Source organism: Phaseolus vulgaris, chromosome 1 (genome assembly GCF_000499845.2).
Source record: "Phaseolus vulgaris cultivar G19833 chromosome 1, P. vulgaris v2.0, whole genome shotgun sequence".
Classification (NCBI taxonomy): domain Eukaryota; kingdom Viridiplantae; phylum Streptophyta; class Magnoliopsida; order Fabales; family Fabaceae; genus Phaseolus; species Phaseolus vulgaris.
The window spans coordinates 5,279,990-5,418,110 of NC_023759.2; the positions used below are offsets into that span (position 1 = coordinate 5,279,990).

General features: G+C 29.9%; 9 protein-coding genes and 2 pseudogenes across 18 annotated transcripts in view; 6 read left to right on the top strand and 5 right to left on the bottom strand.

The window, feature by feature from the left end:
- Positions 1-8,010, bottom strand: part of LOC137813303 (uncharacterized) — a 9,260-nt gene extending 1,250 nt beyond the window's left edge. Inside the window, exons 1-3 of one of the 2 annotated variants that reach the window (XR_011081410.1) lie at positions 7,222-8,010; positions 140-428; positions 1-100 (exon numbers count right to left, since the gene is read on the bottom strand). The exon at positions 1-100 is cut by the window's left edge and continues 1,250 nt beyond it. Coding sequence is in view for 1 of the 2 variants with exons in the window: in XM_068615431.1 (XP_068471532.1) it covers positions 337-428; positions 7,222-7,984 (855 nt within the window). In the remaining variant the exon portion in view is untranslated. Of the gene's footprint in view, positions 429-7,221 lie in introns of both variants that reach the window. The other variant, XM_068615431.1, reaches the window with a different exon arrangement.
- Positions 8,011-44,038: 36,028 nt separating this feature from the next.
- On the top strand, positions 44,039-45,837 carry LOC137813306 (uncharacterized). Its single transcript, XM_068615439.1, has 3 exons — positions 44,039-44,735; positions 44,886-45,041; positions 45,447-45,837. Exon 1 carries the CDS (start codon positions 44,039-44,041, stop codon positions 44,630-44,632), a length of 594 nt encoding a protein of 197 aa, XP_068471540.1. The 3' UTR covers positions 44,633-44,735; positions 44,886-45,041; positions 45,447-45,837.
- LOC137813305 (calcium uptake protein, mitochondrial-like) lies at positions 44,808-53,838 on the top strand. Of its 5 annotated transcripts, XM_068615436.1 has the most exons (10): positions 44,808-44,835; positions 44,955-45,041; positions 45,447-45,472; positions 46,285-46,391; positions 49,967-50,034; positions 50,967-51,190; positions 51,707-51,790; positions 52,080-52,293; positions 52,533-52,829; positions 53,094-53,838. In XM_068615436.1, the coding sequence occupies exons 3-10, from the start codon at positions 45,465-45,467 to the stop codon at positions 53,304-53,306; spliced, it is 1,215 nt and encodes a 404-aa protein (XP_068471537.1). In that variant the 5' UTR covers positions 44,808-44,835; positions 44,955-45,041; positions 45,447-45,464; the 3' UTR covers positions 53,307-53,838. The 5 variants fall into 5 exon arrangements, with proteins under 5 accessions (XP_068471537.1, XP_068471538.1, XP_068471536.1 ...); XM_068615437.1 differs by lacking the exon at positions 44,808-44,835 and having other exon boundaries at positions 44,927-45,041; XM_068615435.1 differs by lacking the exon at positions 44,808-44,835 and having other exon boundaries at positions 45,035-45,472.
- Positions 53,839-55,313: 1,475 nt separating this feature from the next.
- On the top strand, positions 55,314-59,453 carry LOC137813307 (protein PHOX1-like; annotated as a pseudogene).
- A 1,940-nt stretch (positions 59,454-61,393) lies between these two features.
- LOC137813304 (uncharacterized) lies at positions 61,394-65,930 on the top strand. The gene is made up of 8 exons (XM_068615433.1): positions 61,394-61,664; positions 61,959-62,043; positions 62,145-62,213; positions 62,383-62,495; positions 62,728-62,839; positions 62,911-63,054; positions 64,206-64,380; positions 65,512-65,930. Exons 1-8 carry the CDS (start codon positions 61,610-61,612, stop codon positions 65,647-65,649), a joined length of 891 nt encoding a protein of 296 aa, XP_068471534.1. The 5' UTR covers positions 61,394-61,609; the 3' UTR covers positions 65,650-65,930.
- A 2,459-nt stretch (positions 65,931-68,389) lies between these two features.
- Positions 68,390-73,264, bottom strand: LOC137815367 (topless-related protein 1-like). The gene is made up of 14 exons (XM_068618510.1): positions 73,138-73,264; positions 72,838-73,017; positions 72,337-72,450; positions 72,097-72,249; positions 71,817-71,917; positions 71,596-71,654; positions 71,108-71,248; positions 70,726-70,836; positions 70,445-70,627; positions 69,947-70,075; positions 69,754-69,849; positions 69,241-69,423; positions 68,981-69,144; positions 68,390-68,671 (listed from the first exon to the last, which is right to left on the bottom strand). Exons 1-14 carry the CDS (start codon positions 73,218-73,220, stop codon positions 68,539-68,541), a joined length of 1,830 nt encoding a protein of 609 aa, XP_068474611.1. The 5' UTR covers positions 73,221-73,264; the 3' UTR covers positions 68,390-68,538.
- Positions 73,265-83,220: 9,956 nt separating this feature from the next.
- LOC137813308 (hydroxyproline O-galactosyltransferase HPGT2-like) lies at positions 83,221-91,602 on the bottom strand. The gene is made up of 12 exons (XM_068615440.1): positions 91,239-91,602; positions 90,913-90,976; positions 90,747-90,796; positions 90,423-90,610; positions 89,214-89,274; positions 88,988-89,060; positions 88,256-88,379; positions 88,063-88,150; positions 87,555-87,605; positions 86,539-86,610; positions 84,032-84,144; positions 83,221-83,564 (listed from the first exon to the last, which is right to left on the bottom strand). The coding sequence occupies exons 1-12, from the start codon at positions 91,358-91,360 to the stop codon at positions 83,542-83,544; spliced, it is 1,029 nt and encodes a 342-aa protein (XP_068471541.1). The 5' UTR covers positions 91,361-91,602; the 3' UTR covers positions 83,221-83,541.
- Positions 84,979-85,794, top strand: LOC137815326 (uncharacterized; annotated as a pseudogene).
- Positions 91,603-96,643: 5,041 nt separating the features above from the next.
- LOC137813309 (uncharacterized transporter C405.03c-like) lies at positions 96,644-103,555 on the bottom strand. Of its 5 annotated transcripts, none has more exons than XM_068615443.1 (9): positions 102,988-103,555; positions 101,543-101,938; positions 100,868-101,082; positions 99,304-99,374; positions 99,100-99,198; positions 98,828-98,945; positions 98,610-98,745; positions 97,862-97,912; positions 96,644-97,078 (listed from the first exon to the last, which is right to left on the bottom strand). In XM_068615443.1, exons 1-9 carry the CDS (start codon positions 103,066-103,068, stop codon positions 97,049-97,051), a joined length of 1,197 nt encoding a protein of 398 aa, XP_068471544.1. In that variant the 5' UTR covers positions 103,069-103,555; the 3' UTR covers positions 96,644-97,048. The 5 variants fall into 5 exon arrangements, with proteins under 5 accessions (XP_068471544.1, XP_068471542.1, XP_068471543.1 ...); XM_068615441.1 differs by having other exon boundaries at positions 96,644-97,091; positions 102,988-103,398; XM_068615442.1 differs by having other exon boundaries at positions 96,884-97,091; positions 99,100-99,171; positions 102,988-103,398.
- Positions 103,556-110,166: 6,611 nt separating this feature from the next.
- LOC137813310 (probable glycosyltransferase At5g25310) lies at positions 110,167-118,809 on the top strand. The gene is made up of 4 exons (XM_068615446.1): positions 110,167-110,541; positions 110,745-110,923; positions 113,969-114,320; positions 118,021-118,809. Exons 1-4 carry the CDS (start codon positions 110,299-110,301, stop codon positions 118,684-118,686), a joined length of 1,440 nt encoding a protein of 479 aa, XP_068471547.1. The 5' UTR covers positions 110,167-110,298; the 3' UTR covers positions 118,687-118,809.
- A 4,166-nt stretch (positions 118,810-122,975) lies between these two features.
- LOC137815413 (ACT domain-containing protein ACR2) lies at positions 122,976-128,958 on the bottom strand. The gene is made up of 7 exons (XM_068618551.1): positions 128,629-128,958; positions 128,441-128,492; positions 127,832-127,946; positions 127,663-127,730; positions 124,589-125,296; positions 124,346-124,450; positions 122,976-123,435 (listed from the first exon to the last, which is right to left on the bottom strand). The coding sequence occupies exons 1-7, from the start codon at positions 128,700-128,702 to the stop codon at positions 123,094-123,096; spliced, it is 1,464 nt and encodes a 487-aa protein (XP_068474652.1). The 5' UTR covers positions 128,703-128,958; the 3' UTR covers positions 122,976-123,093.
- Positions 128,959-138,121: the final 9,163 nt, after the last annotated feature.

Here is a 138,121-nt window from a genome sequence, read left to right on the forward strand (position 1 = left end):
CTGTAAAGATGAAATAGAGACAACAAAACATCTGTTTTGTAGAATGTAAAATTATTAGTAAGGATAAATGGATAGGAGTTGATTCGGTGTCATAATGATACTAATTAAGTTTAACTATTAATAGTTTTACTCAGTTTACTTAGAGTTGTGGGTTAGATGACAGGTATACAACAGGCTCATTTAAACTAGTTGTGTATTATGAAAAATTTGGAAAAGGAAACTAGTATCACAACTCATTTTGGTACGTCTTGTTCGCAAATGGAGGCTCATTACTCTCTCATATTTTTTATAAACGAGTTGAGTTGTATCATCTTTCAAATGTTTTATTTAACTTTATTAATTCTTTGCTAATACAAAAAATAAACATAGATCAATGAAGATGCAAAAGTTCTTACTTGTTACATCAGTTATTAGTTCTTCCAGTAATCCTGTATCACCCAAAAACGAAGGAAAATATCAATTTCAGAACTGTTCTTATCTGAACAATTCACCTGGAGTTGAGGATCCATTCATGCTTGAAAGAATGAGTAAAGTTTTGAAGAAGTCCTAACAAAGCTTGTGATAATGGAAGAAAATAGCATGGCAACAATCAGGAATATAGAGATCCAAATGGGAAAGGTGGCCAAACAATTTGAAGAAATACAAAGTGGTTAGTTTTCAGTTGACAACCAAACCAACCCAAAAGAGCATTGCAATAAGGTAATAGCTGAAAAAGAAGATGAGACTGAGGAGTTAGAGAGAGAAATGAAAAGAAGTGAGGAAGAAAAAAATAAAAATAAGGAGAGAAGTGTTCTTGAAAAAGATTTATCATATCCTCATCCTCCTTCAAAAACAGAGAAGGACATAAAATTTTTTGATAAATTGTTCCATAGGAATTATTTTGCAGGAAATCTGAAGCAAGATTCAACATTTGAGAGATTTCTGAAGAATAGGAGCTATATTGAAGAGAGAAATAGAGAGATGGAGGCTAGATGCAGTGTCATGACTCAAAGGGACTTGCTTCAAAATTCCAAGAACTTAGGAGGTTTTAATCTTCCCGTGTCTATAGGTGCTTTATCTGTGGACAAGGTTGCAATGTATTTAGGCGATTTGGAGGTTCAATCCACCAAGATGCAATTGGCAGACAGATCCATTAAAGATCCTTATGGTGTGGTTGAAGATGTTCTTGTAACAAGGAAGAATGCATACAACATGATGCAACAAAGAGAGTTGTCCATCTTGAAATAAACAGGCGTCAAGCTAAATGATGTTAAACGAGCGCTTACTGGGAGGCAACCCAGTCCACATTTTAGTTTTATGTTGTTTTATTACCTTTGCTGATTTTATTTAAAATAAAAAATAAAAAGTAAATAATATAAAAAAAAATCATATATGCCTCCTAATCATTTTGCAGGTTATGTATTTTTGACCTGGGGACAGGTTCTATTATTCAGGGGGCAGATCCAGCAAATGAAGCAAGACCGTAGATAAAAATTTTAACAAAATGCTGGATGACTTCTTAAGAATAGAGGATTGAACAAAAATATGTTTTTATCTCTCTAATTCTCTTTTCTTTTCAGTTATTTGGATTTTTTCTTATTTTATTTATTTTATTTTTCAGTTATTTTGTTTTCTGTTTATTTGCTTATTTGTTTTTATTGCTTATTTTGAATAAATTTCCTGTTTTATTAGTTTGGTAATTTTAAGTCTTGAATTATCTTTCTTGACTAAATTTCAGTTTTAATTTGTTTGTTTTCTAGTTTTTTTTTTCAAATTAAAAAAAACTAGAATATTAATTTTGAATTGTGGAAAAAAGAATTTGTGTTTAAATATTAAGTAGTGAGATGAATTAGACACAGGTTAGAAAAGAAAATATGATTGAATCCCTATTCAAATGTAGTTAAAATTATGATACATGAAAATTTAACAGGATGATTGATTAGGACAGATAATGACAAGACAAAAAGGAATGAGACCATTTAAACCAAGTGAGTGAGTGAACCTTAAACAGTTTTGAGGTTTTACTGATGAATTGACAGTTGTGGTTGCTTAATTTTTATTTTTGTTGCATCATAAAAGAGCATGAAGATGATTGAGGCATTTGTTTGTGTTAATTAGGAGCCAGGGCCAAAATGCCAACCTTTATATCAGAATTCCATTTTTTTATATCCCCTTTGGGCCAAGAAATTTTTTGTTAATATTGCACCTTAACCTTTATTGATATAATTTTCTACCCTTTAGCATGTCTAAGGAAGGAGAACATAGATGCAATACATATAGAAAGGGGAATGGTTGGTTCTAATTTTGAAAGTTCAAAAAGTTGAAAATAGAAAGAATCTTTTCCTATTATTGAAAACAAAACAAAAAAGAAAGAGAAACAGAAGAAGAAAAAGAAATAAAAAAAAAGAAAGATAGATAGAAAAAAATTTCATGAAAATCATGAAAAGAAAGAAAATGGGGAAAAAGGTGACATCGAAAGAAAGTGGTAATTAGATAACATATATGTTCTCTATAATTGAATTGTAGGTATGTTCTTCTTCTTTAAGATGTGCATTTTGTTATCTAAGAAAAACCAATATTTTTTGGAAGCCCAGCCTCATTACAACCCTTTAAAAGACCTCAAGATTCAGGTTTCTAATATGTTTGTGATTTGAAGATGAAATGAAAAGCAACTGTGATTTGTTATGATTCAGTGAAAATAGAGAGAAACACTTACCTGTGAGCATATGAGAAGACATTCCTTGATGAATTGTCATTTATTTGTTTTGATTTGATCCTGGAAATTGATTGTGTCTATAATTTTATATATTTGAATTTGGAAGCATCATAAGTTTCTAATTTGATCTGTTGTTTAGTGAATTAAGCTGTTTGATATTTAAATTCAAATATATTCATTTACTTTGCTTGAGGACAAGCAAGATTCTAAGTTGGGGAGAGTGATAAGTGTCTAATTTCAGTAATATTTCATATTAAAATATAGGCACTTGTGAGGATTTATTGCTAATTTATATATAAAATAATCCCTAATTTATGAATTTATACCTTTTTACATTTTTTATGATCTTTATTTGAATAAGAGTATTTTATTCCCAAATTTGGTGTTAATTGCATATTTCTAAGGAAGATTGGAGATTTGGATTAAAGATGAATGATTTGAGCTAAAAAGATAAAGATAGAAGGTCCCAGAATGGAAAAGATGCAAAGAAAGATTGGGCCTTTTTTATGTTTTATCATTTAGCCCATTAGCGCGACACAATAAACAACCTAACCCTAGAAAACTAGGATAAATAGAGGGCTAGAGGCTCAACCTTAGTGTGCCAGATTGAGAGGAAAACACCATAGAGTGAATTGTAACCCAATTGGGAGAATGGAAGGTGATAGAAGTATGCGTGGCTAATTCTACCCTTTGGGATTGGGAGTAATCTGCTCAAACTCTTACGTATTGAGGTGATATTTTATATATTAATATTCAGTTCTTGATTGATTATTGGTATTGTTGTTTTACTTTTAATTTTCCGTGACAAATTGAGAATCTTAAATCTGACCGGGAGGTATTTTTAGGGTTCGGACCTAAACAACAATACTTAACATATTTAAGTGCTGGGAATAGACTTGAAATGTTAATTGCTATTAAACGTCTGAACTTCGTTCTAAGTTGTTCTTATAATTATGTGAGGGATCGATAGTTAGGGAACATTCTTAAGAATTTTATATGCGAGGAATCGATATAAATGATTTTTATACGGGCATCAATTTCAATTAAAGAACTTAATATTGACATGCTAATCAAAATACATGAGAGTGAGAGAGATGAAACCTAATCCCTATTTTTCCAATTGAAACAATTAATTCTTTGTCTGTTTTCTTATTGATCATCGCCAACACAACCACTTTCAATAACTTTTAATTGTTTTGTTCTATATTTAGCGATTATTGTACTTGATAATTAATTGTTCCTTGTGGGATCGATATTCGTCCTTAGGGACAATTATTACTTCTGACAAACGCGGTGCACTTGCCGTAAAAAGTCATCAGATGTATGGTTAGGAAATGTCAACTTAAAGACATTGTTCCCTAGATTGTATTTTGTGTCGTTGAACCAAGGTCAGAAGGTGGAGGAGGTAGGTATGTGGGACGACGCGAGGTGGAGGTGGTGTTTAAGATGGAGGCGTGCAAGATTTGAGTGGGAAATCCCGATGGAAGAGAAGCTCGGTATACTCTTAAATAGATCCATCATCATTAAGGATGTAAAGGATATACAGGTATGGTCAGGTGATGAATCTGGATGTTATAATGTCAGTTTTGCTTATGTTTGCCTTGATAAAATTGATAGAGGACCACACTATGATGCCTTTAAGTATTTATGGAAGGCTAAGGCGTTCCCTGACGTGTTAACCACAGCATGGAGGGTTTTGATGGGCAGAATGCCAACTAGGGTGTCTTTGGGCAGGAGAGGAGTTGTGTTAAGCACACTAGTGTGTCCGATGTGCCAGACAAAGGAGGAATCATGCCAGCATCTGTTCTTGGAATGTAAGATTGCAATACATGTATGGGCTTTATGCTTCAGATGGAGTGGACTAGTGTTTGTCCAACATAATGACATTATGGCCCACTTTGTGAGTTTCCATTTAATGCAGAGCAGCAAGATACAAAATGAGGTTTGGAAAGGTGTGTGGGCAGCCATAGTATGGTGCTTATGGGAGCATAGAAACCTAGTGGTGTTCAATCAAGGAGTAGCTGATGCGGAAGAAGTGTTTCACAATGCCCAACTCAAATCGTGGTTATGGCTGAAAAATAAGGCACAACATTTCAATTACTCTTTTGCTGAATGGATGATGAATCCTCTGGTGTGCATCACCAGCTGCAAATGAGTAAGGCAGAGGACATCAGCGAAGGTATCAAGGGAAGGGGAAGAGCTGGCTGAATGCAGTGTTGGAGCAGGCTTTCATTCGAAGGAAGGAGGGTCTGGGATCACATTAACAGAGGAGGTGAAATGCTAGATGCAGGGAGAGAATACCTTGGCATAGGATCTCAAGCAATATGTTGCAGTTGTGGTTTTACTGCAACCTGCAGGGTTAGTGAATCATTCTAGGCGTGAGGTGGAATGGTGTTAGAGGGTCTAATGCCTAGCTGTTTGTCACGCGTGCTTGGACGCCACTGCAGATCCAAAGACCCTAAACGGGTTGTGAAGTATGAGAGTATATGGCCTTCTTATATCAGATAGACTCAATGTGTGCGTAGTCGGTGGTCGCCGAAGGTATCCAAAGGTCAACATGATCGTCGGTTGATGAAGCGGCGTTCTCTATGTCAACATGATCGCCGATCGATGAAGCGGCGTTCTCCATATGTGTGGAGTTAGACAAGGTCAACTTGATCGCCGGTCGATGAAACGGCGATCTCCATGCATGCGTAGTCGGTGATCGTCGAAGTTGGTCAACATGATCGCCGGTTGATGAAGCGGCGTTGTTAACATGATCGCCGATCGATGAAGCGGCGTTCTCCATATATGTGTAGTCGGTGGTCGCCGAAGTTAGACAAGGTCAACATGATCGCCAGTCGATGAAACAGCGATCTCCATGCATGTGTAGTCGGTCGTCGAAGTTATGCAAAGGTCAACATGATCGCCGGTCGATGAAACGGCGATTTCCATGCGTGTGTAGTCGGTGGTCGTCGAAGTTGGTCAACATGATCGCCGGTTGATGAAGCGGCGTTGTCAACATGATCGTCGATCGATGAAGCGGCGTTCTCCATATATGTGTAGTCGGTGGTCACCGAAGTTAGACAAGGTCAACATGATCGCCAGTCGATGAAACAGCGATCTCCATGCATGTGTAGTCGGTGGTCGTCGAAGTTATGCAAAGATCAACATGATCGTCGGTCGATGAAACGGCGATCTCCATGTGTGCGTGTGGCGTGGTGAATGTAGGTGGCCTCGGTTCTGGGTGTTTTGGTAAAGCTGAATGATGCTATGAGGCAACCTGTTGGTTATTTTTTGGGTATGGTTCTCTCCCTTTAAGGTTGTTATGATCCAACATAAAGGAGAGTTTCTTTTGTGAAAGAAATAGGAAGTCCACTTCTGGTCACTGTATATGGGTTGGGATACTCCTGAAGTATCCCTTTAATTTTATTTATTCATTGCTGATAAAAAAAAAGCTATATTGAAGAGAGAAATATAGAGCTGGAGGATAGATACAGTGCCATTATTCAAAAGGGCTTGCCTAAAAAATCCAAGGACCCAGGAAGTTTTAATCTTTTTGTGTCTATAGGTGCTTTATTTTTAGACAATGCCTTACTGAATTTGGGGACAAGCATAAATCTAATTCCTTTGGTAATGTTGAAGAAAATATTTGGATTAAAGCTTACTAAATATTACTCTTTGTTCATGGAAAAGTTATACAATCCAACATACGAAAAATAGAAAAGACAAGTATTGTCTACACAAAAATTGTAGAATTTACCATGCACATTCAAGTAAAATGAGTTCATGATTCCGCATTTGAAAACTTTGGAAAAAAAAAATTAGTAACCCATTTGTTCTAACTTTATAGATGTAAAATATTTAATAGAGAAAAATAAGTGAAAAATATTATAGATGTAATTCTACTTAAAATGATAAGGTGAATGTAAAACAAAATTTTATTATGCATCATTAAATAGTATGCTTCACTAAAGGATCAATTACATGTATACGTACACTTTACATGAAATAATTAGGAGAACGAATCCAATTCATTTGATGCTAAGTTTATTGTTTCACCATCTCTATTAATTTCATCTGGAAATAAAGCAAGTTTTGGAGGTATTTTCAAGTCTTTAATGTCTCCTTCAAGCCTTTTCACTACTCTATTCATTGAGGGTCGATCATTTGGTTTTAGTTATATACACCATAGTGCAACTATGATCATCTTCGAATTTTATTTAATTAGTTATTAAAGTTTTATCAGAATATAAATAATTGATAGCTAAAATATTTTTTTATCTTTAAAACTAATTTTTATTCGATGATGCTAGTGATGATTTTTTCAAATAAATCAATTGAAGATGTATAATTACGTGAAATGTTAATTGAAGAAAAACGAGTGTGAATTAAAGAAAGTAAAAATATAAATAAAATTATGTTTTAATATAAATAAAAAATATACAAAGTAATGAATTATGACTCGTCTAAAAATGGATTGAACACAGAATGGTGAATGATAAATAAAAAAATATACGTTTGACATTTGGATTAGGATTACTCACCATACCGGCATTTAAGCTTCTGTTTAGAAGAGTCGAAGTAGCAATCTTTATAGAAAACTGGACAATGTTTCTGACAGGCGAGTTGCATCCATGAAATCTCAAATCCATAGGCGAGTGCGGTGTGCATGGAAGTGTAGGAATGGTTATTGTAAGTGGAGAGAGAAGTGGGAGCAACAAGCTTTACCTCACACCCAACTTCTAAGTCCTCTGCTTTTAGGTCTCCACCAATTGCATATGAATACCCCTTCCCCTCCCACTTCACCCACTCTCCACTCTCCACATACTTCTCTTTCTCTCTCACCGAATGGTTACAATTCACAAACACTATATGCGAGAAACTCAGAGATTCCCAATTTACAGAGGCTCTTAGACCGGCTTGGTATGGATCCGACTGGTAAAAGTATTTTTGAGTGTAAGTGTCAGAGAAATTGGAGCGAGAGAGGAAACGGAGAGGAAGGGAGGAGAGATTATGGTGTTGAAGAGCAGGATCAACCACTCTCACTGTGTTCTTCTTGTAGTTTATTGCCTGCACATGATATTTTGCAGAGTACAGATACAACACCGTAACGTTATTCTCACAACCAAGTTCATACCTTTCCTCACCACACTTTTCTGGGTCGCCTTTTAATCGAAATGGATAACTGATGTTGCTGATTTTTCCACAGGAAGAAGGGGGGCAGCCACCATGGATTTTGTGGACTAGAAGTAGCAGTACCGCCATGAATGCTCTCTCTCTCCACATCATGTCCAAACTGTTTCTCATTGAATTCAAGTGCAAACAAATCAAAGTCAGATATTGATATTTAAAACTACACAGACTCAAATATATATATATATATATATATATGAAGGACCACATTTTTTCTTTTAGAAAATTGTTTGAAGACGTATGATACATAAAACGTAGACTTTAACTCAAACCGCGTTTCTATCTGGTTCCACAACTCATTTTAATGAAGACAAAATTTTAAATATTCGTGCATGAATTCTGATTTATGTATTTAATCATGTAATGTATGAATGGTGTTCTTTGAGTTTGTAAAATCATCCTAAATTGTTCGTTTTGGAAGCTTATATTTCGAAATATAACTTCAATGACCTTCGAATTTCTGTGAGTCCCAAATAATGTTCGTTTGGTTAAGAAACTTCAGCATGTAATTTGTACATACTGTTACGGTGACTTTTTCTCCCAAAATGTCAGTTTCCTTGTGTTAATTTCTTGAACATATTTTTCTTGGACATGGAGCAGGAAAGGTGGTGGCAGAATGAAGCACTAACAATGGCGGAGAGTGGAGTTATGCAGCGGTGGCGATCGAGGTTGGGTTCGATTTCCATCTCGAGGAAATGTTCTACAACTTCATCATTGGATGATCATCTTCCACTTCTTTCTGCAACAGTGTGAGTTGGTAATCACAGTGGTAGATACTAAACAGTGGTAGATCCAAATTTTATTACCTCGGTTCCAAAATATATTTGTAATTAACTCAAAATATTTAATCTTCTCATAGTTTATACTGTACTGTCTATAAATTTCTTTTTCTTAATGAAAGAGTAGTGTAATAAATGTAAGATAATAAATATATATTTATTACTAGGGTAAAAAATTAAGCGTAAAACACTTGAATTTCCTTAACGACAATGAGAATGACTAATAAGACGTGTATGATTATATCTTTATCCATTATAACTTCATTTGCAATAAGTTTTCCATTAATTCAGGTTATGTATCAATTAGTTTAATTTTTGGGCATTTATTTTTGTGTTTCACTTTAAATTTTTATTGGGATTTTGTTTACTCTAACTTAGAATTAAAATTTATCAATTCATGCTTGTTCATAGTTGGGTTTCATTAGTATCTTCATTTAGAAATTTAACCTTATTTTTTCATTAGTATCTTCATAATTTGAAACATAACTAGTTATTTTTCCAAACTCTTTAAACTTTAAAAATTATTGTTTACAAAATTATACAAGCATTGAGGAATCAATAGTTGTGTCAAAATAAGGCCATTTCATGCATAAAGTCATTAACATATAGTGTGACAGGTACTATATAATAGAAAAATGATTTTTTGACACCCATTTTTTTTTCTCCAAATTACACCTTTAAATTACTTATGTGATAGGGGTATTTTTGTAAAATATTAGACATAAAGTGCATGTAATTTGGAGCATTGGGTGTCAAATTATATTCATTGGTGTTTGGCTGACCCAGAAAAGGACAACCTATACCAAATATTTCACCAGAACGTAGTACTTTGAAAAGGTCAATAATTAAAGTATGTGCAGTGAAGCTTTGTAATGCAGGTTTAAATTTCGAAGAAATTGATGTCCAATATTTAATGTCAAGATCTCACCACTATCATTGCATGCAAATGAGTAGTACACTTGTTCAAATTTGATGTCTAAATTTTGTCACAACTGTTATAACAGAGACTTTCTTACAACAAACCCTCTCTTCACATTTTGTCAAATTTCATTGAATTTGAATTTGAAGTGCAAACAAATCCAAACTAGATATTGATATTTAAAACAACAAAGACTGAATATATAACTATAAATTTCCTTTCACATAATTGTTTATGATAGCGTGAGTTCTTACTTAAGTATTTAATAATGTAATTTTGTTAATTGAGTTATTCATGTTTTCAAAGCCATCTAAATTCACTAACAAAAGTTTATTTTAGCGTCAACTAAAATCTGACATAGAATCCAATTATTTTTTACTTTATAAACTGATTTGTTAATATTAAGTTAGTGTTAAAATTTATTTTTTAATATAATATTATAATCTATCCTAACAATCCTACAAGAGTTAGTTATATTTATCATCTGTTATTAAACCATTATTTTATAATATATAAAAGTGAATATAAATTTTATCTAATAAATTGATTTCACAAAATTAACTTAAGTCCATTTCCTAATAGTTATACCTATCAAATGTCAACTTTAATTAACAATGTTGCTAGTCTTAGATTACTCTTGAATTTATTATTTTTTTTTATAAAAAAAAATAATATTAAAAAAATAACATTTTTTTTAGTTGAGCTTAGTGTCGTTAAGCCAATATAAATATTAAATTTATGTATTAATTAAAATATAATATGGGTTTCAGAAACACTACTAACGAAATATTAAATTAAATTAAAAACATAACTTGGATTTAACCAATCCTTATCGTACTTTGATTGGTAGCTGAATCTAATTGCGTGTTTACAGTATTTTAAGAGTGGTCATATGTTTTATTAAAGGGACTCGGGGCTGTCAGCTATCCTATTATGGGAAAAGAATCACACAAGCCTATGAGTTTTTACTCTTTTCTCTTGTTTTTGTTATTTTTATATAAGTTTTTAAGTTTTTTTAAAATAGATTGGACTACTCTAGTATTCTTATTTTTTATATGTATTTTATTTCAAAGATCATTACATCAACTTTTAAAATTTCGAAGCCCTCAATAATGGGATGTTTTGTTATTTGATAATAACCGATTTTTTTTGTTTTTATTAAAAAAAAACTAATTTTTAATAATATAAGCAGATTTTTTTTATGCTTATGTAATCTTTTAATCTTAAAAATAAACAATTTTTAAGAAGAATTTTTTATCTCTAACTAATTATTTAAGAAACCTTTATTTTAAATTTAGACAAACTCCCCATTTTTCAATAATTGCTTATTATAAGTATTACTAAATATATTTAATACTAGTAATGGAAAGGATATTGTCAAACCTAAAAAAGATAAATCCAATCACAGTTCACTCTGTCTCTCAAAGTCCAGCACCATAATAATAGACCAAACATCTATACGCTCCAACACAACATTATATTTAATGGGTTAGTTTGTTTAAGATTAAGACAAAATTGATATAATATAAATATTTTTTGTCTCTGGAAAATTTACTACTTTTAAGTTTCTTTTTAATAAAATAAATTGACTTTTTATCCTTAAATATTTACAGATTCTGTATTCGGTACTTAATGGTTATTTTTAGAAAATAAAAGAGAAACAGAAATTGCCTATGTGAGAATATAGTTCCAACTATAACTAGATTCTGGTTATTTTGAAAAGTTATAACAAACATTAAAAAATTGATTATTAAAGCAATAATTATTTGGTGTTATTTCTTTATAAATTATTGAAAGAGGTATTTCTTTATAAAATTAACAAGTTGGTTCCACTTAGTCCCTATAAAGGTCATAATAGTATCACAATAATATGACTATTTGAGGCAATTGCTTCCCCCATGTCACTGCACCCGATTCCAGAAAATTCCAGAAAAGACGAAAATTTTCTAAGAAAAAATAGATGCATATATAAAAAGATCTTACTCCCTTTTCTAAAATATGTGTTCCGGATTTTTTTTTCTAGAATAAATTTTTATATTATGGATTTTCTTATTTGGAATGGGTTTTTCATTTTTGTTTCCAGATTTTTATTTCCAGAACACAATAATCTCTCTTTCAGATTTTTTTTTAATGTATTATTTTTAATTTCAGATTTTTTTTATCCAGAATAGAATTTTAATTTTTGTTTTTGGATTTTTATTTCCAAAACTCAATAACCACTTTCGGATTTATTTTTCCAGAATATATTATCTTCAATTTTGGATTTTTATTTCCAGAATAAAAGGCATTTTTAGAAATTAAAAAAATATGTTGAGTGCAGGTTAAAAATGATTGGGTGTAGGAAGCATTTGTCACTATTTGATTCTGCTTTCTCCTCATTATTTTGGCAATTCTGGAGTAGGCCTGGCCCAAAAAGGGTGAGAATATTTTATGAATTTTATCACTTTCTTTCAGCTTTTTCTTCCTGCATCCCACATTTTTCTTCCTGCACCTCCACAATTTTCATTGTAGCAGTTCGTCTTCATTATTGAAATATCATCTACTGTGGAGAGTCTTTGCAATTGTTCAGAGCAAGGTGGAGCAATACGCAACATTGTCGAAGTATTGTTTGGATTGTAGAGGTAAGAGTTAAGTTTTTATTTAAAGGCATGACGTTTATGGAGATTTCGGGGTTACTAGATATCGGGATCCGGTAATATATTCTGGATTCAAGAATCCAGAATTAATTACATTGTGTTTTCCGGATGAGGGGGTGTTCCGGAAGTTAAATTATCATAAATTGTTGTTTTTCGGATTGTTGAATCTGAAAGCCTGAATTGTATTACGGATTGGTGGATCCGGAAGCCTAAATTGCATTATGGATTTCTGAATCCGAAATTTTTTTTTGTGTTATGGATTCCTGAATCTGGAATTGTTTTTTTGAATTATGGATTGTTGAATCCGGAATGATTTTTTTGACTTATGGATTCATGGATTCGGAATGCAATGATTTAGTTTTTTTTTTGTTTTATTTGTAAAAGCATGGACAGTAGTCAAGAAATTGAACAATAATTATATGATGGGGTTGATGCGTGGGATGATGATGAATGTATAAATGTGTTTACTACAAATGAGGTAAGGTTAAGTTTGTAAAGTATGTTTAAGTTGTTTGTTAATTAGTAAATGAAATAATTTGTTATGATAACTTTTGTAGGTATTTCGTACTCATGAATGTTTCTTTCTCCGTCCTTATATTTTTTCTTCTTGTACCCATATATTTTTTAAAATATCGAAATTAGTCTTGGCAGTTTTATTTGAAAGGTAGCGTTAATGGTTTCCATGGTAAGGTTGTTTTTCTTCTGTGATTGTTGACGTTGGTAAAGACTGTGTCAAGGTTTGCAGAACAAGGATAAACATGTGACTATTTTTTCGAAGTTTTTGTTGATTTTTTAAGATAAGAAAGGGGTTTGGTTTAAGAGTTTTGGATGGTTATACATATCAAAACACAATTTTAACACATAAAATTGTTTTTCAAATATATAAGTGTTTCAATCAATTAATAGACCTTAGATTGTAAAAGAAGTATTAAATATAACACATTACAAAAAACATTAATTTTAACGGGAGTTATATTTGGCGTTATCGGCAGTTTTAACCCCGTTAAGTGTGTTACCCGCGGTTTGCCTTTCCCCTGAAAGATCCAGCGTCACTATTCCCAGCGGTTCTAAAAACCCCTGCTAGAGATTCCTAAAAATTGAGTTTCGAGAATCAGAATAAGACTAGGTAATCTAGAATTGTATAAGTGCACTTCGAAATGGATAATCCATAAGCCAACATTTTCTGTTCAAAAAGCATTTCGAGATGGCCTCCTAAAAATTGGGTTTTGAGAATCAGTATTAAACTAGATAATTTAGAATTGTATAAATGCCCTCTGATTCCTTAACAAAATTCTTTACACTTTCTAAGATTTTTGTTGCTTCTGTTTGCAATTCATTGTAATAAAATAAATAAATCAAATTTAAAAATATTCTTAGTTATTAGAATTTTGGCCATTCAAATTGAACCGCTTTCATCATTAACTATATGGAAATAATGCTAATTACCAAAATTTTCAAAAAGAAAAAAAAAAAAGAACGATAAGAGTATCGGATGCTTTAGTGTTTTTTTAAAAACCTCAAGAATAATCATTTGTAAAATGATTAGCAGTACACAATTTTAAAGTAAAATTAAATTAGTCAATCATAATTAAAATATTTAAACAAATCATAATGCGTAATGGATTTCAATAATAGTTTTATTAAGTAATAATATATATAATTAAAATGTTAATATAAATAGTGATATTTTAGATAATATTGAGCATATTAACATATTAAAATAAATTCATGATTATAATAAATAAATAAATAAAAGTTGATATGTACTTTTGAAAATGACACTTTAAAAAACTACTTCCATTTTATAAAGTTTGTTAAACTTTCAAAGCTAATAATGGATAAATATAATAATAGGAGTAAGTTGTGGTGTTTACATATTTATTGGCTAGTTTAAGTAATTTTTAATTTAAAAATAAATCAAAATGTGTTATGAATATTTTCATTAAAGAGAAATTTACACTTCTATAGTAAAAACTATGTAGATAAATACATTATAAACTCTAACACACACATAAATACTAATATATAAGTAAGTAATGACATATTAAAATATATTAAATGAAATACATATAATGTTATACTCAAATAATGGTTGAAAAAATTAAATAGAAAGACACACTCTCATATATACAATAATAAATTCTACAAAAGGCCTACACACTTAAAGAAAGACATACTTAAAAATTATCATAAACACTTTAGTCATAGACACACACTTTACCAGTCATAGTCCACATGTTTTACCTATTACAACCCGTAGAAATCATAAAAAATATAATAAGAAAAAAATTGATTTTTGTTTTAATATTTGTTTAAAAAGGTTTGTAAATATTGTCTTATGATGATTACTCAAACGATAATTTTTATATGACAAGTGTTTGTTAGTGTTTTACAAACATTATTTTGTATGATGAAATGCGACATTCGCAACTTTACAACTTAAAAGATTTACTTGTTTAAATCATTTTTCAAACTTAGTTTTCACAATGATTATTCATCTTAGATTAGTAGAGACAAAAATAACATGCAAAGTAGAAGAGATAAGAAGAAAAATAAATATGCACAATATTTTTACACTAGTTTGTCTACCAAGGCATACTACGTCAAATTCTCGATCAATAAATTAAGTTCTCAATCAACAAAGTACTTAGATTATCATTGACCTTAACTCATAAGCGATACAAGACCATTGTGTTGTGATAGGTATAACTCCCACTTATACTAAGCAAGTCTTATCGCTCAAGACTTAGTGGTTGTGTAGTGATAGATATAATTTTGACTTACCTTAAACAAGTCTTGTCACTCAAGACTGGGTTGTAAAGTAATAGATATGATTTTGACAACATACCTCTCAAGATTAATTAAAAACAACAAAATACAAATATCAATAAATAAATTTAAATATACTTATTTGTTATAAATATGGAAAGATTTTTGTCACAATCCTCTAGAATTAAATACATCATTTGGAATAAATCCAAAGTGCAATCTATAAATTTTGTACCAAATAATTGTTAAATCAAGATAATGAAATGAGATAAAAATAAAGGATACTCTAAATATTGAGTATGAGTTAACTAGTACAAAAAGTACAATACCAAATAATTGTTAAATCAAGATAATGAAATGAGATAAAAATAAAGGATAGTCTAAATATTGAGTATGAGTTAACTAGTACAAAAAGTATCATTCTTAATATAGAAAATTCCAAAGTTCACCACTTTGTCATGTGGGTAAATAGGGGATCCATACATACAAATTATAATAGTGGCCTTTATTGATTCATATACCCAATTCTTTCATACATATATGTTAATTAATTAAAAGTAAATTAAGACATGGAAATTTGAAAATTGAATTTAAATTATGGATTTTAAAAATATAATATTTTAAAAAAATGAAAAGAACAAAATGGCAAATCACTAAATCAAAGAGAAATTAAAATTTAATTTATTCTTCCTTATTTAACGTTTTCTTATATCAATGATTTAACAAAAATATACATCATCAATATCATATTTATTTTACATTTTTATTCAGGTTTCCTTTTATTGTAAACTTTTGTTCTTTTTTAAGCAAATATATAATTTAACTGAAATGTTAATAAAGTTATTGAATAACAACTATTGAAAATCAACAAAAATGTGTGGGAGTTTCACTTTTTATTTAACAAACAGGATTTATGATTTTATATTTTCAATAAAATATTTATATTAAAAGAATATATTACATTTGCATGTATGACTATACTTGTAAAATCTCAATCTTATAAGTGAAAGTAACTTAATTATAAAAAAAATCTTAAAATAGGGTTTTCAAGTTTAATAATATTTTTTACAAAATATTTTTATTGAGAGTTTATATTAGTAAATTTTATGGATATAAATTATTCATTATTTATTATTAATAATTAATTTTAATAATAGATAAATTTAGAAAATGAGTTGATACGATAAAAAAAATAATGGTTAATGTCAATAATAGATGTATTTAAAATAGAAAATGTTTGATATAATTAACCGATATATAAGTTAATTAGTTTAATTAATAATTAATACGGAGTGAAAGAAAGAAAATTAAGTATCTTATAAAAGAATGCAAAACTCGTTTTCTCTGATAGTTTTTCTTTTTAATTATACTGTAGTAAACGACCTACTAATAAAAACTATATAATTATCAAATATTGATTATTTTAGCTCGATTTGAAATAAATAAAATATTATGTTGAACGAATGTTTTGTAAATGTTAAAAAATTGAAAATTAGTTAAATTAAAATAATTAAAATTACTTTATAACTTGGTTCAATGATTAAACTTTGTAAATATTTTTATATTATATTTAATGAACATTACAAATTATCACGGTTGTCTTTACTTTTTTTTTGGTATTTTACTCACTCAAACTAAATAATAAAAGTGATTTATTTATTTTATTTTAACAAAGTCAAATATAAGAAATATAATTTAATATTAAAAATCTTTAAACAACGCACTTAATGATGCACCTTGACTAAAAAACAAATAAAATAAAACTAAATAAATTTAATTTAAATATAAAAATTTATATTAAAAATTATAAAATAAATAATTATTATATGTAAGATTAACACATAATTATATTTCAATAAATATATTATTATAGGAAATAAAATAAAATTGATACATAGACTTAAAAAATAGAGTCTTCAAATTTTTAAAATTTGTTAAATTTTGTAATGTTTGAAAACTAATAATGAATTATTATAATAACATTTTTTAAATATAATTTATAATGCCACTTTGTAAATTTATAATTATTAGTTTATAATTTTTAATGATTAAGTTCATATAATTTTAGATTTTAAAAAATATGTAAATTAATAATAAACTGAATATTTATGAGAAAATTTTGAAGATATGTATTTCATAAAGAAAATAATTATGTCAAAAAATTTACTAAAAAATTGAAAATTTAAGCTTTATTATCCTTTAATCTTGATATTTTTCTAGTGTATTATATTTTGATTGATTTTTTTTTTAATATTTTTAATTTAAAATTTAATTGCTAGATATATATAATTTATAAAAAAAAATTGCATGCTTCAATATAGTTAAATTATAAATTTATTGAATTCCTTACATATACTGACTATTTGAATAAAAGATTTGATAAACACACAAATAATTAACTAAAATCATATTTTGTGGGATATAAACAGTGATAAACTTAAATAAATTGATATTCGTAGATGATGACAAATCGATAAATATTGAAACACATTTTAAGAGTAAAACACACTAAAAATAAAAATAAAAATTTAAACACATTTGCACATACAAACAACACACTACACACTTAAAAGTTATAAACACACATTAGGAATAATAAAAAACCATACACTCTTTTTAATCACACACTAACAAACCTTAGTTAGAATTAGCCGCAAACACTTAAAAATCCTAAACTTACTTTAATTACACACTACAAAATCTAAATAGGTTGAACCATGATTATAAATAAATAAATAAGTCCTAAACACAGTCTAACCATTTAAAAATGTTTTAATTACACGCTATAAATGACCTTCACCTACCTTATACAGAAACTTCAATGACTTTTACCTATTTTACACACAAATCGTACATTGTATTAAAAGTCTTTTCAGTCACAACAAACAAAAGTTATTGAAACAAAAACCTTAAAAAATAGGTTTAAAATAATAAACCTAACTACATATGCACAAAAACATTTTCACCTACCTTACACAAAAACATTTCACCTACTTTACATGGTCGCAACTTCATTGTAAAGTCTTTTAAGTCGCAACAGGAAGGTAGAAAAAAATCCTAAAATTATACGAAAGTTAGTAAACCTAAATATGAATATGCACAAACAACATATCTTACACACTACTTTAACCTAGTTTCCACGATGTCATACACTGCACTGCAAAAAAATTTAAAAGCTCAATTACTTTAACCTAGTTTCCAAGTTGTCGTACACTCCCTTCACTGCAGAGCTTCTCAAAAGCTCGATTATTTTAACTTACCTTCCATAGTGTCATATACTCCAGTGATCCATAATCTTCAAAATATACTTAAAAAAATAAAGTCTTCAATTTTTTAAATTTTGTAATGTTTTAAAACTAATAATAAATTATTATATTAATATTTTGTATATATAATTTATAATGACTACTTTGTAAATTTATAATGATTAGTTTATAAATTTTAATGATTAAATTAATATAATTTCAGATTTCTTAAAAATATGTAAATTAATAATAAAATGAACATTTATGAGAAAAAATTGAAAATACGCATTTCATAAATAAAATAATTATGTCAAAATTAGACGAAACTTAGTAAACCTAAATATGTATTCGTACAAGCAACCTACCTTACAAAGAGAGTTAACTACCTTATGTTAACTTACCTTCTACAACAGCGTATACTTCATTGATGTGCAATCTAGAAAATATACTTAAAAAATAGAGTATTCAATTTTTTAAAATTTGTTAAATTTTGTAATGTTTTAAAACTAATAATGAATTATTATAATAATATTTTTTATATATAATTTACAATGACTACTTTGTAAATTAATAATTATTAGTTCATAACTTTTAATGATTAAATTCATATAATTTCATATTTTAAAAAATATGTAAATGAATAATAAACTGAACATTTATGAGAAAAATTTGAAGATTATGCATTCCATACAAAAAATTATAAAAATTATGTCAAAAAATATAGTAAAAAGTTGAAAATTTAAACTTTATTATCATTTAATCTTGATACTTTTATATTTTGGTTAACTTTTTTTTAACATTTTTTAATTTAAAATTTAATTACTAGATACATAAAATATATAAAAAGAAGTTCATGCTTCAATATAGTTAAATTATGAATTTACTGAATTCTTCACACATAAATACAGACTTTTTAAATAAATAAAAAAATAATAAACACACAAATAATTAACTAAAAACATACTTTGTGAGATATAAACAGTGATGAAGTTAAATAAATTGATATTCGTAGATGATGACTAACCTCCAAATACTCAGACACATTTTAAGAGTGAAACACATTAAAGATAAAGATAAAAATTTAAAGACATTTACTCACAAACATTAAAACATCTAAAACACTACACACTCAAAAATTATAAACACACCTTATGACTAATGAAAAACCCTAAACTCCTTTTAATCACACGCTAACAAACCTTGCGTACAATTAGTCATAAACACTTAAAAATCTTACACTTACTTTAATTACATACTATAAAGTCTAAATAGGTCAAACAATGATTATAAATAAACAAATAAACCCTAAACACAGTCTAACCATTGAAGAACCATTTAAAAACCCTAAAGAAGTTTTAAATACACGCTATAAAACCTAAATGCATATGACAGAAACATTCAATGACCTTCACCTACTTTGTATAGAAAGAAGTGCACGCTTCTATATAATTAAATTAATGAATTCATTAAATTCCTCACACATAAATATTGACTTTTTGAATAAATAAAAAATGATAAACACACAATTTTTTTATTTTTTTTATCGGCAATAAACATACAAATAATTAACTAAAAACATAGTTTGTGAGATATAAACAGTGATAAATTTAAATAAATAGAGTTTCAAAGATAAGGACAAACCTGCAAATATTGAGACACATTTTAAGAGTAAAACACATTAAAAATAAAGATAAAAATTTAAACATATTTGCACACACAAACACTGAAACATCCTAAAGACATTGAATCCATACACACTCAAAAATTATAAAGACACCTTAGGATTAATGAAAACTCTAAACTTCTTTTAATCACACATTAACAAACATTGAGTACAATTAGTCATAAACACTTAAAAATCCTACACTAAATATAATTCACACTATAAAATCTAAATAGGTGGAACAATGACTATAAATAAACAAATAAACCCTAAACACAGTTTAACCAATCAGGAACCATTTTAAAACCCTAATAATATTGAGCATATTAACATATTAAAATAAATTCATGATTATAATAAATAAATAAATAAAATTTTATATGTACTTTTGAAAATGACACTTTAAAAAACTACTTCCATTTTATAAAATTTGTTAAACTTTCAAAGCTAATAATGGATCAATATAATAATAGAGTAAGTTGTGGTGTTTACATATTTATTGGCTAGTTTAAGTAATTTTTAATTTAAAAATAAATCAAAATGTATTATGAACATTTTCATTAAAGAGAAATTTACACTTCTATAGTCAAAACTATATAGATAAATACATTATAAATTCTAACACACATATAAATACTAATATGTTATACTCAAATAATGGTTGACAAAATTAAATAGAAAGACACACTCTTATGTATACAATAATAAATTCTACAAAAGGCCTACACACTTAAAGAGAGACATACTTAAAAATCACCATAAACACTTTAGTCATAGACACACACTTTACCAGTCATAGTCCACATGTTTTACCAATTACAACCCGTAGAAATCATAAAAAATATAATAATAGAAAATTGATTTTTGTTTTAATATTTGTTTAAAAAGGTTTGTAAATATTGTCTTATGATGATTACTCAAACGATAATTTTTATATGACAAGTGTTTGTTAGTGTTTTACAAACATTATTTTGTATGATGAAATGCAACATACGCAACTTAAAAGATTTACTTGTTTAAATCATTTTTCAAACTTAGTTTTCATAATGATTATTCATCTTAGATTAGTAGAGACAAAAATAACATGCAAAGTGGAAGAGATAAGAAGAAAAATAAATATGCACAATATTTTTACACTAGTTTGTCTACCAAGGCATACTACGTCAAAATCTCGATCAATAAATCAAGTTCTCAATCAACAAAGTACTTAAATTATCATTGACCTTAACTCATAAGCGATACAAGACCATTGTGTTGTGATAGGTATAACTCCCACTTATCCTAAGCAAATCTTATCGCTCAAGACTTAGTGGTTGTGTAGTGATAGATATAATTTTGACTTACCTTAAACAAGTCTTATCACTCAAGACTGAGTTGTAAAGTAATAGATAGGATTTTGACAACTTACCTCTCAAGATTAATTAAAAACAACAAAGTACAAATATCAATAAATAAATTTAAATATACTTATTTGTTATAAATATGGTAAGATTTTTGTCACAATCCTCTAGAATTAAATACCTCATTTGGAATAAATCAAAAGTGCAATCTATAAATTTTGTACCAAATAATTGTTAAACCAAGATAATGAAATGAGATAAAAATAAAGGATACTCTAAATATTGAGTATGAGTTAACTAGTACAAAAAAGTACAATACCAAATAATTGTTAAATCAAGATAATGAAATGAGATAAAAATAAATGATAGTATAAATATTGAGTATGAGTTAACTAGTAAAAAAAAAGTATAATTCTTAATATAGAAAATTCCAAAGTTCACCACTTTATCATGTGGGTAAATAGGGGATCCATACATACAAATTATAATAGTGGCCTTTATTGATTCATATACCCAATTCTTTCATACATATATGTTAATTAATTAAAAGTAAATTAAGACATGGAAATTTGAAAATTGAATTTAAATTATGGATTTTAAAAATGTAATATTTTAAAAAAATGAAAAGAACAAAATGGCAAATCACTAGATCAAAGAGAAATTAAAATTTAATTTATTCTTTCTTATTTAACGTTTTCTTATATCAATGATTTAACAAAAATATACATCATCAATATCATATTTATTTTACATTTTTATTCAGGTTTTCCTTTTATTGTAAACTTTTGTTCTTTTTTAAGCAAATATATAATTTAACTGAAATGTTAATAATAAGTTATTGAATAACAACTATTGAAAATCAACAAAGTGGGAGTTTCACTTTTTATTTAACAAACAGGATTTATGATTTTATATTTTCAATAAAATATTTATATTAAAAGAATATATTACATTTGCATGTATGACTATACTTGTAGAATCTCAATCTTATAAGTGAAAGTAACTTAATTATAAAAAAAATCTTAAAATAGGGTTTTCAAGTTTAATAATATTTTTTACAAAATATTTTTATTGAGAGTTTATATTAGTAAATTTTATGGATATAAATTATTCATTATTTATTATTAATAATTAATTTTAATAATAGATAAATTTAGAAAATGAGTTGATACGATAAAAAAAAGTAATGGTTAATGCCAATAATAGATGTATTTAGAATAGGAAATGTTTGATATAATTAACCGATATATAAGTTAATTAGTTTAATTAATAATTAATACTGAGTGAAAGAAAGAAAATTAAGGATCTTATAAAAGAATGCAAAACTCGTTTTCTCTGATAGTTTTTCTTTTTAATTATACTGTAGTAAACGACCTACTAATAAAAACTATATAATTATCAAGTATTGATTATTTTAGCTCGATTTGAAATAAATAAAATATTATGTTGAACAAATGTTTTGTAAATGTTAAAAAATTGAAAATTAGTTAAATTAAAATAATTAAAGTTACTTTATAACTTGGTTAAATGATTAAACTTTGTAAATATTTTTATATTATATTTATTTTAAAATCTAAATAAAAATGAACATTATAAATTAATTAAAAATTATGACAGTTGTCTTTACTTATATTTTTTATATTTTACTCACTCAAACCATGATTTTTTTTATTTTATTTGAACAAAATCGAGTAGTCATTTCAATAAAAAATATAATTTTATATTAAATATCTTTAAACAAAGTACACCTTGACTAAAAAACAAATAAAATTAAATTAAATAAATTTAATTTAAATATTAAAATTTATAAAATAAATAATTATTATATGTAAGATTAACCCATAATTATATTTCAATAAATATATTATTATAGGAAATAAAATAAAATTGATACATAGACAAAAAAATAGAGTCTTCAAATTTTTAAAATTTGTTAAATATTGTAATGTTTTAAAACTAATAATGAATTATTATAATAACATTTTTTAAATATAATTTATAATGCCACTTTGTAAATTTATAATTATTAGTTTATAATTTTTAATGATTAAGTTCATATAATTTTAGATTTTAAAAAATATGTAAATTAATAATAAACTGAATATTTATGAGAAAATTTTGAAGATATGTATTTCATAAAGAAAATAATTATGTCAAAAAATTTACTAAAGAAATTGAAAATTTAAGCTTTATTATCCTTTAATCTTGATTTTTTTTTCTAATGTATTATATTTTGATTGATTTTTTTTTAACATTTTTTAATTTAAAATTTAATTGCTAGATATATATAATTTTTAAAAAATATTACATGTTTCAATTTAATTAAATTATAAATTCATTGAATTCCTTACCCATACTGACTATTTGAATAAAAGATTTGAGAAACACACAAATAATTAACTAAAATCATATTTTGTGAGATATAAACAGTGATAAACTTAAATAAATTGATATTCGTAGAAGATGACAAACCTGTAAATATTGAGACACGTTTTAAATGTGAAACACATTAAAAATAAAGATAAAAATTTAAACACATTTGCACATACAAACAACACACTACACACTTAAAAATTATAAACACACCTTAGGAATAATAAAAAACCATAAACTCTTTTTAATCACACACTAACGAACCTTGCGTATAATTAGCCACAAACACTTAAAAATCCTAAACTTACTTTAATTAGACACTACACCATCTAAATAAGTCCTAAACACAGTCTAACCATTTAGGAACCATTTAAAAACCCTAATAATGTTTTCATTACACGCTATAAAACTAAATGCAGATGATACCAACACTCAATGACCTTCACCTACCTTATACAGAAACTTCAATGACTTTCACCTATTTTACACACAAATCGTACATTATATTAAAAGTCTTTTCAGTCACAACAATATCGAAACAAAAACCCTAAAAAATGGGTCAAAAGTAATAAACCTAACTACATATGCACACAAACATTTTCACATAACTTACACAAAAACATTTCACCTACTTTACATGGTCGCAACTTCATTGTAAAGTCTTTTAAGTCGCAATAGGAAAGTAGAAAAAAAAATCCTAAAACTAGACAAAAGTTAGTAAACCTAAATATGAATCTACACAAGCAACCTATCTTACACACTACTTTAACCTAGTTTCCACGACGTCATACACTGCACTGCAGAATTTTTGAAAAGCTCAATTATTTTAACCTAGTTTCAAGGTCGTCATTCACTGCAGAGCTTTTCAAAAGCTCGATTATTTTAACTTACCTTTCACAGTGTCGTATACTCCAGTGATCCATAATCTTCAAAATATACTTAAAAAAATAAAGTCTTCAATTTTTAAAATTTTGTAATGTTTTAAAACTAATAATGAATTATTATATTAATATTTTGTATATAATTTATAATGACTACTTTGTAAATTTATAATGATTAGTTTATCATTTATAATGATTAAATTAATATAATTTCAGATTTCTTAAAAATATGTAAATTAATAATAAAATGAACATTTATGAGAAAAAATTGAAAATATGCATTTCATAAATAAAATAATTATGTCAAAAATTATAGTAAAAAATTGAAAATTTAAACTTTATTATCATTTAATGTTGATATTTTTTTTAGTGTATTATATTTTGGTTAATTTTTTTTAACATTTTTTAATTTAATTTAATTGCTAGATACATATAATATATAAAAAGAAATGCATGCTTCAATAGAGTTAAATTATAAATTCATTGAATTCCACACATATAAATACTAACTATTGGAATAAAAAAATTGAGAAACATAATACAAATAATTAACTAAAAACATACTTTGTGAGATATAAAATAAATAAATATTCATAGACGAGGACGAACATGTAAATATTGAGACACATTTTAAGAGTGAAACACATTAAAAACAAAATAAAAATTTAAACACATTTCCAAACACAAACACTGAAACAGCCTAACGACACTGAATCTACACACTCAAAAATGATATTATAAACATACGTTAGGACTATTGAAAAACTCTAAACTTCTTTTGATCACACACTAACAAAACTTGCGTACAATTAATCATAAACACTTAAAAGTCCTACACTTACTTTAATTACACACTATAAAATCTAAATAAGTCGAACAATGACTATAAATAAACAAATAAACCCTAAACACAGTCTAACCATTCATGAACCATTTAAAAACCCTAATAATGTTTTAACTACATGCTATAAAACCTAAATGCAGATGACACAAATACGCAATGGCCTTCACCTACCTTGTACGGAAACTTCAATGACTTTCACCTATTTTATACAAAAAAAAACGTACACTATATTAAAAGTCTTTTCAGTTACAACAAACAAAATTATCAAAATAAAAACCCTAAAAAATGGATCAAAAATAATAAACTTAACTACATATGCACATAACACTTTCACTTACTTACACAAAAAAATTTCACATACTTTACACAATCGCAACTTTACTGTAAAGTCTTTTAAGTCACAATAGGCAGGTCAAAAAAATATTAAAACTAGATGAAAGTTAATAAACCTAAATATGTATCCACACAAGTAAGCAAAATACGTTTCAACTACTCTAACCTAAGTTCCATACTACACTGTACTGTAGAGTTTTTCAAAAGTTTTATTACATTAACTTAATTTTCATGTCGTCACACACTCCCTCTACTACATAACTTTTCAAAAGCTCGATTATTTTAACCTAGGTTTCACAACACCGTACTCCACTGCAGAACTTTTCACAAACGATTATTTTAACATGTATTTCACGATCGTTGTACACAAAATTTTCACCTACTTTACACAGTCGCAACTTCATTGTAGAGCCTTTTAAGTTACAATAGGTAGATAAAAAAAAATCTTAAAATTAGAAGAAATTTAATAAACCTAAATACAAATACGTATCCACACACGCAACCTACATTCAACCAATTACTTTAACATAGGTTTAACACTGCATTATACTGTGTTACACTGCATTACATTATACTACACTGTAGTGTTTTTCTATAGCCTTATTACTTTAACTTAGTTTCTACACTGCCACACACTCCATCTATTGCAGAGCTTTTCAAAACTTGATTATTTCAACCTAACTTCCAGTGTGCCCTACTCCACTCCATAACTTTTCACAGACAATTATTTTAACGTGTACCTTTCACGACCGTCGTACACTTTCGCAGTTTTCACGATCGTCGTAAATTTTTATAGCTTTCACGATCATCGTACATTCATAGCTTTGACCGTCTTACACTTTTGCTAACTTTGATGACTTTCACCTACTTTACATAAAAATGGTACACTGTATTAAAAGTTTTTTAATTCACAACATACAAAATTAACAAGACAAAAACTCTAAAAATGAGTCAAAAATAATAAATTTAACTACATATGCACAGAAAAACTTTCACCTACCTTACACACAAAAATTTGACTTACTTTACACAGTCGCAACTTCACTATAAAGCCTTTTAAGTCACAATAGGCAGGTAAAAAAAATACTAAAACTAGGTATCCACACAAGCAAGTAAACTATGTTCAACTACTCTAACTTAGGTTCCATACTGCACTACACAAAACTATATTGCACTGTAGAATTTTTCAAAAACATTATTACTTTAACCTAATTTTCATGTCGCCACACACTCCCTCTACTGCATAGCTTTTCAAAAGCTTGATTATTTTAACCTAGCTTCCACAACATTGTACTACATTGCAGATAGATAGAAAAAAAAATCTTAAAACTAGAAGAAATTTAATAAACCTAAATACGTATCCACACATGCAACCTACACGTTCAACTACTTTAACCTAGGTTCAACACTGCATTGCACTGCACTACACTGTACTGACTGCACTAGCACACACTCCCACTATTGCAGAACTTTTCAAAAGTTTGATTATTTTAACCTAATTTCCAGTGCACCTACTTCACTCCATAACTTTTCACAAATACGTATCTTTCATGACCGTCGTACACCGTACACTTTCGCAGCTTTCACACCCACCGTACACTGTATATTTTCGTAGCTTTCACGACCGTCATACATCGTACACTCTCTACAATGTTTTCCATAAACAAACACTCTGAACACACATTTATCCAAACAAAAAACTGGGTGAAAATCTATTCGGAAGAAAGTAAGGGAGGTGAGTTACAACATTTTTTTTGAATTTATTCTCAAAAATATTTTTATAAAATATTTCTTTCTCATCTTTTTTTCACGATCGCCTCGTCGTACACAAAAAAATTTACCTATTTTACACAGTCGCAACTTCATTGTAGAGCCTTTTAAGTTACAATGGGTAGATAGAAAAAAAATCCTAAAACTAGAAGAAATTTAACAAACGTAAATACATATCCACACATGCAACCTACATTGTTCAACTACTTTAACCTAGGTTCTACACTGCACTGCATTATATTACACTGTCCTGACTGCACTTTAGTACTTTTCAATAACTTTATTACTTTAACCTTGTTTCTACATTGTCACACACTCCCTCTACTGCAGAGTTTTTCAAAAACCTGATTATTTTAACCTAGCTTCCAGTGTGCCCTACTCCCCTCCAAAACTTTTTACAAACAATTAGTTTAACGTACATTTCACGACCGCCATACACTTTCGCAGCTTTCATGACCACCGTACACTTTCATAACTTTCACTATCGTCGTACACTTTTACAACTTTCACGATCGTTGTACACTCTCGCTACACAAAAACTTCGATTCAGCTACTTTACACAAAAACGGTACACAGTATTAAAAGTCTTTCAAGTCACAACATACAGAGGTATCGAGACAAAAACCCTAAAAAATGAGTCAAAAATAATAAATCTAATTACTTATGCACAAAAACACTTTCACCTACTTACACAAAAACTTTTCACCTACTTTACACAGTCGCAACTTTACTGCAAAAGCATTTTAAGTCACAAAAGGCAGGTAAAAAAAAATATACTAAAACTATACGAAATTTAATAAACCTAAATACGTATCCACACAAGCAAGCAAACTACGTTCAACTACTCTAACCTAGGTTCCATATTGCACTACACTACACTGTACTATAGAGTTTTTCAAAATCTTTATTACTTTAACCTAATTTTCATGTCGTCACACACTTCCTCTACTACATAGCTTTTCAAAAGCTTGATTATTTGAACCTAGCTTCCACAACACCGTACTCTACTGCAGAACTTTTCACAAGTGATTATGTTAACATGCATTTCACGATCGTCGTACACAATTTTTTTTTACCTATTTTACACAGTCGCAACTTCGTTGTAGAGCCTTTTAAGTACCAATAGGTAGATAGAAAAAAATCCTAAAATTAGAAGATTTAGATTCATTCATAATTTCATAAATGTTTAATACAAAGAGGCCTTGATCACAATATTCCTTTCCCACAAAAACATTATTTTTTGTCATAACAATCTTGTCATATTCAAATTACACTTAAACCCCAACTTTGCTTAGCAATGCCACAAAGACCAAATTAACTCTAATTGATGGCACATTTAGCACATCATTCAAAGCCAGAGTTTTACCAAATGTGAGCTTCAGAAGAACTTTTCCTTTTCCTAGGACAGGAATTGTCCTGGAGTCACCGAGATATACTTGTTCTTCTCCATTCCCCCACACTTGTGTAGGAGGTAAACCCATTTCTGTTTGCACAGATGTGTCTGGTAGCCCTAGACTCTACCACCCATTTGCTCACATTTGTCACAAGGTTTACTTGTGAAACGACTGCCACAATAGTATCTTCCCCTTCGGCTAAATTTTCCTTAGGAGGATAGTCGTTGTTGTCCGTATTTCCAGCCATAAGTCCTTACGATTGTAGTAAATTAGGCTTTAAAACGAACAAAAATAATGGTTTCCTAAGGTGTGAGTAATCACTGTCCGTAAGGACTTATCCGCGGTATATTGCGCAAGTCCCCCATGATACAATAGGAACTTCCCAGTAATTTCCGAGGATCAGAACTAGCAATATACTCTTAAAAGAGTAATACCCAATGGAACCCATAAATATAATAAAAATAAAAATAATGAAGAGAAAGAAAGAAAAAGAAAGGTGAAGAATGGAGAAGAAAAGGAAGGGTTTCACGGTGGTGTTGGGTGAAGGAGATGAAGAAGGTGAATCAGTGAGATGCGTTTCTAAAGTGGGGGAGCTCTCTTTATATAGGGAGAGGAACCAACCAATTTCGCAACTGATTTGCATCTTCAGAAACAGCTTTGAACTATTCAACTTGTCAACTACAACAACGTGCTTTAGAATTTCTGAAAGACCAGGCGTTTAGGGGAAACACAGAAAGTGAGCATGCAACGATAACATTTCAGTTTTGGATTTCGCAAAATATCTCTACACCATTAGATATGTTTGATTTTAGGGTTTTCTCTCATGCTCTATTTTTATTTGCAATACCTGATTCTGTTTTACAACACATTCAACTACTTTAATCTAGGTTCAATAATGCACTGCTCTATACTACACTGTAGTGACTGCACTGTAGTACTTTTCAAGAGCTTTATTACTGTAACCTAGTTTCTACGATGTCCCACACTTACTCTACTGTAGAGCTTTTTCAAAAGTTTGATTATTTTAACCTAGCTTCCAGTGCGCTCTACTTCACCTCATAACTTTTCACAAACTATTATTTTTACTTACCTTTCACGACCACCGTCCATTTTCGCAGCTTTCACGACCACCGTACACTTTCGCAGCTTTCTCGACCACTGTACACTTTCGCAACTTTCATGACCGTAGTATACTTTCACTACACAGAAACTTCGATGACTTTCACCTACTTTACACAAAAATCGTACACCGTATTAAAAGTCTTTTCACTCACAACATACATTGTTATCGAGACAAAAAAACCTAAAAAATGGGTCAAAAATAATAAATTTAACTACATATGCACATAAACACTTTCATTTACCTTACACAAAAACTTTTCACCTACTTTACACAGTTGCAATTTCAATGTAGAGCTCTTTAAGTCACAATAGGCAGGTAGAAAAAAAATACTAAAACTAGACGAAAGTTAATAAACCTAAATACGTATCCACACAAAGAAACAAATTACGTTCAACCTACTTTAACTTAGGTTTCACACTGCACTGCACTATATTGCACGATGGACAAAAGCTCAATTATTTTAACCTAGCTTGCACATCACCGTACTCCACTGCATAACTTTTCAAAACGATTATTTTAAGATACATTTCACGATCGCACCGTACACAAAAACCTTTCACATACTTTAGACAGTCACAACTTCACTGTAGAGTCTTTTAAGTCACAATAGGCAGATAAAAATATCATAAAACTATACGAAAGTTACTAAACCTAAATACGTATCTGCACAAGTAACCTACCTTACACAGAAAGTTCAACTACTTTAACCTAGTTTTCACTTCACCACACATTCCACTTTAGAACTTTTCAAAAGCTCAACTACTTTATTCTAATTTTCATGTCGTCATACATTTTTGCAGAGCTTTTCAAAATATATTTATATTAATACGCTTTAAATAACTAAAATATAAAAACACTTTTTTAAATATAAAGAGACAATTAAAAAAATATTAAAAGACATAATCAATTTAATTTAAAATTAAAAAATCAAATAAAAATTTACAAAATAAAGTATAATTATTTTTATTTATTTTTCTTAAACTACACTGTTAAGTACTTTTAACGATTCTAAGATGAAAAATAAGTTTAAAACAAATAAAATTGAATAATACATTTTTTTTTTTACAATTACTGTTTATTCAATTGTAAATTGATTTTCAGTAATAAAGATTTTAATAAATTTTAAGATAAAAAAAATTCTTTAATTATGACTACAATAAATAATGTTTTAGAATTTTTTGTGAAACTCGTATAAATAAGTATAATTTTTTTATGTAATTGCTTCAATATTTATGTATAAATTTATTAACTATTTGATCCTGTTTGAAGTGTCCAATTTATTATTACACATCAAGTCCAACAATCATCATTGAGCTTCGTAGCATGTAGTTGGTCAATAAATTCATTTAATTCATTCAATATATATTTTTAAGTTAAAGAAATCAATTAATGTTATATTTAATATTTGAATTCTTTTAGCTAATTTTATTTATTCTCAATATAAAATATATATATATATATATATACTAAACAGATTTACTTATATTTTCATTTTTATGGTAAACCAATAAATATATTTAACAAATCAGTCTGTAAATTTTTATTTTAATAATTAAAAATTAAGTTTTAGTTTTAATTAATTTTTCTCAAGAAATTACTCTAGTATGCGGACCCGCCTAAATAGGGGACCCATACATACAAGTTATAGGCTTCTTCTTTCTGCACCCCTATATATTTCTTTCAGTACCCTCACAATTTTCTAAATCTTGAAACTCACCTTAATCTTTTATTTGAAAAAGGACACCATAGTTACCGAAAATAGGGATCTAGGAGTGTGTTACGGATTCATCAATCCAGAACTAAATTTTGTTACAGATTCATGGATCTGGAATGTTTTTTTTTTTAATTACGGATTTCTGAATCCGGAATGCATATTTCTATTACGGATTGGTGGATCCGGAATGCTTTTTTTAATGATGGATTTTTGAATGTGAAATGTATATTTTGAATTATGGATTGGTGAATCCGAAATTTTACCGGAAATGTCAATTCAAAAATTTTCCAGATTCCATAATCCATATGAAAAAAATAAATACAGTTCAAGTGCATTTTAGGGCTTTTAAAAAATAATAAGGATACTTTGGTCCTTGCATAACACTATGGGGTGCATGAAGAAAAATATAGGGGTACAGAAAGAAACTACGCTTTTTTTTCTTTGATGGGCCCTAGGTGGAATCTTTAAGATTTGTATAATAGGATAAGGATGTTTCTTTCTACATCAATCAAAGTTCTTCTTGCAACCAATTAAATAGATAAGATAATTAAAATATCTTATTTAATTCGTTTTTATTTTGGAAAACTCTTTTCGAAATACACTCTAAAAAAATTATTATGGAAAATATATTATATACATTCTAAAAATTTTATTTTGAATTTTAAAAAAAAAATTATGTTCCTTTCCAGAAAACGTTTTCCAAAATACATTATGTCAAAAGGAGTATTTTGAAAATTTTCAGATAAAATAATCCAAAAATTATTTTAAAAAATGGTAGAATAGTATTTTTGAAAATTGATAGGGTAAAAATGAAACACCCATAGCATAAACTCCATTGAGAGTGTATTTTCATATGTTAGTATCATTTTCTTTGTCTGACCAGGTAAATTTAAAAAGAGATAAATAGTTTAAAACATCAAATATATAGATAAGGTAGAAGAATAGTTCTAGAAGGTTGAGAAACTAATTTTTTTCAATTAAATTAAAAAAATATATTTGAGAAGAATACGTATATTATTTATAAAACTGAATAAATGATTGAAAAATTAAATGCTATAAAATTACGAAAAACATGTGACTCAAAATAACTCACAAAATACTTTCATTTTGAGGTAGTATATACTCTTTTTGAGATCCATCTTTACTCTTGCATCTCTCATTTCATACATTTAGTGCCTCTGGCCTTGCCTCCTCCTCTCCTTATGCATATCATGGAGATGATACTTTTTTTATATATACTTTGAGATGTAATTAGTATTTATTACTTCTCTCTATATTTGAATTCTATTTTTTTAATCTTAGCAATTGAATTGAGAGTGTATTTTCATATGTTATTATCATGAAGAGTTTTTAAGGAAATAAAAGGAATTATTACTACAAGAAAATTATGAAATATAAACCAATTTTTAGATACTAAAATATTTAGTTGCAATAGTAACTAAATTAGATACCATTTTATAAATTAAAAAAGGTTTTGGTTTCTAAATTAGTTTCTAATATTTTCTATTATTGTTAAATAGTTTCTAAATTGGTATATAATTAACAACCAATGTTTTTGCTACCAAATTTAGAAATTAAATAATTAGTGGTTAAAACCTTGGTTGATAATTAGATATCAATTTAAAAACTATTTAACAATAATAGAAACTAATTTAGAAACTAATTTGTTTTTTAGTTTCTAAAATGGTCTCTAATTTAGTTACCATTGCAACTAATTATTTTGGTCTCTAAAAATTGATTTCTATTTCATTATTTTCTTGTAGTGTATGTTTGTCATGAACAATAAATTTTGTTAGAATCGTAGTAAGTGAATCTTTTGAATTATATTCTATCTGATGATTCTTTGACTGATTTGATAATATTAAACTCTTTTTTAAATAATTAGTTAAGTTAGATTTATATAATTTACTCGGTTGAGACTATAACTCTTTACATATTTTTTTTCATATGAATCTTCATTTATTTAATTTCTTGAATTTATATGATACCTTTAATCTACTAAGTTAGGTTCAACTCTTCGTAAAGATCCTAACGATTGTTAACTCATTCTCAAAGTATTAAATTATCTAACTCAAAATACTTTATTATTGTAAAAATAAGTTTTAAAATTTTGGGATAATTTTGTTGAAGTATATATAGTTGTCTAAATGGTGAATAATTTGATATTTAATCATACATTTAAATAAAATTATTTAAGCATCAAAACTTAATATTATTTATTATAATAAAAAACAATTAAGATTCAAGATATTATAAAAATGAACTGTATGGTTAAATCTTAACTATCAAAAGTGAAAGTTGAAAATAGATCACACCAATGAAAATATTAGATTAAGATAAATAGTTTTAAACTTTTTTAGAAGAAGTTGCTATTACAAAGTGAACTTTAAGTCTAACTCAATTCTATAAAATCGGCTCATAAGGTTGAAGTTTGCACCTACTTATATACAATGAAATGTCATCATCTCTAATCGATGTGAGATCTCTAACAACTGCATGTCACGAAATTAAATAATAAATTTGTTTGCTCCATATGATCTAAATACTCAACTAGCTTATTTAATGGAGTAACCTAACTAAAACCTAATGAAATAATGTTTTCATTTTTGTTGTTGTTTAGGTTATTTGCATATTTGTGCCTTTGCAAGTTGCAAGGTACCCAACACTTGGGTCATTGAGAACCTCATGTATCTTTATGTTTCCTTTTCCACACTCCAAATGAAGGTGATTCATAACAAAAGTCGCTTTCTCTATAATGAATTACCTCTTTGGTAAACTCCATCATTGTTCTAGGTCATAGATCCCTTTCTCATTAACTTGCCGGAACAAGATGTCCTATTCAACCAAAAATTAACTTATGCCACCAATATATATTTATATCTAACCTAAAAAACTTAAAACACAAGACTAAAATGTAGAAATAGTGAAAACCAACAATAATTGTGAGAAGTTTTCAACACACACTTTTGTGTCCCCTCTCTCTACCTATACTTGTATATATAGAGATAATTACTCTCGTACAATGACCCTTCAATCTCATCAAAAGCTACAACAAAAGGGCACAAATTTTCTTCCATTTAATTATATGTTTCGGATAAGGATAAGGTTGCCCACCTTTTATATCCTCCCACTTGTTAGAAACTAAGTCCAAAATAAATAAATATATATATATATATTTAGAGAAAGAGAAGTGAAATTATTTTTAAGAGTAATTTTAGAGAGGATTAAATATATTTTTGTCCTTCTAATACAAAATTGATTTTTTTTTATGCATAATTCAAACTTTAGACCATCTGATTATTTATAATAAAGAAAATATTAAATTAGGTTATTTTTTATATAAATAAATAAATTTTCAGTGTACTATATTATAATATTATAACATCTACATTGATGATTAGTATAAAATATTTTAACATCTAGTTTATATTGAAAATTTTATTCTAATAATTTTTTTACTACAAGTATTTAAGATGTTCAAAAGAGTATTTAAGATGTTCAAAAGAGTGAAAACTAATTTCGAATGAAAAACCTATCTAATCCTTTTAGAAAATTGTTCTTTATTTTTTATTCAAGATAAATCAGTCTTAAAAATTGTTAGATGGGTATGAGTAAGAACTTTAAAAGTACTCTTTGAATAGTAACATGACGTATGTGTGTATATATTATATTTGGAGTAAGTTGTAAATATTCAATAGTCAACACAAATTAACAACCAAATTGACATATATAAATTGATGAGTGATAAGATGAACACCAGCCTTGTTATACTTTCAATTTAAAAAAAAAAAAATTGTTATATATGAAATTTCATCACTTTCGTGATAATGACAAGTGTCTTATACATTGACAAAAAAATTGTTATATTCCACAATCTTCCCACGTACACACAGCAGCCCAAGTGGGGTTTCGTTTACTCCACCATTGCTAACCACTTCGTGACAAAGATATCTAGTTTAGATTAAAATATACATATATATATATATAGTATAAGCGTGCAATTTTAATATAATATTATTTAATAGTGGTTAACTAATTAAAAATTACTATGGAATCAACTTTCAAAGATTTTTCATGTAATTTACCTATCTCAATATATATATTTAGGATATAGGTAATATGGAAAAATTTATTGGTCTTTATATTCTTGAAATGGCTTTCTTTGAAAAAAAATACTATGTTAATTAAATGTTCGGATTCTTTGGAAATTAAAAATACAGTTTTTAGTTTGGTAATAGTGTTTTTAGTCCGGACAATTTTGGTGATGTTTTCTTTCAATCTTGTTGGGATATTATTGGGACGAATGTTTGTAAAGTTGTTCAACAGTTTTTTAAACAAAACTGAGTTCTTCCTAGAATGAATAGTAATGTGGTATCTCTTATTCCTAAGTTTCAGTATACTAATTCCATTAAAGATTACAGGTCAATTGTTGTCACTAATTTCAATTTTAAGATTATTTCCAAAATACTAGCGGATAGGCTTGCAATTGTGGCTGCTATTAACATGCTTTCTAAAAAATAGGGGAGGTTTTTATTGTTAGTTTTGACACGTTTTGGTTTTCATCCCTCATTTGTTGGTTGGATTAGTACAATCTTTCGTTCAGTTATGCTTTCTATCAGGATAAATGGTAGTTTGGTGAGATTTTTTCCTTGTAGTAGAGGCGTCAGACAAGGTGATCCATTATCTCCTTTACTTTTCTGTCATGCAGAGGAAGTTCTAAGTAGAGGTATCTCTAAGCTTATGAATGATAAGAAGTTTCTACATATGGCTAGCCCGCAAGGTTATCTCACTCCCTTTCATATTTTATATGTTGATGACATTTGTTTTCTGTAGGACTAATAATAAGTCTTTTACAAATTTGAGTATTTTTGTTAAAACATATGGTGATTTTTCGGGTCAATATCTTAATAATTCTAAGAGTAGTTTTTTCACCATGGATAATTTTTCAAGATTTGTTACCAAAATTCAACGTCTTCTTTCTTGTAGTCATGGTTGTTTACCTTTTAATTACTTAGGGGTGCCTATCGTTGTTGGTGTTCCAAAGTGTTGATTTCTTCAACCTTTGGCAGATAAAGACAAATTGAAGCTAGCATATTGGAAAAGTAAATCTCTTAACATGATGGGTCGAATTCAATTGGTTAATACGGTGATTATTGATTTTCTAGCTTATAGCTTTCATATGTATAAATGGTATGTTTCGATTCTTAAGCAAGTTGAGCAGTGGTGTAGAAATTTTATTTGGACTGGTGATATTCTGAAAAAAAGGCATAGTCACAGTTAATTGGGCTACGATTTGTTCTCCTCTTGAGAATGGAGGTTTGAAGATTATTAACCTTCATCATAAAAATAATGTGTATCTTCTTAAGCCGGCTTGGAATTTTGCTTATAGCAACAAACCTTGGTTTTTTTTTTTTGCAAGCCAGAGTTCTTAAATCAAAATACAAGCTTAGAATTGTTTATAGATCGTCATCTATTTGGCCTGGAATTAAGCACTTTTATGACACTATTCTTGAATTTACTTATTGGATTGTTGGTACAGGTAATTTCATTAGTTTCTGGAATGATAAATGGTGTTCTACTACTTCTTTAGCAAATATTGTTAGGTTATTTGATGGTGCTAGCATTTTGGATACAATTTCCCAATTTTGGACTAGTTGTGATTGGAATATTCCTTTGTCTTTACAGCAAAGGCCTCACTGTTTTAAACATATCATGGTTAGGTAGGAACAGGATATTCCTAATTGGATTCTAGATGAGTCTGGTCGGTTCACTCTTAAATCGACTAGGAATTGTTTCTTGGATAAAAAAGTTCCCTATGGTTGGGGTAAATTCATGTGGTCTTCATATATTTCGCCTTCCAAAACTCTAGTACTCTAGAAAGCTTTTCATGAGCGGCTTCCTACATATCAGCATATTCAACATAGAGGCTTGCATATATGTTCTATGTGTACGCTTTATGAAAGGCAGAAAGAATCTATTTAACACTTATTTTTTGGGTGTTCTAATGTTTTACGTATTTGGGGTTGAGTTCAGCAGAGTTTTCTTACTTCTCATTTCTCTAAGAAATATGATCTTCTTGCTTTTATTAAGAGTGATGGTAGTCCTTCATTATCTTTATCAGATGACATTAGGGATTAGGATCGACCAAAATTTCAAAAATCCACTATTTGCTATTATTTTTTTTTATTTTTAAGTATTATTTAGGTATTTTAAGGTTTTAGTTCCCATACTTTCACTTGAAAGAAAATTCTGAAATTTTGCATCGTGTTTCTTAGTATAAATTAGATATTTATCAAATCATTATGATTATATTACATTTAAAAAATTATTACTCGTACATTACATTACATAATGTTATGTGTTCTAACATGAAATTTTATTATTCCAGTGTTTGTTTAGTGGGAGTGCAAATGTAAAACAAACTCACTTTGATGCACCTTAAGGTATTTAAAGTATATTTGTTCACTCATTTTAATGTGTCTAATTCATTCATTTAATAGAGGTTGGTTTACTATAAGTACGATTACTATACGCAATGGAATTCATAGAGTTTGGGATCAGGTAATACCTCAATAAAAAAATACTTTAAAATTTAGGATTTAGAATTGCATAAAACTTTTTCATATATTTGTAGAACTTTTTGTGTACTAATTTATTATATGTAGACATTCATATTTAAATTATGATATTACATGCATTATTGTTCTGAAAATTTGATATTTTATGCAAGATTAGAGTATTTTATGTAATAATATATATATATATATATATTAAATATAGTTATAACAATAATTTCAATCTAAAACCGTCGTTATAAATATAATATGTATATTTTCATTTATTTAGCACAATAACGACAATTTTTTCATGTGTCATTAATATAGTTTTATAATGACAGCTCTAGAATTATCATTATAAACAACTGATTTATAACGACACCTATAATAACAACGGTTCGATAACCGTCTTTATATGACTTTTTAACGTTGTTAATAAATTGTTCTATACTAGTGATAAATTCAAATTGTAATTTGTAAAAAAATAAAATGTAAAAATATAAAAGAGGGTAGATAAATTTAAAGAAGAAGTCATATACTAATTACAATTTCGATAAACATAAATAAAATAATTATAAATTATAATTTCAAAACATTATTTTATATTTATTACTCTAAAATGTATTTAAATAGTAAATTTTTATTTTAAAGTTGTGTTTTCAAAAAACAACTTATTTATTTTTTTAATTTTTAAATATTACTTTTATTTTTTACACCATTTTGATAAAATAAATAAAAACAGCATACTAACAATCCTAAGAACTTGTGAGTATAAATTGCTGCTTTTATGAACTTTAATGAAACGTTTGACAAGGAAAAGCTGAATAAGAAAAACTTGCAGCTTTGAAAGTCTAAAAGTTTAAATTATTCTAAAAGCAAGGTCTATATGGAAGATGTTCTCCTGCTTCTATAAAAAAATTGCTGCAAAAGCTACAGAATCAGAAGCTTCTGAAAAAGACAAAAATGGTTGGAATTTAAAAGTTCTAAAACTTTCCAACTGTGGCATAAAAACTTCATCTGCTGACTATTTAATTGCATGTAACAATATTTGGTTTGGTTGGTAACACACAAACACAGATAGTGTTAAGTCGACTTATTCATATTATTGAATAGATATTTTAGTATTCTTGTAATATCTACTTTCTCTGCCATTACTTTTTTTAATATTATTCATTTTTATTTTTAAATACAAGTAAAAAATAACTCACTAGGGATGTGTTTGATAAAGAAGAAAGAAACACAGACTTAAAAAGTACTGGTATCATGGAGTAGAAAAACCAAAGAACAGAAAGTGAAGCAGTGGCAGAGACAGACTTCATCAGTTTTCTAAGCTAAGAGACGTATATAACAAGATCTGGTGATATGATAGAAATAAGTTGTTTTAAATCTCCAGTTCCTAAAGTAAACATCTATAAAAATAATTAATATTATTATAATACTATCAAATCATAACCACCACGTCTACCAAATCAACAGAGAATCACTAATTATCAACATTTTATTATTGAAATCAAACACAAATTAATCATAAAAAACAAAACAGTAATAATCATCAACTAAAAAAATAATATAAAAAATAAAAACAAAGTAAAAATAAAAACAAGAACAAATTGAAGCATGCGTTAGAACAATAACTTATGAAAGAGCGAAAAAATCTTACTTCCGTCTGAATGAGAGAATGAGACAACGCACATACTAGTAATAATGTGAGATAACACACGTAATAGTAGTCGTTTGATCGAGTAAACGTAGATGAAGCACGAAAAAAAGAATGAAATATGAGAAAAAGGAACGACAAACGAAACAACGAGAGAAATCTGAGGAAGAAGAACGACAAGCGGAACAACGAGAGTGAAAGCGGAACATAGAGTGAGGGATTGACTTCGAAAAATAAAATTGAAATTGAGAAAGGAAAGTTTGAGACTGTGAATTGAAATTGAAAAAATATTTTTTCTAAATTTAAGTTATGTATAATATTTAAGAATTTTGTTAAGTTAAAGAATATACTAGTTTAAATTTATAAATTATAATATTTATTTAAAAAGTGTTACTGTTTATTTTGTCTACAGTGGCATTTATATAAAAAAAAATTTGCTATAACAATTAAAATTTATGTTTATTTTATTTATAGTAATATTTATGTAAAAAGGTTTATTTACTAATAGTAATTAAAATTGATATATTGTAACATTTTAAATAAATGTAACTATAAAAAATATCACTGTAGATAGAAAATTGTGTAGTGTGAGATGGTGATGTTTTATCATGGAAATGTGTGCATCGTTACAACCCTAATATATAAAGAATAAAATTTAATCAAATTTATAGTTTCGATATTAGTAAGGTTGATAAAATATTTGATATTTTATTAAAGTATAAGCAAACAAAGTTAAGTAATTATGATTACTTACCTACTTTTTAATAGAAAAAGGCTAAAAGAATATTATAAGTATGATCATGTATATAAGTATTGGGGTAAGAATTGTATTTGATTCAAGAATGTTATCGAAGAAGTAATAGTACATAAACGCGCTATACGACGAACGGTGAGTCATTGCATCCAAGCAGCCATGTAAACGCTAAAGTTTAAATAGTTGACTTTATCAAAGAAGAACAACATATTTGACCTCTCATGAGCATACTTTTTTCTTCTTTTACTTTAAATTAGAGTAATTTTTATTAGAAATGAAATTATTATTATTACTAATTAATTAATTTTTCTACTAAATTTAGAAACTAAATAATTGGTAGTTAAAACCTTGCTAATTAGATACCAATTTAGAAACTATTTAACAATAATATAAACTAATTTACAAACCAATTTTTTTTTAGTTTCTAAAATGGTTTTAATCTAGTTACTATTGCAACTAATTATTTTGGTCCCTAAAAATTAGTTTTTATTTCATGATTTTCTTATAGTGTTTTCAAATAGAGACATATTCATTTTTACTATAAAAATATCTTATTATGTATATTTTAATAGGATTTAGCCATCAATTTTGATGGAACAATTGAGAAAAATGTTTCTTTTAACTTGTTTTATCACATTCTAAAATTTGGTGATGTTTGGATAACATGATTTAGGTTCTTAGATTTTGGAGTGGTTTCCGTGCTCAAACTGAAATTTACGCGGAAATAAAGAATTTCAAGTAGGGAAAACTATTTGTGTTTGAATAGAATCTTATGATAGCTGATTTAGATTATAAGTTAACCTGGAAATTGTATTATGCATGTTTAACAATATAGTTAGTTAAATTGAAGTTTCTTGTAAGGTAAGAAAGAATCTAGGATAGGTTTCTTATAGAGTTCTTGGAAGAACTTAAGGAGATGTTGGAGAAGCTAGATGTTTAAGGCTGGTGGGATTACTACAAGAAATTTTAGAATTATCAACGGAAAATTATCAGTAGATACTATTTGTCAATAATTTGATTTTATCCACGAATGTGTACAACCAAAAATTCGTCTGTAATATCCATTGACCATTGAACATCAACCAAAATTCATCGAAAATATTTGTTAGTAACTATCCATAATAATAATATAATCATAACAATCACAATAATTTTCGTAATTTTAATAATTTTTTTATAATTATAATACTAATAATTCTATTTTATATGGATACTTTATAAAATGAAAATATTAATTTAATAATTGCATGTAATAATAATATTAAAAATAATTATAATAATAATTAGAACAATAATATTAGTAATTTTTTTATTAATAATAGTTTAATACAATAATAATACTAATAATTTTTTTATATTAATATATATTAAAATATAAATTTTGATAATAGTAATATTAATAATCTTATTTTATATTAATAATGAAAATATGAATTTAATTCGATGTAACATAATGAAGATAATAATAATAATAATTTCATTTTATATTAATATGTATTAAAATAAAAATATTAATTAAATGATTTAATTAATAGTATTAATAACACTAATATTATTATTTATTATTATTAATAATATTAATAATATTATTAAAATTATTATTAACATTAATAATAATAATAATATTATTATAAATATTATTATTATTAATAAAATTCATATTAATATTATTTGAATAGTTTTAAAAACACTAGACACTTCATTTTCTGGTTCTCATCATTGGAAAAGTTTCAAAATCATTCTAAATATTTGAGAAAAGATTTATAATTGAGAAAAATATTGAGAAATGATAACAAATTTATATTGTAATTTTTAATTATAATATTGTGTAATTTGTTTTTAAGTATGAGTGAAAGTTAAAATTATGAATATAAAATAATAAATAAGAAATGTTTTTGTATTTGTCAGTTTTTTTATTATAAAATATCCAAGTTTTGTTGTAAAAATATATATTTTACAATTTTTTTTAAATATGTTTAATTATAATGGCAAAACTCGTAAAAACTAATCCAAATCCAAGTGTAAAATATCAGGTGAATTGATTCATATGTTATATTAAATTTAAACTGAAGCGAACAGATTTATATTTTGATTTTTTATGTTTGGTTTGAGTGACTATTTAATTAAAAACCAAACTAAATTGTTAACATCCTTACTCTTGTATATAAATAATTGAATTGAAGTTTATTTTTAAACATATGAAAAAGACTAAAGAACATTCTCTTGGAACTTATACATAATTAAACTCATTTCTTGTCAAAGTTATCTTTGATTCAAAAGGAATGCCACATCCAATTAGAAAAATCTTTCAAAATTTACTTCACCTTCCTTTTGAATTTAGTCTTTCATTTGGTCAGATTGTTTTAAATTTTTTATAACTCTAAAAGTTAATTTATCATTATAATTAAATATAATTTTGTTCTTAAAACTCGTAGTCTTATACAAGATTCAATCCTAATTTAAAAACTTACATAAATGTTTATAAAATGAAAGTCTTAAATTTAAAACCCGCGAAAAAAAAAAATACTCTTACGAGACGCCTACAAAATGAATATTCATTGGCTAAATTCATATGTACAAAGATTTATTTTCCTCACTTAAAAAAAAATTAATTTAGGAAAACAAAACCAAGAAAATGTTATAAAAAAAGTACATAGTCAATTATATATAATTGGGTCAATTATTTAGTCATCAGAAGCTTCAATGGTTTAGGGTTTAGGGTATATATATATATATAACAATAATGTCGTTTCACCAAAAAAGAAAATTAGTAATATGCAATGTACAATGAACAAGATATGTCATACCATACATATTCCAAACCTTATTTAAAAGTCTGAATTATATAATGCTGGGAATCAAATCCAATAAAAAAAAAAACTGTAGTACACTAGTATCGCATACGTATATTTGTATTTTGATACAAAATTAGAGGAAAGTAGTTAGGCCATTAGTTATGCGCGTGGTAGCAACACGGTCAAGTATTAACGCCTCTTCATCGTGTAGAAGAGTATTCAAAAATGATAGGGACACCGTGGACCGTGGTTAGTTAACTCCTCATCACCACTGCATTAACTCATCATCAGGTCTTTAACCTAATTATTAACGCCATGTGGAACCCAGAGAAGTGTCCGACAAAACCTCCTAGTAAAGATCAACGGTTCCAGTTTCACATCGCTACCTAAACTCACTTAACCATGGTTAAGATGGTCAATTACGAAAAAGCCTCCGAAGGAAAAGTTAATGACGAGCGTGAACCACGCGCTAAGGACTATAAGAGAAGCCTCCGAGAGTCGCTGGGTTTGCCGAACCAACTCCTCAAAGGGGACTTGCGAGAAGAAGAAGAGTACGAAAAGTCTCTTTTGCCCTTTCTTTTTCTCTGTCTTTTCTTTCATTGTTTTCTTGTGTTGTTTCTGAATGGCGAGTTCTTCGAGAACAAAATCTAGTGGACCAGTGCTTCGTTCTTCTCTCTCACCTTCTACCAAATTCTGTTCTTATTCGACGTCGAACGCACCGTTTCACTCGCGTTCATCGAGCTTCTTCAACGATCCTCACTCGCACGTGCCGCACCGTTCCACTTCCCCGACGCGTGTCAACGTAATCCGCACGGCGCCATCTCCCTCCGTCCGCTTCGCCCTCGACCGCTCCATCTCCCCGAGCCGGTCCGTGTCGAGCCACGTCATCGTGAAGAAGCACCACCGCCACGTCACGGTTCAGAAGAAAACGTGCATGTGTTCCCCTACCAACCATCCCGGTTCGTTCCGGTGCAGCCTCCACAAGAACAATCACCACCACGCATCGGCCGGTTCGTTCCCCTCAAATCGACTCAACATGCGCCGATCCGCGATGAAGAACTCGCTCGTCAGAATCGGCGGCGTCGAAGGCGAGTGGGTGAAACGCGCTCTCACCGCGCTGATTCGTCCTTCTTCGCATCAACAGAGGAGAAGATCCGCGTTCGAACCGAGACCGAGTCGTCTCTCGATCATGTCCAATTCCGAAGAGGATCTGTGAATTTCTTTTTTCTCTCTCATTACAGGTTTTGAATCGCCGCCGCGCTGGGAAGGATCCTCCTGTTGCGTCGCCGGAAGATTTTTGCGTAGATCTCGAAGAATTGGTTATTGTACATAACATTTGCTATGGAAGGAGAATATTGGACAATTTTGTTTTCAATTAAAACTCAACAAAACAAAAAAACCTAAAAAGAAAAATCAAAGGTTAATAACCTAAATTCACATACTCTGATTTGCAAACTTTCGATTTTCAGAATTCGAATTAAAAAATGGAATTGACGAGTTTGTTATGCTTGCCGATGCCGTTAACGTTCCGTCACTAGTTCTTCACGTTGTGTGGTGGCTTTGTCGCCGCGGTTGCCGTTGACTCTCCGTTATCTTTCGTCCAGTTGCTTTGCGTTTGGTGTAAGGTATTTTCTTTATTTTTAATTTTTAATTTTTTATTATTTATTTAATTGCAAGTTTGGTTGTGCAGCTGTTTGGTGCAGGGGCTTTCATCGTGGAGCCACATTCGTCTTTTTAAAAATATTTAAGAGAAAAGTAGATATTTAAAGAAGACTTTAACAAGAATCTGAAAAGTGGAAAAAAGAAAAAGAAAACCCTAACTATTTTACTAAGCTGAAATTAACCAATAAACATATACTGATTGAATGATACAATAATTTTTTGGAGACAGACAAAGCTAGCTAAGTTGAATATTATTATTATTAAATTATCTTTTTATGAGAAAAAAATAGCTAAGCTGAAAATTCTTTAAGTATGTTCAATTGATGATTTCATGATTTTATTGAATAAATACTTGTTACTTTTTGCAGGATGTTTGTTGAGTTCACATGAAAAGGTACGACGTTATTGAATGGTAGGAAAAAATAACGTGACAGTTCACATGAAAATGCTGCAATATTATTGGATTCTAGAAAACAAAAAAATGATGTGATAGAAAGAGAAGATGACATTTTACCTGCAATTTGCAAAACAGATAGTAGATTAGTTGGAGTAAGATATGAAAGATGGTACTTATGAACACGAAGGACTAAAATGACCTAATTGAGTAAAAGAATTACCAAATTGGGTAAAAAATAATAGTCACCTAATAAGTTGAAATATTTTTTTCCCTAAAAAAAAACCTTTTTTAAAAGTTTGTGAAAATCAAATCATTGCTAAAAATAATTACAAAATCTGATCTTTTTTCTTTTCGGCTCAAAATTCGATTATCCGAAAATCAAATGTGGACCTTTTATCATGATACTCCTCGTCTTAAAAATTGTTCGAAATTCGACCTCTCACGTCCAATTTTCACATAAATTTTCTTTACAAAAATATTTTTAAAAGCATATTGATATGAAATTAGTAAATTTAAATGTTAATTAATGATTCAAATTTTAAGAATAAAATGGTAATATCAATCATCAATCAAGAACAAAATATTGTAAATAAATATCACCTCAATACATAAGAGTTTAACATATTACTCCAAATCCCAAAAGAAAAACTTCACCATTTATAGTGACCATTATAAGCATGGAAAACAAGAAAAGAAGATTCAGGATGTTTCTCCTTGACAGTTGTCTTCTATAGAGTTTTTTTTATCTCTAATTATCCTCCTTCTGATGTCTAGGGTTATACCTAACGCTTTCTATTTAACCTAATTAGGCATGAGTTAAGTGACATCTCACTCAAGCGAAATATTGCTTGCTTAAGCGAATTTCATGAGATAAAGCCCAACTTCACTGGAGTGAACTCGGTTAAGCGAGCCTTGGGTGAGTTCTCAATGCTCAAACTTTGTCTTTTCATCTTGCCTTTAACTTGTCCATTCTCCTTTATCCCTTTTATCTGCATCTAACCCTAGATTTCTGAAATTAGCACAAACTTGAGAATAAATCGTTTTTATTCATCTTATAATCCCAAAATATGTAAAAAGGTTCAAATTCCTAAATTAGAGGTTGAATTATAACTTTATTAACAATTAAAGTCCGTAAGTGTCTATCTTTTTGCATGAAATATTATTGAATTATGACACTTATCAATATCTTGTGTCATTCCTTTGAATGTTGTAGTTTTTTGTGTTGATAATGGTGATATATCATTGTACATAAACATGCAAGATGTCTTTGAAATCATCCAGGATAATCAGATGCTAAATATTATAGTCATTCAACTATGGATGATGTAAGTACAATTTAAAATCTTTACATGTTATTTATTGAACTAATGTTTCATGAGATCAACCATTATCATTGATATTTATATTAACAATGTAGGTAGATAAATCAATTAATCATCAACATGAGAAATGTTGATATTTATGGTTTTCTTGAGTCACAATCTATATAAAAGTTTGGGAATAAAAAAATGGAATGTCAAAATTACATTCAACGATGGTTTCATGAATCCCGAAAGAAGATTTACATGACCTAAAGTAAAATTGATTACATTTATATGTTAATTAATTCAAATAACATGACTATAATCAATTGGTTATGTTAGGTCTTATTATTAATTTATGCTTATTTGTCCCATAGATAAGACTGTTGTATGATTTTGTTCATTGCATAAAAAATCAAGTGCAAATATAAAGATTTTGGTACATGGTATGTTTTAATTAAGAAATAATGTTATTATAGTTTATATAATGTATTAATTGTGTATTTCTAATGACATTTCTTTTTAGTTTAATTAATGTATGTAGTGTCAGGGATGGCAATGCGAGTTTGGTTGGTCCGTCTAGCATAGAATATGCAGATTGAATTTACTAGCCCGTCCCGCATAAGGGTTGACCTACATAAGAAATATATTTTTAGAAGACTAATAAAAAATATTTTTTTAAATATAAATTTTGAATAAATTTAATTTTTTTTATTTAGATGTATTAGATAAATGATCTCACAATATTATTCTCATGACACATGCACAATAAGATGTGAGTAAAAATTATGGAATGTGAAATATGAGGTTGCATGAAGAAAATATGGGGTTGCAGAAAAAAAAAATTAGATTTTAAGTCACGTAGGTTATGCAGGCCAGCCTGCCCCGCCCCACAGTTGGCCCGTGCAGACTGCGGGTTATGCAGGACAGGCCAACAGGTTGAAATAGGTAGCTTGCCACGGACGATCCATCCCGCTTTGTCATTCCTATGCAGTGTGTTAGATGATCGATCTACTTCATCATCACATAATCTATATCGGGTTTATCCTAAGATACTTAATTCTTGATTGAAACTATTAAATTATAGTTTTTTAGTTTTTCAATAAATTAACTTCGTTCAATTTTATATATTATAGTGCAATAAACAACCAGAAAGTTTTGAACGTGGCTAATATGTCATTCATTGAATGTAAACCATAATTCATTATTGTTGATTGTTGGGAGGAGATATTAGAAGACTTAAAGTATTCCAAAAAAGTTCATTAGAGGTTTCATATGCCATTACGAAGACTAATATTTATTTCTTATTTCAACTTTTTATATATAGCGAGTCATTGGGCACAAACAAAATTGAAGAAATCCATCATAAATGGACAAAATATTTATTTTATATGCATTAGAAGTTAGAACTTGTTATGATTTAGAATTGCATAGTACATAGACATTGCCTTTTCATATTGTTATTTTAACTTTTAGTTTAGTTTTAATTATGTTATGTTTGACTTTATTTTCCTAAGTTTTATTATTACTAAGTTTGAATAAATTTTGTTTGATTATTTTCCGACAAACTAGTCTATATAGGTTTGTTTATAACTGCAGTTTACAATTACAAGTTTGAAAATTAATAAATTGACCAAAAACTCTTTTAAAAAAAATAACATATTACATCAGTTGTAATACTAACTCATGTAAATGTCATATATGTAGCATTAACCCATGTAAAATGTCACATTACATCGATTGCAACATTAACACATGTAAAATGTCTCATATTACATCAATTTCAAGAAAAAATCGATGTAATAGATTTTTTTTGCCTATTTAAAATACTATTTTATATCAATTAATATTTAAATTTGATGCAATATTTGTATTTGTATATTCTACATTAGTTGAGCAACGATGTAAAATGTAATCCACTTTCTATATTATTGACGTCTATTTTGATGAAAGAACCAATATAAAAAAAATCTTCTATAACTAATATAAAATATATCTTTTGTAATAGTGAAAATGTCGTCATTTAGATGATCTACCTGATCACCATCGATTATCCATGAGACAGAGTGTTATGATTTTTAAGTTATTATTCTTCTTGAAGTAAAATTTTATATTAAAGAAGTAACGGTTAAATTATTCATTAAAAAAAATCTTAATGTTATTCGTAAAGAAGTTTAAATATAAATTACTTTATTAAAAAACTTAATTAATAATATTTATATTTATAGTGAATCGAAACTAAAATAGAATATATACACATGTCAACATAATAGGAAAGATAAATAGGAAACAATATAAAAGAAGTGCACCAAGAAAAAAGAAACAGAAATTGAATACTTTGACTTAGTAATTTAATACCCGTTACCAAAACTAACTAAATCGAACATCTCTTTCTAATTTATTTCAATAGGTAACAAACTTAAACCCTAAGTCACTACAATTTTAGAAAACATACAGCAATTTGGTCCAATTTGAAAATCTTCGAAGTTAGAGTAATAGAAGATTCCGGGTGGATCCATTTCGGTTATTGGGCCAGGATTTCAGCCCAACAAGCGGGTAACATTAAATTACCAAACGTCACTTTTTTGTTCTCCGTGTCGGCACCTGGATTCCGCACCTAGTTTATCTGTCCCTTTATTACTTAACCGCGTCTGAGCCTTTCCAAATAAACAAACACGCCGTTACCATGTCTTCCTTTTCCGCCATCAGAACCCGATCCTCACCGTTCATCGCCCAAAGCTTCTCGATCCACCGCTTTCAGATCCGCCACTCCTCTACCTCTCCCTCCGCCTCCTCGATCCTCAACACCCCCGACCCCGACCCCGTCCCGACCGGGTTCGGTCGAACTGCACTTTCGACCGCTCTCGCCGGCTCCAGTGTCCTAGGGCTTCTTCTCTACGGCTTCTACTCTTTTTCGCCCACTAAAGATTTTGATTCAATCGCTTCCTTTGTTTACCGCTCAACGCCAAATTCCGAGGACCAAAACGAACCCCGCTCCTTCTTTCCGAAATTTTCACTCCCTGAAAGTTCCGGTAGCTTGCTACTTGGAGGCAAGTTTCTCTCGCTTTAAGGTTCTCAAAAAATTAAATTAATTAATTAGTTAATGTTTTGAAGCTGAATTGGTGGTTCTGGTTTTGTTAATAATAGTAAAAGTAACAAAATAACGTCGTTTGGTTTTTCGGTGATGCAGATGCGTTCAGGAGAAATGTTTTCTTCAACTATGAGAAGCGCATGAGGTTGCGAAGTCCTCCGGAAAAGGTGAATTTAATGACATTTATGACCTTGCTGTTCTTATTTAATCAAATAAATTTTAACATAATAATCTTTTTCTAAGCGCACTAACTTCTATTCATGTTTTTAATTGTGGTTGATTTTCTATTTTTTTTTTTACTTGAAAAACTTTGTAAATATTGTATGACGAATTTAACTTCTTTAGCTTAAAGTGGGAGAAATTATTACATGTTCCGGGCTACTGTGGTTTTGAGTCTAGATCAATCTCCATGTGATACATAATGGATTCTATTTTATTAAAACTGTCTTGTAAATTAAAAAGAATCTCAGTTGTGTTGTGTAGATATTGGTTGGGATCATAAATACGAGGTGACCCTAGATCACATAATAGTTTTTCCTTAAAAAGTGGCTCAAAAGAAAGGGAGGAGAGATATGGAAGATGTTATAAGTGATGTGATGGTAAAGGAAGATAAAAATTAAGAGAGAATGAGTGTGTATTTATATTTTTTATTTTTTGAAAGAACCTCTTTCACTAAACCTTTTTAAGAATGTAAATTTTTCATTTACTTTTAAAAATCCTGTGGATTATGGCCAAAACATAATCCCAACCAACATCAACTAAAAAATATTATGAACTGATTTTACTTAATTATTAAAATAATTTTTTATATTTGATGACGATTGAAATACTCTATCCAAATAGGAAATTAAAACTCAATTTTTTTTTATTCATCCAAAACATTTAAAAGATGAAATTATTTAACTTAATAGCAATTCAAATTCAGCATAATTGAATCTCTTGGAAATTGTAAAATTCTCTATCCAAACACATGGTTGATTTTTTATCTTTTAGGTAATTAGGAGGAATAATAATAAGATATATGATTACAAAGTTAATGTTACAATTTTTTTTTCAAATGATCACTGTATTGACAATGTCTACTATTATTTTGATTAAGGTTTTTGAGTACTTTGCATCTGATCGTAGTCCAAAAGGAGAAGTACTGATGAAACCAGCAGACCTAATGCGGGCAGTGGTTCCTGTTTTCCCTCCATCTGAATCCCACCTTGTTAGAGATGGATACTTGGGAGGAGAAAGGAGTCCGGGTCATTTACGCTGCCCTCCTTCTGAATTTTTTATGCTTTTTGATGTAAACAATGACGGACTTATATCTTTTAAAGAGTGAGTTGTCTCTCCTCTGTTAATGTTGTGTTCTTTGTTAAGTGTATTCCTTTTGTGATCGGGAAATAGGGTGTTTCTCAATTTATTGTATGCAAGCTGAGCATGTTTGGTTTCACACAAAGTATAATTTTCATGTGTTTTTGTGCAGAGTTTGAAAACATGAAACAAAGTAAAAATGAGGTGATGATTTGGTAATTGTTATTCAAAATATGAAATGAAAAGAGAAAATGTTTTGTCAAACTAAATATGTCCTTTGTTTTCTGCTCTTTCCTTTTTAGTTTACAAAGGTTGTCTAAGGCCTGTTATGCTGTTATGGGAAGGGGGATAGTGTAAAGTGGAAGCAAAGCAGCCTATGTATGAATTCAATTGAGGATGAATCAGTCCTCAAAGGGGCTTGCTGCCACTTTTACTAAGGTTATTTGTCTTATTCTTCTGGTGTTTACTCTCTTTTCATCTATCTGCTCATGCTCTATGTTTGTAAATGTGTCCAACTTCTGTTCTTTTTCTCTGGAGCAGGTATATCTTTTTTGTAACACTACTCAGCATCCCGGAATCAAGTTTTACGGTGGCATTTAAAATGTTTGATGTCAACAATAATGGGTGAGTTTTTATGCTACTCCTTTGACAGTGAATATATTGTGATTCGTTGGTTTACTGTATATTCTGCTCTTTACTCACTCCACCATTATATTAATCAGTCATTTTTTGAGAACATTTCTATTAGATTGTTGCAAACTTGCAATGACATCAATTTCAAGGCTAAACAAAATGTTGCATTATAACTGTAGCCATTTGAATTGGATTTGCAGCCTTGTGGATGCTTGCTTTTCCAGTATTACATCTCTCTTCTGATGACATTGGTTCGTTTTTCCCATTTACAACTTTACAGGGAGATAAATAAGGAAGAGTTCAAGAAGGTGATGTCATTGATGCGATCTCGTCATCGACAGGGTGTTCACCACAGGGATGGACTGCGAACTGGCCTAAAGGTGAATGATTCTGTGGAAGATGGAGGGCTGGTGGAATATTTTTTTGATAAAGATGGAAATGGAGGCCTCCAGCATGATAAATTTGTTAAATTTTTGAGAGACCTGCATGATGAGGTAAATGTCTAGTTGCTTCAGTCGTAGTGTCCTTGTGGGACTTGAAGGATAGCTATCATGATAAAAATGGTTGCTTTGTCACTTCTGCTCCACTTATTTTTTGATTCCCACCATAAATTTAGTATGTATGTGAGATTATTCTTTTCCATTTTCTGTAAAAGTTTCATATGTGTAGAATCTTTTCTATGGTGACCTCAGAAATGACTATATATGAACGTTAGTTGCAATATTTTACGTAGATTCTGAGACTGGAGTTTGCTCATTATGACTACAAATCACAAGAAACCATATCAGCCAAGGACTTTGCACTCTCCATGGTTGCTTCTGCAGACATCAGTCATCTAAGCAAGTTGCTTAAACGGGTTGATGTATTGAATGATGATCCATGCCTCAAGGATGCACGTATCACATTTGAGGACTTCAAAAGCTTTGCTGAGCTACGAAAAAAATTAGTGCCATTTTCAATGGCTATTTTTAGTTTTGGAGAAGTAAATGGTCTGTTGACAAGAGACGATTTTCAGAGGGCAGCATCACAGGTATGCCATTTTATCTTTAATATTTTGCTCAACATAGTACTAATGCATTGATGGTTACGATGAGCAGACATTTTTGTACAGGATTCGATTCTTATATCCAATCAATGTTGCAATTTTCTTTCTGCTATTAACCTTTTGAGATATAAGATCCGGGTGTTTACTTTAGATTATCGAAGTTGGTGCTTTTCTAATTTTTTTTTCCTTAACCATTTTGTAGATTATATAGCTAGAGTAGCAAATTCTTATGTTGTTTGATTGTTTTAGGTATGCGGCATATCTCTCCCGGACAATGTGGTTGACATTGTTTTCCATGTGTTTGACACAAACCGGGACGGAAACCTAAATTTTGAGGAGTTTACGAGAGTGCTACACAAGCGAGAAAGGGACATGGCACAACCCGTGGGGACAGGAATCATGGGTTGGTTATCATGCTTCTGGAACTGTAGTAATAACAAATCTTCAGGGTTGTTTTCCTGATGTGGAAAAGTTATTCACAAACATTTCAAGTACAGACAAAACAGAATGGACTGGAACCGATGGGGGGAAGTAAATATTGAAAGAAAGTGGTTTTGGTCTGGGACTTGAAGTTTCCCGTAAAAGGCAAGTGTCAAATACAGGTCTTCCTGATATAATCTCACTTTGCAAGTACCCTCAAAGAAAAGGTGGTCACAGAAATATTATCCTTTTGATAGCTCAGACATATCCACCGACTATGCTGCAACTGCTAAATCTATGTGTGCCCTTTACCAAGGTGGTCAACCCCTTGACCCCTGGAACTATTTTGCCATGTATGTACCCCAGTTTTGTAATCTGCGCTCAGCATTCACTATGAATGTCTGAGGTAGTAAATTTACGAATGTCTACAACTGTTCTTATCTGCAGTATATGTTGATGTAACATGGTAATAATGCACGTTACAAAGTGCAGTCAGGTAGATCTTATAGCCTTAAGAAGAACGACAGAACAATTGTATTAAATATATACTACAATGTACTTCTTTCTTTCCACATCTATTGATGCAATGATTAATGCATGCATACCATATTATGAAATAATTAGCTGGTTCATGTTTGGACTAAAATATTTTTCCTACTTTTGTAACCATTCTACACGTCTAAATACGTGATGAAGTATTTGATAGGATGGTGTGGTTTATGCTTAGTGAACACTTTGAATAGCTATAAACAGGCATCCTTGTTTTCTATTTTATTTAATGCATTCTTCTACCATAATATTCTTGTATAATTGATACGTATGATACAGTGAATGAATTTTAAAACAAGTTACAATACATAAACAGTATTAAATTTGCATAAGAATCGTTTGAACTATTGGTAGGATTTAGAATTGGAAGAGAAAAACTAAATTTTAATACTCTATAAAAAATGTAGTCTATAAATGTTTGACTAGGAGATATTGTTGATAAGAAACTGAGTCATATAGTAGTTAATGCATTATATATAGATTCACATATGCTTTGGTTGAAGAATATTAACCTTAATTCGTTCATTTTTATATATGCACTCCTTATTAATAGATATTCATTAAAGAGTTTAAAATAATGTAAATCATACTGCTATTATTTATAACCATGTTATTGTTGCGAATTATTCCATGAACTAATTCATTATTGATAATTAATCTTTATGACCATATTCTAATTATATTTTTGCCTGACTATTTTTAATGAAATTTTCTCTCAATAACAATTTTTTTATCTGCCTAAAGATTCGAATCTGGTTCAAAATTAAGATTTGATAATTGATTTATTGAAATTGATTCATAAATCAAATGAGTTGACCTTGAGTTGAAAATTGAGTTTGTTCAATAAATCAGTTGAATTTAAGTAATTGATAGCTCAATTTATTTGAGCTATATAATTAAATTCACATGATAAAATTATCAATCAGGTTTATTTTTTTACACGAAAAAAATATAAACAGAATAAGTAAAAGTCAAAATTTTAGACCAAATCGAGAGAGTTGAATTAGGTTATATTTGTAAGCTTGAATTGAGTTAAATACAAACTAGAAAAGAGAACTTTTATTGAACTTGAGTTGAGTTATGTCCTTCAGTTTCAGTTCCAAGAGCAAAAGCTTTGTTATTCCCATCTTTTTAGAACCTGTATTTACCTTTTTTTCTTAAATTAAAGAGATGAGAAAAGTGATCGAAAAATGAGAAGTTAAAGTTTTGAGAAAAGTGCGATTAAGAAGTCGTCAAAGGCTGAAACGAGAAAGAAAAAAATTAGCAAGTAAAGGAGGGACCAAAATAAATTACAAATAATGCGAAGGAAAACCAAACACACATTTTGTGAAGAAGGATGAAACGACGTCGCTTGACTCCTATTTTAGGTGCAAATTTTGAATCACGTCAACCCCACCTTGTCTCACTCCACATGCTTTTGTGCTGTGTGTTTTATTTATTTTCAAATAATAATAATTATAATAATAATAAAAAAGGTGGCACCTTTTGTTTCTTCCTTTCATCCACAAATCCCTCATTGAATCTCTTCTTCCTCCTCCCATCTTTGACTTGAGGCCAAAGAAACCCTAAGCCAAAAGGGGAAGGAAGGAATAAACATCTCCATAACCATAATCATAACCATAATCATAACCGTATAACACACGTAACGTAACATATCTCTTTCACTTCCTCTGTTTTTCAGATTCATTTTCATTTATTGTTATCGTTTGTATTAATTACGACTCATTAATTTAATTTAATTTAATTTTTTTTCACGACAATCGATGATTCAGTTACATGGGGAAGCCGGCGGGTAAAAAGAAGGATCTGGAGTTTCCCGCTCCCGCCACCAAGCCCAACGGTCACCACCCGTCAAAATCATGGGAGGAAAAACGCGGGGCGGTGGCGGCGGCGTCGGCTTCGTCGGCGTCGTCGAAGACGTTGGACGAGGACACGGCGATGTTCATAAACATGTCGCAGGAGCTTCGAGAGGAAGGGAACAGGTTGTTTCACAAGAAGGACAACGAGGGAGCGATGCTGAAGTACGAAAAGGCCCTCAAGCTTCTGCCGCGGAACCACATCGACGTGGCGCACCTCCACACCAGCATGGCCATGTGCTACATGCAGCTGGGGCTGGGTGAGTTTCCGCGCGCCATCAGCGAGTGCAACATGGCGCTGCAGGTGTCGCCGCGCTACACGAAGGCGCTGCTGAGGCGGGCCAAGTGCTACGAGGCGCTGAACCGCGTGGACCTGGCGATGCGCGACGTGCGCGTGGTGCTGAATTTGGAGCCCAATAACTCGACGGCGCTGGAGGTTTTGGATAGCCTGAGGGAGACGGTGGAGGAGAAGGGGATTGTGATTGACGAGACGGAGATAGCCCTCGCGGCGCTGCAGCAGCATCCGGAGCCGCCTTCTTCGCGGCTGAGGAAGGTGGTCAGGGAGAAGATCAAGAAGAATAAGAAGGAAATCAAGGGCGAGGATGAGGGAAAAGCGAAAAAGGTTATCGTTGAAGAGAAGGTTAAGGTTGATAATGTTAGAAAAAAGGAGAAAGAGAAATTGGGGAAAGTAGAGAAGGAGAAATTGGAGAAAGTGGAGAAGGGGAAATTGGAGAAAGTGGAGAAGGGGAAATTGGCGAAGGAAGATAAAGGGAAATTGGGGAGGGAAGAGAAAGGGAAATTGGGGAAAGAAGAAAAAGGTGGTGTTACTAGGACTGTGAAGTTGATATATGGAGAGGATATTAGATGGGCACAATTGCCTGTGAATTGTGGAATGAGGTTGGTGAGGGATGTGATAAGGGACAGGTTTCCTGGGTTGAAGGGTGTTCTTGTGAAGTATAAGGATAGGGAGGGTGATTTGGTTACTATAACTAGTACTTCTGAATTGAGGCTGGCTGAGACTTGTCATGTTCTTGGGTCGATTCGGCTTTATGTGACGAAGGTTGAGCCGGAAGAGGAGCCATTTTATGATGATGGGGTTGTGGCGGAAGGTGGGAAAGTGGTTGAGAATGGGAATGGGGAAGTGGGGAAGGGGGGAGTAGTACTGTGGGGAAGGGGGGAGTAGTACTGTGGAGGATTGGCTTGTGCAGTTTGCTAGGCTGTTTAAGAATCATGTTGGGTTTGATTCTGATGCGTATTTGGATATTCATGGGATTGGGATGAAGTTGTATTCGGAGGCCATGGAGGATTCAGTGACAACCGAGGCTGCTCAGGAGCTGTTTGAGATTGCTGGGGATAGGTTTCAGGAGATGGCGGCTTTGGCTTTGTTCAATTGGGGGAGTGTGCATATGTCAAGGGCTAGGAAGAGGGTGAGTTTTCCGGAGGATGGATCAAGGGATTCTTCGTTTGAGTGTGTTCAAACAGCTTATGAATGGGCTCAGAAGGAGTACATGAAAGCAGAGAAGAGATTTGGAGAAGCTGTGAAGATCAAACCGGATTTTTATGAAGGGCTTCTTGCTTTGGGGCATCAGCAATTTGAGCAAGCAAGGCTGTGCTGGTGTTTATTGGCTGCGAACGAGAAGGATTTAGAAGTCAGACATTCGGATGAGGTTCTGGAGCTCTATAACAGGGCTGAGGACAACATGGAGAAAGGCATGATGATGTGGGAGGAGTTGGAGGAGCGGCGATTGAATGGACTGTCCAAATCGGATAAGTATAAAGAGCAGCTAGAGAAAATAGGGTTGCATGGTATTTTCAGGGATGTTTCTTCTGATGAAGCTGATGAACAGGCTGCAAGGATGAGGTTGCAAATATATCTTTTATGGGGCACTTTGTTGTATGAGCGTTCTGTTGTGGAGTATAAGCTAGGCCTGCCAACATGGGAAGAATGTGTAGAGGTTGCAGTTGAAAAATTTGAACTTGCTGGAGCTTCTACAACTGATATTGGGGTCATGATAAAGAACCATTGTTCTAATGAAACGGCAATGGAAGGTATGAAATGGGAAAATGTGGTCCATAGAGTGTATTTCTCAAATTTCCTTCAGTTTCAAATATTTCTGGGAACTGACAATCCTATTCTCTTAATGGCAGGGTTCAAAATTGATGAGATAGTGCAAGCTTGGAATGAGATGTATGATGGGTGGCAGTTTGATGTCCCATCATTTCGACTTGAGCCGTTGTTCCGTCGGCGTGTTCCAAAACTCCATTACATACTGGAGCAATTTTGAGTTTTCTTCTTGCGTTTGTTATTCTTTATAGGGGCAATATTATTGCTTCTATTTTCTTTATAAGTTTTGGAGGCCTTCTTCTTTCCATTCTAAGACAGGTATGTAAGACCATGCTTCTACTACAGTTTCGTTTGCATGTACCTGGGCTGGCTCGTGAATTATCTTTTCTGTTGTTAGGCTCTCAAAAGTTGAGAGCTTAAAATCTTGATTTCTGTGTTCAGAACACTAATAGGGAGATTGAAGTGCAGCCAAATGCACTAGGCTCCCACACCATGGGTCTAGAGAGGGTAGATTTCAGAAAACTTTTATTTGTAACAAGTTATAGGACTATAGGTGCATATGCCTGGCCTATATAGTAGAAATACTATAATTAATTTAGAAATGATATGTTCATGGAATCAACTAGATGCTCATGTCTTTAGTACTTTCTGAGATGGTTCTGTGACGTGTTTGACGCAACAAGTTATTGTAAGGCTATAGACTAGTGAGGTTGCTTATCATGTTAAATTTTGCATTGATTTTGTGGTGAGATTGAGTAATAGATAAGTCTTGTGTAAACATATTACAATTAAAAGCTTCTGGCCTCTGGGGATATGTAGCAGTCATCCCTACTCAATATTTTGGGGAATGAATGGCCTTTTGCTATGCTGTCCCCATGAGATAAAAATAGACTCTGTCAATAACATGCATAACGAATATACAAAAGAGGTAAAGAAAAAAAAAATAGACAACTGATTTATGTGACAAGGCTTTTGAATTTTTTATGGGGTTGATGAAATTAGATGATTTGAATTCCTAGTACTGGTATGATACATGGTGCTAATAGCATCTGGCTCTTCTGGATGCATGGCTTCTAGACCAGTTTATCCCCTCCCTGGAAGAAACTGTTGCCATTTTGCATTTGCGATATTGTGGGATTAATAGGATAAGTGGATAGACTAACTAGTGACTTTAGAGAACAAATTTGTACTTTATCTTTTCCTTTAGTATGATCAATATTTTCATCCTTAACTTCTAAATGGTCTATTTTTTTGTTCTAATTTTGAATAAAGTATTAAGTTTTTGTCAAATGATGACATCGATATGATTACCCTGACTGAATTATATTGCCCTTTGGTTGCAGGTATTCTTTCTTCACATTGTTAACTTATTGATTGGTGCTACGATTGGATTATTCTTTTGCATTGCAGTTTTGTACGAGGTTGAGATATTTAGGCTAGGAAAAGCCTAGTTATATGGTTTGTGATCTTTTAGAGGGGATGTGTGGTGTGTGTCATTCTTTACAGTTGTGATATATATCAATATATGATTGCTTTTGTTGGTGTGAGGTAGTGAGTGATTTGATTTGATTTGTTGGCTCTGGGGTTTGATGATTATTTTAGTTGTCAAAATGTCATTTGTAACAGTATACAGAGTGTTGTATAGTACATTATGCATTTTTTAATCACATTCTCCTGAGTGAGATATAAGCTGCTCATGCTTGAATCATCAGTCATTCAGATCTTGGTTCTCATGTTTTACATTTCTCTTTTCTTTTCTTGTTTATTTAAGTTTAATAATTTTATTTTATTCATTAAGATTTCATAAGATTTCATTGATTTAGTTTTACATTAACTTCCCAGGACGAATACAAAACACAAATAACCTAAAATAAAAGTCTTAAAACTTAAGCATATAAATAATCATTATAATCTACATATTTCATTATTTTAATTCTCATATTTTCTTACTTTTTTTTTAATTTTTGTAATATGATATTTTATTCTTTTGATTTTCATTATTAAATAATAATATGATAGAAAAAGTGTTAACACAACACATAACATCATGTATATCTCGGGTCGATGAGTGTGAAAGGAAAGTGAAACAACAGAATATACAATCAAATCAGCATACAATATCCTAACAGACGAAGAAAGGGGAAGGATGACCTATGTATGAGGGGTTTTGGAGGATAAAGACTCAACTATCAACTCACTTGACTGTATGGCGGGTGTTGGAAAACAAAATAAAACTAAGGTAAGTTTGGCGAAGAGAGGGATATCAGTGGAGAATAGCCTATGTAGTATGTGTGGGGAGGAAGAGGAAACAACGTCATATATTTTTTGTGCATGCATGGTAGCTTGGTTGGTATGGGCAAAATGCTATGAATGGGTGGGGTGACATCAATTGCTCATTATGAACCTAAAAGGCACTTCGTCCAATTTAGATTGACTAAGAAAAGTGAAGTCGTCAACAACATATGATTTTATGTATGGATAGCAGTAGTTGGAGAATTGTGGAAACAAAGGAACAAGAAGATTTTTAGGAACTATAGATCATAGTGAAATCTTCACGATGGTTCAGTTGAAGGTTTGGTCGTGAATAATTGCAAAGGTTAGACCAGTATGTGTTTTCTTATTTTGATTGGTGTCTCAAACCACTAGTTTGCACGAGGTCCGTTACTAAAAACTCAAGTTAGTTAAGTGTTTGTTGATGTTCTTGAGGATATGTGAGTGATTTGAGTTTTTGTACAAGGATTAAGGTATCCTTGAAATACCTCAATTATTTATTTTTTTACCGATAAAAAAAATTCATGTAGTCACATAAACGTTTAGCAAAATGATAGTATATGATAAACAATTATATGGATTAAAAAGTTATAGGCCAAAAGTTATAAATAGGGTAAGAAGTGGAAATAAAAAAATCAATAAAATAATAATGAATTAAAAACAATAATTAGGAAAGATAATACCAAATACATTAGTAAGAACAATAATAAAATAAAATAATGAGAGAAAATAATTATGTGATATATAATAATTGTATTTATATCTGCAATATATAATATATAATAGGATTATTCACATAACAAATTGTTTGGTCTACATAATTTTTTTTATAATTTTATCCATGAAAAAATAACACTTAGTTTAATAACTTCAATTTTCTATTTTATCTTTAAAAAAATAATATTTATCAATTTAATAACTTCTTCAAATGATCATTTATAATATTTTTAAAATAATCTATTCTAAGTTATTCCTATTCCTTTTTCTCTATGTTTTGATTAACATATGAACAATCTATTCTAAGTCTAAATTCAATTTTTCATGATTTTATTCAAAATTTTCCATCTTCTTTATATACATTATATTTTTTGTAAATAGGTTAAAAAATTATAGTATAAATTTATAATAATATTGAAAAAAATGTAAATACACATATTTATAATAAAATTAAAAAATACATATACAAAATAATAAGTGAAAGGAGAAAAAATGATTTATCTTATTAGTTCTCTCTATCTTAATTTTAAAATTTTGTTTTAACTAAAAAATATAACAAAACACGCTAAAAGGGTTTAATTTTAAAATTTTGTTATAACTAAAAAAAAACTACCAAATTTATTTTGGTCTCAAGTTTAAAATATGGTACATAATTTATCTCAAAAAAACTTGTTCTAGACTTGCATAGTCGTTGGAAAGAGAAAGAAGAATAAAAACAGCTTAGAACATTGCAATCAGACACTTTGTTGCACAACAAAGTTAAACTATTTGAAAAAGAAACGAATCGTGAAGCGTGTCACACTCACTCTCACTCAATCCTTCAGCCCCTTCCATTCAGTTCTAGGTTTTTTGTGTGTGTGTTTTTTTTTTCACTCAAATCCTCAATCATGGGCACCAAGGTCAGGAGACCCTCCCATGCTGGTTCTTGGTACACCGACAACCGTAAGTCCCTCAAATTATCATTAACGATTCACCAATTTTGAGTTCAATTTCACCTGATCAGGTTCAAATATCGTTTTTTTAATCTTTCAATCGCTGTTTCTCTCGATTCATGCATTTGGGTTGAAGTTTGTTAATAAATTAAACGGTTTGATTGTTTTGAACTACTTCAGGAACAGTTAAAGTTTTCAACTTTCTATTCTTTTGGTTGATTTTTCCTGTTATCAGTTACAGCCTTCTACTCACGTTTATAATTTTAAAATTTCAATTGTTATTGTTTTAAATTTTTCATTTCAGCTAAGCAGCTTTCTGAGGAACTTGATGGGTGGCTGCAATCGTGTGGTTTGGCCAAGTCTCCTGAAGTGCGGGGAGTGATAGCACCGTAAGTGGAAGTGCCCTTTTTTATTTTTTCATTTTGGTTTTTGAGATGAAGTAACAACTCCGATGTGTGCTTGTGGTGCAACTGGAATGTTGTGATGTTAGACATGCAGGTTATTCCTATTCAGGAAGAGCTGCTGCTTATGCCTTTGGAAACATTGATCCATCAAACATGTGGGTTTGTTTCTTGTTTGCTTTTCTTACTGTTCTCACATTCATATGTATCCTATTTCTTGTTTGTGGAAACAGGACTAGCTTCCTTGTTCTTTTGCTTGTGCTGCTATAGTTTCTGCTCACTTATGGATTGTTGTTGTTTTTTCTTTGTATTTTATGGTGGTGTCAGTACACGTGTGTTCCTTCTTGGTCCTTCTCACCACTATTACACTCCAAAGTGTGCACTTTCAACTGCAACTGTCTACAAGACTCCCATTGGTGACCTGCCTATTGATTTGGAAGGTACCTTTATAACTGTATGAAATCTTCAAGGATTTGAATGCGAGAATTTTCTTTTGTGAATGTAGTCTTCTTTGTGTAATATTGACGGGAGGTATTCTATGAATTGAGAAAATGGAAATAAGTAGATGGTAGATTATTTGAATTGATTTGCTGAGAACTGATTCATTTTGTTTGACTTTGATAATGGTCCTTTATTTCCTTGTTTCCCACATTTAACTTTTTGTTTTGCCAGTAACTGAGGAGCTTAAAGCTACAGGGAAATTTGAACTAATGGATATTCGTGTTGATGAAGCTGAGCATAGCATGGAAATGCACCTTCCATATCTTGCTAAAGTGTTTGAAGGGTAAGATTTGTTATATAGATCTTCCTGTTTTGAAACTGTGCAACAGGGACTAAATTCAAATATTTATGCAGGCACCAGGTGAAAATTGTACCCATTTTAGTTGGTGCTGTTAGTGCTGAAAATGAAGCTATGTATGGACAGATTCTTGCCAAATATGTAGATGATCCCAATAACTTCTTCTCTATTTCATCAGACTTTTGTCACTGGGGATCTCGGTATGTACTGTTACATGTTCAACTACCTCTATTTTTAAACATTCAACTACCCTCTTCCCAAAGGGAAAATTTCCATGCTTCATGATTGCTAAGAATCTAGGAATCACATATTTCGGGAATCATAAATATTCTTTGGAATCAATGATTTCCACAATTAGTTTTAATTGAATTTTCCCACTAACATTAATTATTTACCACATTAAATGATTTTACAGCATTAAAACTTTTGCCAATTTGCGACATCCTTCCATGAGAACAGTTTTGTTGGAACAGGTAAAAAATATCAGGGAACAAATTGTTTCCTGGGAATGCTATTTGTTAAATAATAAACCAAACATGGGAAACAAAATTTCTAGTTCTAATTCCTAAGGAACTAAAGACTTTCCTTCTATCAAATATTCCCTTACAGTTGTTTGAGATGTGTTAACAAGAGCACACAAAAACAAACATTAACACTCCAGTAATATTTTCCATGGTCATTTATTTGACAATACTTCTTAGATGATTTACATTGTTCAAATAATATGCTTTGAGTTGATGCCTAACATGAAAGTTTTTTATAAAAAATAAATAATATGCTTCGAGCTTACTACAATCCTACAAAACCAACTTATTTGTTGAAAATTACTCTTGCTTTATGAGAACTACCTAAGCCTTATCTCTAGTGGATGTGTGGGACTAAACACACCCTGCACAATGAAGGTGCTCCAAAGAGGCTGCTGTAATTAACGCAGGCAGGGTGTAACTCCAATGAATCTAGGATAGACTTCATACCATTGATTTTATGACCTAAATCAATTTCACAGAATTGGTTTGTAAGTGGGAATTATCCAAACTTTATAAGAACTACTTAAGCCTTATCCCTAGTTGATGTGGGACTAAAGTACTCAACACACCCCTCACATCCTGCACAATGAAGGTGCTCCATAGAGACCACAATTAAGGCAGGTTATGGGTGATTACAATTAAGGTGACTTTCCAACAAACAAATAGACTCCAGTGTTTTGAATGCTTTACAGTTTTGCTTATTGATCATGGTTATGTATGCTATGGATATCTCTAGTCTCATTAGTTTGAAGCAGATGTAGACTATTGTGCATTTAAAGATCTTTTGTCGTTGATATAACCTTCTGATTGACATTTTGTGTCAGATTCAATTACATGCACTATGACAAGAAGCATGGGCCTATATACAAATCTATTGAGGCCCTAGACAAGATGGGCATGGATATCATAGAAACAGGAGATCCGGATTCGTTCAAAGAATATCTGTTGGAGTATGACAATACAATATGTGGAAGACATCCAATTAGTGTTTTTCTTCATGTAAGTTCCTTATAAATTGTAACCATAATAATACTTCATGAAACTATCTCTTGCCTAAGTTGAGAACCTTGCTATAACTTGAAGTAAATAACAATAATAATATTGTGTCATTGTTGTTATTATAAATCATGTTTTCTTATCAGACCAATATGAAGTTGATTAATCAATTTGAGAACTTCACTCCTTTACCTTTCCAAACAAAAAAAGATGATAAAGATGCAAAAGATCACATGTACAATTGTACTTTGTTGGTTTCTTGAAATCTTGAATGCTCTGTAATACCCTGTACAAGTTTTCCTTAATTGTGTTTTGGTGCTTAAGCTTCTTTTAGTAATTCAATTACCAGTCGCTTGATAATAGATTTTAGGTGGTTGTTCAAAATTTTGGAGAAGTGAGACAAAAACATATAGGTTACATTTTTTTTAATAAAAATGAGAGTGCTAAAGCATCACCATGTTGTTTGTCATATGTTGGCACCACAAACAACATCATTTGTATGCAGCACCTCATAATGTCATATAAAAAAGTGGAAAATACAAAAAAAAAAATATTGGTGGGACCAAACCTGACCCTCTAATCCATAACCTTATAAAAGGACAAATCAAATTTATCCCTGAAAAACTTAGGACAAATGAAGCTAGGAACTTGTGAGGCCAACTAATATATCTAGCTTTCTAAAGTTTCACAATTTTTTTGTCACCAGCCTAAATGAACTATTTGAGTCCATCAATAGGTAAATGTTTGCAGTTAGTATTTTTATTATTGTTGATCTTGGGATTCGGTGAAGCATCACTTATGATTTCACTATTGTACTACTTGAGAATTTGAGAACTAGTTTGAGACATCTTTTGTGAAACTTGAAAGATAAGATTGCAACATCTAGTTTCACTTAACTGGCATTAACTAGTTTCTTCAGCTCCTAGTTTAAAAAAATTATCTGTGTAATGTTTACCAGCATTTCTTGCAACTTTTATAGGGGTACGTTGACATTCACTAAATGTTTGTAAAAAATTGTAGGATGTCTATATCTGGTCTCTTGATCCATATACTTTGTAATTTATAAAATGAAATGAGTTTTTCTGTTTGTTGCTGATCCTCTATTTACTATCAATCTTTTTGCAATTTTATCAGATGCTGAGGAACAGCTCAACAAAGATAAAAATCAAATTTCTTCGCTATGAGCAATCTAGCCAGTGCAAAAGTACCAGGGATAGTAGTGTTAGTTATGCATCTGCAGCAGCAAAAACTGATGAATCGAGCTCCAGTTGAAGGTCTTCATTTATGTGGCATCCAGCAATGTCATTTCATTTAAATCGACTATTATTATTATTTAAGCTTTGAACATTTGGATATTGTGTTCCATGTTTATAGATCATTCTCACTAACATATATGACTTGTCTTTAGCCGGGGAAGTTGTCAAATAATCAAATTCTTTTACACTTTTAGTTGGCGCCCCTCGTGAAGAACATGCTTAGAAAGTTGTTACTATGAACATTCAATTGATCATGTTTTGGTTGCAACTGTCAAATTATTAAATTGCACGGCCAAACATCAGCTTTGTTTTAATGTAGTCTTATCTGCGGTAGTGATGGTTAATACTAGTAGTGCTAGCAGTGGCATTGGATTTATGATGTGGTGTTAGGGGGAGAGCAACTAAACTGCATTTTGTGGTATCAAGTGTCTTTAACATCTTAATTTATATGTATTCATATTAGAAAACCTGAAAGTATTTCATTATGGGATGAGTTCATGGAGTGTGTAAGCCAAATAGTTATTTTGGGAGACAGTTAGAACTGTGTTGACTAGTGTTTAGTGGTAGTTGTTAGGTAATGCTTTGAGGTAAGAAGAACCATTTCTTAGTCGGAAGCACCGTTGTACAGGAATCAATTCCTAATTTTAAAATATTGTGTTTTAACACAGAATAAAGATCCGAGGTAACTAGGAAGATTCATTTTAGTTAAGTGGGTAGAATCATAACATGGCACTGGTTTAAGTGATAAACACTTAGTAAAGGAGTGATAATGAGTAATAAAGGTCTGATAAAAACTTACATTATCAATTAATTAAATATCCCTATTTTATGACTTTTAAAATAGTGATTCTAATCATCAACAAATTTAGCATATACAGGAGCATTTCGATCTGGGGTTCTTAAAGTTGAGGCACATTCTCCCTGCACCCAACACATTCTAACTGGCACCCAATCATTTAATAGTAAAAGACGAATATACCCTTAATGAAATCCTGAAAACTATAATTATGATATGCACCAATGACCTGTTCTTCCATTCCATTGTGCCTGCCGCAGCCACCGAGCCACCGTAAGCCACCGTGTTGTGCAGCCACCGTGAGCAAGCTTATTGTCCAACCACCGTGAGCGACGTTCTTCTCCATTCTTCTGCACCCACCGTGACCTCCATTATCGCAGGCAGAGCACCAAATTCGAAGGTACGTCATGCTTCTGGATATTTTTATCCATAAGTGAGTGAGAGTTGCGGATATTTTTATCCGCAAGTGACTTTTGAGAGGTGCGGATATTTTTATCCGTAAGGGAGTTTGGGGTCCGGATAATTTTATCCGTAAGTTTGTTTTGACTTACGGATATTTTTATCCAGAATATAGTTGGGTCCGGATATTTTTATCCGTAGGCACAACTGTGGCTTTCGGATATTTTTATCCGTAAGTAACAATCAGTTCCGGATATTTTTATCCGTAAGCAACGAGCAGTTTTGGATATTTTTATCCGTAAATGAAGAAGACAAGGGCATTTTAGGATTTTTAAAAGTGTATCGGGTGCCAGTCACAATTGATCAGGTGCAGGAAGCAATTGCCTAAAGTTGATCCATATGTTAAAGGAGTGTTTCTTGTTCTTTAACGTTTTTACAGCTTCTAAGGTGGTACTCTTAGTTTAGGGGTGTTCCTTCTACAAGGAACTTGCAGATGAATTTCTTAACAAAAAATGTTTTTTTGGGTCCAAAATTGATGAAGAAGAGGAAAATTTTGAGATCATCCAACAACCAAAACAAGAAGGGAAAAAAATGTTTTTCACACAAAAGGTTTTTGTGATTTTTGGATAGGTTGTAAGCAGTTTTGTTAAGTAATTGTTACCTGTTTGCTGAGTATCTTAATGTGGATAATTGAAGTGACACGACAATAGTTTATTTGAGATGAAATAACGAAGATTTAATTGTTTTAAGGTAAAATGTTTTTTTTTTCATGCAAAAATTCCAAAAGTTTTTTTAATACTAAAATTTGATTGTTTTAGTATATTACGTGTTCGTCCTATGTTAAAGTCTGTTAATTTTCTGAGATTTTTTTTAAAACATTTTTAGTAATTTTTTATTAAAATTAAAAAGAATTTCTAATAGCTAAAAACCACGACAAAATTTCTAGATATATATTGTACGACCAATTAGTTCATGATTTATTAATTTGATTGGAGATAACAATTATTGTGCGTATAAATCTAAATGAAATTACATTAATAAACAAGTTAAATATCTTTCCATTTGAATCATTTTTTTAAAACTCATTCTTAGTTTGAAAGGTTTTTCAAATGGACTATACGCTCAAAATTGTATATCATTATAAAATTAATTGATGTATTATTTATATAAATCAAAATATATGTAATACATATTTTTTAAAATATACTAAAATATAATCATTTGACCAGTATTATTGTTTAATTTTAGCAAACTTTAAGATAAATAATTATATAAAATTATAATTTAACAGTTGGAGGGACTAACATTCACTTTTTATATAAATTATTATAGTACAAATTACACTTTTATAATTGAATTGTTGACCACATTGAAAATTTTCCATGAAACAGGTCTATAAAAGTCAGATTTATAGCAATGAAATATTCATTGGCATATATAATTTCATCTTAAAGAGAAAAGAGATTTAAAACAGTAACATCCATTACTAGTAATGAAATTTGACTAAGAAGAAGAAGAAATCATAACTATATGAGGTGATTAGATCACAATTAGAAGCAACTACACAGTTTCTTTAAAGATAATCATTCCTATCATTTTCTACTGATACAACATACATAAATAAGTTAATCTTCTCTAACATTTTACCATCAATCAACAATGCATTAGTCTTAACTATTCAACTGAATGCATTTGAATCCCTTAGGTGCCTCAATGATTTTTGATCCAATCACCCCCTGGCTTCTGTGGCTCAAACACATAAACACTGCCATCTGTGAGCCCCACAACAAACTGGTTTGGTTTCTGAGGATGTGCTGCTATGGAAATTGGGTAGATGCTCAAACTGCAACAGATGAAAATATGTAATTTAAATTGAATGGCAATATTTTTAATACTTTGTTAACCTGGGTTTTCATGAATAGTAAAAGTTGTTAATTTTTGTAATGACTATTTAAAAACATATACTTAAGGTGATTTCTAATTAGTTTATAGTTAACTTTTGATTTGGATATATTTATTGTTAAGAAGAGAAAAAAATCCTAATAATTTATCATGTTTATCATTCAATCTACTAATAAAAAAAAAGGGAGAGAATTCAAATAGTTTTTTTTACTATGAAAATATAAGAAATTTAAACTCTAAAATTTAATACCTTGAAATTGGAGGAAGATAAGAAGAGGTACAAATCCTACAACGAATTTCAAAATTTGTAGCATCAAATACTGTCACTGTCCCATCAACAAAAATGGAATACACAATGTGACCATCTGATGAGAAGGTTGCTTGAGAGATAAGCTGTTGAACTTCTGGAACCCACTGTCATGAAGTAAACAACAAATTCAATAAGCTGAGAAAAGAAAATGAAAAAAAAATAAATCACTTTCATGACATGTGAAGGGAAGAAGAGAGAACCTCATTGACACATCTTAGTTCTGTTATTTCATATATTGCAAGATGACCAATATATGCAGCAAGGAATTTCATTTGATCTGGATGAAACTGAATTTGAGTTTCAGATTCTAGCATGTGGTTTTCTTGTATTTGCAACTTTATATCTTTCAGAATTTTCCACTCATTTGTATCCCATAGAATGATCTGTCAGAGAAATCAAAAGGATTGCAAAGCAATTTATATAAAGAAAGAACATAGGCAAAATATGTTTCTATCTCTCAACATATTTAGAAATTCAGTTTTAATCTCTATTAAAATGTAATACATTATTAGTTCCTAAAAACATATTCAACTGTTATAGGAACCAACATCAAACATTTCAAAAAGTTGAATTTTACCTGGGAAAATAATAATAGTTTATTTAGCAAACAAATCATATTACAATCTTACTGGCTAATATAACAATGGTGCTAATTTTCAGTAGTAGTTGTGTTGTGGTTGGCATGATTCATACAAAGAATATTAAATACTAACCTGACCATTTGCATCACCAGATATAAGAATGTTGGAAGTGCTTGAGAAGGCAAGAGTAGTAACTCTTTTGGAGTGACCCTCAAGCCTGTGTAAAACCTGACATAAATGTATGATATGGAAATAGAAACCAGCTTCAATATTCTTTGAAACATGTAATGGAACATATCTTTCTAGAAGAGAGAAAGAGATATACCTGATCATCACGAACATTATACATAATTAAGCTGGAGTCATCAAAGCCAATGCCAAATATATTGTTATCTTCAGGGTAGAAAGCAAGGCATGTTACCATAGGTGGTGGAGACATGATGGTTCTCAGAGTCTGAATTATGCAATGTATGCCATAAATTAAGTTAAATCAGAACAATAACAACATCGTTGTAAGTTACAAAATTGAAAATAATAGCATACAACATGGTACCTAAATGAAAACAAATTATTCTCATTCTAGAATGTGTAAAATGAACTCATGGAGCTAACTTGTTTAAGGCTAATGTTTAGTTTTATGAATGTCTAGATGAAATGAACTCCAACTGCCTAAAACATTGAAATTATAAGCAATGGAGTGAGTTTTTTTAGCCCTATCTGGGGTAGCTTCTGGTTTTAGTTTTGAAAATGAATATTGGTGTAAGTTCTTTTTTGTTTCTACTTTTAAGGAATTTATTTATTTTTATCTAGAATTTTGTATTACCTTATAGGACACCATATTGAACAAAGAGATCATGCCCCCTGATGTTGATATGACATATCCACCCTGTTTTGATAATGCAAAACAGGAAACTGGGTTTGCACTTCTGATCCTTGAAAGGTCATTGATCATAACTTGGAAGCCATCCTTTGGTTGCTGCAATTGAGGGCAAACCTGAGCACTAGCCTACAAAATAATTGCCTCGTTATGAAAAAAACAATTTCCAAAATATTAAACTTAATGGTAAACAAGAACAAATCACAAGAGAGGAAAAGAGAAAATACCTTTCCATCCAAGTTAAAGCCAGTACGTGGCCAGAGCCAAACCAGATGAATACCATTCGATGCCAATGCCAAAATTGAATTTCCCGCATTGTTGTACGCCAGTTTAACAATCTGCTTCATGTACAGTTAGTCAATCATAATTTCTTTGTTCTTGGGAATCTAATTGTCCAGTTACTAGTTATTTTGTATATCACATCTTATAGTTTGCACACACAAAAATGTGGTGTGGTATAAGTTGAATATACAAGCATAGTTTTTATCAATGTTACTAAAAGAATTCTACTGATAGACACATGTTAAGGGGTTAATGGATCATGTCATTGTGTTGTGTTCAAACATTGTTTGAAAACAAATAATCTCAATGATTATTAAAGTCACATACCCTTTTTACTTCAGGATGCTTAGGGAGCTGCAAGAACTGGTACTGAGATGATGTGCCAATATCAAATGCATTCTTTGATTTGTTAAGGGATTCTTCAATTGAAAGCTTGTTCACATCCCCCAAAACTCCATTGCAGTTTCCCTGAAAAAAAATGATGAAATCATAACGAAAGCCACCAGATTTTGCAGTTTCCTTGAAACTGTATTTCTCAAAACCTGTGAGTCTAAGATGTCAACATCTTTGGTGACATTAGACATGCCAACATCAAAAGTGCTTACAGCACAAGGCACCAAAGTTTATGTATATATATAGCTATCAAAATAAAAATCCTTGTCAAATAGTGTAAAAGATGCATTATCAAATACTTTTAACAAAAAAAATACAATTATCTTAGAAAATTTATAAATGATTCCTAAACATGTTAAACTTTTGTTATGAAATTTTTTCAATCACTAAACAATATTGGCTAAAGATTTCATCCAACTAACCTGTTCAGAATCCAAACTTAGCCTTCTACTAGTTGAAAGTTTCCACTCCAAAGCTGATCCTAAGAAAAAAGGCTACATCATAAGGGTGGAGCTGAAATGAAATAGTTAAGTGGCCAAACTAAAATAATAAAAAGTATTTAAAAACCTGGGACTGTGACAACCTATGATAAATAAGCATGCATCAAATTAGTTTCCTGACAAAACTATAAAAGCATATATACCTGAATTCATTAGAGCTGATGCAGAAGGTATGGAATTACTGTCATGATCCCTTAACAGGTCAGGATCTTGATCAGGCTTTTGATGCTTCTGCCATTTCAAGCTAACAAATATGGAACAGTAAATAAATTTCATGTGTGGCTGAAATGCACATCTAGAAATCAAGAGTAGTAGTAGTATAGGGCATGCACAATGTGGTAGAACAACTAAGAAAATGTGCAGTGAAGGAAAATATGAATGCATAGCATATATCAACTTCAAACTAGGATGGTAGAGGGAAACCTTTGACTGAGAAGATAACGTAGTCTGTGAATTTCAGTGTCTGGCAGTTTTAGCTTACCACCTAAAAGAGGATGTTGAATTATAATTTTCTTAATTTCAAATATCAAATTCTTCCTCTCAGAAATTGCATCTCGATATGTTGGTTTAATTTCCCTGTTTTGGAGCAACAAAACAATTTCAAAATAAGCATAAGCATATCAAACATTTCATGATTGAATCACCACACAAATTGAAATCTACCTTATGTTATCAACTATCAAAAGGTGACTAAGGTCTTTGATCAACATCTCATTCCCTTGTGCAAAGATTTTGAGATCCTTCAAGAGAATATCCAAGGCCTTGTAACGATCATTACTACAAAAAATAAAATAAAACAAACCCTTTTAGATAAAAAAAATAAATAAATATACACAGCCAATGTCTTGAAGAACCATGAACAATTCTATAATCATCAAATTTAGTACCACCAAAATTGTTTTTCTCTCACTAATTTGAGGAACACTAAGTATTTTGAAAAAGTGAAAAAACTTGTATGAAGTTCTCCAATCAAAGGTGGAGTATATAATCTATGTAATTAAAAATTCATCAAACAAAAATGTATAATGGAAATAAAACTTCTGTTTTTGTTTTGAAAACAGCACAAAGAGTATCTACTTCTAAGTTTTGTCCTTTTAAAATTTACCTAAAAACCATTCTCATTAATTTCATGTTTTTCTAAGATCATGAGATTAAAAAGCTTACTTGTCCAATGCCTCAAAGTATTTCTGTTTCCTCATTTCAAAGTATATCTTGATTGAGTAGTCATTGTCCTTGACCTTTGTGAACCCTAAAAGATAGTTCTCAGCATCATCCCATTTGCCCTTAAGCACCATGTCCTCAAAATACTTCATGTCAAAGTATAACCCACTTTCACAACCAAGCCTGTGAATGAAAAATCAAAGGAAAAACAACATGACAAAAGAACAATCATACATATACAACGTTAAAAACTAAAGAAAGTCTTCATTTTGTGTGGTGGAAGAGAAAAAAAAACACACATACGTAAGTGCTGTTTCCTTAAAATTTTGGTCATGAAAGTACTTTAAGACCAATAGAGCAAGCTCTTTGTTGAGGTCAAAAGACATGTTGCAACACTATCAAAATGTTTCACTGATCAATATCAAAGTGTGTATGATGTAATGTGTGCTAAGGTATTTATAATTTAATAAATGCAATACTTTCAATTTTGTAACAAATTTTTAATGTTTTATATTAAAAGTATTAAATTTTTTTTACCAGTGTGTATAGAAAGTATTAAATAAGAGATAAATGCATTTAATATCTTCAAACCTTTAAAAAACATTTAATACTTATCATTCAAAGTACTAAATTAGAAAATTTGTAAGACAATATGGTATAAATACTTATAAGAAGGATGTTAATAGAGAATTTAAAATTATAATTCTTTGTATTTAAGAATTTTTTTAGGTGTATAAGAAAGAGGCATAGACATGAGTGATCATCTTATGAGTGTAGACAAGAGAGAAAGAACTAGTTAACTAGACTATTTTTCACAACAATCCTAAATAAAAACTAAAATATGTATTGTAGTAAAATCTTGATTAACTTGGAAAAACGGATTTTTTTTTTTCTGAAAGTAATTGATTTTTAATTGAGATAGGATAACACATAAATTATAGTAACATAGTACAAACAATATTTTTAAATTAACATAAACTGTGTAATTATTTTGAGAACAATGATAGGTTGACACCTTTAAGTGACATCCACATTCACTTAACAATCAAATATATTATTATTTTATTTTAAAATTTTATTTATATTAATTTCTATTAGACTGATTATATGTTGACAACCATGCACAAATTATAACTGGAAAGAGAAATAACTCTTTATTGAACTTGAACAATTTTAAAATTATATTGGTCAAATCACAGTTGTAAACTGGTGTATTTCAATTTGCAGTTGTTAAAATAATACTTTCTTTTTTATTGTGAAAACATAATATTTTATTATTAAAAAGTGTTGTAAAATGGAAGTGAGAGAAAAAAATAGTGTCAAATAAACATTTTTTTTGTTTTGAATCTTCAATCAATAAAGATTAGAAAGTTAGGAGAGTATATGATATCTAGTGAGAATATTATTAAACACTAAATGCTAATAAATGATGTTTTAATAATAGATATATATTAAATTTTACTCTCTCCCATTGAAATTATTTTTATTTCATTAATTGTTTATTAAAATACTTATTCATTTATATGTGGGTTGGAATAACAAAAGTTATAAAAAGATCATTAGTTTCTTGAATTATTAATATAATAGATGAAGTTTATATAAAGAGACTAATAGATCAACAACCAATTATCCATCTACTACAAGAAAATCATCAAATTGTAACTAATTTTAGAGACTAAAATAATTAATTACTATTGGACTAAATTAGAGACCATTATAGAGACTAAAAAAATTATTGGTATATAAAGTAGTATCTATTATTAATAAAATTTTATAAAGTAGTTTTTAAATTAGTATTTAACCATTAGCTACCATGGTTTTAACTACTAATATTTTAGATTCTCTTTTTTTTTAAATAAAAGTTTTCATGTTAGGCATCACTATGCAACTTGAGATCTCAGTTAGGCTGACACCTCAAGTAACAACAATCATTTGCCATCATATGAAAAAAGTATTATTAAAAAAAGAAAAAAAATACAAAAATATAGGGAGACTAGACTAAAATCCATATGTTAATAAAAACAATACATAGGTAGACTATACTTATTCATAAAGAATTCTAAGAACAAATTAGATGGAAACCTATTATACCAATGAAAAGATTCTCCATGAATAAATCATAAATTAGCCAACTTATCCGCACATGCATTCCCTTCGTGAAAAATATGGGTAACTCTAAACTTAATTTTCCCACAGTAATTAAGACAAATATTACATCGATTACGAAGCATCCAATGAACATTTGTCATAGCAGTAAACCAGTAAACGTAACACAAACCAAAGCAGAATCATATTTCAACCATACATTAGTAAGCTCCATCTTTTGAGCTTCCTCCATAACATGTATAACCCCATAAAACTCAGCAACCAGAGTAATTTGAACTTCAAAAAACACAGAAAAAGCTCTAATAAATTCTCCCATGATTCTAAATTAGTCTATAAAAAAACTAATTGATTATATATTAATAATTATATATATTGATAATGATTATTTTTAAGGAAGTGTGGAAATAATTAATAACTAATCTTAATTTCCTTTTTAATTGTCCAATTTTTATTCAAATTTTGTTTCTATTTTGTTGTTTGTAAAGTTTAAGATTATATTAATTATCCTTTTACCAATTATCCTTTTACTTTTAAAAGTTTATAAAGAATTAAAATATTTTTCTATGAAACTTTAGTAAAATAAGAGATTGCACTTAACTATATTAATGCAATATTTTATTATAAATAGAAAATATAAGTTATTTTTTTTTAAAAAAGCTCTTTATTATGAAAAGATAACATTCATTATTATGATTTATTGTTTAGATAAACAATGTAAAAATAATAAAGATATTATTAAAATCATAAGAAATTTATTAAAATTATGAAAGTTAATGTTATTATTGATATAAATATAAAGATATATATATATATATATATATATATATATATATATATCACACCTTAAAAATATCATAATAAGAAACAAAGCCAATTATGAAGAGAGGCATTGGTTGAAACATAAAAGTTTGAGATTAAGTTTTCTCTTATTGTCTTTTATGGAAAAAGTTTGTTTGGTAACATTGATCTTTTTAGCAAGTATCTACTGTCATGCATGTAATAAAAATGCATGTAATAAGAAGCAAAAATTTAGTCTAATTTTTAATTTAATATAATTAAGGTATAATTATCTTATTCGTCTTTATATTTAGAATCAATATTCAATTTAATATATTGATTTTAAAAAAATCAATTTGGTCCCTGTGTTTTTTTAAAAGGTACATAATTGGTCATTTTCGTTAAATCTTACTTTACGGCGTCAAGTGTTGCCTATGTGGCAAAGAGAAGTGAGATTTAGTGTTATGTGAGGTGTGAGGTGGAGTGGATTGAGAGATTAGTTTAGTGAAAAATCAATTGGGGTTTAGGCTTTTTTGAATTGCAATTAGGGGTTAGGATTTTTTAATTGCAAGCAGTGAGTTTTTGAATGGCAGGTCAATAATCCTTCCATGAAAGATTTAGAACCAAATTGTACAGATGATTTACATAATTTGGGTGTCATGATAAGGAACATTTGTGCATGATAAAGATCCTAGAATGCTTTCCTAAAATGCGTTTTGGGTTGGTGTGTGAAATGAATGATGGTGCAGGAAGCTAATAATCCATTTGAGTATTGTGTAATTGTGACCACAACGATCCACAAGAGTTTGAGGGGTCCTACGGCGGGTATGATCTTCTACCGAAAGGGACCTAAACCGATGAATAAAGGACAGACTGAGAATGCAATGTATGATTTTGAAGACAAAGTAAGCAAAGCTTGCATGATGAAGCTCGTGTGACGCTGTCTAATTAGCAATTAAAAAAATTATAATTTCTAACTGTAATTTAAAAAATTCTAATCCACCTAATTGATTTTTCACTAAACTAATCTCTCAATCCACACCACTTGACATCCTATGCCTCACAGAACATCCAATTTCACTTCTTTCTGCCACATAAGCTGCGTTTGACACCGTAAGGTGATATTTAACAGAAATGATTAATTTATGTACTTTTTAAAAAAACACAGTGACTAAATTGATTTTTTTTAAAACCAGTATACTAAATTGAATATTGATCCTAAATGTAGAGACAAATAAAGTAATTATATCTATAATTAAAATTAATTAAGTTAGATTCATTTTTTTATTTCTATTATTCTAAATAAACTGAACTACGCCATCTAATTAAAAATATAATTACATTTCTCATTCTTAAATATATCAGAACTGTGCTGTACAAAGTTACAAAGGAGTTTGACCCAATTGTTTAAAATAAAATATATTAAACTGAATATGATTTATTAAACATAAAATCATTATTCAACTCATTAATAATTAATAATATGTACAAATTTACGAACAAGTACCGATAACATGTGGCAGTTCTACATACTCAAAGATAAAGATATGATACGCACGTGTCACGTATAAAAGTTCAAACAATCCAGATCAATGATAATTTAAAAAATATAATGATACTTTTCTTATAAATAATTATTAAATAAAAATTAATTTTAAAAATTAAATAATTAGTTATATATGATTAAATTAAATATTATTTTATAAATTATGAATTTATTGTTATCTAAAATAATTTTAAAATTAATATTTAACTATTTAATTATTTAAATTTAAATTATTAATTATTTTATATTTTAAATTAGTCTTTATTAATTTTTAGATACTAATTTAAAATCTAAAATATTAGTAAATAACTCTTGGAAATACAATTTAAAAGTTATTTTATAAATGTTTATTAATAATAGAAACAATTTTATATATTAATAATTTTGTAGTCTAATTTAGTTAATATAATAAAAAAATACTTTTTTTTCTAAATTTAATTAGTATTTATTAATTTGCTTGTTGATAAAAGTTTCATTCTCACCTAAATTTTTATTTTATTTTATTATAATATAATATTTTATTTAAAAAAACGCTTGTTGAATAATTGTTTTTATTGAGTGTCAACTCAATAACTAATTTTTAAAATAAAATGTTATATTATAATAAAATAATAATTTTTAAAATATTAAGTGAATGATATTGGTGTCAAAATATCATATGAATCTTTATTTCTCAATAAGTACATCTTCATTATAATTATAACGTTTAATAATAACTTTTAACTCATACATTTGAATTCAATTTTTTAAAATTATTTTCGTAATACGAATACTCATTACTGCAATTTAATACCATTTTTAATTAATTAGTTTTTATATTAAGTATAACATTTATTATTACAAAAAAAAAATTTAAATTTGATAACTAGAAAATAAAAGTCAAATTTTATAATTAATGACTAATTTTGTAATGGACCACATTAATATTGTTATTATTATTATTATATATTTAAAATATATTATTACAAGAAAATTATTAAATAGTAACTAAATTTAGAGATAAAGAAATAATTAGTCATTATATTGACTAAATTAGATACTATTTTAGAAATTAAAAATTTTTGATATCTAAAATAATTTTTATTATTAATAAAAAAATTTAAAATAGTTTTTAAATTGATTTCTAAATTAGCTACCAAAATTTTAGTTACTAATATTTTAAATTAGTCTCTAAAAGATTAATAGAGACTAATTTATAATACAGAGTAATAATGTAACTAAAACTTTGGTAACTAATGAGTATACCAAAGTGGACTTGAGTTTATCTTTCAAGTGGACTTGAGTTTATCTTTCATAAATGTGTTTTCTTTTTCTTTTATGTTAGGTGTATTGGATGATGTTTGGTAATAAATTGTTCATTAGTATATCTTGGATATGAGTTGGATATATTAAATTTATACAAGTGTTAAAAGAGGCATTCATTTAAATACATGAATATACATTTTGATGGATATAAGATTACATACGAATTTACCCATGGAATATAGTTGGTGGGAAATGTGTGTAAATTTTACCTACGGACTGGTGGTTGTGGGTATTACCTACGGACTGGTGGTCGTGGGTATTATCTACGGACTGGTGGTCGTGGGTATTACCTACGGACTGGTGGTCGTGAGTATTACCTACGGACTGATGGTCGTGGGTATTACCTACGGACTGTTATTACCTATGAACTCATAGTTCGTAGGTAAATTACCGACGTCAGTATTACATACGAACTTTTGTCCGTGGGAAATCCGTGGGTAATGCTGATTTACCTATGGATTTTTGCTGTTACATATGGATTTTGTTCGTAGGTAAATCAGTTTTTTTTTTGTAGTGGTAGATACCAATTTAAAACTATTTTTATTTATAATAGAAACTAATTTAGATACCAATAATTTTTTTAATTTATAAAATTGTCTCTAATTTAATCAAATAGTAACTAATTATTTTGGTATCTAAAATTAGTTTCTATTTAAAGTGTATATTTTTTCATTATCGTTTATATAGAAAGGTAATTTTTTTTATGTTATAAAGTGTTTTTTTTTTCAATCTATTTTAAAAGAATTTATCACATGTGATTATTTATTTCATTGCAAGGTTTATTGATTGAAGACTTGTTTATTATAAATTGTGAGAACTTATTTCATTACAATAATGTGATTTGGTTAAAGAAGTATATGAACACTTAAACGTTATATGTATGTGGTTGCTTGATAGTAAAAACTTTCTCCCTTTATTTATAGCAAGTAAATTGATTCTTATAGCAAGAACTTAATCACTTTACTTAAATAACAACTATGTTTACACTTAAATCACAAAAGTAAATTTTGATTGAAGTTAGAAAGTGATGACTAAAAATGAGTGAATGATAGTTTACTTAGAGAGCAAATGTTGTCACTTAAAATGATCAACATATACATTTACGTTCAGATTAGATAAAGATTAGTACATACTGTGTTTATTTCCATTCAAATATATTTATATAATAATATAAATATTTATATTATTATAAATATTTATATTATTATAAATATTTATATTATTATAAATATTTATAAAATAATATTATAAATGTATTTATATAAGAATAAAAAATAAAATAAATTAGTAATGTAAATGTAAAAACTATAAAATGAATAATGATGCAATATTTAAAGTATTAAATAAATTTATGTAATAAAAATATTTGATAATATTAATAAAATAAAAAGTAATAATTAATAATAATAATAATAAAATATTTATAATATATAAAAATAAGTATTAATATTTACAATAAAAAAGAATTTATATAATAATAATATAAATTATAAGAATAATATTATTATTTAATTATAATATAAAATTATTTTTCTATATCGAAATTTATTTGAAGTTGAAACAAAGAATTTTAAAAATTATTACATTTCTAAATTTATAAGTGATTTTTTTTATCACAACTTTTCATGTTTCGATTAATGTTAAGTATACCGTATTTTTTTTTAAAATAATTATTTGAATTAAAAATAATGTATACAATTATAATTAACTAAAATATACACAAAAATATTTATTATTTCATTTGTTAATTATTTATAAAGATAAGGATAAATTTGTAAACTTATATTTTTTAAATTTTAAAAAAAATTAAAAATTATCTCACACCCGTCACATCAGTTACAAATTTGAATAAGTTTTTCTCAACAAATCTATTATATATACATTAATCTAAACAACCTCACTTTCTTCACACTTATCAAAATCTATCATATTATCTTGTGAAACTAACTCACATTCCTATAAAAACTTTGACACTACAAACCTACTTACATTGTATGCTTAAAATAATGTTATCAGTACTAGCCAATCATTTCAAAACTAAAGGTACTATAAAACACAAGTTGAGTTGTCAGCTAAACAACTATCAACCTCTATTACAACTTTAGCATGCAATAGAAGATCATCATCCTACTCACAATGGTCTTAAAGAAGTCTATAAATAAAAAAACTTGTCATATAAAGCTAACTAATAAGCACCCCACATATTATCATTAGAACTAATAAGCATGACATTCATCACTTCTTTAAAAGTCCTATTTTTCCTTTCAGCTACTCCATTAGATTCAGGTGAATATGGTGGGTTACTTCATGAATAATACCTTCTTTAACACAATAATCATTAAATAAAACATATTCACCACCTCTATCTGATATAAGTCTTTTAATTTTCTTATTCAATTGATTTTCTACTTCCGCTTTATAAGTTAAGAACATGTCAAATACTTCATGCTTATGTTTAATTAAATATACTTTAGTGTATCTAGAAAAATAATCTATAAACGTTACAAAATAATTTCTACCACTTCTAGACATGGTTTGTTTTAAATCTGCAAGATCAGTATGAATTAAACCAAAAAATTCAGTTTGACGTTCTACAAAATGACATGTTGTTTTATTAGATTCTAAGCATATATCACATTTACTTTAGATTTTACGCATATATCACATTTACTATTTTGTTTGTTATGCATGTTGATTAATCCTAGTCGTTGCAATTTCATAACATACGAATAATTCACATGTCCTAATCTAGCATGCCATGTATCATACGAATAAAAAATATAACACACTCCTTCCTATTTCAGTCTTCAATGATGATGTGGAAAATCAAATCTGATAGTGACATTTGTTTGTGTTTGTACTTCACTTGTTTTTAATTAGTCCAAGATTGCGGAAGTTTTTTGATCAAGGGTTCAAACACAAATTCATCAAGCAAGGCTATGCTTTCAACTTTGATATCTTCAAGCAGTTTGTGGTATTTGTTTATCTGGATTTTTATGTCTTTGTCTTCAATCATCTCCCAGCGGTAGTAGTTTCCAATCACGAACCTTTATGTGACGACATCTTCGGTAGTGTATTTGAGGATAAGAAAATCCCAAATATCTTTTGCTTCCTTGTAAGAGCAATAAGCATCGAACAAATCGTTAGATAATGCACTGAGTAAGGTGTGACGATATACCTTGTTTGTTTGGATCCAAACATCAATTTGTTTAGTAGCCGTGCTTGAGTCAGGTTTCAAAGTCATAAGTGCAAAAGCGACTTCGTACATCTCCAACAGGGTGGACATGCGTTCTTGCCAACATAGAAAATTCTGACCGGTGAAGACTTCAATTTTTGAGACGTCCAGAAATGGTTTCGCAAAAATGGTTTACGTTGTGGAAATAACGATTGATGTTTCCAGAACAAAATTTTTGTTATTGTTCGCATTGTCAACCATAAGTCCTTACGATTGTATAAATAAGGCTTTAAAACACGAAAAAAATAATTTCTCAAGGCGTGAATAATCACTGTTTGTAAAGACTTATCCGCGGTGTATTGCGTAAGTCCCCCAAGATACAACAGGAACTCCTCGAAAATTTTCGAGGATCAGAACTAGCAAGTTAGTCTTAAAAGAGTAAGAACCCAATAAACTCAGAAATATTATAATTTAAAATAAAAGAATAAAAGTGAGGGGGGAAAGAGACGAAGATGAAGAAGAAGAGAAAAGAGGAATGTAAGTGTGAGAGGAGAAAGATGAAGAAGCAATTAAGGGTGTGGTTTTGAAACGATGTGGTTTTGAAGCGAATGAAACCTCTCTTTATATAGGGAGAAGAATCAACAATTTGTTGCAACTTCCACACTCCCTTGGAAGGAAGACCCATTCTTAAGGGGAAGAGTCAAGGTGAAACCCTAACTTGCAACCCCAAAGGGTTCCATTGATTGTTTTGAAAATTTGTTGCATTTTCACAACCTCTCTTCAACCATCTCTGAAAATCTTTGGAACGGCAACATCTTCGACTACCTCTGAGTTTTCTACCACGACAATGTCTTAGGTTTGAGATTTTACAATATAGGTATATGCGTTCGATTTTTACAACAAAAACAATATTTGTGTTTTTTAAATTGTTGGGTTATTTGTGACAGAAAATTTTCTGCCGTTTTATGGTAACCATAGAAAACCCAATCGTAGTTTCATTGTGTAGTTTTCAGCATATCAACAAGAATTTTTTTTGCCGATGAAAAAGAAAAAGGCATATCAACAAGAGTTCAGCACTAATTTTTATTTTTTTTAACTTCATGCTTAAACCCAACATAATCATACAAAATGCAACCCCAATGATTAATTGTTAGTTACTAACCACCGTAAAGGTTTCTAGTATCACCAAAGAGATCAGAAAAAAAAAATATAGTTTCACAAATATTATGAACAACATTCAGTATTTCTTTTAAGTAGTAGCATTTTACTTGTCTCTACAAACATTGCTCCTTTGATAATGGAAAATATTTCTATAAATTATTTCAACCTCAAATTCATCATGTAAGTACTATCACTTTAAAACTTTGGTAATTCTTTCATAACTTCATAAACTATCATTAATCTTAGCTCAGATTTCTTTATTTATTTTACCTTTTGCTGAACAGAATATTGCCTAACAACTAAAATGAAACGCAAATAATCATAAAAAAGGATTGCAGCAAAATTCCAACACAACAAAGTCTACAATTTGTTCGTGGCGGTTCAATACATCAATATTTCGTATATAGGTCTTTCTCTTCAATATTTGGTCATCAAGAATTGTTTTGTATAAACAATAACAGAGAAGAACTCCCGAAATAATCAATTGAGCACCCAATGGTTGAACTTTGTTAATCTGTAGTTATCCTTTCAATTTCGCTGCTAACATCTAAAAGAATGAACATAATCTTCAACTGCTACTGATCTTCAGACAAATTGTATGAGTTCCCACGTAAGAGATGTGCTTGTGATTGTCCAATCAAGCCAAGGAGCATACCTTTTCTGAAAATGGACACGGGAAGTAACAAGACAAGCACTATTATAAAAGGTAAATTTGAGTTGGTGAAAAACAAAAAAAAAAATTATTTGATTATATTTTGATCAAAGACAAGTCAATTTTTCTTTATTCTAAATGAGAAATGCTAGCAACACAGATAACACCTTGATCTTATCGGTTAAAATTTCAACAAATCACAAGGTTGTGGATCTCACGTATTATTTAATAATTCTCTCGTGATTTTGTTGTTTTTAATAAATTTTAATCAATAGTAGATCGTGTGTTAGGAGAAATGTGTTGCACTTTTTTTCTAGATTTCATTTTGTTCAAATATGTTTTCATTTTCAAGCAATTCAAGTTCAAAGAAAACATAGTCAAGAAACCTGGAAGGAAAGACAACCCCTTCTCCAACCGTTCCCCCAGTTAAATGCAAGAAAACAACCACTACAAAACATAAGAACTGGGATTTCACCTTGTCTGACACTACTGCAGCAAAGTCGACTGTCATCAATGTAAGTTGCTTGGATTCCCATCATCCATGATCCCAAAGATGTATCATCAAAGGCATAGGTCTTCAATGACGCACTACAATTTTTTGGGATAGAACAAAGAATATCAGATGGCCACAATTGGTTTATTTTGCGTTTGTAATAATTACAAAAGCATCACCTTAGTTTTACTTTGTTTTCTGTTCTCATGTATTTAATGGTAATAGCAAGATTTTGTGATTATTACTATACAGATACAGATTCATAAAAACAGGAAATGAAGTAAAAAGTAACAACCAGGTGGCCCTTGTGTAATTATTACTGAAAACATATTAACTGAAATTAAAAAGAAAAACAAACGTATAGTAAGTGTCCTTGAGGAGAAGCCATGGAGTTAAAAGCAAAAACCCATAAAGAAAGCTACAAAAATTTCACAAACATATCGACCTTCTAAAGAGCATGATGGATATAAAAGGAGACATTTGTTCCCAGTAGTCTATGTTTATGTTTGTGTCCAAACATCATAAGTTGTTCCTCTCTTAATTAGAAAGACTCGCGTCATAACTATTAGTTATAATGTTAGATCTAGTAATGAGCGTTTGATCTAACTATTAATATTAGAGTCAAAGTCACGAGTTTAATACCTAATAAGACAATTGTCGAATGAGAAATTATTGTGGGTTGCATCAATGATCGTGGTGGATATTAGTTGGGTCAAGTCACAATAGAAGAGTTCAATTCACTGTTGTAAGGTGCATTAATATTCACATAGCAATGACTAAGTCACAATTGAATTATACACTTGGAATGCTATGTCAACCTAACTATTAGTTATAAATTTTGATCTAGCACTAAGTGTTTGATCTAACAATGAGACTCTTGATAAAATTCCACTTCAGCAATTAAATGTCAAGATACCTTTCTCACTCTTATGTGGCTCCTAGGTGTGAAACATAGTGGAATGGTACTTAAATACGTATTGAAGAGTTTCAAAATCTAAAGTTACTTTTGGAATCTCCTAGATATGGTCTAGGACCTTCTTCTCCTCCCTCCTCTCCAACCTTTCTACTCACAACGATCAGGGAAGCTTTTTCATCAAAATGACACCACTTCACTACCTCGATGGCAAGACTACGTCAAAGCCCGAAAGGCAAACTCATCCCCGACTACAAATAATGAGCCTCACGCTTAATTGACATGGCAAAGCCAATGGCTGAGATGGAGCTTCATTTCTCCAACAATGGTCATTGAATCCCCAACATCTACGACAAGAACGACAACAAGGATTCCAAACTCGGTCATCGTTAATGACAAAGGTTCGGTGAGGAAGAGAATGAAGGATGCAATGCTTTCCAAGGGAAAGCCCTTGATCTTGGAGAAGGTTAGGGTGCAAAGTATGGCCATGTTAAAATGAATTGGACAAGGAGGTGGTGTCGTCTCTATCACTCTCACCGTTGCCATCAACTAAAGCTGCGCCAAAGAAGAAGAGTTCAGCGGGGACAACAAAGGAGCAGAAGGGAGTGCAAAGTATTAGCACGATAGAAAGGTTTAATTGTAGGGCGAAGGATTTGTTTGAGATATTGATGGATGAGAATAAGTGGAAGGGTTCCACACAGAATAAAGAGAGGATCAGTAAAGAGGTTGGTGGTGAGTTTAGTATTTTCAACGGATCAGTGACTGGAACTAATTTGGGTTGCAGGAGGGTAAGTTGATTGGGCAGAAGTGGAGGTTTGGAAGCTGGAACTAAATTTTAAATTAACTTTCTAATTTCAAATAACTACAAAAAACCTTCATTTTATGACTCTACTAAACTAGGCATGAAGAGTTGGCACATAGGAGTGAGATATTTTTTTCCTTGCTAATTCATCCATTTAACTACTATTAACGGTCCTCTAACAGAGGAACTACAGTGTCGAGGAAAATATTATTCAAAGACCCATTAACAGGAAAATTATTAAGGGACCTGTAAGTCACGCCTCAATCTTTCATGGATTAACTTGAATATTTACTCGTGTGTTAATAGAAGGAAAGGTATAGAAATGGAATTATTAACCTTCAGTGGTGTTAATCAGAGGACACGTATTGCAGACTTTTGAAAATAAACCAGCTAAAACATAGATAAAATTAAAAGTAATTAACTACATTTAGTATTTGTTTTGATTCAGCCAGAAAAATTGAAAGTCAAAAAATAAGTACATACAGTACATCTTTGCCAATAGAACTTTTTAGTGTCTAGTGTAATTCTATGAACGCATAAATATAAAAAGAAAATTTGGTAGCTTTTTTAGCTAAAATGCCAGCTAAGGAACATGCTTCTGTACAACAATCAATTAACATCCAAAGCCTCCTCTTTATCAACTTCCCAAATAAGGGTATCAGAGGCCGTGCTTTGCCAGCCTAAATGCTGAATTAAGGCACCCATACCAGAATCAAAGCTGTCTACTTCAGTTTCTAAGGTCCCTAGTGCATACACATGACATTGAGAACTAACCTGTTTATATTAATGTATTGTGCCAAATTCTTTGAAATTATAACAAGTGAACCACCTGCATGTCGGAAATACCTAAAGAAAAAATAAATAAATTGTGATTAATTTTATGCTACCAAAATTAAAACAGTTCAATATGGAGATCAAAACAACTGAAAAGTTATTAACAGCGCACTAGTGAAATAAAGATTTTGTAACACATAATTATCATAACGGCTAACATTTAGATAATATATTAGTTAAGGGGCATTTGACAGATCAAAGAAGTCTACCTTCTGAAATATCTAAAGTACACTTGGCAACTAGTGATAGAAAAGCAACCTTTGTAAAATTAGCAGAATACATAGATCTACATCTACTAAGATATAATTTATCATCGATCGCATGGCAACTAGTTTTACAGTGATAAAGAAGGTAAAGAAATCTAATGTAAAAGAGATAAAAATTAAAAAAACTAAAATACTGTCCTATCCATTTGAATAAGAGTGAATGTCAAAAAAATTAATAAGAATTGATACAAACAATCCATTAGATTCTAGATGGCTTTTGGCATTACATCCAGTTTTTCACATCACTACTAATGACATGTTTGTAAGAAACAATTAAAGCAAAGACCATAAAATTCCACAAATTAATGGTTATAACTTATAACATATACACTGGCAATCATCAATTGCATATCAGATCACAGTTTCAATTATTTAACAATATGTGATTGAAATAGTTTATATAATTAATCATCACAAGTCATTTGTTTCAACAATCCAACATTTGCCAAAGAGATAAAAACATATGTATAAGTTTAATATGCCTAAGTCAAATAATTGTTCCCTAAATGTTTGGTAGCATTAATGTTATGGTGTCATATATTGTGAAGATCACTCACCTGCCCATTCAAGGATACGAGAAAAAAAATAATAAAATGATTTCAATTTTCAAGAAAATAAAACTGAAGATCATTTCAGTATAAATAAAATAAATCATCAAATCTTCTAGTGCAAAAGGTACCTATTACTTACGATTTTTCATCCCCAAATTTCCACCAATCAGGTTCATACCATGGCTTTCCGCTGAAAAATGCTCAAAATAAGATGCCTATTAGTTGAATACAAAAACTCAACCACAGAATTCAACTTGTGACAATTTATTGAAAAATATAATATTCAATTTTGATGCACAAGAAAATAACAAGCAATAAATATTATTGCGGGTAGACAAAGTAAATAGATAAAAAATTGAAGCCGACTGAGTTATTAGAAATTAACATAAAAGCGAAAAGGCATTCACATCTGATGGCTAATTCTAACTTTCAGATAAATACACTGCTACAATAGTCAACATAAAATAGATAATAATAATAATAATAAAGAAGTTTTAAAACAAGTTCTATTAAAAAAACATGGACAATGTCAATCAGCTTTTAGCATGCTCTGAACCATCTATACCAAATAACACAGTCCAACATATCTACAAATCAATTATCATAGACAGATATACAATCACAATAAAGTCAGATAAAGAAAGTACTCTTCTGATATAACATCTCCTGACTTCATGCATCCAATATATGCCCCATCCTGGCCACGGCGATGCTCAAGAAGTTCAATTAAACCCTCTGCCAGCCAGTGAACCGAGTTAGGAATGTCTCAGTTTCACATCTAGGAAATCATAGGTTTTCAACAAAATGTTCTAAATAAGAATATAGATATGAAATCTTTACCCAGATCAATATCAATGTTGTCATCAACTTTCACATAAAAGTCAGCATCCCAGTTCTGAACTGCAGTACTAAAGAAAGTTTTTACCTTTTTAGGCAACTCTTCTTGAGCTTCCTCGTGACCTTCCTGATATAATCAAAAGGTCAAGATATACACGTATTATCAAGGTTCAATTAAAAGGAAGCATGTTCAAATGAGCATTGATATCAATATATGTTAAATAAACAGAATAAATAAGCACAATGGTCAATAATTTTACCAACCCCTGGCCTTAATAGTTTGTTGAACCAAAAATGCAGTTTTTTCTCGGCACGTGCATATTTTTTGACGTTACCAAGGCAAAAATATATTTAAGAAAACACTAAACTTTGAATATTAGGAAAATATTATCATAGTGCAATTACTTGTACAGTGAATTCGAATATATATAGCTTAATTAAATGCATATTTAATAAGCATACCACATTATAGCCTTATATCTTAAGCTTAACCATGAACGTGAAACTTACTGAAATAAGCTAAGAAAAAGAGGTTAAAGAAAGGTTACGAGCTACTTTTATAAGCTCAAATAAGCATTGTATGAACTCTTCCAATTGCACCCATAAAATCAAAATCACAATGCATTTATATAATAAACCAAATTTAAGATAATTACGTACTTCCTGTTCACTCACATTATCCAAGGTAAAAGATTAAACCGATTCAAATTAGAATAGAACAAATATCTTGCTTACTAGAATCAGGAAATCCTTTGTTGAGCGATTTTCCTCGTCAATATTGCGATCTAAGCTATCACCACGATTAGCACTGTCAATTACAAAGTATTAGCTCATATGGAACCCTGGATATTTTTATCATGGAGTACTGGATTAGAGAAATAAAGAAGATTAAAAAGAATTATAGCTTAAAAGGAAATCATGTGTACTATAATAATTAATAAGGATAAGTAAGTGGAGAAACCTCCGACCAATAACAAATCGAATGACTACTCCTCTTTCTTCAAGTTTTTTCAAGGCATCACCTGTCAGAAAAGTGAAGATAAGATGTTAATGACAATATAATTGAACCAAGAGGTAACCAACCATCTTCAAAAATATCAACTGTTTACATTCTCATAATTCAGAAAGTGTATGCAATATATCAAATTTGTTACGTGAGTTACCAAACCAAAAGGATTATGAAAATGTTAATGGTTACAAGCACAACACATGTACCCTAAATATGAACCAAAAATTATCTAGCCTTTTAACACTAAGTATGTGATGAACCATAGTTTTAACATTTTTCTACAGTAAAATTAGTCTTTGGAATACAAAGGTAGGAAACTAGAAATTCTAAAATCATGAAAATAGCAATAAACCATCAATGTATAGATCGAAACAAATCCTCAAAAAACTTTGAAAGAACAAACTAAATTAATAAAATAGACTAAAGAAAGCAATGTCCAAATCAAATCCAAATTCAAACTGAGAGGGTCAAAATCTCGAATGAAAATAAAAATAAAAATGCTTCATCAACCAAATATCACGATCACTATCTTCTACAAAAACAAACAAAGAAAACTCAAAATTCGCATCACAACCAATGAACTCGATACCAGTAAAGACAAAGCAAAAGAGCACACAACCTTATGTCAATTGGCACCAAATGTTAGAGATCCCACATTAACTAAAGATAAGACCAATTTATCATATATAAATGGGGGCAATCCTCACCTTGCAAGCCGATTTTGTAGGGTTGAGTTAGGTTTTAAATCTACTTTAGTATCAGAACCTATCCTGGTAAGGTTTATTGAGCCTATTGTGTCACCCGCTATTGGAACATTATCTAACTAGCCACAAATATTTAGTCCCACATATGAGATGTATATGCCTCGACGTGAGGGGAGTGTGTTGGAGATCAAACATGAGATAAAGTCAATTTATTCTATATGAGTAAGGGCAATTCTCATCTTACAAGTTGGTTATGTGAGAATGAGTTAGACTTAAACTCACTTCTTAATACCAGATCCCTCGGAGAGAATCACTTCCTACAAAGACCACTTTGCCTCTACCTTACCCTACTCACCTGCTAACTTAGCATATTCTCACACCTCCTTCATACAAAAATTCATTGAAATGACTCAAGCGCAAATTATTGAATTTTTTAAGACCAAAATCAGAAACAGACCTCTGGGCATCCAAGACCCCCTGAAAACATTTCTCTTCAACCGACTTCCAAATCCAGTATACACTCCAATAACAGCAAGAAGCCTACGATCAGAAGAGCCACTTTTCTGGCCCTGCCCCTTCAGGTACCCTTGGCTCTTAGCCAATGTCAATTCCATCTCAGCTTCCACAATCCTCCTCTCCAGATCCCTATAAAGAAACACACACACACACACACAAATTAATTCCAATTCCACGATCCATCCACACCAATATCACCCACACAAAACATCATTGAAAGAACAAAACTAAAATTTAAAAAAAAGAAATAGAAAGAACAATTTACCTGCACCCTAGAACCATTAATTTATCTTCCACTGTAAGAACCTTAGGCCTCTAGTAACCACAAATAAAAAAACAAGGCAACTAAGTTTGTAGACTATAAATTAATTATTATAATATAAAACAATAATAATACAAGAGCAAAATTCAAAATTCAAAAGAAAAAAAACCTGAGCCGAATTCTTCTTTAGAAGACTGGCAAGTAAATTTCGGTTCTCTGCATCTTGCCATAACCTAACAATTCCAAGAACAACTATCACGCACAGCTGTGCTTAATTAATCCATATCAGTAAAATCTTTAGCTCATAAAAAAAAACGAGCAATGGAGCAAAACCGTTACGTTCGAACCAAAGAGCATAATCGCGTTTTGAATCACAAATCAACAGCAGCGTAACTACGCGACAAGATTAACTCGATGGATCCAAAAGCGATTCGGAGAAACGATTCGAAAAAAAAAAGGAGAATTAATTAATGAAGCGCGTGAGCGCGTACGTACCTGCCAGCGACGTAAAGCCAGGCGACGCAAGAGAAGAAGGCCATGACGAGGGAGGATTTGGAGGTCGGAACGGGCTTCGATCTCCCTCCACCACCGCGCTTCGTCGTCGGTAACGTGTCCATCTCCGACCAACGCTCGCGAATCGTGGTGATGCAAACAATCGCAGTTCGCAACTCGATCACTGCTCAATCACAGTGATAACAGACAAGGACTCTGTGTTTTCAATTCAACGTTTTCATTTCTTCTTCAATTCTAATTTGCAACTGATAAATAACTGATAAATATATAAATTTACATAACTATGTTATTTTCACTGCTACTGAGTTTTACTTTTGCTTACTTCCAATTTAAAGTTACAATTTCCAGATTTTAAACTTCTTTTTTTATTTCTTATGTAAAACGCACTTTCTACTTTCATTCGTAGTCATTTGTATAAAGAGGAGGGGCTGTTTGGCAAGCTGCTATCTAGAATGACTTATTTTAGTAAACTTTACCTACAAAAAATATTACTTCTATCATCTTTATTTTAGACGCGATTTTTAAATAATTATTATTATAAAAATATATCACATGTAACGATTTTTAATGACATTGGACTTTAAAATATGGAATTTAAAATTTTAGCCCTAGAGTATCCTACCACTTTAATGACATTGGACTTTGTAGGTTTTCTTAACTCTTATTTTGTCTCACTATGCCAAATTTCTTTGTACTAAATAAATGAAGTATAATTACTTTTATACGTTGTAGTAAACTTTTGAAAATGTTATTTTTTGAAATTATAAGAATTTTAAAATAAATTATAAAAACAGCTATAAATTTTAATATTTTTAAATTTATTGTAAAAAAACTTAAATAAAACTTGATTACTTAAATATTAATAGCATAATAAAATATTTTTTTGAGAATTAATTAGTAAAAATAAATCATATTATAGAAATTTAATTATTAATATTTCATGTAATCAATTTTTTAATATAATTATTTTTTTGCAACATTTTTAATATAATTGTGTGTATAGATTATTGGTAAGACAAATATGACATATCTTAATGTCACCATGTTTAAAGTATCAAAAGAATATGTTAGTTGGGAAAAGGTCATAAAATTCATTGTATGGAGTTAAGATTATGTTAATACACGAGTCTTTGTGTTTGAGAAGTCATAATTTGGTACATTACAGAATGAAAGGCAAGGATGATGGTAGAGTGTAAGAAAGTTACCAAATAAAAGAATATCTGGATAGTTTAAAATAATGTATTGGTCTAGGATATTCATATGTCAAACTTGGAACTACTTGATACCTACCCAACATTGAGAAGGTTAGTTACAAAGTATATCTTTGTGGACTGATAAATGGTTGATATTCTCGAAAAAAATAATTATAATTGTAATAATATTTTTAATGAGAAATATTTAACTAGTTAATCACTTTCTAAGTAACTTTTGATATTAAGAAGAAGTGGAATATGAATTCATATGTTAATAAAGTGAGGTTGAATTTCATGGTTGTAAGTCAAATCATAAGCTCCATTGTCTACATTCTATGTTAAGTTTATTAAGATTAATATTTAATGCTTATAAAAACTTCACTTCTTTTCATGTTTTTCTTTCATATGTATCTTGTACAAGTAGAAGAAGCAGAATCCGTTCAATAAAAATTTTTCATGAAAGATTTTTGGAGATCTTCTATGAAATCATGACTTATGAAAAATTTAGAATAATTAAAATATATAAATACCTCTTTATTATGATTTAGAATAAAATTATATATTATGAATAATTAAAAAATTTTAAAATATTGACATACATTTATATTTATAAGATTATGATGAATTTATATAGTCGTCTGGGATGGTAGAAGATAAATCATACTCATAACGTTTATTCTCTTTATTTATTTATTTATTATTATTCTCTACTAAATATAAGATACTTTAGAACACATAAATATTGAAATTTAAATTTATAGCTCTAAATTTGAAGTTATTAAAAGTTTTGTCATTAATTAAAAATGTATGGATTAATTAAATTAAAACACTAATGTTTAAGAGAATATAAAAACATATATTATAAAAAATATATTAAAAAGTTTAAAAGAAAAAGTGAAGCAAATATTTTGCAACATCTGAAAGTGATGGTGGAACTGAAATGACAATGGTAGTAGTACCTTCCTAAAACAGGTTCACTTACAAATAGAAATGGCACCTGGCAGAGACAGAGAAGCTTTGCTTCTACCTTAAGTTCTACAATGATACAAATTATTTATCAATCATATATTCATATTTATTGCTAAATTTGGGTGTTATGAGTATTTTCAATGTATAAAATAATAACAAAAAATATATAAATATAATACACTCAACAAAATACTACAATTTTGTTTGAATAAATCAAGTTCAATTACAACTTTTTCATAATTATTTGAAGTAGATAAGTATCACCTCAGAATTAACTTCTGTAAGGATTTGTTCTATAAAGTTTAAAGAGAAAGTTTAAGTTAAACGTAAAATGAATATTTTTTTGCTTTTTATATATCTAGAATATTTTACTTTTAAACTTTTAAAATTTGTTACTTTTCTCTAGTTTTTTAAAATCGTTTCTTATATTTTTATTTTATCAGAAAAAAAATATTATAATGTGATATGTTATAGAATATGATACGAATAAATTTTATTTTTTGTATGTATTTTTAAGATATTTGATAATCTCTTTGCATGGATGAGTTAAGACTTTCCTAACTTTTTTAAGTTTTGAAGTAATTTTTTTGAGGAGTTCAGGAAATAAGGTAACAGAAGCTAACACTATTATTTAGTTTGGACAAAAAAATTACAATTGCGAGACTATCACTATGATAAGATAAAACCATAAAATAGCTACTTGTGATTTTGTAATTTATTTGACTTCTTTTTTTTATATAGAAAATAGACTTAAAGAGGCATAAGAAATTATTATTAATTTACATATAAAATAATCCATAATTTATGAATTTATATTTTTTTATATTAATGTTTAATTCTTGATTGATTATTGGTATTGTTGTTTTTACTTCTAACTTTTTGTGACACATTGAGAATCTTAAATCTGACCGAGAAGTATTTTTAGGGTTCGGACCTAAACATCAATATTCAACATATTTGAGTGCTAGAGATAGACTTGAAATGTTAATTGTCATTAATGTATGATTGTGATTCCTAAGTTGTTTTTTTATAAGTATGTAAAAGATCGATATTAAGAAATTTTTTACGGACATCAATTTCAATAAAAGAACTTAATATTGACATGCTAATCAAAATATATGAGAGTGACAGATTAAACATAATTCCTATTTTTTCAACTTGAAACAACTAATTATTTGTCTGTTTTCTTATTGATCATTGTCAGCACACTCAATTTTTTTTTTATTGTTATGTTCTATATTTAGCGATTATTGTACTTGATAATTCACTGTTCTTTGTGAGATTGATAATCTTCCTTAGGGACAATTATTACTTCTGAAAAAGTGTGGTGCACTTGCTGTAAAAAAGTCATCATACAACGCTATCATCTCACCTTTTCCAGAAAAAGTTGTTTACGTAAAGTAGCTTTCAACACATCCTTCAAGGGATCTTGATGTTCACAAAATATTGTGTGATCCTCTTGAAAGAATGAAGAAGCAAAAATTTTATACAAGCATAAAATAAGCATTTATGTGTTTGACATGTATCATGAAATACTTAAGGCTTGCGCCTGTTAGACAAAGTATGTTTATCGTTTGTCAAAGCTAAAGCTTATTAGACGAATAACATAAGCAAGTTGCTTGCGTTTATTCAACTATACTACTTGTGTTTATTAAGAAAAATGAAACACTTGCATTTGATAGGATTTAATGCTCATAAATATATATGTTTTTATTTAGTTTAAAATTAAGAAAAATAAAAGAAAGATTGAGAACTTACATTATGTTTGGAATGTGGGATGTTCTCGTTAGGTTTGGATGATTTGCGTGAAAATGGAAGGATGTAAAGGAGAGGGGCAAGAAAGAAACACCTCCTTTAAAATGAGAAGAAAATCATGAAAAGTAGGACATGAGATGCTGGATTTACACATTTATTCATGAGATTATAGATAATGTACGTGCATGGTTGATAATTGCCATTACTATTGGCCTCATCAAGCTTTGAAGCATTCATGGTATAGTGGTTGAAAATTGGTTATAGTCGATTAGGTGATTGTGAATAGTCTGTTAGACCCCGTGACATAGTCGATTATGGGCACTTTGTAAACTATGAAATTTGTTGGACGTATCTCAACCAAGTCAAGAGCAAGTCATGGTTATGTATTTGACTTAAAGAGCATGCATGATTAATGTATGTTAGTTTAATATGCTCTTTCATAATGTAGATGCATAGTTTTTTGTGATGTTTGACTTATTTTTTGACTTGCATGAATTGATTGGTCTTTGTTTAATGATATAAGGGTAGATTTTATCTTTTCAGGGCTTGAGCATGACCGGTAATATGTTCATGAAGGGTGTTATTGATTGATTATGCATGAGGACATACCCCATATATATAATCGACTATAGCTCTTTTATTCATATACACAATCATTTCATGTGTGTAATTTTCATATTTATGAAGTCATTAACAATTTCGCTAGATTACACATAAATAAACTTAATTGATAACGAAAAAGAAATGTGTTAAAAAATATTTTATTTCTTCAATCTAAATTTAAGTGTTAGGATATTTAGAATCTATATTATTAATTAATGAAAGTATTCTTCATTATTTTTATTCTTACAATTATTATTATTCATATTCCAATAATTATTTTTATTATGCTTATTATTAATAAGATAAAATATTTATGTACATGATTTATTTTAAATAAAAATAAATTAATCTTAACAATTTTAAAACAATAATATTTTTTGTAAATCACTAATTTATATAATTAAATCTTATTTATATTTCAATCATATCATTTATAAACCTTTTACTATTTTTTATTTTTGTGATAATTACTTAAAAAAACTCATTTTCAAAAGAAAAATTTATCCTCTCTCTTTCCACTGCCAACTATATCTTAAAAATACGTGGTAAAGTGGAAACTATCTCAATCTTCTTGAGAGTGGATGAAAACAATCTTTGAACCTGCAGCCTAAAATTTTTTTTTGATGAAAGGGTAATAGTTTATTTACCATTTGTATCTTTACAACTTCTTCCTTTATGTTGATGCAAGATTTTACATTATGCCTTATACTTATAGACTATTATTTTGTTGTTGCACTCTCTTTTTATAGTTTTTTTTATCAATAAGAAACTTTATAAATCAAAACAAATAAGAGTTTGTTAATTCTTTTTTTATTAGACTAACCATGTTAATGATTTTGAATTCAAATATGTTTAAGTGTCTCTCAATAAAAGTAAAAATTAATCATATTTATTTTTACTAAGAAAACCTATATATACAATCTACTTGAGCCATTCCATTTGTCTCTTTTCTCTACATGAGATGTGTAATTCTATACATTTTTTTCCAAATCTTTATATAACACTTTTGAATAACTCTCTTTTTAATTAGTAACCTCTTCTTCTGTGTTGTTGCTCTTCTTTTCTCTTGCCACTCTCAATAAACAACCAATGTAACTTTGAAATTTTGTTGTCCACAAAGGCTTTCTTTGTGTAAAAATCCCTTTTATCACTACTTCACCCATTACCTTAAAAGTGGACACTTTCTTCAACTTCCTTTTTCTTCACATATTTCTTTATGGAGACCCATTGTTGATTTACTTACTTTATTTTAGTTGACTTCTCCATTTGTGCCTATGAACACAATTCTTCTGTGTGATTTTCCTGAAAATAAGAACTACACATGATGAAGAACTTACTTAGATTACTCTAACAACATAAGATGAAATTGACATTTTCATTCTTTCTACATCTCATGATATAAGAAACCAAAAAGTTTAAAAATAAGTGTTATTTTAAAATTTCAAAGTAATGTTAGTTACTTTTTTTTTTCATTTATATTTATACATATTAAATATTAATAAAACCTATAAATAAATTATTAATAGTGATGAGGTTAGAACTTTCTATAGCACCAAAACAAGATTAATTTCATAAAATTGTTATTCTCTATCATCTATTTAGTAGTCACTCATGATTAAAAGGAATGTTCATTTATTCATTATCCTATCAGACAGTAAAACTCATTGGTAATAAAAAAAATCTATTTAATAACTTTTCTTAGTATGTTAAAAAATATATTTTTTTTTAATTAGATATCAATGCATGAATATTTACATAGACATAATCTTAGTGATATTCTCAATTTCTTGAAGACCTGATTTACTTGTGTAGCCACCACCATGTAAAATTGCTTCTTTACATCCATGGCTACAAGCTCACCTTGGACACTTGCAAGTTACAACACAACCCTCACTCTAGAACCATATACAGAACTTCATGGAAAGCACAATTTTGCTACTTTCCTTGAAAATGACAAAACCCTGGATTAGGGCATTGGCTTTTGTTTTTGAACATGTTAATCATGGTATAACACTCAGTGTAAGTAGTGGGAGATGATCAACCAAAGAAAGAATCAGTATAGAAAAGAGTGTGCTATAATCCCACCTTCGTGGTTATCCTGTCTGAAATATTAGCTATCACAAAGCCTGCAAATACCTGCAACTCAGCCAAAAGCAAATCCTTTAATATGTGAACAACAGTGTTGAATGCTTTGATGATTGTGGCATCCAAACATGAGTTGATAACCAGACATCATGGTATGAAAAGTACTTCCTAGGTTATGTATGAAAACTCTGTCATGTAAATCATAACTATGCAAGGAATTATGGATGTGAATGATATACTCCATTGATGGTAAATTTCATTGAACCAAAAAACCTGAATCATACATTCTTGACACAAGTTACATACAAATTGATTGGAACAACAAAAAACAATGTGCCATGGGAAGCTACATCAACTAACTTCCTAATTGATATGTAACAAGTTTCTTCATAAGGACTTTTGGAAAAGAAGTTTATGCAGAAGTTAATTTCAGTTTTTCTTTTTATTTTTCTTTCCTAAAAGAAGTCCTTAGAGAAAAGTTTCTTCATTTTCATTCTAGTCTTTTCTCTCTAATTAGTGTTTATAGAGAAATTTAGCCGAACAGACCCTATACTATGCAATAATGATGAACATAAATATGCATTCACAAACTTGACAAAGATACATATAGAAATCCTCTGAATGGCAGTGGAACCAAACAGCATGAGATCGAAAACAAATAGGATAGCTTCCATATTTTCATTTTAATATTTTGTTTACAAAAAATAAAAGAGCCTCAAAGTTGGATATATCTTTAGCATAAAAATACCTGAGCTGAGCCAAGAATGTACAATGCTGAATAATGCCGACCATGGATGAGCATGTCAGCCAACATAGCAAGAGGAATGGTGAGTGACATGCCCAAAGTGGCCACAAGGGGAGTTGTCCATACAACACTGAGTGCCCTGGTTACATAAATGAACTCTAGTTTAAGAGTTTGGATAACTGTGTATGTATGTGTGAATTAGTCAGATTTATTTCATGTACCAAAAGTAGTCTGAGAGAACACTTCCAACAAATCCATTGGCAAGTACCACTTCGTCCATTCTAAGAGAATGGGGAATAGCAAACTTAGGTTCAACTCCTATGGCTGACAATGGCCAGACTGAGAAAAGTATAGAGGGAAATTAGCAATTTAGTTTAGAACACAAAATCCAAGTTAAACGAGCTCATAAAAAGGAGTGGACTCAAAGAACCTTAACACAAGACATTTATAAATAACTATAGTATATAGAGTCATTGCAAGTTCAAATACTTACTAAGCCACCATAGTGCTAGAAGTGTAAACAAACCAATATATCCAAACAGCTTTTGCACATCAATCCGTTCTCCTTCACCAGAAATATTTTTAAGAAGAACTGTGAGGCATTAAGGTAAAGGAAGCAAGTCATCATTTGTCTAAATTATCTGAGAAAAACAAAAGAAAAAAAGAACATGAACAAAAAACTAAGACATTGCCTAACCTGTAAATAGACCATATGATATGGCTGAGAGAAGTCCAAAAAGATCGCCAACAAGAGAGTGCGGTCCATTGCTGAACACAAATATCAACTGTCAACGCCCAAAAAATAGTATTACAGAGAGCAAGAAGCTGATAATACATGAAAGACAACAAATTGATTCCTTAATGTTCCGCATATGAAGAAAATAGTTAGCTAAGTTTTACACAGATTTTATGATTCCTCTGGTCTCTATAATATAATGGATGAAACTTACATTAATACACAAATGAAAAGGGGAGACAGATTTCTCAAAAATGTGATACAGGACAAAGAGGGATCATTTATACTAGATATATAAAGAAATTCATAAGCTTCCACCTAATATCTTATGCCTTTTAACCAATCCCCTCCCTGTATGAGAAAAGAAATTAAATCAGTCATGGACCAAATTTCAGAGGTGAGCCTGATCCCTAAGATCTCAAATCCTTTTGGACAAAAAGCATAAAGGGATGGCCTTCCCCTAAAGGGTTATCTTAGGGATCAAATTCAAGTCCTCTCTCTCCTTGAGAAATGCAACTCATTTCCACATCACCAGGTTCACGTCTTCTGGTCTCTTTTAGCTTTGCTTGTCTTTGATATGATACTAAAGCAATAAATAGCTAACTTAGTATAAATAGCCCTTAAGACTTTTGTGTTCAGCCAAATAAGACATTTTCAAATTTGAAATGTTTCTTACTGAAAAAAAAACTTCTTTATTTAATACTTTTCTTTTTTATGCATCAAATTGGTATTAGAGTTCAGTTTCAAAAATCTGGAAGTGTGATGGCTGTCGTTCACACTTGATTGGGGTGACACAAGAATGTCAACTTGAATCTATATTATCCTGGTTTCTAACCCCTAGCAGAATTATTTCCATAAAATTTCATTCTTCAAATTATAAAAGTTAAATTACTAATCTGGTCTCTCTATTTATTTAATTAGTTCAATCTAGTTCCTCTATCATTAATTTTTTTTAATTTGGTCCCCTAATATTCCAAATTGATGCAATGCTGTCCTTTCCATCCAATTACAAGAAACAACATTAATTTTTCCTATAGGTGGCACACAAAAAAAAGACATGTAGTCACCATGTAGGACACCTCTGTTAGAAATTTAAATGGTACTGACAAAAAAACGTAACATTGTATTAGTTTTGAATATCAAAGGGACCAACTTGATTTTTTTATAATAGAGATACCACATTGAACTGATTAAATTGAGGAGCCAAATTCATAAGTTAATACAGAACAGCCATTAGTGATACCAATATAGTATATAGAAGAGGTAACAGTGTAGTGAACATAAAGGTGGCAAATTTTATGCAATTGGGAACTGAATGAATAAGAGACTATCCAATGTTCTTTCCGAAAAACATGGTAAACATAAGCAATTTGGATTGAGGAACTTATAGTTTGTTAACCAGCTTAGTGTATATGATGAAAAAGAACTACCTTCTACCTAATGCTTAATTTTGTTATCATTTAAAATTGAAAATAAAAAATGCATAATGAATGTGGTTTTTCTATAAGCAATATGAAAGGCTTACGAAGCATTTGATAGCGTGTCATCTGGAGCCCATGTTTTCCCCAGAGTTGTCATCACAACCCCAGCCATGCTGACCAAGACAGCAACTATTTTTGCTATATTTAAAGTCTCCTGGCCCATAAGCACACCAATGAAGAGAGTGAAGAGTCCTGAAGTAGATGACAACACTGTTGTGCTTGCAACACTTGTTCGTGCAAGGGCAGCATTTGACAGATACTGAAAGCAGCACAGAAAGAATTTTAAAAAATAACACCACTAAACAACATCCAAAACATCGACACTCTACATGAGCTATTAAAAAAACCAAGATGTCAACTTTATGTGATATCAAATTTATCTATCCAGTGATCTAACCACTGCAGATGCAGATGTGTTGGGATTCCACATCGATTACAGATATAACTAAATTGTAATATATAAGTAGGACGTAACTTTTATCTTATAAAACAGTTTTATAAAGTTAAGTTTTATCCCACTTTCATAAGATGGTGTTAGAGCTTATTAGTGGCCAAATTAAGACATGCTAGAATTTTTGAAAAGTGTGTAGGTGTTCATGTATTTCACAATAGTAGGGAGCTCATGGACCAATTAAAAGATATAATCACACAATTTAGTTGAAGCCATGATTTGATTCTGCTTAACTACAAACTCCAGATATCAATTTTAAGTTACCTACCTCTGTTACAAACCAGATAGGTGCAATGTAAAATCCATAAGTAGCAATTTCTCTGGTAGTAAGTTCTTTGTCTGCCTTTGTTGCATTAGCATCATTATATTTAGTCACCAATGGCATTGCTTCTTCATTTATTGAGAGGTCTGCATCACTATCTTTTCGAGTCACACCCACCAATTCCACTTCAGTGTTCCTTTGCCCTCCATTGCCCTTGAGAGGAGAGTTACACCGGACAGAAAACTCATTCCCAACTTTTACTATTTTTCCACTATTAGAAGATCGGTGTTTAAATAACTTATAAAAGCAGTCCTTAATGAAAGCTATTGGGAGGTACACTACCATAAGAGAAGCTCCAAGATATGTCACTGCAAATGGTTGCCTGTAATCTATAAAAATATCCTGTAAAAAATAAATAAATAATAACTGAGAAGCATTCTTACATACAAAGCTTTTTGGATGGTTGTACACTGCATGTTATTGATCTCCAATAAAAAGTTACCCCTCGAGAACAATTTCAAATGTTAACAGTTTCATTTCAACAACAAAAAATTGACCATGTTTTAGATAAGGATTCAGAAATAGATAGAAGTTTCTATAAAATAGAAGTAAACACACCGAACTTAAAATAAAAAATCTTCAAGCATACTTGTCAATACATAATATCCTCTGATCAACATATTTAAAATTCAAGATCATAAAAAATATAACCGGAATAGTGGTCCCTCAGCAACACATTCTAACGCAGGTCTGCAATTTTCATAAATTCAAAGCCAAGAGGACTGCATGGTTTTAGGCTTGCTATTCTTTGCAAAAAATTATTCTTGCCAATGGAACTTCCAATCTCACCTAGAGCTTTGTAGATTGACATGAGAAGTTTCAACTTCAAGTATGCAAAGGTTGATCTTAGGATTTAGGAACCTTCCAAATCAAGGTATGTTATGCCAACACATCATCCTAATTGATGTGAAAATATCATCCTAATTATTCGTAGTGTTTTTTGACAGAAGGTCCTATTTTTACTTTTTTGTTTCACATGGGTATTATCCTTGAGAAACAATCTTGTTTGAAACACTATTGGACACTCAACGATGACACCTCTCTCAGCAGGGATTTGAACCGTGGTTCATCACGTTATAACCTTAGACCTGACTCTGATGGTACAGAAGGTCCTGTACCTATATACCAAGACAAAACCCCACCATTGTTTAATTAAATTGAGCTGGTACCAAGGATGCCTAAGGAGAAAAGACATCATTTTCACCAAATGGAAAAGTACACAGCCACAGACAACAAAGAAGTTCCCACAAGGTGGAGAAACGTACACACATATCCACATTTACCAAAAAGTATTCACCCCAGACACGAAACAAAAAATCCAATCACATTACATGCCTAAAGAAGCTTGAAAAAGGGTAGATTTTAGAAGCATAGAATTGGCAAAACTATACCTGGGTGACTTCAGCAGAGGTGACCCATATGACAACCACAGTAAGTATGAGGAACAACCCTGACTTATATCTCCACCCCATAACAAAACAACTATACCCAGATGGAAAAAGCTACAGGAATTGCAGAGATCCACACGTTTCTGCCTCTGCTAGATCCCAGAATCACCCTTCAACACACCAATTTGCCAATCCCATCATAAGAACAACACCACGGGGAAGCACAAGCCTCAACCTTGCTCACAAAATTGCGTGGGAAGATTTTGGAGGGAGGTTGGAGATTCTAACAACGACAGAAAAGGCATGGAAAATGAGTAGAAAAATGAAACAACATAGAGAAAAGTGTCAACGTTAAGTTTTAGTTCATGAGAATTGTCTCAACGCAATTCTCAAACATGTCAACGTTACTCGGTTAACAAACTTGTGAAAATGCTTTTTTATTTATTGCATTTCCCTTTTTTTCCTACTATTTTTCATTCTTGTGCCCACCCTTTCAATTCTGTGAATGCATTCTCGTGTTACAATTTTTGGGCATGTGCTTCCATAAAATTTGGAGTAACGCCATTTTTCTATGAACCGAAAAAATTGTATGTATAAATAGAAACTGAAGAAACTATAATAATTCACTATTCCTTTAGAAGACAAAGGTTTTCAGTAGGAATCATCAATTCTTCATGGATCAGTCGGATTTCATAGAATAAAAGTTGCAGACATTTTAATTAATTCAATCTAAATTAGCGTCGTTAAACTACCTTAGAAAAACATCCTTAAACTTGATAATTTTATATATAAGCAACACCATTAAACTGGGCTTGGATAATTGAATACACACATATATATTAATAGAATATTCTTCTACTGATTTAATCAAAATGAACGAATTTTGACTTTTTTTAGTTGGGAATATATTAATTTTGTCTAATTAACAGATCGACTTGGACACTTTATTATTCTTGACTTTTTTACTGATAAATTAAATAGGAAAAATAATATTTAACCCTAACTTCATTCATTTTACAAATAAAAAATTAACTTATCATAATTATCTTTCAAATTTATCTTACTTATAATTAAATATCGTAAAATCTTAATTTTTGATTTAGCTGATCTTTACATTTTACTATTTTTTTTCAAAGAAAACCTATAATTTTAAATTTTATTCTGATTAATTATCAGAACTTATCACTTTCATAAACATTCTCTAACAAGTTCGAGTTAAATTATTTAAGACAAATTAAGGACTTACTAGGACGAAAAAGAAATTAGAATATTTTCATAAAAAAGATAAAGTTTAAAAAGCTTAAATAATTTCCCAATTAAGAAAATTAAATGATTTGGTTAGCTTAAATTCAATCCATTTTAATTAGCCATAAACTTATTCGGTTTTCTAGCAATACAAATACGAAAATAATTGGTTGGCACATGATAGTGCCTTGCATAAAAAAAGCACTAAAATAATACAAAGTTGACACGGGAATCGCTTTCTTAGTATTTAAATATGTGTTCTTATCCTAACTTAAGTGATTGAAGAATATATATTTGATTACAAGAGATTGGGATGTGAATGAAGTGGAGTAACCTAAGTTGGACTTGAATTTTCAGAATGATCGTGTTAGTTAATAAGTCATTGAGACAGTCACAAATCAACTATCAAATATAACATATTAGTAAACAATTCTTCTTCTTTTCCTTACTTTTTAAATATCAAAATTTTATTTTCCATTAAAAATTCGATATGAAATGTAAATTTTATTTTATAATTTGATTGAATTAAACTTAAATTTATTTTTTAATATTTTTATTATAATTATTTTTTATGTTTTAAGATAATATTAGTTATTTTTATTATAACACATCTATTTTAGTTGAATAGAAAAGTATTGTATTTATTATTTATGCATAAAAATATTAAGGGATATAAAACGATAAATAATAAAAAAAAAAGATTAGTGAAAATATTGGAAATGTTAGTTAAGATGGCATTATGTCGTTATCCGAAAGCTTACGGACTAATGACTTAAGATAGTGACAGGCATCTGTTTATGTAAGCAGTTCTTTTCTTTTCTGTTTCTATCTCTGTTCCTTCTAAACTACTTTTTTTTTTCATTTTTTACTTTTTTTTTATCTTTTTCAAGAAGAGATCGTATAGAACAACTTTGTTGGATCATAATTAAATATAGAGTAACTTCATTTGTTTCCTAAGATCTCTCTAGTCTTGATTCTTTAGTTTTGACATTTTATTGGTTTTGTCATATGAGAAATAATACTCTCTTAATTAGTTAAACCTTAGAAAGTTTAACTAAATGCTTTGGCATGGCAGTGTTGCTGGTTTTGCGTGTGGAAACCTTATTGGTGCTAAGACAGCTTTTGCTTTTTGTGGTGTGTGCGTGGAGGAAACCTTGGATTGGTGATTCAACAACGTTGTGCCTTTGGTTCGGTGCAGTGTGTTCGGTTTTTGGTGCGTGCGAGGTGGGTCTTGGATTCTCGTCGCATTTGGGCGGTGCTTTGTCGGTGGGGTTGTTCTTGTTGTTGGCTGGCGTTCTGGTTCTTGTTTGAGGGTTGTTGTCTTGGGTTTGGTTTCCTGGTCGGTGTTTCTTGTTTTGTTTCGGGGTCGGTTTGGGAGGTGCTGGCGCTTCTCTTTGGGTGGGGCGTTGGTTGTTTAGGTTCCAAGAGTCCAAGCGGCTACTTTTGCTTCTCTTGGGCGAATAGGTTTGGATTTTCAAATTAAGAACTAAGCGCTGGTGTGCGGCCAGTGCGAAGGGTTTCGGAATTGCGTTCTTGTTCCTGTCCAAGCTGGTGCGTGGCTGGTCTTGTGCATTATAGTGAAGGTTTCAAGGTAACACGTGTGGTGCTGCAGGAGGTGCTGGTGTGTGGCCGTGTGTGGTCCACTTTGGAGGCGTAGATTGGTAGCATTTGAGAATGGTAGAGTTCTTTGTGGGTTTAGTCATCCGATGTGGCTGTTTGAAGGATAGAGATGTGGCTCCTATTAAGAAAGTAATGACGTGTTAATGGAAAACATTTGCTTAAGTTTTCGGCAGCACATGTCATATTCGTTTGTCCCAAGTATCGAAACATAGTTATTGAATCTACAGGTCTGATTATTTTATCTAAGAATAATCTCTCACATACAATAATTTATCTAAAAAGTTGCGGTATGGGAATGGGAATGGGAAGACTACTAGACCGTGGAAAACAACAATATTCTTTAATATAGGTGGAAGACTTAGACTCTGGAAAACAACAATATTCTTTCTTGGAAGAGTTTCTATGAATTTGAGTTTTTTTTAGAAAACATATAATTGAATCTTAACGATAGATTTATTGCGGTTATTTCTTGATCTTTTAAGATTATTTGCTTGAACTTTATGTAATGGAGTGTGTCTGGATTAATGAGATTCTTGTATTTATTAGGTTCTTGTTAAAAATTATTCTAACTATTCCCCTATTCTTGTTCAACAGACTCATGTAGTAAAAACTGTAAAATAAACAAATTTAAATTTATGAAAACTTGACTGAACCAAACCTGTTTCACCCATAATGTTTTAACTTTTTACTAAAGTTTGAATTAGGAGAGTTGGGCATGGCATTACCATAATGCAATTGTCATGCTATACATCATATTGATTGAATTAATTGTTTGGTTAAAGGATGCTTTTTTTGAGCAAGATAGGTTCATGGTGAATGTGTGTAACTAATGGCCTAAGGTTCCTAGGCTTTGAAGTTTTTGTGCAACACTCTCACCCCCCTTACAACATTTGATATTTCAGAGCATACCCTTCTTTCTTTGTTTTCCTACTCATTACCTGCTACATACCATATGCAGTGTTGCATGCCTCCAAATTGATTCATGTGTGTAAGTAGTTCTTAGTTGCTTTCTTCTTTTTTAACCTCTATAAACTATTTCACTTGCACTCTTCAAACTTCTTAAATTATATCTGTTACTAGCTGTTAAATTTAGATACATGGACCTTAAAAAAGAAAACCTCTGTATAAATTAATTTTTACTTATAAAAAATAATTTTTAATTTATTTTCTTTTTTCCAAAGTACTTAAAAAAATTGTCCAAAAAGTTCACTTGAATCAGAATTTGTGATCAAAGATACTAGTCTCAGACCAAGCATTATGCAAAACTCCCCCACCCAATAACAAAAACAACACGCAATCTCCTAGAAAAATATCATCATTATAGAACAATGAAAACTATTCGGTAGGCTTAATTATTGCATTCTATAGATATATGTAAGAATTTTTTTTTTAAACAAACCAAATCAACCACTTTACTACACAATTTAGTTTAAAGCAAATTACTTTATAAAATAGTTGATTGGAAAATTTAAAATAAAATAAAATATTAAATATATATTACATTAATTTGGGTTTAATTAATACCAACTTAAATAAATAAAATTCGTATTAATCTAATCAGTATTAAATTAAATTTATATAAATATTAAAACAAATAAAATTAGCAATGATTTTATTTATTTTTAATATTTTTTTAATTAGTGTTAACTTTATCTAGCTAATTCTAAAACTAGAACAAATATTTTTATATATTAAAAAAGTAAAAAACATAATTAGTATCGATTATAGTTAGTTAAACCACAGAAAATCATAAACTAGAAACCAATTTTATAACCTAAAAATAATTAGTTATAATGATTAAATTAAAAATTATTTTAGAGACTAAATTTTTTATTTATTTTTAAATTAATTTCTAATTAGCAACCAAGATTTTTCTACCAAATTTAGAATCTAAACAATTGGTACCTAAAAAATTGGTAGCTAATTAAATATCAATTTAAAAACTATTTAACAATAATAGAAACTAATTTAAAAACCAATTTTTTCTTTTTAGTTTCTAAAATAGTCTCTAATTTAGTTATTATAACAACTAATTATTTTTTTTTCTGTAAAATTGGTTTCTATTTCATGTAAAATTAATTTCTATTTCATTATTTTCTTCTACTCATCTACTCCTACTTTAGAATTAATTTGTCAAATTTTTGTAATATGCATCAAAATTTAATTAATGTATACGTTTAATATAATATAAAATTAAATATAAATATATTTTAAAAAATTAACATTTCTAAAAAATGTTAATATTTTGCGTGAAGTTATAGTGAACTTTATCGATTATAATAATATCACATCACATTTTGATCGATGCTATGGTTTGGAAGTTAATTTGTTTTTTATAGTGTATAGATTAAAATTTTAACTAATCCTAACCTAAAGTAAGTTTTAATTATCTTTAAAAACAATAACAATTGTGAGTTTATAGTAGAAAATTAAAAAGCCCATCATCCCCTTTTGCATGAAGTTTCCTTCTAATCCCAATCGTAGTGTTATTCGATATAAACAGCTTCCTCAGTTCTCATGGAATATTCACCACATGTAGTTAACTGGATTCAGTTCTCATCGTTGGAATATTGGCCACGTGTCATACTCTCCAAAGTTAACCCGAAAATGGGAGAAGAAGAAGGTATAAGATTCATCGGATATTCGTGAAACCGTGTGTGTAATATACGGGGTCCAACCAGAACCTCTAATTATCTATAGTTATTCTTCGTTGGGTTTCACTGTGAAATTAGGTTGGCATGGTTTAGAACTGAAACTACTCACATATAGGCCCCTAAGTCAACATAACTTATTCACTACATTCGTTGCACTGCACAGCTACCCATACTTCTACCACCAGTTTCCCTCCCTGCATTCAAGTAGCTTTACATCAAACATGATCTTCTATAACTAACATTTTTATCTACCTATTTATCCATCTATTCATCTTTACCTATTCTTATTCCTAGTATTTTCTTTTACTGATTTTTTTACATTAGTTTACAGTATATGTTTATTGCAAAATTAGGTAACCAACATTATAAAAAAATTATTAAATAAAAATTAATTTAAGAAATAAAAAGTAATTAATTATTATACTATTTTTAATTTTTATAAATTAAATAAATTATTGATATTTAAATTAGTTTCTATTATTTATAAATAATTATTAAATTGATATTTAATTAAGATTTTAGCCACCAATTTTAAAGTAAATTATTAATATCTAAATATGTTTTTATTATTAATAAATAATTTTTAAATTAATATTTAATTAGCTATCAAAATTTTAACTACTAATTTTAATATTTAAATAATTAGTAACTAAAACCTAGTTAGTTAGATAACACTATTTATAAATAATAGAAATTAATTTATATATCTATAATACTTTTAGTCTCTAAAATAATACATATATCTAATTTAAATATAATACATTATTATTTTTCTCTCTAAACTTATTTTCATTTAATGTTTTAGTGCAATGTTTGTTTTCTTAAATACTTCATTAATTTAGATTTATGGGAATTTTACTATTGAATATATTCTTTATTAAAATAATCTTTTTCAGTAGATATATAAATTTTATCTATTGTAAATATAAATATTGATATTTTTAAGGAAAAAAATAGGAAAAGTTATTTAACTATTATATAAGACTAAACCAATACACTTTATGAGAAGATAGAATCAACTCAACTTCATAAAATTAACCTTAAAATTATTTATAAAATGAACTTTATTATAACATATTATAATTTTTAGTTAATGTAAAATTTCAACAATCTCCATGTATTTATAATATTTATTATATATATATATATATATATATATATATTAATCTATAGAGAACATTAAAAAAAGACGCATGTGTAAAAAGATAACGATAACTTATTTTCAAAAAGTTAAACTATACATAGTTTTTGTTTTCGACAACGTTCCCAAAATACCTCTAATTAGTGCTGGTATGATATAATTCTTGGTAAATGATATTATCTTAAATAATATTAATATTAATATACTAATTAAATAAATGAGAGTATAAACCGTTTACTGTGTTAATATTATAAAAATGGTCGATTTAATCAATCATTAAATCTTATAATTACAAAAATAATTTAATTTTATATATATGCTCTTTTAATTTAATTCGTATTCACGTTAATTTGTTTAAAGTTTTTCGTCAGAACTCAAGAAAGTTAAAATTAATAGAAACTAAATAAAAATAAAGATTGTATTGTAGAAATTACAAAATATATTTTTAAGTTTAAAAATTAAAAGAAAAAAGGTTTTGTAACGATATTAAAACGTTAGTATTTTGACGAGAAGACATGAGGTTGAAGAAGCTCACTTTCACTCACATTTATTCTCTAACTCTGCATCACTTCATTTTCACTATCTGAACTGAGTGTTCGTTTTCTTCATTTTCTCGCATAACGAATCTCACCAACCAAAGGCTCCTACCTAAAAATGGACATTCCACGTACATATCCCTTCCCTCCAATTCTCACGCTGATTCTACTTTCGTTCGTCGTCGTCGTGGTGCTGCGTCAAGTTCAGTTACTCCAATTCACGACAATCGCTGGTTCAAAACATGGACATTCCGTTCCTCTGGATCGTCTGCGAATGAAGTTATCTGGCCAGAATCAACTTCACGCCATCGCAAATTCCGGCGAACTTCGCCGGAACAAATTCAGTCACCGAACTGCTACCGTAAGTTCAACTGTTATTTTCTCTCTTCCGTTGATTTTGTTTCCTCTGTTTCGAAGAATTAATTTCCAAGCGTTTCTAAACAGCTGATTTGCTTCATTAATTATCGGCTTTAATTTTCAGTGTTTATTTTTTTAGTATCTGATTGTATGAGAATGAAAGCAAGTAATTAAGAAAATTGATTACAAGTTAATTTGAGTTAACAGAGGAAGGTAGGAAAACTAGAACAAACACTCGCGGCGGCGAGAGCTTCGATGCGAAATGCTGCGTCAGAATCAGAAGGTGAGAGAAGCAATCTCACTGTGGCAACCACCGTGCATGACGGCGGCGACCGCAACTATGTACCAGCTGGAGCTATCTATCGTAACGCTCGCTTGTTTCATCGGTAACATCTCTCACCACCTCTCTTATTATTTCTTGAAGAAAATTATCTAGTGATCAAAATTCATAATAGAAAAAAGAAAAAATAATAAATATTAATGGAGTATGTTATATGAATACATCCATTTTCATAACCTGATAAACAAAAAACAAATTCTTTCATAACCTAATCACCAAGATACAACAATATTACATAGTAATACACGTTTATGTACGTACCGGTATTTTAAACTGAATAATAGAAATTAATATTTGTATGATTTTGAAAATAAAAAATTATCATTTCATACTCACATTTTTTCTGTTACTTCCATCTTACAACATCTTTCAACAATAAATATTATATTTAATTAATAAAAATAAAAATAAACAAAATTTTGAAATGAAATAATTATATCCTTAATTCAAAGGGAGGTGTAAAAAACTATGGTGTGAAACTATTATCTTTCCTTTAAAATAAACTCTACAACTAGAACTATTAGAGTATCAAAAGCTTCTTCACTGCTTTGTATACAAGTCACCGCCAAGGAAAAATATTTGTGCCACGAAAGAGATGTTTACTTCTTTTTTCAAAAAGAAAAATCCGATAATAATTTGATTGATCTTTTCTTGTGATATACGATAAGGGAATGGCGAGTGCGGTAGTATTGATTCATTCTCTTTGTATTTTCACACTCATCCTCGTGAATCATGAAAAAGTATAGAGCAAAAACTAATCATGATAACCCCCTGCAAAAAACTCCTATGCTATGAATGAACTTTTTTATTATTACAACACTCCAGCAGTAGTAGAATGGTAACTGGTTTTCCCCAATTTCCATGATTCATACATAGCTTCCATAATAAGAAAGAAATATGAACTGTCCAAAGCTTAATAGCCATCATTGCATACTTCTCCACACCCCATGTTTGCTATTCATTAATTTCAATAAGGCACCGATCAACACCTTTAAAGGAAGATCTGGCGAACCCCTAATCTACTATGGGTTTGTTGGTATTCACATAAAAATATTATAAATAGAAAGAAACACAAATTTATAAAACTCTTCGTCATTTACTTTACGTATAAATTAATTCAACTTTTCAAAATCAGATTTAAATTTTATATATACTTAACTTTATTTTATGGAAACGTTATTTTATTTATCAAAATTTTGTTTTTTTTTTATATTTTTCTTAGAATGTAGTGGAAAAATTTATTCAAACTTCTCATTTATGTGTCATAATCATCATTTTCATTTTTTTAAAATTATTTAATACGACTGTATTAAGAGCCACGTGATTCTAAAACTTATGTTCGAGCGTGCACAATAAGAATGGAAACCTTTATGTATGAGGATTAGTTTGGTAATTGTGCAATAATTGAAAATAAAAGTAAATATGACATATTGCAAAATGATGGCGACTAAATATTTTATTCAGGTTATTTTCATTGCTCACAATAATTTTTTTCTTAGAATAATTTCTCTTAATATATCTTTTTCAATACCAATTTTCATTCATCCCGAGATCATATTGTTAAAGTTCTTACTCCTTATTATTTATGTTATTTTTAGTAGATAAGAAAGAAATAAAGGGAACAAAAAAAATGGATTGAAAAAAAGAACAAAAAAGTGAAGAAGATGGTTTTATTTGTTATTAATAATTTTATTTGTTATTTTTAATTAGTTATTATTATTATTGTAATATAAACTATAAAATTATTATTTCATAATCTATTATATACAAAAACCTATTATTATCATCCATTGTGTACTATAATATAATAATATTTGTTTACCTTTTCTTTCTCACTAATCCCAACAATAAAAAGTTAAAATCATCGAACTCATCATTCTTTTCTCACCAATATCCCCAAAACTCCTCAACTAAACCACGTCACACCTTTTAAATATACTCAAATGCATCTTAATCAATCGTCCAACATTGAAACCAAGCAGAGGCTAAGAGAATTAGTCTGATGGTAATATCTCACCTTATCTCAATTAGTACGTGGTCTTAGATGAATCGTGTTTCAGTTGTACAAGATCTCAACATTTCAATTTTTATTTTGTTATTATTAAAATTAAATATAAAAAATTTAACTTTCATAAGAAAAATCTATTTACTTTAATTTTAATATGAGATTATTTTACTTAATTATTCTTCCCAAACATACCACACGTTTCCATTTCTCTCCATATGTTTGAGCTTCCTTAATTATCAAACATATAATGTGTTGCAATTAATGAAAATGGCTGAAAACTGGTTCATAGAATTTTGTTTTTAATCAGCCAGATGAATTTCTTAATAAAGATTGAACCTAGACCTAAGCACAAGAAGTGCTAAGTTAGCAAGTCAAGTATGAAACCAAAACCAACACCTCATCTTGTTGATTCTACCATCCACGCATACATACATATATATATATATATATATATATATTAATTTTACGGGTCATTTATATTATTTCTTTATTTACCCCAAATTAAGATCATGATTAATTTTTGAGGAAAATATGCTTGATAGTAAGATACTTAAAATTACAGACACCCTATTGTTTCTCTCTATCTTTAATTTTTTCTTAACACATTACATTATCAATCACTAATTTCTCGTATCGTTTTTCTCTGGCATAGACACTCCTTGGGGTTCAACCCTTTTTCCTTTAGAAAAAAATTATTCCTTGACTCTGGGTGTCTATACATTAAGAGACATGAAAATAATACAGAGATAAATAATTAATACAGTTTATTACATAGGATGAGTTTGTTTGTACTTATTTAAAAAAATGTTTTTCAATAGAATATATAAATTTTAGTTATTTTTTATATTTTCTAATTTACTTATTTTAAAAATAAGCAGTCTCTGATTATTTTATAACAATTTCTATTTAATTCAGAAATACGTATTTTAAAACTAACTAAACTGGTCCATTAAGTAACGAGGAGAACTTTAGAAAGAAACAAGAAATGCCAATAAAGTGTTTGTTATTTTTAGTGTGTAAAAATTTAGACCCAATTTTTAATTGAATATTTGGGAGTAAAATTTACTTAAATTATGATTACAGGAGCTACCTGGAGATGGAGAAAATATTCAAAGTGTACGTATACCCAGATGGTGAGCTACCAATCGCTCACGATGGCCCGTGCAAGGACATATACTCAATTGAAGGAAGGTTTCTCCATGAGATGGAACATGGCGCAGGGAGGTTTAGGACCAACGATCCCAATGCCGCTCACGTTTACTTCTTGCCATTCAGTGTGACTTGGATGGTGAAGTACCTCTACACTCCACTCTCATACAATGTCACTCCTTTAAAGCATTTTGTCTCTGACTATGTGAAAGTGATTTCCACGAGGCACCCCTTCTGGAATAGAACTCATGGTGCCGACCACTTTATGCTTGCCTGTCATGATTGGGTTAGTTCAAAGTCCCTTTCTTCCTTGTATAGCTGCTTTTATAACTCACCCTTTCTCTGCCACAGAATTAAACTCTCATACTTAGAAATTCTTGACTACAAAATTTGAAATAGAATACTCCTTGGGAAGATAACAAAAATAATAGGGAAAAGCAAAATTCAAACAAATTCCTCCCTATATAAATAATAGGCAAATCCCACCAAAAGATAAATACTAGCATACCCTAAATTTTAAGGTGAGAAAACTCAATATAAAAGAAAAATTCATGGGATCTAGTCTAATAAAAACTTTCACTAATAATAATAACTAATGAATATACTATAAGTCTTTTCGAACCTCTTAGGATCAATGAAAAATATTATTTTCACCAAGTGGATAACAACATAAAAAAACTACAATGGTTATCTAGTTAAACAACATATAGAATCAAATACATGAAATAATTGGTATAAAATCTTCTCTCCGGCTTCTTTGCCCAGATTTACATTGGACACATTGATTCCATTTTTATTCTTTTTCACTCTCTCTCTGTGGCTTCTTTCTTTTTTCTCACTAGAGGCACTCAAATTTTGTTTTTCTATCTCAGTTATAAAATCCTGAATTCTTTAACCTGCATAATGGACTAGTACAGAAAAAAAAAAAAACTCTCTTTTTCTTAATTAAGTCAACATGAACCTAATCAATTGGTGACCTATCTAACATATCTCTCCCTCACTAATTAATTCCCTCACTAATTAATTGAGGTCATTGTCAATCAAACTCACTTTCTCTTTACTTATAATAAGGTAAGATCTTTGTCATTATATCCGAGTCATTCTTATCAATATGAATCTTCTCTAATGATAATTGTTTCATTCCTAATACATCTCATATCCAATGATATCATATCTCAATATGTTTTGACCTTAAATAAAAGTGGAGTTCTTGTTAAGATGGATTGCACTTTGACTATCATAATACAAAACATATTTTTCTTATAAATGTCCCAACTCTTGTAGGATTTTTGCATCCACAAGAGTTCCTTAGCAACTTCTACAACAACAATGTCTCTGTAGATGACAAAATAATACATTTTTGTAGTTTGGACTGGCATGACATTACTCCCCTATGAAAGTCATCCTATAATAAAAAATATACTTCCTAGAATCCACATAACAACCAAAGCATAAATAATCTCTATAAGGATCTTTAAGATACCTAAGTATCCACTTTACATCTTTCCAATGCTCTTTTCCAAGATTAACAAGGAAACTACCAACAACATGAGCAATGTTCGGCCTTGTACACACCATAACATACATCAAACTACCAACTGTAGATGAATATGAAATCTTCTATATTTCTTCTTTTCTTTCTCACTTGTAGAACACTACTTTGAACTCAACTTAAGTAACCCGCAAGTGGAGTACCAGCTAATGGGTTTAGAATTGTCCATAATAAATCTCTTCAATATCTTTTCAATATATTTTTGCTAGGATAAGCACAATTTTCCATTCTTCTTGTCATGAATAATTTTCATGCCAAGGATTTGTTTTACATGACCCAAATATTTCCTTGCAAAAGACTTACTCAACACACTTCTAGACTTTGAATCTCATTCATGTCACGACCAATAATTAACATGTAATCAAAATAGAGCAATACACTTTTTACTAGAAATTTTGTTCACAAAAATACAATGACCAGAAGAGGTTTTATCATACCCACGATCCATCATGAAGGAATCAAATTTCTTATACCATTATCTTGAAGCTTGTATTACGAAGTGGACTTTAAGCCTAACTCAACCCCATAAAACCGACTCATAGGGTTGAGGTTTGCACCCACTTATATACAATGAAAGACTCTAATCTCTAGTCGATATGGGATCTCCAACAGCTTGTTTGAGTTCATACACTTTATTTTGAGTTGAAGATGTAACCTTATTGCTACCCTTCCTCCTAATTTCTTCCTTTAAGAGAATATCCTTGACCATGTCAAAAGTTAGTTTCCCATTAGGAGTAGAGTTGCTCAGAGGTACCACTATTGTCTCCCAACTATTTGGTAATAAGCTAAGAAAAAAAAAACACAAGTAACTCATCACCTAACGCAATATCCAGTAATAAACTGATTCATCATTTTCTAAAAACTAGTCAAGTGTTAAACCACTAAGGAATTGTTTTTGTATTTAAATTTACTAGCTTCCTAGTAAGGAATGCCTTGTTCAAGGAATTCTTAGACTCAAACAACTTGCTTAATATCTTCCATAAGTTGTAAGCCAAAGTCACACCAAATACATGATGACAAATTGATCTATTCATTACTTGATCATGCCAATAATCTTCCTATTTATCTTCTTCAATCTCCCAAAGTTAAAGGTTTTTCCAAAATAACAAATCTTACATTCGAAATTTTCACACTAAGTAATTGATAGAATCCAATTTAATCACGGTTCCAACACCATCACTATTGTAGGGTGCATCAATTCTCCCGTGTCACAGGTTAGGTGGACTAAGGTTGTTATACTCTTAAGTAAAAAGAGTTGTGCCTTTACCACCAGTTATAACTTTAACAATCACCATCTTCGATGTTGAAAGCACAAATCAAAACTCATGTGCTAGTAAATACTCTAATACTATTTTTTATGAAGATGACAAGAATAACAAGCCAAAGTCAAACCAACCATATCAATTTTTCCTATATAAAATAATATACAAATTAATGGGATGAAAAAAAAGAGAGAAAGTAGTAGACACCAAAACTATTTAATGTCAATATGAAAAAAACTCTATGGAGCCTAGTGCTATAAAAATTTTCACTAATAATAATTAATGAGTACATTGGTTACTCCTTTCTTCTTTTTCACTCTCTCTGTGGCTTATTTCCTTTCCTCACCATATACACTTAAAGTTTCAGTCTTCAATCTCCACATAAAATCCTAATGCAAACTGATGCATTTTTTAAGTTGCACGACGTGCTCATAACTCAAAGAAAAACACATTTATTTTTCTTAATTAAGTCAACGTGGATCTAAATTGGTAATACTTTCTTTTTTATAGAGATGAAAAAAATCTTCATTAACAAAGAAAAATAATTATCATAAATAGATGTGAGTAGTAAAGAGATGTGATTGTCGATTATTCACGAAAAGATGTAAATTTTCATACAAAAAATATAATTACACATCCATGTTCCAAATCAATACTTCAAGCACTTAACAGTTACATTACACATCTGTATAACTTCAAAATCCTCATAATCGCCATTTTGTGTTGCATATCCGCAGGCTACTTTTCCTCTCTGAATTCTTAAATGCTTCCATTTCATCATCACGTCAGTCTTCTCGGTTGTCACTGCATTCTTAAATGCTTGTTTTATCGAATGATATGAAATTATTTTTTTTACCAGAAAAAAATTAACAAAAAATGAAATACTAGTCTTAATCCATAGCCAACTCCTCATTTTCATCCTTTTCAAGACGTTATTATAGCTCTAATTTTTCTCTTCTCGTATGGTCATCATCGTATCGCATAATTTATCCAGCTTATACTTTTTCTTTTCTCCTTTACCCATTCCATGAGGTGTTTAAGCATTAGTATAACTTGGAATTATCTTCCAGGAAATTATTTTTTTCGTAGAAGCTAACGTATAGTTAAAAATAATGCCATAAAATCTCTTTTGTTTGCATAACTCTAGCTCACTGTTCTCTGATTTTCTGCAGGCTCCTCATGCATCACAGGGAAATCACTTCCTCTACAACACCTCTATCCGTGTCATGTGCAATGCCAACACTTCAGAGGGCTTCAACCCTCGTAAGGACGTGTCCCTTCCAGAAATCCACCTTTACGGAGGCGAAGTCTCCCCCAAACTTCTCTCACCCCAATCCAATAACATTACACGTCGCTACCTCGCCTTCTTTTCCGGCGGTCTGCACGGCCCAATCCGCCCCATCCTCCTCCACCACTGGAAGAACCAAGACGGGGACATTCGCGTCTTCGAGTACCTCCCCAAAGACCTAGACTACTACTCCTTCATGCTGAACTCCAAGTTCTGTCTTTGTCCCAGTGGCCACGAAGTGGCTAGTCCCAGAATCGTGGAAGCAATTTATGCCGAATGCGTTCCCGTGATCCTTTCGAAGTATTACGTGTTGCCCTTCAGTGATGTGCTGCAATGGGAAGCGTTTTCGGTGCAGGTTGATGTTTCAGATATTCCGAGGTTGAAAGACATTCTTAGTGCGATTTCAGAGGATGAATATCGGAAGCTGAAGGAGGGAGTGAAGGCTGTGAGGAAGCATTTTACACTGAATCGGCCTTCCAAAAGATTTGATGTATTTCACATGATCTTGCACTCTATATGGTTAAGGAGACTAAACATAGAACTCAGATAGAAGTTCAGTTTTCTCTTATACATGTCAAACTGATTACTCGCTGGCCAGGAAATATGAATCCCATGGATTCTTTTGAAGATAAACAGTAATTTCTAATCCAATCCATATACAAAACTTCACTGATTTACAAGACTTTGTGCCCAAAAAATCTGATACTTGTGCAAATAACTCTTATCAGAGCTCAAAATAAAACAAGAGAACATAGAACAAGTGCTGGTGAAGTTATTGTGGCCCTGTAATAACAGTACAACAAAAGTTCATAATCAAATAGCACATTCAGCTTGCGATGCCTTCCTTTCCTCTATCAGCCTACTGCAGATTTGGATCCCTCACCCAGCTTATCGTATGATTTTGTTGAAGTGTTGTGAAACTCGTCATGAGTATATGCAGAGTTGATAAGGTGACTGTGCATATGTGTTAGGTATTTGATGCCAATTCCTTCTAATCCGGCCTTCTCCCTTTGTCATTTTGCTTGGAATTCAGTTTCCATTTGCCTGAGTACTTACTTCAGCAAAAACTTACCAGATGGTGCCTTCCTGCCCCTGTTTAAATATACCTCCCCTTCCTAAGTTTTCCTTCTTATCCCCTGTAGCTACTGAAGCCAATCACAATCTCTAAATTGAAGGTTGCTAGCTTAAATTGAATCTACCTAAACCGATGTAAGGAAACCATCCGTTTTAAGCACCAATCAGAGGGTATTTATTATTTATCCAGCCCCAAATCTTAAGTTCTGCCACAATAAATATCTACTATATCAACCTTACCATCTCTAAAAATAATCTTGTTTCTATGGTTACACACCATCCATACTATCGTCATCCATATACATTTCCACATTCTATTCTGTTTTATGTTCTACTGCAGAAGATGAAATTGATAAAAATGTACTAATGGCTTACACGTGAGAAAAAAAAGGTGATTTGCATTTTCTTCCTCCCCTGCCTCCACACAATACACACATCCTATCAGACAGACCTATCCCTCTCCTGCACACATTATCCTTTGTAGCTACCATATTAAGCATCAGTCTCCATGCAAAGTGTTGAGAGAAGGGTAATGCCTTAGTTTTCCAGGATTCACTATATTCATCCACCCCATCCCTTTCATTGGTATGAATTAAAATGTTATAAGCAGACTTGACAGAATATGTATCAATTTCCTTTCCTTTTTCAAATCAACTTGTCCTCATTTCCTTTTACTAAAACAACCTCTTCTAGTTTTTCCATAAGAGTGTTGACCTGAGGCACTTCCCACTCAAACCAAGCTCTTCTCCATTTTATAATTCATTCTCATCTATTCTTGTTCCATCTACCCATGTCAACAATTGATGCTTCTTTGTTCAGAGCATTGTTATACAATCTAGGATAACTATCTTTCAGGCTTCTCTCCCCCAGTCATTTATCCTCACAAAAAAAGGTACCTTCTCTCCATTTCCTAACTTCCATTCTACATTGTTAAACCACATTTCTCTACTTGCACTCCTTAAATCTTTCCTCATATGTTATGGAGTGTTTGTTTTTAGTCATGCACTGATGTGCGGATGGACTAGCGACCGCTTTTCCTATTTGCATAAAGGTTTTCGGAGGTGAATCTGCAAATGGGCGAGTGGAATAAAGGATTTTTTATTCCTATCAGATTTGCAAAGACGAGAGGTGATATCACGTAGATATAACCATTTTGTATAAATATCGTGTTAACTTGAACTTTGGAATCAATTCTGACTCAAGTATAGACAATCAATTCTCATGCTTTGTAAAACATCTACAATCGATTTCGTTCTCTTTGGTGCCATTGAGAATCAATTCTCTTACTATGTTTCTCAATTCTCTTATTATGTTTATGTGTGTTTCTGTTTTTGTTGGATTTGTTAATTTTAAAAAATTTGTATTTATATTTTCTCTCGCTTTTCGGGTTAGATCTTGAGTGGTTGGAGTTGTGTAGTTGAAATCTAAAAAAAATTGATAGTAATTCAAACTTAAATATATATATATATATATATAATATATAATATATATATATATATATATATATTATAACTCATTATTTAAATATTTTTTAATAACAAGAATAAATTTGTAAACTTACATTTTATACCTTTAAAAAAATTTATAAATTCTCTCCTAACTACCACATCCCTCACAATTTTCAAATAAATCATCCTCTTAAATCTACTCTATCATCCCTCAATCCAAACAACTTAACACATCCTCTCTAATCCTCACAAATTCACTCTTTCCCATCCTCACAAACTCCTTCCCCAATCCAAACAGACCCTTAGATTGTAACTTATTGTGAGTCCTTGTTTGTAGATTCCTTCATGTTCCATATTTTTCTTGGATGACTTCTTTCCACACACACCCTTCTTAACCATTCCTAGCCTCCACCTCAATTTGCTTAGAAGTGCACTATTAAACTCTTTTAGACTCCTAACCCCTAGCCCCTTATTTTGATTTACAAATTTTATCCCACTTTACCCATGCTATTTCTTTCCCTTCCTTCTCTTATTCCCATAAAAAAAATCATTCTCTAATTTTTCCAACTCCTTACACACACTAGCCGATATTGGAAAAATGATAAATAAAATAGAGGTAATCACATATTTCAGCAAGCAAATTCTTCTAGCAAAGGACAAATGATTGTCTTTCCAAGTGGTTAAACTATTCTTAACTTTGTCAATAGAATTTTAAAAAAAGGACATTCTTGGATTTCCCCCAATTGGAATTCGCAGGTCGTGAAATGCAAAGTCATAATACTACAATTCCAAACAATGGATAACTTGTTTAATAGGCTTCCTTCCACCCCTACTCACCCAATTTTGGTTTTTGTGAAATTAACTTTAACTCAGATATCAACTAAAAACACCTAAGTATACTTTTTATCACTTAAAAAAAATATTTAGTGGATCTGGTTGGCACCAGAATAGGTTGTCATATGCAAACTTGAACATACTTATTTCTATGTTTGATCTTCCAACTTTAACCCCACTCAGTAGTTCTTTCATTTCTGTAGTTTTAACCATTCCCGCCATCTCTTCAGCAACTATAACAAACAAAAAATATCTCCTTATCTAAGTCTCTTTAATGGACTAAACTTTCTAGTTGAACTACCATTCACCAAAATTGAGATTAAGGATTAGACATTCCTCAATCCAACTATGAACAAAAACCTAATCTATTAATAATGTATCACTCACTTGATTGAATCATATGCTTTTTCTTAATCAATCTTCACTATGATGCATTTATCTTTTTTTATTTTACTTCCTCCATGGTTTCCTAAGCTACAAGAACTCTGTCAAGCAGGCCTACCCTCCAAAAATGTTGCCTGCTTATTGTCTATAACACTATGTAGCACCCTCTTTAGCCTAATAGATAGTATCTTTTACTTCCCTCACATTACCAAACGGGCTTTCTTGATCTGTTATTCAAGAAATGATTCATTTAACAACTTATTGTCACTCTCTGTGATATATTTAAAATTAAAAGCAACATTTCCTAGTTGAACACTAAAATCAACACTTTCCCTGGACCTATTTTAAAACTATGACCCAATTTCATCTTTCACCACTGCAGGTTTCTCATGTCAAAGGTCATTTACCTTCAACCCTGTAATCAGATTTGTGGCCCTCCTCCACCATGTCATTAAATGAAAGAAATTGGAGTTCATGTCTCCTAATGCTAACCACTTCATTCTTGCTTCTGTCTCATCAATGATTCAAGCCAAAACTCTGCTATTTTTAGCTTAGCCAACAACTAGATCTTTTCCTCTCTCTTATCTTCCTCTAATAGACTTTCATCATCTAGTTTGTATTAATTCTCGTTTTTCTCTATTTATATCACCGAAAATCTCTTCATTCCAAATCCTCAAATCTGATTTCATTCTTCTTAACTTTTATTTGAGCTTGATCATGCCTTCCCCTAGTATACTATAGCTGTCCCACTGCTTATTCACAAAATCCTTGAACCCTTGTGCGAGTTAGCCACTATTCCTCATCTTTGGAATATACCTACATCTCATACTCACCTAATATATGCAGGGAAGTAAGAAAAGAAAAACGATGTTCCCTTCCAGTCCCATCTACCTTTAATTAGTTAATTTATACAATACTAACATTTTTTTCAAAATCAGATAAAATTGTCCACACTTGTTTGTACTTTTTTTTTTCATTTTTTCATAATATTTAAGAATGTTGCATATAATCATTATTGAATGGTTTCTTAACTGTGCAGAAGATTTTATTTACAGACCTAGTGAACAGTGACAAAGTGAAGATACTTTGAGGTTCTGAATACAGTCTACTAGGTACCTACACACTCAGCTATCCATAAAACTACATGAAATCGATGATCTAAACTGCAACTACTACTGACACACGCATAAACTACATTGATCTAGATGACTCGGGAGTCATATAATGAAGCCATGAGAAAGACGTTCAATCCGAGATCTTAGCATGCCTCCGAAGGAGAGAGAAGGTGAACGTTTAGGGGAGGTTGTTTTTCTTCTGGTGGTGTCATTCTTGACATGGAGTGTGAGGATTGGACCCATTTCCCTCTTGACTGAGTTGGTGAAGTATTCTACATCAACCTCGTTCCCTGATACGTCCTTGACATAGAAAGCGTTCACGGCTTTCTCTCCATGCGTTTCAACGTCTGCTCGAACAACCACCAATCCATTCTCTCGCAGGACTCGTGTTATGTCCGATAGTAACCCTACTCTGTTCTCTGCACATAACTCTAACCTAACACCCTGCATGCATGTGTCAACTTAAATCAAACAATTAATATGTGACTAATGAAATAATTATACTAATATTCATACGTTTTTTCAAATTTAAAGAATTAAACATGCAAAATAAGAAATAGAAATCAATATTTTAGAGACAAAAAATAATTAGTTGTTATAGTGACTAGATTAGATATCATTTTAGAAATAAAAAAATTTTGGTTTCTAAATTAATTTTTATTATGGTTAAATAATTTCTAAATTGGTATCTAATTAGCTACACTACTAATTATTTAGATTATAAATTTGGTAGCAAAAACTTTTGTAATTAATTAAATACCAATTTAGAAACCATTTAACAATAATAGATACTAATTTAGAAATCAATTTTTTTTTTAGTATCTAAAATAGTCTCTAATTTAGTCAATATACCAACCTAGGAAGCTCAGACACTTCTCTTAGATGGCGTATCCGTGTCGGACACACTTATCAGTGTTGACACTCGTACGACACTTATCGGTGAAGTGTTCAATTCAAAAAATATTTATTGAATTTTTTTAAAATTCTACTACGGTTCTAACACAATTTTTTTTGTATAAATACAATAATTTTCTAAAAACTCAAATTTATTGTATAAATTTTTATTATGATTATAAAAATAAGGAACAAATTCTTTTGAACCATGAAAAATATCTTCATGCTCCCAAAAGAATCGAAACATACTTTTGCATATAAATATTTATTTTTAATTTATATAATTCAAAATTATTTAATATATAGATCTGTGTCCCCGTATCCTACATTTTAGAGATTATACGTATATCCGTGTTCGTATTCGTGTCGTGTCATTGTCCGTATGGTATCTGTGCTACATAGATATCAACTAATTATTTTCTGTTTCTAAAATTGGTTTTTAAAATCTTAATTTAATTACCTCACAAACCCGACGTTCTATGGCTGCCTCTAAGCATTTTATTACTCGTTCCTTCTCACATGCAGTATCTAAAGCATATCCATCTACGTGCCTGATAAAATATTCCTGCAAACGCATTAAGCTAATTATTCATTAGGAATTAATTTCTATAAATAACATCAATTATCAATATATCATTAATCTCTTACCTAAAATGCATATTTAAATTCTAATATTAATAAAACATATATAATTTACACATACCTGAAATGCATAGCTTCCATGGGAAGTGATGGAAGCATGGAAAATAACGTATTCCATGTCTGTTAACGTGCAAACGGTATCAAACATGAGTCTGGGACGATCCTTACACTCAATGCTCACAATTGAATACCCCTTTTGTTCACAACTTTCGATTGTCACCATTCTTTTTCTTCCCTTCATCTCTTTGGGGGAAGAGGGAGCCTCAAAGTCCCTCACCGAAAGCATAAGCTGGTGCAATCTTCGTTCCACGCTTGTCATGTTCCCTTCTCCTAGAAGCTCAGAGGTCTTGACATCTGGGTAGCTGAGCGTGCCATCACCAATAGGATTAGTGGTGGCACGCAGCACAGTTGTCAAGTGATCCTCTATCGAGCTTAGACGAGAAGGGTCCTCAATGGCGGAATCGGTGGATTGATCCGATATGTAAGCCACGCATGCGAGTCGTGCGTTGTGACTCCATGCGTGAACTTCAACTATGTTGCAATGGAGATCCACCAACGCTGCTGAAATCTCGGAAAATAATCCGGGACGATCGGTACCGGTCATTTCGATGGCTGTGTACTGTTCAGGTGAGTTGGAAAGTAACGGGATGAGTTTTTTGCAGTAGGTTTTGTAGTTGGTCATTGTTGTGATGATTGAATTGATGTTGTTATTGTTGATATTGCTCTGTTGTTGTTGTGATGGTGGAGAGGCTCTTGATTTTCCTATGGCCTGCATGCACTTTCAGATTTACCCTCTACCATTTCTATATAAAAAGAAAAAAAGCACGCAAAAAAATAATCAGAAACTTAATTTATATGTAATTCTTTGGTGTTTTTAATGAGATTTTTGAATTAATATTAGAATTTATTTTAATAATTTATGATAACCTTCCTCAAGCAAAATTCTAGTTTTGGTTAAAAAACACTATTAAAATGATAGAGTTTAATGATTAAACAATATCAATATAAAAATTGGTAATAAAGGTATATGGGGATCTAACTTATAAAACAATAATGATAAAATCTTTATCATATTCTTTGATTGGGTTCTGTGCCAAGACGAATGCTTGAGATCTATTTGAGATCTATCTGAACTTGTGGTAGGTAGTTAAATATGAAGGTTTAATTACATCATTAGTAATCAATATGTGCACTACTAATATCTCCCAAAATCTTTCCTCTTCAGAATGTCATGTAGTATGTTTGATTAGGCTATTTGGTTTCCAATGTTGTAAGGTTTAAACATGTAGTTGAAGTCATGTAGTTGAAGTCACTCGTTAAGATTTTTTTTTTATTAGAAAGAAACAAATTAATAAAATGGAGGTATTTCAGGGATACATCAACTCTTATACAAACAACTAACGACTTACTTCTTTGCAGAAGCAGAAACAAGCAACTCAGACAAACCAAAAAAGATCCCCTTTTACAGATCTTTTATATAAACCCCACTCCGCAAAAATCACCTAGTAATTTCTAACAGATCTCAAGCATACCAGAGGCTCAAGACACTAATCAGAGTACGAAAAACCTACGTCGCGAATTTTGGATAACATCCAAGACCATACCTTAAGCTCACTATTGTGAAAATTTCAATGTGATCAATCCTATCATTTTTAAAGATCTTCCTATTTCTATAATTCCACAATTCAACTACCACGACTACCCACACCCACAACCGATTAACCCTTTTATTCACCCCGTTAATCTTGAAATTTAAAAAAAATGCATTTTTTGGCTCCCAATGACATCCACTCATAACACTTAGACCATACTAGCCAAGCCACTTTGAACGTGCAGAAGAGGTAGAACATAGTTTCCTCTTCCTCCCCATAGAGACAACAAATGCAACTATCCATCTTGATCCCTCTTTTTGCCAAATTCCATAAGCCTCCAAGCAGTAATAAGAGGTGACAGTTGAACCTTAATCTTCCAAAAACCCTCATATAAATCTCCCTTTTCCCCTTGGACATCTTCTTTAAGGATGTTATACGCAGATTTAACTGAGAACACGTTTGACTCACCTTCTTTCCATACCCATGTCACTGGTTAAGATGCTACATAGATACTTGATGAATGTAGGGATTCTAAGAATATTTATGAATTATGTGGGTACGATGTTTCTATGTAATTGAGCTTAAATGTGGGCATACCAGTCATATTTTTTTAGTGTGTCAACAATTGTGTATTACAGTTTGGATCAGGTCTTTTTTTTAGATTGAATGTAATAATTTGTAGAATATTTGTTCGGTATAAAATATATTATCTTTTGTATACGAATTGTAACATCTTTAAAGTATTAATTTCTATTTTAGTTTATTCCTGTGTCGATCATATATAATATATATATATATATATATAATGAATTATATTTTAATGATGATTAATAAACCTAATTCCTTTGTTTTCTTTATGTCAAAATAATTAAAACTGAATTTTGTCTTCAACATGAATGAAGGTCTTTTTATTATGTTATACACATATTCTTGTAATGAAATTTGATTATTTCATGTAACTCTTGATTTTTGTTCGGAGTTGCTATGGCATGGAGAAATTTAAGGGTTTTAAATACTTATTCTAAATTGGGTCAATAGTTTGAATGTGTTTGAATATAGAGAAAGAATACTTTAACAACCCTAAAAAAATCTTTCATTTAACAACCAACTTCAATAATGCAATAATATATATTGAATTTATAAATTAAAAAAATGTTTTTATCTTTTAGTAATATCAAAATGAATATTTTTTTAAAAGTATGAAAGTATCACCACTCTTAAATTAAAATACTAAAACCATTAAAGTTCCTAAAGTTCCCACATAATTATCGGTTAAAGCAAATTTTTCATTTTTGTTTTAGATGAATTGACATTTTGTAATAGCTGTTTAAAAGGATCAATGATTTTTTTATAATTAATCTCTTTCATTCTAATCAATTTCTAAATAACACATATTAAAACAAATAAAGTAAACAATATGATTGCATATCATGTGGATATTTACAGAACTATATGCATGTAATAATTTCTCGTGTAAAACCACAAAGGGTTTTGACACAGATATAATATTTTGATCGTTGTTATTGTAAGAAAATTGCAGTACCTGTTGGATTTCGTTGATGACTTTCTGGTCCGTTAGTTTGTTGCCATTTTCGTCTCTAACATGAAACACTGCAATTAGATTTTGATTACAGGAATTTCAGACAAAAAAAATATTTATAATTTAATTCAAAATACGTAAACTTGATAGAAAAAGTTTAATTATTACACACCATCCATGAACCAACCAGCATCACATGAAATATAGCTTTTGCAGATTTGAAGGTTCATGTCTGTCAAAACCTGCACCACTTCTAGAAGGAGACCCTCCTTGTTAACGCTATCTACCTGAAATCAAACAATGTTATATATCTAAATCTTTCAAAATAATACTAGTCTTTTCAGAATAGCAGGATTTTAAAACATAATCCTTTTGGTTGCAGTTTTTTTCTGAAGTTTTGTGAATGACAGATTATTGAAATTTTGTGATAAATTGTGGTAGTTCATCCATAAAATGAAAATCCGACACAAATATTCTATTATATATGAATTATTTCGAAAACATATTATTATAAGATGTCTGATATTAGATTACAATATTGGATTTTCATTTCAATTTTGGTATTACATGTGTGGCCACAGTTCAGGTCATTTTTTGTCAAATTCACCCTAAAAAAGCTGCAGCTGAAATTACTGTCACAGACTCTTTTTCAAAACCTTGGTAACAACATCAAAGTTTCTGGTATGACAACATGATGGCAGATCAAAAACATAATTTGTTTTTGGTAAAAATATTAAAAAGACAATTTGTTTTGTTACATTATTGTAAGTAAGGTTCGTACCTTCACCACTGTGCATCCTTTCATGCTTTCATTGTCGATGCAGACTTGGCAACTTCATGGCAAAACAAATTAGCATGTGTAAGTTGTTGAATGGAAAATTCAAATTTTTATTGTGTAATAGATGAAATGAAGCAAATTTGAAGAAAGTAATTAATGAGAAGAGTTTGAATGAATGAAGAATGACTTACGGTGGACCATATATTCTTTCTGGGAGAGTATCAAAATCAGGATCAAAGTAAGGCCAACAAACGCTATTATTCATGGTGAAGTGCAGAATGAAGAGTTAATTAACTCTTAGAAAGTGCTGATATTGAGGCAAATTTTGAATGGGGCGAGAGAAGAGGAATGAATGAATGAATGAATGAGAAGGTTTTAATTTGTTGATTGTTCATATGAACATCACAACCATTCATAGCTCATGGCAAAAACAAAACACAAAGTGAAAAACTAAGCACGTTCGTGAAGAGGGTAGTCAAAATTCACCAACAAAAGGAGTTTCTAGATCAGCATAATTAAACGTTGAGCCTAAAATGTAGGAGTTTGTATTTATGGAAGTTTTATTTCTAATTTTGAAACCAAATGCAAATTGATTACCTCAATATAGATAAGAAAATAAATAATATTTAGTCTACACATCAAACAACAAAATAAAAAGAAAAAGAAAAGGAAAAGTCTATACTCGTTTTCTCATGCAGGTTCAATTTTGGGCTCCTTAACTTAATTAGAGTTAGAATTATTCCTTAAGAAAGTGAATTACATATTAATGGTAGTTTCATATTCTAAATTCTATTAAGCATAACTCAACCCATAAGACCGGCTCAATGAGGTGAAATTTGCACCCACTTATATACTATGAAAGACTATAACATTTAGTCGATGTAGGATCTTCAACACACTCCCCTCACGCCAAGACTGTCAACTCGTGCGTGAGAGTATAGGCCCAACACAAACACTCGCTAGGATAGACTCGAAATAACTCTGATACCATATTACGAAGTGAACTTTAAGTCTAACTCAATCCCATAAAACCGGTTCAATGAGGTGAGGTTTGCACTCACTTATATATTATGAAAGACTTTAATTTCTAGTGCATGTGAGATCTTCAACATTATTTTCACCCTAATGTTATTAACTGAAAGTGGATGCAACAAAAAAAGTAACACAGAATCAAAGTGATGAAAACTAGTATGCCACTTAATTAATTATTCTTGTAGGGATTGACACAGTTATCACGTGTGTTTGTTAGAAGATTAATTATGGAAGATCATTTTTAGTCAATATTATTAAACTAAATTAAAAGTATTACTTATTTAAAACAAACTAAATATGTTTTAAAACTTAACAGGAAAGTAAAATACCAAAGAAAATATTAGTATCTATCTACAACCAACAACATTGTGAGTTTTAGAGCATGAGAAGATTAGAAAGAAGATGATGAGAGAGAAAAGAAGAACAATCTTACATGGAAAAGAAAAGAGTGTTTGACCAGCCAAGATTATTACAAGTGTTAAAAAAATGCCCATAGAGAAGTTTCCTCTCTCCAAAACAATTTAAAACACGTGATCTATATAAAACAATGATAACTTGATACTAATTATATTGATTTGATATTTAAATAAATGATTTTTTATTATAATATAGTATTTTATTTTAAAAAATCAATATAAAATAATTATTTTTAATATTTGGAGTGTGAAATATAATCGGTATAAAAACATGAAGAAAACAAAATGCTAATGATTTGGTGGGTCCCCTTCATTGCCAATGTCTTCAAGATTAACTTCAAAGTTATGCAAAGTTTGTGGAACACATAGATCATACAAAAGCAATCCAAAGGTTAAAGGTACAAAAGTCAACTAACTCATCTAAAAAACATACACACGTTTCCACATATTTTTCTCCTCCTATGTTTTAGCTTCTTAATCAATAAACAAATCATAATGTTACAAATATTTGCTTAATTAAGAAGCAAGCACACCCTTTATCCTTTTTTGGCAATAACACACAGGATTGACAAATACGAGGGCAATGTTTTTGTTTATTGTGAAGTTTGAGAAGTTCCTATTTTAAAAACCTACGAAGTCTTGAGTTTCAATTTTGTAATATGCATGATGCATGCATCCTTACACTTCAGAAGGTCTTCAACTTCTCATTTTCCTTACCCTAAATGCATACCTCACATTTTCAGATTTAAAACTACTTTTGAAAAGTCGTGCATGATTTTTGTTATGCAACAATTAATATCATGAAATGTGTTCATATTAATACTATTGAGTTACGCTTCCCATCATGATACTATTGTGTTCATATATATTAAAACTGAAACCTTTGAGGTTCAAGCAACATCACGAAAGAAATTATACAAATTCATTGATGAATCATTTATCGAAATAGTAAAATTTTCACCTAATTATTTCAGGACAGAGAGTAAGGCACTTGAGTAATTGAGTGGAACAAAATAAATTGATTCTTGATGAGTAATCCATTCCAAATACAATAAAAAGTTTAAATTTATAATATTAATTAGACTATTAAACATTATTTTAAGTAACATGGTGGAAATAACTAATGAAAGTATTTTTTTATTACAATGAATAAATTAAATAAATTGGAGCATTTAATAGATGTTTAAACCCGTATATAAATCAACATATACTAATGTTTCTAGACAGACTTATATACAAAATAACAGACAACAAAAATTCAGGAGAGAACTTTAGTGAATTCTTGCATCATACCTCCTAATATGAACATCCATACCATACCCTATATTCTACATAAAAGCCCCTACACCACCCTAAAAAACTCACTTCCAAAACCATATTGTTGACACAACTTTGATCATATAAACATAAAAAGAGATTGAGATGTGTGATTTTTATATTGTTTTTTTTTATTGTTTTTGTTTATCTATGTAGACATAAGTTTCTCGATATTTAATAAGTTATTCTCTAATTAAAAGGAAATAATTAAATTAGTGAGATTTCTTCGTGTAAAACTAGAAGCTCAGAAAAAAGAAAGAAAGATGAAAATGATGTGACAGTTTTTTTTATTGACAACAAATAAATCAGGGTATTTAAGGGATATCCAATCCTTATATAAAAATTGAAACTTGTAGTATGAACCCTCCAAAATTTAAAATGATAACCAAAAGAACAACAAGCCCCCAAACATGAGTGGAAACAACTAACATACAAAAATACATCTTTAAACAAGACTAACTAACTATTATTTTGTCGGCTCAATTAACCAATAATTGGGTCAGTAAACCCAACCATTATTCCACCAACCCATATACTACTTCACCAATATAAATTTTTTTTTTTATGAAAATTTAGTGTTTCCAAAAGCATTCTATACATTTAGTCTTGTCCAAAGATAATGTGAGGTATCATAATCTTTTGGATGAGGTATCACAATTTTTTCCAGCAGTATGGACATCATAGTAACATGATGGGCAATGGGAGAGGATTAACAACGTGGGGAGGACAACTTTTGTTCTGTCATAGTTAGATAGTTATGTTTGACTTGTGGATGCAATTTTTGAGGTAAAATCATGGCAAGGCATACCACTTTTGTGAACAATTGTTTTTTTGCATGAAGTATAGCCTAATCAACAATCAAACCACATACATACTAGGTAATTCTGATACATAATTGAAGTGATCACTACTGCAAAAAAAATGCTTTTAGACAATAGTTTTTGCTATTTTTAGACAACGATTTTAAAACTGTAGTCTATGAGCACATCGTCTATAGTTTTGAATTATAGACGATAGTCAAAGAATCGTTGTCAATTACATAAATATAGACGACGATTATTAACACACACGCACACAAACATACACGCACATACACATGCACACACACGCACAGACGCGCACACACGCACCCACACACAACACACACACGTACACGGACGCACACACGCACACATATATGGTCCAATAAAATACTACAATACAAAATAAGTTGATATTAGTGTTTAAAGTACACATGATTTATTATAAACAATAATTAAATATGATTATTTGCTTCCAACCTCTGTTAACGACAAGTCTTGTAATGAAAACCATACATTGCATAACATAGTAGTCACACACGTACCTTTCTAGTTCTTTATTACACTACAATTCCAATAAAACTAATTTTGGAATTCTTGGATCTTAATTCATGAATAAGGTTAAATGAATGTATGACGGTTAAGGACAAAGATTTGGTTGCAATTGAGGCCAAGACTAAGGGTGCGGATATGGTTCCTATTTTTGTTGGCTAACGATCATGTAACGTTGAGTTTAAGTTAATGTAATGTAATGTTTTGTTTGTATGGTTATATAACGTGTTTGATGGTAATGGATTGTACGGTCCTTCTTGTAATGTTCATTGAGGTAGATATACCTCAAACTTTAGAGATTAGAATATACTCAAATGCTCCTATTTATTAGTTCTATTCTGATAAAAAAAATTAATTTTAAAATGATTTCTAAATTAAAAATTAGCCGTTAGTATTAATTTTTTAAATGTCTAAAATAATTTAACTTACATATATATAAAAAAAATTGTACTTAGGAGGGACATTTGAGATAGAAACTATTCTCTTACCAGTTCTGATAATTTGTTTGATATATATATTAAAATTTGTTATTAACATTTACTCAAAATATTGTGACACAAATATTTCTTCTTTAAAAGTTTCATTATATATTATATATGACGTCACAACATTTGTTAGTTTATATTAATAATATGAAAAGGTAAATAGTTTATTCAGTAAATATATCATAAAAAAAATTATAATCTTGGTGTAAATTTTTTAATTGTGTTAATTTTGTTTTAACTCTTCTAATCTTTAGTAATTATTAGGTGTGTTTATTATAACGAGAATTAACATTAATATATGCAATTAACGTTGAAATAATGACTAAGGATTTTAAATAAAAGGTTATTCTTAAAAGGTTAATTGTATAATAATGTTATAAAAATTTATTAATGAGATTATAAATGAAGGTAAGCAGAAATAAAAAAAGTTTATTTACAAAATGAATAAATTTAAAAACAAATAATTATTTATGTTTAACCAAATGACGATATTGTTCCTTTGAAGAGACTCCACCGTTTTATATTACGTTATTAGTTGCTAAAAAAATTTCAAAGAAACATGTGCTATCCTTTGGTAAAACGTGGCTTCGCCAATGCAAAGAATTCAGCTGCATCACTAAATGTGGTGGTCCAACATATTTGAGAAAGACTCCTCCATAAACATTTCACACTAGGGTTTCTGAATATTGTTTTTTTTTGTGTGGAAATTTCCCTTTCCCATTGCTGAAAGAGACTGTGCCACACTTGATAGTAAACTAGGCTGGTAGAAAATGAGAATATTCAGATTACTAACGAAAGTGAAATCTCATCAAACCATTTCGTATTTGTTTGAGGTTTTGTACGTTGAAATGTGGTCATTGTTCTGCTCACAAACTAGAGAGACAATGATGAGGAAACAAAGAATGTCTGGTAATAATATTCAGAAATGGCTTTGGTAAATTAGTGAGAGTCACGGGTTAGTTCTTGAATGTTCTTTTGCATGACACTGTATTTGTTTAGGGGCCTTTGATTTGTTGAGTTGCGATCGTGACCTGCCATCGAAGAAGTGTGTCAAATAAGAGGTTAATCGATGAGTTATTTGATCAAAAGTAATTGTGTTTAAAGTGAGTGTGACCACTCCAACAATGACTTATTTGATCAAAATCAATCGTAATCTTATTTAAAGTGAGTGTGACCACTCCAACAATGGTGATAAAAAAAATAAATAATAAAATAAAATAAGATACTTTAGGGATGTTTCAACACTTATATAGAAAAACTTAAATTAAATTTCTTAAGACCTACCAGTTAGGATCCAACAGACACTACAACATATAAACTAGATTGACATAGATAGGGTAAGAGACATGAATGCAACAAAATACAATTACATCAACTCTCCAAAGGAATCACATTCTCATAAAAAAAAACAAAATATTGCAACAACTAAACAGGTTCTTTGTCAGCAAGCAGAAATAAGTCAAACACTTTAAAACCATAAACATCAAGTCGTGAGAGAGATACGGAAGCCAAAGAATCTGCACAAAAACACACCATAACTTCCAAACTTGGACAAAACATTAAACATGAATCACCGAACATCAATTTCTCTAATACCTTATACAACATGAAGGTTCTAAACACCAATCCGAGTAAGAGAAATCCGTTAATCTTTCCTTTACCGTAACTCAAGACCAAGTCTTCCTTTGTACCATAATTAAAACCTCAATTAGATCAACTCGCCCATTCTTAAAAACAACTTTATTCCTATGATTCCAAATTTCACCTAGAATACCTACCCAAATTCCCCCCAAGCACCTAACAGAAACTTGCTTCAAACCAACCCCCAAATTCTCCAAGAAATCCTACACTCAAAGAAGAGATAACATACCATCTCCTCTTCCACACCGCACAAAGGACAACGGTCACACACTAGAGAAATATCACGTCTCAGAAGATTGTCCTTAGTGGCGATTGTATTAGTTAACGCCCTTCAAACCGTAATTTGTGTCGAAGGTAAGGTATTTAGCTTTCAGAACTTTGCAAAAAAAGTCCCAATACACTATAGACTCATCCCCCGAAAGAAAATTATAAGTTGCCTTCACAGAGTAGTTCGTAGACTCTACATCCCCAATCTCAATACTCTCTACTAACTTCTTCTTTCCCGCCTGTTTAACCACCCCTATTGGAATTAACCACTAGACCAGACAATTTCTTTGGTTATTAATAATATTAATAATAATAAGTATAATAAAAATCATAATAATACTAAAGAATTTGTTTGTAGTATTGGTTAAATTTTCTTTGATCACTGAAGGAATCTGGTTTTGAATCTCATCCACCGCAATTTTTATTTTATGGTGCTGAAGTGGCATAATGATGTTTAACATAAAAACTTTTTATAAAAAAATGATAATTATTTCTTCAACTTTTAAAAATGTATGAATTGAATCCTTCTTCATTTAGTGATTACTTTCTATAGTCATAAGAATGATTAAATCTTATATATTTTTTAAGTTTGAAGACAGGTTTATCATTTTTAAAGTATAAAATCAAAATCAAGTTGATAGGAAAAATAGAGACAAAAACTATACTTTTCTCTTAAAAAATTAATTAAACTCATAATTTAGAAAAAAAAAGAATGTTGAAGGGTGTTAACAATGCGAACTTATCTATTTGTTTTAATCGTCCTGTATTTGGTTAAAAAAAGGAATTAAAATAGAGTTATCAATAAAGAATTACAAACTAATTTTATGAGGTCGTTACTAGAATTTTTAAAATCATAAATGCAAATTAAACCCAATTACCCCACCAAAATTTTTCACAAGAATTTGAAATACCAATTTAACTCTGAAAAAAACCCTCAACCATTCCATTTATAACATCATTAAAATTTTCTCTCCCATTTGTATGGTTAGACGTAGAGGAATGGACGAGGATGTTGGAAGGATATTCACTCATTTCTTAACCTAGCAAGACAAAAATGGTAGAACAAGAGCACGTGGGCACAAGCACACCTCTAAGTACCATAATGGATTCTCATATCTTTGCCATGGTTGTCACCAACTTTAGTTTACTCCATTTTCCTCCACACAATTTCACCCATTATAGTCTATTACACCATGGCATTTATGCAAGAGATAAGATTCCACACAATGAAATGTGTCATCCAATTAATATTACAATAATGTCTTTTGATATCAAATTATTATTACTAAATTATTCATAAATATTTAATCTCTATTTGTATTTCGTATGATACCTTAATAACTCTATATCAACTAAAAATAATAATAAATTACAATATATAAATAGGTAATCCAATTAATATTATAATGTCTTTCGGTATCGGATTATTATTATTACATTATTCATAAATGTCTAGTTTTATATTCAAAATGTTCATATTTCGTATGAAAAGATTATCCATAAATGTCTAGTTTTATATTCAAAATGTTCATATTTTGTATGAAAAGTATGTTAGTAATTTTATTTCGACTATAAATAATATTAAATTATAATATATAAATGAAGACTAATTTTCTGTTGCAAAATTTATTTTTTAATACTACACAAAATAAAAGTTATATGAAAACCTATTTCTCAAAGATTTAGTTTTTTTGAGTTATTTAAAAAAAATTATTACTAGAAAGGTAATTTACATTAATCTTATGTATTATTCTCTTTTAATAATGATATGTCTTCATCGTTTGGTGTTGAAGTGTAAAGACAAATTTTCAAAGTTGTAAACAAAGTACACATCTTCTCTTCTCTTGACAACAATGAATAAAGTTTCATCCTCAAACACATATAAAGTTTAACAACATCGTTCACTTCCTTACATTTATATTCTACTTCTTTACCTTGCACCTCTTTTTAGGAAATATACTCAACATATTTCACACACACATATATATATATATGTAAGAGATTAAGACATTACTTTTAATCTAAAAAAATTTAAAGTTATTAAGATTATGAATTTATGTGATTTTTTACTTATATATTATTGATCTTGTTATTATTTCTTAAACTAAAACTTTCTGCTTACATTTATATTTCCAAAAATGACTTTCTGCAGTTGGACCATATAAGCATCTGAAATTGTTAAAGCAGACAGCCAGTAAATGGAGCAGATAAATAGAAATTTCTAATAATAATTCTTGAATTGAATTATTTGGGTGTTTTATTTGACATCATTACTTTGTAGTTATTATAAAATAATGAATTTACTATAAATGTTTGGTACTTTGTTATTCTCTTATCCAGAGAATCTTGGTACAATTTTGTAGGTTATAGTATATTGTTGTGTTGCTTTTGTCTTTTGAAAGGTATATATGATTCCAGCTATTAAATTAAACGTGTCATGTTTTATGACTTTCTAACATCTACAATGCTTGTTGGTTAGCGATAGAGGAAAACCTTAATCTTAATTATAAGCTAATCATGAATATATAGCCATTAGACTACTTAATTTATTTAGGGTTGGCATCGAAACATACATAATATATTGGACGAAGTTCTTACAACTTGTAGAAGAAAAAAAGAGTTAAAATAAGCTTATATAAGTTAAACATTTAAATTTAAATATATATATATATATATATATAATACAAATTACTTACACATGAATTAATTATAGTTTATGAAAAAAAAACTAATTTTAAGTTTTTACTCTTTTTTTTTCTGAAAGTGCTTGTGAAGAATTATGTTCATTTAAATCCTAAAATTTGTTACAATGAACTTCGTTAAAATTAGTTTTATATATAAACTAAAAATAAAAATTTATTACAAGTTAATTTGTACATAAGTTAATTTTAACTTTACATAAATACCTTTATGGTTATATTATTTATTTATTTATTTTATTTTTCTCAATAAAATTTTATTCTTAAATTTTCTGTAACATGTTAGACAATATGATCTTCTTGAATTCTGAATTTTGTCAAAAGAAATTGTTTTTTAGCACTTGTTAAAACTCAATTATTTTATTTAATTAGAGTTCTTAAATTAGAGTTCTTAGTTAGGTTTGTCTAATTCTAATCAATATCTTGTTTGCTTAATACAAGATATAGAAGATAAACATTTCTTGAGTAGACGTTT

What these genes read in the sequence shown, in the direction of transcription:
- LOC137813310 (XM_068615446.1), top strand. Translation starts at nt 110,299, where the DNA reads ATGGACATTCCACGTACATATCCCTTCCCTCCAATTCTCACGCTGATT. An exon ending in TCAGTCACCGAACTGCTACC is followed by an intron (nt 110,542 to 110,744) that starts GTAAGTTCAACT and finishes TTGAGTTAACAG; the next exon opens with AGGAAGGTAGGAAAACTAGA. An exon ending in AACGCTCGCTTGTTTCATCG is followed by an intron (nt 110,924 to 113,968) that starts GTAACATCTCTC and finishes TTATGATTACAG; the next exon opens with GAGCTACCTGGAGATGGAGA.
- LOC137813306 (XM_068615439.1), top strand. Translation starts at nt 44,039, where the DNA reads ATGGCGAGTTCTTCGAGAACAAAATCTAGTGGACCAGTGCTTCGTTCT.
- LOC137813308 (XM_068615440.1), bottom strand. Translation starts at nt 91,360, where the DNA reads ATGGACACGTTACCGACGACGAAGCGCGGTGGTGGAGGGAGATCGAAG. An exon ending in GGAGATGTTATATCAGAAGA is followed by an intron (nt 87,606 to 88,062) that starts GTACTTTCTTTA and finishes AGCATTTTTCAG; the next exon opens with CGGAAAGCCATGGTATGAAC. An exon ending in CTGCAGTAGTGTCAGACAAG is followed by an intron (nt 83,565 to 84,031) that starts GTGAAATCCCAG and finishes GTCCATTTTCAG; the next exon opens with AAAAGGTATGCTCCTTGGCT.
- LOC137813309 (XM_068615441.1), bottom strand. Translation starts at nt 103,068, where the DNA reads ATGGGGTGGAGATATAAGTCAGGGTTGTTCCTCATACTTACTGTGGTT. An exon ending in GTTCTCTCAGACTACTTTTG is followed by an intron (nt 98,746 to 98,827) that starts GTACATGAAATA and finishes TTATGTAACCAG; the next exon opens with GGCACTCAGTGTTGTATGGA. An exon ending in ACATTCTTGGCTCAGCTCAG is followed by an intron (nt 97,913 to 98,609) that starts GTATTTTTATGC and finishes GCTGAGTTGCAG; the next exon opens with GTATTTGCAGGCTTTGTGAT.
- LOC137813304 (XM_068615433.1), top strand. Translation starts at nt 61,610, where the DNA reads ATGGGCACCAAGGTCAGGAGACCCTCCCATGCTGGTTCTTGGTACACC. An exon ending in TTCTTGGTACACCGACAACC is followed by an intron (nt 61,665 to 61,958) that starts GTAAGTCCCTCA and finishes TTTTCATTTCAG; the next exon opens with CTAAGCAGCTTTCTGAGGAA. An exon ending in AACATTGATCCATCAAACAT is followed by an intron (nt 62,214 to 62,382) that starts GTGGGTTTGTTT and finishes TGGTGGTGTCAG; the next exon opens with TACACGTGTGTTCCTTCTTG.
- LOC137815367 (XM_068618510.1), bottom strand. Translation starts at nt 73,220, where the DNA reads ATGTCTTTTGACCTCAACAAAGAGCTTGCTCTATTGGTCTTAAAGTAC. An exon ending in ATCAGCTCTAATGAATTCAG is followed by an intron (nt 71,655 to 71,816) that starts GTATATATGCTT and finishes CTTTTTTCTTAG; the next exon opens with GATCAGCTTTGGAGTGGAAA. An exon ending in GCTTTAACTTGGATGGAAAG is followed by an intron (nt 70,628 to 70,725) that starts GTATTTTCTCTT and finishes ATTATTTTGTAG; the next exon opens with GCTAGTGCTCAGGTTTGCCC.
- LOC137813305 (XM_068615434.1), top strand. Translation starts at nt 49,463, where the DNA reads ATGTCTTCCTTTTCCGCCATCAGAACCCGATCCTCACCGTTCATCGCC. An exon ending in TTTGATGTCAACAATAATGG is followed by an intron (nt 51,791 to 52,079) that starts GTGAGTTTTTAT and finishes ACAACTTTACAG; the next exon opens with GGAGATAAATAAGGAAGAGT. An exon ending in TGAGAGACCTGCATGATGAG is followed by an intron (nt 52,294 to 52,532) that starts GTAAATGTCTAG and finishes TATTTTACGTAG; the next exon opens with ATTCTGAGACTGGAGTTTGC.
- LOC137815413 (XM_068618551.1), bottom strand. Translation starts at nt 128,702, where the DNA reads ATGAATAATAGCGTTTGTTGGCCTTACTTTGATCCTGATTTTGATACT. An exon ending in TGCTGGTTGGTTCATGGATG is followed by an intron (nt 127,731 to 127,831) that starts GTGTGTAATAAT and finishes ATCTAATTGCAG; the next exon opens with TGTTTCATGTTAGAGACGAA. An exon ending in TAGAACGTCGGGTTTGTGAG is followed by an intron (nt 123,436 to 124,345) that starts GTAATTAAATTA and finishes ACATGCATGCAG; the next exon opens with GGTGTTAGGTTAGAGTTATG.